This window comes from Myripristis murdjan, chromosome 6, assembly GCF_902150065.1.
Source record: "Myripristis murdjan chromosome 6, fMyrMur1.1, whole genome shotgun sequence".
Lineage (NCBI taxonomy): Eukaryota > Metazoa > Chordata > Actinopteri > Holocentriformes > Holocentridae > Myripristis > Myripristis murdjan.
Genome location: NC_043985.1, coordinates 9,841,869 through 9,986,047, shown reverse-complemented (window position 1 = coordinate 9,986,047; position 144,179 = coordinate 9,841,869). Strand labels below are relative to the sequence as shown.

General features: G+C 42.3%; 3 protein-coding genes across 12 annotated transcripts in view; 1 reads left to right on the top strand and 2 right to left on the bottom strand.

Annotated features, from left to right (window-relative positions):
• dnajc24 (DnaJ (Hsp40) homolog, subfamily C, member 24) overlaps positions 1–3,980 on the top strand; it is a 7,811-nt gene extending 3,831 nt beyond the window's left edge. For 5 of the 6 annotated variants that reach the window (XM_030052712.1, XM_030052710.1, XM_030052708.1 and 2 more), the window contains exons 4-6: positions 1,390–1,525; positions 2,659–2,727; positions 3,275–3,980. In XM_030052712.1, the coding sequence (XP_029908572.1) occupies positions 1,390–1,525; positions 2,659–2,727; positions 3,275–3,492 (423 nt within the window). In that variant the 3' untranslated portion in view covers positions 3,493–3,980. The remainder of the gene's footprint in view (positions 1–1,389; positions 1,526–2,658; positions 2,728–3,274) is intronic. The other variant, XR_003928307.1, reaches the window with a different exon arrangement.
• Positions 3,981–31,800: 27,820 nt separating this feature from the next.
• LOC115360623 (paired box protein Pax-6) lies at positions 31,801–52,112 on the bottom strand. 5 transcript variants are annotated; one of them, XM_030053625.1, is made up of 11 exons: positions 52,076–52,088; positions 49,622–49,645; positions 42,953–43,083; positions 42,114–42,329; positions 40,971–41,133; positions 37,312–37,464; positions 35,888–35,970; positions 34,150–34,300; positions 33,043–33,152; positions 32,418–32,559; positions 31,801–31,886 (listed from the first exon to the last, which is right to left on the bottom strand). In XM_030053625.1, the coding sequence occupies exons 1-11, from the start codon at positions 52,086–52,088 to the stop codon at positions 31,801–31,803; spliced, it is 1,272 nt and encodes a 423-aa protein (XP_029909485.1). The 5 variants fall into 5 exon arrangements, with proteins under 5 accessions (XP_029909485.1, XP_029909488.1, XP_029909489.1 ...); XM_030053628.1 differs by lacking the exon at positions 49,622–49,645 and adding an exon at positions 37,925–37,933 and having other exon boundaries at positions 37,312–37,467; XM_030053629.1 differs by lacking the exon at positions 49,622–49,645 and adding an exon at positions 37,925–37,933 and having other exon boundaries at positions 37,312–37,467; positions 42,315–42,329.
• Positions 52,113–73,967: 21,855 nt separating this feature from the next.
• On the bottom strand, positions 73,968–129,360 carry LOC115360470 (anoctamin-1-like). Its single transcript, XM_030053398.1, has 25 exons — positions 129,256–129,360; positions 122,315–122,710; positions 114,046–114,144; positions 112,495–112,646; positions 109,177–109,231; positions 108,244–108,295; positions 107,772–107,827; positions 107,259–107,300; positions 106,168–106,232; positions 105,594–105,728; positions 101,604–101,764; positions 98,776–98,858; positions 96,864–96,875; positions 91,544–91,618; positions 88,348–88,422; positions 87,400–87,601; positions 86,996–87,107; positions 86,695–86,752; positions 85,370–85,470; positions 84,835–84,977; positions 83,931–84,083; positions 81,454–81,506; positions 80,491–80,675; positions 78,675–78,780; positions 73,968–78,151 (listed from the first exon to the last, which is right to left on the bottom strand). The coding sequence occupies exons 1-25, from the start codon at positions 129,358–129,360 to the stop codon at positions 77,900–77,902; spliced, it is 2,928 nt and encodes a 975-aa protein (XP_029909258.1). The 3' UTR covers positions 73,968–77,899.
• Positions 129,361–144,179: the final 14,819 nt, after the last annotated feature.

The following is a 144,179-nucleotide window of genomic DNA, read 5'->3' as shown; positions in this document are numbered from 1 at the left end:
TTGAATAAATTACACATCTTGCTAATGGAATTTTTCAGTATAAATAATATTTTGGAAATTAATCACTTGGTATCAAGTGGCTGTTCCTACACTTCCACCTAAGTCTGACAGTTCTTGAATCTCACAGTTCTTGAATCCCAGTACCGGGTGTCGGGTTCTGTCGACGGTCTTGGTCTTATGGTTTCACACTAACTCTGAACCTCGGTCGGAGCGTGTTGTTCCTCAGGCTTAGGTTATTTTCCTCGGCTGTTTAAATTGTTCATATTTCTATTGTTTATATATTCCTTGTTTATAGTGTTTATATTGCTTGCTGCTATTTATCATCTGTTATTTATACTGTCTATTTATACTGTATATTTCTTCTAAATTTGCACATTGACCTACATCTATGCACATTGTATACACCTGTGCACACGGTATTTTGCACATTTTTTGCACATTGTTGTACTTAGATCTCTAGTGTCATCTCTTATTCTCTATTTTTTATTTATTTAATCTTGCAATCTGTGGATACTGCTGAAAACTGGGAATTTCCTTCGGGATGAATAAAGTATCTATCTATCTAACTATCTTTCTATCTTTCTATCTATCTATCTATCTATCTAATATTAGACCAACCTGTCTCCTTCCCCTGTCTGCCCTGATTCTTTCTCTCTCTTATTCTCTTCTTTCTCTCCATCCTCACACCTGAATGACATGAACTTTGTGTTAAGGAGATTTTAAAAAATACAGCAGTCAAACCACATATAAAAAACATGAAATTTTAATTTTAAATGATATCCTTAATGGATATCAGTTACTGATGGGATGCTGCATCCAATCAGACTTATCAGATACATCACAGCAGCACTATAGTGTTATATCCCAGTGAAGACATTTAAACTCAAGTGTATCCCTCCCAAGTTGTATCATTTGTTTTATGATTCACCATCTAGTTAAAGAAGTGACAGCTGTCTGAACAACAAAATAACCACAAACAAGTTCCTTTATTTTTCTTGTCATGATCTGTTATGTTGGGTGACAGTTTGACATCACTGAAAAGCAGCTGTATTGTATTTTTGTGAATTTACTGTTTCCGGTGTGTTGGCTGTTTTGAACCTGTCCAGAATCAGACTTCCTGTTGTGGGACTACAGGACCTTGACCTGACCTGACCTGACCTTGACCTGACCTGACCTGACCTGACCTGACCTGACCTGACCTGACCTGACCTGACCTAACCTGAGAGTCCAGTAGCTCAGTCATCATGACTTCCTAATATCTGCCCTAATATCTTTTATACCCTTTCACATCCTCTCCCACTTTCCCTCACTCTGCTCCTGTTGAATAGCTGGAATATCATGGACATGGAAGTGTCTGATGAGCCTGTGTGTGTGTGTGTGTGTGCGCAGTACCACCCAGACCGTCTGGGAGGTGTGTGTTCTTCAGAGGCAGAGTCTGGCTTGAGGAAGTTTCTGGAAGTTGATGCAGCCTGGAAGATCCTGAAGGAGCACAGCAGCAGGAAGGAGTACGACCTGAGCAGAAGAGGTGGGACTTCAACTGTTCATCCATTTTCTGATTGTTATTTATAAGATATGAAACTCTTGGAGCCACATTGATCTCCTCGGTGTCTGTTAGCCAGTTGCATATAGAGATTATTTCATACTTTACAATGGCTAATTTGATTTTGTGAGCTGGCTGCCATTGGAATTTTATGTATGCTCCAGAGAGCCAATGTCAGTGTAATGGCATGTAGGCACAGTTTTAACAAAATAATAATAATAATAATAATAATAATAATTAAAAAAAAACATATATATATATAGATATAGATAGATAGATAGATATAGATATATAGATATATATATATAGATATATCTATCTATCTATATCTATATCTATATATATATCTATCTATATATATATATATTTATAGGGCCTTAATCATTATTTCAAAGTCAAGCACTTTCTCCTCTAAAGACTATGAATTTCAAAACAACAATTTCCAGTCTTGAAACTGTTAGAAAAGAAAAGAATAATTCTTTTAACATCTTGAAAGGTTATTGATTGAGTAACTCAAAAGATATTTTATTTTCTGTTTCTGTTCTGTGATTGTGACATGAAGGAGGCTTCCTCGACCAGCCCTCACCCTCCCACTGATGTAAAAATGAAGTTCTTACCAGTTTAACAGTAATTATTCTTCACAAAGTGTAAAACTAATTAATCCTTACAAAGTTCATTAACACTAATTATTAAACAAGTTAGGTTCAGACTCATTATCATTATCCAAACTGTAAAACTTGATAATGACTGTTTCTTCACGGGTGACTGACAAAAAAATGTGTTAACCATCTCAGCACCTCCATTAGTCTGTATGTTAGTGTGCCTCCTCCTCACAGCACCAGGCTGCACTTTCTACCAGCAGTCTGTATTGAAATATTTATTTTAATATAATGAAATATTTATAATAATATAATTATGAAGAGGATGTGAGCCTCTGATGAAACTGCTGCTTGGGCTGATTCACTTTTTATGTGTACCCTCTTTCCCTCAGCCTTCTTAAACACCTGCACTTCACTAAATGATTTCCTAGCTTTCACATACACAATACATCAATACATATATCACACACACACACACACACACACACACACACATATAATGATGTTGTCCTTTTCCAGCGGAGGAGCTGAAGCAGGATTGGCCAGTGGATTCTAATGTGTGTCTGGAGGACATGAGCTGGGATGAGGGTAATTACTACACCACACACACACACACACACACACACACACCAGTCTGTACAGCAGTAGCCATAGTGAAACCGTCTGTCCATCAGTATTTAAGCTGCACTCATTCAGGCTGATTGAACGTTTCAAAGTTTGAAGAAGTTCACATTAAAATCTTGTCAGTAAACTAAATGTGCCGGTCTGGGGGAGGGGGTGAGAAGAGCCGCTTTAGGGGAGTGAAGATTTCTTGAAACTTGAATTTCACTTTAAAAGGAACCAAACCAGTGATTTTGAATGCTTGGCCCATTTACAATTTCCCTACATCACAACAAACCATTTTACAAATCATGTGGGGAGCTTCAGATTTCACAGCATATAATCCAAATCCATCCGTTTTCAGTTTGGAGTTTTGGGTTGAAACACTCGCCTGACTCACGCGGCGGGGATGGTGCTGATGGAGGCTCACAGGACAGCTGCAGTTCTGCAGGAAAACCTCAGTTAATTAGCATCTGAAGGGTTGATGGTGGAAAGTGTGAGCGTCCTCAGCCCTGCGTGCTCTGTGTGTCCTCAGATCAGTCGCTGTACACGCACTGCTGCCGCTGTGGAGGAGAGTTCAGCATCACAGAGGAGGAGGTGGAGGAGGCGCGACAGAGGACACAGCAGAGGGATGAGGAGGAGGAGGAGGACGAGGAGGAGCATGGGGTGGTGGTGTGTTGCGACACCTGCTCCCTCAGTGTGTATGTCACATGGACGCTACAGGCTAAAGCGCCGACGTTAGAAACTCAGTGAAAATGGAAATTCCAGGGAGGATAAGTGACGTTCCATCATCGTCTTAAAGTATATCATATGTTCTGCTTGCAAGTGAATATGAGTGTGTGTTTATGTGATAATAAATGGATGTGAAGTGATCTGGTAGATTTTAAGAAGATCAGTGTGTCACTGCTGATATTGACTCAAAATATTTAACTTATTTAACCTGTAATTACTGACACAGTGTGTGTGTGTGTGTGTGTGTGTGTGTGTGTGTGTGTGTGTGTGTGTGTGTGTGCGTGTGCGTGCGTGCGTGTGGGTTCTCTCTTTTTTTTCTCTTTTTTTATCAATAAAGAATTTATTTTTACAGTGGCACTACTACAGAGGGCAGGACACACACACACACACACACGGCCTGACTCGTGCCTGAAAGCCTCCTGGACGGAGTTATTATTTTATTACTCAAAGAAAATACTGTAAAATGACTTTTCTGCTGTTGGCCAAATAAAATCAAACTCCCCACTTCATCTCTTTCACCTTTTTGCCTTTTTGACAGTGCAGCAAAGATGTGCACTCACTGTTCTATACATGTGCCATTAAAACAGAAAGCCAGTGCTGCTTTTTCCCCATTTTCAACATGATCAGATGTGAGGACGGGAAGAGCCTGTCCTCTAACACAAAATGATTATTTTTATTATTTTTTCTTCTTGCTAATTTCTGTAACAGCACACAGTTCTGCAACATTCAAGAGGAAAGATAATCACACATCCAGCAGGAATCCGGTGTGTTTTGCTGGTGAGATGTGCAGTGAAGGCTGTACCGCAGGCAGAGGCTTCTCCCTGTTCCAGACCAGCAGCTTCGGCCCTGAATGCCTCATGAGACATGAAACACCAACGTGCTCTGACAAATTAGAGCTCTGACCAATAGATGTAAAGAAGTGAGACTAAAGGATAATGTTAAAATAATCACTAAATAATCACATTTTTTCTAGCTTAACAAATTCTGGTAGATTAAATGAAAGTGGAATTGAAAGTGCACTGTGCGAAATTGTCCAGGCTTGATTTAGGAGCTGTTTGTCTCATTGAACAGAGAGTCGTGTAATTTATCAGCTGAGTTGTGCCGATGATCAGAACCGTGTAGACTCATCCATAAAATTACACGCTCATGTTCTACAGAGGCTCCTCACATAATCAGCCCGCAGCAAATTAGCATTGGGCACCTTCCTGCTGTTCCTCCTTAGCCGAGGACCCCCAGGGAGCCTGTCAAGGACCCCTGGGGTTTCCCAGACCTCACATTGAAAACCACTGGCCTGTATCCCATAGTGTTTGTATAGAATTTCTACATAAACGTGTTTTTTCCACAGGATATATTCATTATGTCTTCGCTCTTGGATGCTGTGCGGTGTGTTTTATCCATATGTGGCTATTTTTAAAATGACGATACTGTTGCCATGGTGATGCCACACAAGGCGGTGAAGAGGTAGATGATGAACGAATCACAAAGAACCTTTCAGATGACGGTTCAACTGTTTCTTTAGATAGTTCTATTAAGAGTTCCTTTAAAAGTTCTTTTAGGAACCAGAAATCCAAACAACAGACAGACAGAACAGACAGACAGAACAGGCAGAACAGACAGACAGAACAGGCAGAACGGGTCTCGGTGGAGCTCCAGGTTCATTCAGTGAGGGGTTCTGTTCAGATGTTCCACGAGGAACCTGCTGAGTGCTGAGATCCTCTTAGTGAAGTGGTTCTGTAGTGGTTGATGCTTCATCATGGAACCTTTTTCAACCATTTTAGAACCATTATTTATCTGGGTGTGAGTGTTCTGACCAGCACTTCCTCTCACATGAAGAGCTGGATTCTGCAAAACATTCACTTTATTATAGATATTATATATTATATTATATTATAATACGGACACGTCCCTACCTTGCACACATCAATCTGCACCCTGAGATGCAAACGGTAAGATTCTGTAAGATGTCAGGAGGTAAAAGCAGAATGTATACATGATAAAATCGACATTAAGCAGCCTGTTAAATTGCTCGGTTATTAAAGGGCAGTGATACTATATCATAGCTAATTATCCATCTTCTCCCCCTTTCTGTCAACCACAAATTGCTGTCGTTCGTCATCACAGACAGAAACACAGATGGACGTGGGGGTTCCAACCTGATTTAAATGGCTCTGTTTGCAGGTGGTGTGTGTGTGTGAGACAGACAGACAGACAGACAGACAGGGAAGATGGGGGGAGGAAAGGTGTTAGCGATTGATAGAAAGTGATCTAAAGAGGTCTAATTGCAGAGGTGGAAAGCTGGGGGTTAGTGAGAGAGGGGGAGAGATGGGGGGAAGAGGAGGAGGAGGAGGAGAAGGAGAGGGGGAGGAGGAGGAGAGGGGGAGGAGGAGGAGAAAGTGATCTAAAGGCTCTAATTGCAGGTGGTGTGTTCATGAAAGTGATTTTGTGTCCCACCATATCCCAGCATGTCTCTCTGTCACATCAATATTCCTCCACCCCATCATTTAAACATCAGCTGTCTCTTTCTCTCTCTCTCTCTCTTGCTCTCTCTCGCTCTCTCTTTCCTTCTTGCTGACCACAAGGCTATTTTCCTCTTTTCTAATAAGTGTTTACAGGGGAAAAAAAATAATTAGAGGAAAATGTAGACGAGGTACTGCAGCACCGCTCTTCTCTCCCGTTCTTCCCTTTTTCTGTCAAACTGCAACTTTCTGTCTTTCCTTCCCTCCCCCTCCACGTCTCTTTCTCTTCATCTCCATTTATCTCTGAGAAGGTGAGCGCTGGGCAGACGGGTTAGATGGGATAATAGATGAGGGATGATCATCAGTTTGTGGTTCTGTCAGCTGTGGCCTTTGCCCGCTGAGTGACCAGAGAGATAAGTGAGTCATTATGAGTCTTTATCCTATTGTGTGTCTGTCACCGTCCCGCTGAGGGAAGAACAGCTCTGTCATTTGGAGGAAGAATGCATATTGATGATTGAGGATGAAAACCTTGTATCTCAAAAAGTTAGCCTTTCCACAATTAAGAACAGGCAGTCTGTCTATCTTTTAAATTCTACTGGGGGTTTGAATGGGTTTCACTCTATTCTGCTCCAACTTATATCTTAAATCCTCCGTCGTGCACTGAGTCTCTCTTGGCATTGTGAGGTTTTCACGATAGCAACACTCTGAATCCAATTTAATGTGCTTAATAGAGAAGGCCTACAAAGCACCAGCTGAATGGAGTGCATACAATTATTTTAAAAAAAAACTATTTAATTTAATGATTTTGTGACTTCAGCATTGGCGGTTTTATGCAGAAATTCAGTTCAGGGACGTTTTGAAAGCTGAGGTATTTCTCTTCTTAAATTCACAGCCGGTGTCTCTGGTGTGAAGCAGCCGTCGAGGAAAAGCCAGACAATAACATGATAAGCACTCCGTCTGACTAGGACTTATATTTCACTTTCTCTGGTCGCAGCCCCACAGGGACAGAATGACAAATTTATCATGGATCAAAGCTGAGAAGAGGCAGGTTTGGCTACAGTACTCTTAGGTTTACAGACTGCAAAACACGAGCGACCACAGAGCCGAAAGGCAGAGCAATGCTTTCTGCATGAACGGCTGCACAGACACGAGCTGCTGGGAGCTGCTGGGAGCTGCTGGGAGCTGCTGGGAGCCACAAGCGGCGAACGATTGCAGCTTTTACACCGTGTGTGGTTTTCTCCCCCAGGCAAAGCGCTGTCCAGCCAAACTGTAGGGGGCAGTCTCTCCTCAGCGCACTGTCCAGGAAGAACGTCTGAGTCGGGGTCCCTGTGTTTAGTGAAGGATGAGAGCCACCTGCATCACAATAACAGGGACACAGCTTTTTTTTTCTTGTTGTTGTGACACTTTGGTCTCTCAGATTCCCCATGCCTCTGAGCCTCGTGTTTCTTCTTCTCCTAAAGTTTGTGCAGCTTCCCAGCAGGAGTTATCGGCCCCCTGGTTGTCGCAATGAGCTTTCAGTGAGGAGTCGGACATGCAGTCTGAAAACTTCAGACATGCGTGGTCGGGTGAAAAGCCGCTGCACTGGATCCTCGTGAAGAGATGTGCTGTTACGTCACCTTGGCCAGATGGACACCGGCCACGCTCGCAACGCACCGAGCATAAATCAGCCATCGAGGTGCCGTTGGCGTGGCCAGCTGATCTCTGAAGTTCAGCTGGTTCATGAAACCATCTGGCCGCTCCAACTGAAGCATTTGACAGGGAACCAAAAAACAGCCTCACCAATAGACATAACACCAGGACATCAACATGCTAACAGGGCCATGCTGCCAGTCTGCTGGCTCACTTTTCATCAGCAGCTGCTACCTTGTGTTTAGCTCTGGTGTTGAGCCACATGATGCTCACCTGATTGGACGGTTAGCTAATGTCTGTCAGATGGTTGATCCAATCACTTGCCATGCATTGTTGTAAACGCCTGTTGCTGCCAGCACTTTCAGAAAAGTTTGAACCAAATTGTGTTTTGTGTAGAGAACAACAGTAACAGCATCAGAAGCAACTGAAGAATTAATTAGATTTAATTAAAAGACTGAATAAATATAAAATGACTGAAATTCCTGCTTAGCAAAGCTAGAATTAGAATAGAATAGAATAGAATAAGACTTTATTAATCCCCCAGAGGGGAAATTCAAGTTGTCACAACGGCCTTCCTTAAACCTATATAGGTTTAAGGAAACCCACTCTAATAACTATGAATTCTGCAATACAAAAGAAATATAATATTATTCACATTTGACTGTTATCGTCTGTTCTTTGGATCTATCTCCATCCGCTATGCAGGATGAGCTGTAGCTTCTAATTAAAAGGCTGGATGTCCAAGCCAAAATAGCATCATCTCTCGCAGGTAAACTCAGATTGTGAAGAAAGTGCATGTATTATTAATAGCAGAACTTAAAGGAAAATAGGTTTAGGTTTAGGTTTATAACAAAATCATACCTCCACAAAAAAAAAAAAAAAAAAAAAAAAACATCAGTTGCACTGTTACGGTGATCAAAAGGATTAAGCTGAAGCTAAAGCTTATAGGTGCCTATCATACATACGTACCCTTAGTTAGGTTACTAAAGATATAAGTCAACAAATACAGTACATTACTCAGGCCAAACAAACAGCAAAAAGAAAGAAAAAAAAAGAACAAAGAAAAATACAAAGAGCTTGACAATAAAGGATCTACCTAGATTCCTATTTAATGTTAATCTACACCTTATGCCCACTATAGGGGAGAGTGGGGTAATTTGTGCCAAGGGGCAAGTTGTGCCACCCCTGTTATCTAGAAAACCATAGAAGAAGTTGGTCATGTGACCACATATTTTTGAAGAGGCATCCATTTCACTCATCCTGTAAAGAAGGGAGACTCATGGCTTGAGAGGTAAGCACATTTCAGTTCAAAAAACATTTTTTTGCCCTCCAAAGTAAAATTTCCATGATCAAGGTTTTTTAATTGCTGTGTTTGAACAATTATAGAAAACTTTGAAAACAGTTCACACAGGTTTTAGTACTTTAGTAAGCTACACCATGAGTCTATACAGTTAGCATGATGTTTGCTCAAAACAGCTGGGGGCTGCATTTTTTCCAAAATGGTGGGCTTGGGGTAATTTGTGCCAAAGAGCCTGGGGTAAGTTGTGCCAGTTGCACAACTTGTGATTATATACTATATATTACTTTATTGTATTTTATTGTTATTGTACATTGTCTTCTTACCTTTGATCACTAAAACTATTGAGATTCAGATGAAGATGATCTGCAGGTGCTCATTTTGGAATTTTTATTTTGTTCTGGGTATGTGTTCATGTGGCGCTAAGCCTTGTTATAGAAAAGTGGCCTGTGATCTTGTTAAAATAATAAATAAATATTAAATAAATAATTTTGTATTGAATTTGTTTTGCTTTTATATAGCATTATCATTTGTGAGATTAAAATGATCTGTTTTATTTCAATTATCAATGGCACAATTTACCCCAGTGTATTCTCTCTAATGGCACAATTTACCCCACACCGGGGGCAAGTTGTGCCACAAAACCACTTTTTTTTCGAAAGCTATATTTCTCAAACAGTTTATATAAGATCCAAAGTGACTGTTCCCAGGGATGCACAACATCCTAAACTATATGTGCATATTTTAGTTGGAGGCATTACTGTAATCCCCTCGCTTTAAAGGCACTTTAAGTAAAAATTGGCACTATTTACCCCACTCTCCCCTATTGTTTATTCATTTCCATGTCATGGAAGGGTTATTTATTCATCAGAATAAATTCATTACTTGCTGAGTATGGACTCAGATTCGGCTGCTTCCCTAGTGGGAGTTAGTTTAGTGAAACTCTTGTGAAAAAATAGATAAAAGCATGAAATGTATTTTTCTCCCATGTTTTTAGAAATTCTAAAACCACCAAATATTTCCCAAAATTATTAACTTCTCATGAGTTTCCTCTCCTTCTTCACATAGGAATGTTTAAAAAAAAAAAAAAAAAAAAAAAAAAGTCTTGCTTAGCAGGTAAAACATTTACTTCAGAATTATCCTTCTGGAATCCTTCTGCAGGTCAGTAGCAGGTCAGTAGCTACAGGTCAGTAGCAGGTCAGTAGCTGCAGGTCAGTAGCTGCTCAGTAGCTGCAGGTCAGTAGCTGCAGGTCAGTAGCAGCAGGTCAGTAGCTGCAGGTCAGTAGCAGCTCAGTAGCAGGTCAGTAGCTGCAGGCCAGTAGCAGCAGGTCAGTAGCTGCAGGTCTATAGCAGCAGGTCTGTAGCTGCAGGTCTGTAGCAGCAGGTTAGTAGCTGCAGGTCAGTAGCAGCAGGTCAGTAGCAGGTCAGTAGCAGCAGGTCAGTAGCTGCAGGTCTATAGCAGCAGGTCTGTAGCTGCAGGTCAGTAGCAGCAGGTCAGTAGCTGCAGGTCTATAGCAGCAGGTCTGTAGCTGCAGGTCTGTAGCAGCAGGTCAGTAGCTGCAGGTCAGTAGCAGCAGGTCAGTAGCAGCTCAGTAGCAGGTCAGTAGCTGCAGGCCAGTAGCAGCAGGTCAGTAGCTGCAGGTCAGTAGCAGCAGGTCAGTAGCTGCAGGTCAGTAGCAGGTCAGTAGCTGCAGGCCAGTAGCAGCAGGTCAGTAGCTGCAGGCCAGTAGCAGCAGGTCAGTAGCTGCAGGCCAGTAGCAGCAGGTCAGTAGCTGCAGGCCAGTAGCAGCAGGTCAGTAGCTGCAGGTCAGTAGCAGCAGGTCAGTAGCTGCAGGTCAGTAGCAGCTCAGTAGCAGGTCAGTAGCTGCAGGCCAGTAGCAGCAGGTCAGTAGCTGCAGGTCAGTAGCAGCAGGTCAGTAGCAGGTCAGTAGCTGCAGGTCAGTAGCAGCAGGTCAGTAGCAGGTCAGTAGCAGCAGGTCAGTAGCTGCAGGTCTATAGCAGCAGGTCTGTAGCTGCAGGTCTATAGCAGCAGGTCTGTAGCTGCAGGTCTGTAGATGCAGGTCTGTAGATGCAGGTCAGTAGCAGCAGGTCAGTAGCAGGTCAGTAGCAGCAGGTCAGTAGCTGCAGGTCTATAGCAGCAGGTCAGTAGCTGCAGGTCTATAGCAGCAGGTCTGTAGCTGCAGGTCTGTAGATGCAGGTCTGTAGATGCAGGTCAGTAGCAGCAGGTCGGTAGCTGCTCTCAGAGAAATTTGAAATGAGAGACTCTTCATACGCACTTGGGGATGTGCTGCAATCCACAGTAAACACTGATGATGATGTTTCTCTGAGCAGCTGCATCTCAACATGAAGCAGCTTCTCTCTTAATGAAAATATTAAGATGCACATCTAAAGGAGTAAACACCAGTTTCACCACCAGGGGGCCTCTGGCGTCCTCATCCTGTGTGAGGTGCCATCACCAGCTGTCTCACTGAGAAACTGACCCAGGGTGAGAAACTGACCCAGGATCAGAAACAGAAACTCTTTACTGATCCCTGAGAGGTTAGCAGGCTGGTCAGGCTGGGTGGAGGGCAACGGGTCCCGTCCTGACGTGGGTCCCCACCTGCAGGGTGGAGGTTGGAGAGATGGAGAGATATGCTGCTATATGAGCATCACTCTGCACCCCCATATACTCATTGTTTTGTTTATGTTTGCAGTTTTTGCAGCACACACTGCCAGGGTGGTGGGCTGACCGTAACCCTAACCCTACCACCACGTGGTGGGCTGACCCGAACCCTAACCCCGAGGAGGATCCTCTCACCTCCACACTGAAGTGATGCCAGTGAGTCTGCATGTTCAGTGTATTATCTACAAACAGTTCATGTACACGTTGCTGCTGATCTTCTCCCAAAGCGAGCAGTCATATTTTAGAGCTGCCACATCATTTCTCCTCCCTTTCCTCCAGCCGCTGGTTTCCATTCATTCCACTACGACATGAACATGAACTTTCAGAGCCTTCAGACTTTCTTCACTCCAGTTTTCCATCAGCAGAATAAAGTCCTCCACATGAGTTTTCCTAAAAGCAGCAGCACTGTTGTGTTTTCAGGGCTTGAAGTTGGGCGGAGTGATATGCTCTCTCTGCTGGAAAATAGTGCCCAGGGAAATGTTTGCTTCACACAGCCAGTTATCAGTTCTGTGGTTTATAAAATGTTGAGGACTTTGTCAGCCACAGAATCAGAACGTCATAAAGTGGCTGTTTCAACCAAAAATTCAAATTTTAAAATCGAGGGATTATATGTTGTGTGTTGTATATCTTTGAGTATATGTTGTGAAATCTTCACATGTAGCTCTGGGAAGCTGTAATAAATGAGGCAAACATTCAAAAATTCAAAAATCACTGGCATGGTCCTTTAAATCGCCCTGGGGGGGGGGCGAGTTGGGGAGGAGGCCACCTGAGTGCCTCCCTGTGGGCTGCAGGAGCCGGGGTGTGGCCGGGGCTCCCAGGCACAGCGGAGGGTCATTTTCAAACTAAATAGAGAAATAAATGTGGTGGTTCTTTCCTTTAAGCGGCACTCTGCTGCACCGTTCCTCTCATACACCCACATCATCACTGTCCTGTGAAAACCGTGCATCGCATTTTGGTGATTTTCATGTTTTAACTTAATTTGTGTATTTCCATGCTTCTCTCAGAAGATTGGGGTTATGAAAGCTTTACAAAACTAATTATAGAAATGTTCAGTCATTTGTTGTATAAGGACAGATATTGTGGGGTTTATGTCAAAAGGAAAAGGACAGTTCAGTAAATATACATTTTTAATTTTATTTAATTTTATTTTATTTTATTTGCGTTTTTTTTTTTTTTTCTTTCCAAAATAGGAAATAATGAATAGTGTCAGATTTGCTTTTAATCAAATATAGTGTAAAATATAATGTAGGAGCTTGAGTGAGATTTAAGAGATATGCTTGTCTAAATTTATCTTTTTTTTTTTAAGATTACTTTTTGGCATTCCTGCTTTATCTGACAGTCATAGCAGAGAGAGAGAGAGACAGGACAGGCGGAGAGAGAGAGACAGGATGGGCAGAGAGAGAGAGACAGCCCTGTAAGTTTATATCTTTACATGTTCATATTTTTACAGTAGAAGGAGAACAGAGAAATGATCTTGCAGCGTCTGAAACAAAACTAACATTCATTCACAATGTATTCAACTTTCTCTCTTTCTTGTTCTCTTTTTTTTTGGCTGCAAAATCTTTTGTTGTGAAGCCATTACCTTTAATAACAATATGTTTTACACAAAATCTTTGTTTCTGTGTGTGTGTGTGTGTGTGTGTGTGTGTGTGTGTGTGTGCGCGCGTGTGTGTGTGTAGCTTGGTGACACTACTGGAGAGAGCTGTTGTGACACGCCTGTTGCTATAGGAACCTCAGGACAAAAAGGGAGGGGGAATCATCTGTCAAGTGCCACCTTACACTCCCACGAGGGTGCACACACACACACACACACACACACAGGTAAACAACTCTGTGTGTGTGTGTGTGTGTGTGTGTGTGTGTGTGTGTGTGTGTCTGTGTGCGTGTGTGTGTGTGTGTGTGTGTGTGTGTGGCTGGCAGGATGAAACATGGTGGATTCTCTCGGGGCTTCACTGTATGTCAGTTTGGCCCCTGAGGGCCCCAAGGAAAACAACTGTGCTCACCAGCTAAATGATGACAAACACTGGGTGAGTGAGTGTGTGTGTGTGTGTGTGTGTGGGCAGGTGGGTGCATGCACATGCTTGCCAACAGTTGCGAAGCCATTTTTCCAGCGGCCTCCTGCTCATCACCTCCAGCCGCTGGTCATTACTGTGTGACCCAAACCCTTTACCTAACTGAATAATAAATTAAAAATTCATGCATGAATCATGAAATCATACAGAAAATGTTTTTTTTTCTGATCTTCTGATTTACTTGTGGGGAAGTATAACATTATGTGAAAAATAAAATAAAATTAATTTAGGTGTCCTTTATCTTCAAGGAGTTAGCAATTTGTCTGTGGTTATGGAACCCTAACTCTAAAGGTTCTTACACACCAACGGCGTTATTTTCGTGCAAATACTTTGTATTTTTTCAAACTCATAACATGCAATCAGTACTTGCACATAGAACGTGAAATACGAAAAGTCCAAATGTGAGAGATTTATTTTTTCGCAACAAGCTCGATTTTTCTAGGCGAACAAACTGCAGCAGCCGATCACCAGTCTCCATTCACAACAACATTATGTCAGTGCCTGCACGAGAGGCAGCGTCTCTCCTCAGTAGTTGCCCTCTAAAATATTATGATAGCCCACCTCAAACAGACAGCAAGTTGCTGCTCTGGGTCAATGGGATCCCGATAGTTGGTTCTCTGTCTCTGCAGATGCAGTGCCAACATATCCAGGAGAGTCTCAAATTGTCCCACGGACATCCGAAAATAAGTTCGGAAATGGTCATGATACAATTTTAATTCCTGTATCAGCAGGTTGAATTCCCCTTCTCTATCCCTGCTCTGTAAAAGCGAGTGTAGCCAAAATCTCCTCTTTGGATGGGTAAGCAATTCAATAATGACAAGGTCCTCATCAGAGGACGAAGTTGACTCCATGTTTTTTTTCCTGTCAGAACGGGTGAAGCATCCTTTTAAGTCTTAGCCAAGTCCCTACTGCCCAGTTCAACACTGGCACATGTCAAACTGAAGTGTGTGAAGGGTTAAAGGATCTGCCCACGGCTCCCAGCGCCGCCCTGACATCACTGCTGCCATGTCACACAGGCCGAGAGGGATGACGCCCTATTTTTGACCTTTTTACTCTCCATTTTTTAAAGGAAATGTCGAGGAACATTTCAAGAGCTTTTGTTCAGACTTTTTTTTTGTGGCAATATAGTGGCACACACTCACACACACACACACACACACACACACACACACCCCTCCCAGAGGATCCGCTTACAACCTTGTGTCTGTTCTGATTTAAGTCGTGTTGGCCTGTACATGCAGCATGCCTCACTGCACACACACACACACACACACACACACACACACACACACACACACACACACACACACTGAGTCAGGCTAGACTCTGTTAATTAGCTGTGTGTGATCACATGAAAATGGTGTTTGCAACAACGGCCCCAGTGCTGAAAGATGAAGGGAGCTGGTGTTTATTCAGCTCAGAGAAATGAAACAGTTTTCCAAGGAGAAGAAGAATTCAAACATATTGATGTGGAGAAAAGCAGCTCTGTGGTCAGAGCAGGAAGCCTGGAACTACAAATCCTGTAAATGCAATCAACTCCCCCTTATACTCTGAACTTTATGATAATTTCACAGCTGCATATGGTGACAGTAAACTTAACAGAGGGCTGTGTACACTGCTGACAGCACGAGCGGGTAACAACATGTCAGATTAACATCATGTATCAGTTAGTGAATCCAAGCCTTTCCCAACCAGCCACATGTGTGTGTGTGTGTGTGTGTGTGCGTGTGTGTGTGTGTGTGTGTGTGTGTGTGTGTGTGTGTGTTTGGTTTCTCTCCCTCTGACTGCAAAATCTACAGCAGCTTGATTGATTTCAACCCTAACCCAAGTTGTTTTAAGTGAAATTAATTTGTTGATATCATGTGGTAGATACACTAAAAGGATTATTTCTCAGTATAATGTTGTGATTGGAGGAGTGTCAAGTTCTGATGGAAAAAAAAAATCATGAGAGTGTTGCTGTTATTTGGTGTCTTCATCAGTCTGAGTACACCTGACCCCACACTCCAGTGTGTTTGATTAGTGAATACTGTACCTGAGTCTGCTGCGAACAGGTGGTCTGCAGTAGGGGAGACTGGGGTAAGATGAGCAATTTTTCATATTTAGGATCACTACATCAAGGCAATCATAGTTTGTTCGCTAACTAATATATCTGCATATATTTCAGGATGTTGTGCATCTCTTCAAACAAACAGAATGAGTGTAAACATAACTGTTTCCATAATATAGCGTGTCCAAAAAAAGTGGTCTTGTGGCACAACTTACCCCGTGTATGGGGTAAGTTGAGCCTAGGAGCGGGGTAAGTTGAGCCGTATCCCTACTCACCCCCCACCTTCCTCCCCACCTCCATCCCACCCCTCCCTCACTTTCTCCCTCCCTAAATAACAGTCACTTCTTCACATTCATGTGTATTTTTATTTATTAAACACAATTCAACAGGTACAATAAACAGCTGTTTTAACATACCTTAAAGTGCGCTTGGGAAGAGAACATGAACAGCTGTGTTTTTGGAAAGAAAACACTAGAACACTAGTTTCTTGGTGTCCTTGCTGACAGTAAGGTCAGTTATGAATATATGAATGTAATACATTTGAACAGTGAACCAAAATACACTTACCCCATACACTTAATAAATAATTAATATTTATTTATTTATTTATTTATTTATTTATTCATTCATTCATTCAGTATTTCATATTTATTTAATATTTAAGACATTTAGGCTACAGCCAAAACACACTTATTAAGTGTATGGGGCTCCGGCTCAACTTGACTTACTTGACTTAAGCCCTTTGCTCCTCTTGGTGCATAGGCCACTGACAAATATCCTCCATTTCACTCTGTTCATGGCTTTTTGCTCAAGCTCTCCCCAGTTGAGCCCACTCTCCAACATTTCTGCCTCTACACTTCTTCTTCAGCTGTTCCTGGGGCGGCTCAACTTACCCCAGTAAGTTAAGCCATAGTTGAGACGAGTAAGTTGACTTTTTTAGGCCCCACAGCTAAAATGGTGCACTTTTATGCTAGGTTTATGACCTCATGTTGTAGCTCATAGATACCACAACTGATGTATAAAACAAATTTAAAATGATCTGTTTTGGTCTTGACACAATTCTCATGAAACTGATGATAGACTAAATTCACTTTCAAGAGTAAAAAAATGTTTTGTTTTGGAAATAACTGTCTAACCACTTTACCCATGTGGTTCTTACCGTCACAGACTCCATGAAATGATGCCTTCCTCTTAAATATTGGTCAAATGATCAATATTTTTTACCGTTTCCTAGCAACAGGGGGTGTCTCTGCACTGTGTGTGAACGCTGCCGTACCAAACACAGAGGTGGACCACTCCCTTCCTGTATTGATGTATATCTATGTATATCTATATCTATATCTATAGATGCATGTTAGGGCTGGGCGATATGGACCAAAAGTCATATCCCGATATATTTTGGTTGAATATCGATATACGATATATATCCCGATATTTTTTCCGCAATGTTAGAGCAAATGTTCAGTTAAGTCAAAGCCAAATATGACATGACGGGGCTGGAGCTTTTTCGGGTTGTGGATGGCTTGTGGCTGGGGCTTCTGCAGTGTTCCTGGTAGTATTTGGGGGGCAGGAGCTGCTACAGGAACGTCCTCTCGCTCGGCCCTCTCACCTGCCGTGTCTCCACTGAGAGGCCGAGTAGGAGGAAGGTTCCTGTAAAGTAACCGGGCGGCTGCATGACCATGACCAGGGCATCAAAATGCGTGTTGTTAAAAAAGCCTGTTGTTAGCGTTAGCTAACGTCCGCTAAAGCTAACGTTAGCACCCCTAAAAATGCCGACTAAAAGTGTGTTGTTAGCGTTAGCTAACGTCCGCTAAAACTAACGTTAGCGCCCCTAAAAATGCCGACTAAACGTGTGTTGTTAGCGTTAGCTAACGTTAGCTAGCACGTTAGCGTTAGCTTGGTAGTTTTGGCCGTGTTGCTAGGGACGCCTAGCGCCCGGCTGTTTGCTTTCTGTTGACAGCACATCGCGCCGAGAGTAAATCCAGTCAGCACCAAGTAAACCCCAAGCCCCACCCGGGAGTTTTTCGGGGCTGCTCAGAGTCCCTACCCCGAGGCAGGGCTGTTTTTAGCCCCTGTAAAAGTTAAGGAACTCTCTCCTTCGGGGTAGTTCCTGCGGTGGAGACACGCGACAACGGCCCCGGCCCCATGAAATTACTCTGATACCCCTTTTCCACCAGGGCTGGTTCGGAGCCGGTGCCTGACTTAGCACCAGTTTTTTGGTTTTCCACGGCCCGAGCTGGGGCCAAACTGGTGCCAAACTGGTTCCAAACTGGTGCTAGGCAAGCACCGACTCCGAGCAGGGGCTAAACAGGAGCCAGAGAAAGAACCGATGACGCGGCCCACCGCGTCATTGGTGGGCGGGGTTACAAAACAAAACAGGAACTGCGAACGCTATAAACATAAACAATAATCCCCGAGAAGCCGCGGGTTATACTGATTTTACAACGGCATGGAACGCGGCTCAGCAAATTACATTTAAGGATGAGAAGCACCCGTTTTATAACTAAACATAGCTGTCATTCGTTCCGATCACGAATCCGACAGGTAGCCGGCAGTAATTGTGTTTTTCGCCTCTGTATTGAAATGTAGGCTTGTAAAGACACAAGCAGTATTTGCATCGCTAATAAATCCAGATCCTGCTCCACCCGGGGCCAGAAACTGTATCGGGAAAGCAGCGTTATATGCTTGACTGAGACGCGGCTCACGAACATCATCCCCGACTCACTGATCAGTTTCACCGGCTTCAGGACAGGACGGGCGGACAGAGACAGAGACGCTGCAGCCACTGTATAGTATGAGTGTGCAGTTTTATGTGTGTTGAAGTGATGAAGCTGCTGTGACAATGTCATTTCCTGCAAAGGATTAATAAAGTATCATTCATTCATTCATTCATGATGGTTATTGTGATTCTGAGAGAGCGTCTCGCGCACCCGTCATCACGTTTTCCGAAGACGTCATGACGTGGCTCTGACTTGGCTCCACTTTGCTCTTGACCGGTGGAAAAGCAAACCGGTTCTTCGTTGGCACCAGTTAAGCACCGGCTCTAGCACCAGCTCCGAACTAGCACCAGGTTTTTTCTGGTGGAAAAGGGGCATGAGAGTGCCGGAGTGTTTGCCCCCGCCCCTCCTCTGTGCACAACAGAGGAGGGGCGGGGGCACGCGGAGCAGTGCAGAGAGCTCCAGGTCAGCAGCGCCATAGACATAATATACGTAGACGCCTCATGACATGCTGGAACGTGAGCAGCGTCGCCGCCATATTGGATGGGTCTCTTCACTCTAGGCTAGCACCAGAGTCAACCAGAGTCAATGGAGAGCTAGCAAAAATGCTGGTATTTTGTGCAGCTTATGATTGCAATAACCGGCACAGGATTGAAACCAGATCGCGTGGGATTACCTTTCAGAAGTAAGACTGAACAATAATTTTGGTTATTTTACCATTTATAATATTATATCATCGTTACTTACGTGTAACGTTATTACAGCAGGAACTGGTACTCTCTCTCTCTCTTTGACTCTTGCTGTTTATTTTTCTTTTTCTTTTTAAAGGTTTTCCAGTGATACAGGCTTGAGGAGGCAGTGGGAAGTTGCTATAAGACGGGAGGGTTTTGTTGTGACCGAGTCAAAGCTCTGTAGTGAGCGCTTCAAGCCTGATGATTTTGACAGGACGGGTCAGATTGTCAGTGATGTCCTCTGTGTGTGTGTGTGAGTGAGAGAAAGAGAGAGAAATAAATTCAAATGAACAATCAAACTTGTTTCTTTTTTAAATTATAAAATTAATTCATTTATACATTTATCTATATGCCATACCATATGTTTTTGTTATAATATAAAGTCTTTCAGTATGAAAGTACGTATTTTTAATGTGTGACAGCATCCTGTATCATAACTGAAACTCTGCTGTTTGTAACAAACCAAACTGTGGGAAAATCGAGTAAAAATTCGGGGAGTTATGGATTATTAAAGTTGGGGATACAGTAGGAATAAATGCACTGGGAGCGCATTAGAGACCCATCCAAGATGGCAGCCGGCTGCTACGTCAGCTCCAATAGGCAGCGGCAGCCTATGAGGCGTCTACGTATATTATGTCTATGAGCAGCGCAGCAGAGCAAGGATCACAGCGCAAATTTGAACTATATCGATATATGCGATATAGTCTGATTCCATATCACATTTAAAAATATATCGATATGATTTTTATATCGATATATCGCCCAGCCCTAATGCATGTGTGTCCACAAGCTCCTAAATTTTAAAGAGTTAATCAAAATGGTGTGATATTATCTACATGTTGAAGTAAAGACACATTAAAAGGTTTCAGAGCAGAACACTACACAGTCTTATGCTCCTGCAGGTTACTCATCTTTTGGATCTGCACTGAGAAAAACACACAAGGGCCCCTAAAGCATTTTTGGCCTTGGCTCCCCAAATGTCCGAGGACGCCACTGGATGAATGGATTCCTGAAAACGGATTCCTGAAAAACCTGCACAGGTATTAAGTTTGTTTGTTTGTTTGTTTGTTTGTTTCATCCTGCTAAAGGTGAAGGTGAAGGCAGGACATGACGAGACCTGTCTGTCTCTCCTGCTCTGACCCAGCCACCTCCCTGTGGCAGAATTAAAATGTGGTTCCTGCACATTTCCAAATACTTCCCAGGATTTGATGTTTTTTTTTAATCTTTATTGTCCCTCCTCCCCTGCTGTATAAATCCACCACCATTTTGTTAATGAAGTTTCCATCACAGTAATTGCTGGAGGTGTCTGTGTGTGTGTGTGTGTGTGTGTGAGAGAGAGAGAGAGGGGTATGGGGGAGGGGTAGGGTACTTACAAAAAAAAAAAAAAAAAAAAAGTGTGTATTTGGGCATTCTTAAACCTTTAATCCCAGCATGTAAACTGGGTAAGTGTAATCTCACTGTGTGATGATGTCTCATTAAAACTGAAACATATTAAACAGATTAACATTAAAGCACACTAGGATGGGCAGTATTTCTTGTAGATGTACTGTATTTGAAAATTGAAATACCTACTTGAATTACAAACTACTTTTCTCTTATTTATATTTGATGGTGTTAGAAAAAACTGTAATTTGTATCAAAATACTTTTAGTGCACATCCTCTCTCTTTCTAATCTATGTGCATGATCAATCTTATGATTTCAAAAACAAAGTTAAACTCTTAAAACATGGTAAATGCCCACTGCCATGCCACTTTCTGACCAACTGCATAGTTAGTCTGCTCTTTCATGGCCCATGATCAGCCTTTACGTATATATTATTATATATACATACATATATAGAGAGAGATATGTATTATAATATTATATTACGGTTAACCTCGTTTTTCACCGTGGGCCACTTAAAATAATGAGACCTATGCCCATCAGGGGCAATCAGGGGCAATCAGAGGCCATCAGGGGCCATCAGGGCCCATCAGGGCCCATCAGGGGCCCCACAGAGAGGCACATGGTGGGGCCCCGCCGGCCTTGGCCATGCCAGCCCTGTATGACCACACCACGAGAGTCCAGCTGAGCCATTCAGTACAGAATCACTCTGGATGTTAACGTTTTGCTCGAGACAAGAAAAAGAAGCTGTGAGTTTTATTAGTTCATTGTATATAAAGTATTCTATGAATGATGATCGGTTAATAATTTCATCGTGAAAAAATTTATCTGATGTTCTGATAATTTTTTCAGTCACAGTCCCTCAGGATTGTCCTCACGTTCAAACACTTGCATTAACTTATCTTACCCGACCCTTCAATACTAATAATCCAATACTAATAATCTATCTATCTATCTATCTATCTATCTACACATATATATCTGAGTGCTGCTTGTTCCTGTTGGAGGCTCAGCTGGTGAAGCTGGTTGGTTTGATGACTGCTGACAAACTGAGGGTCAGTCTGTAGAAAAGCAGCTGCCGCATGACGTAATGTGACAGAACTCAAAGCTGATCATAGTAATGCAGATCATAACTAACATTACACTGAACCTTAACTGTGGACGAGGTTAGCTAACATCTGAAATGTGATTTCTGGTCATTGATCTGTGTCTCTTACAATGGCAGTGAATCAACTGTTGAAAATAAATACAAAAATATTCAGTGACATATAAAAACAGGCCTGAAGACAGGACCTGTTTTTTTCCTGGTGTTTTCTGTAGATCAGCGGTCGGTACAAGGTCAGTCAACAGAGAGAGAGGAGCAGCTCATTTGAGAAACAGATACTGGTAACTGTTTAAGCCTAGTTTTTCTTTCATCCAGAGTTTGTCCGTAGATCAAAAACCATGTTCCTATACATAAAGCACCATGTCCAGTCAGTCTCTTCTCAGCCCTATAGATCTACATACATGCTGCCGTTTACTTCTTTAATGGTCACTGCAAGAACCTGATAAGCTTTAGTGAAGGTGCTCAGCCAGCAGGGCAACAGGAGGGAGCAGCATCATTTTATCAGCTCTCTACTGGGAACCTGAAATACCCTGCAGGTGTTATTGATCAAGGTAAATATTTGTATTCTTTATGAAAGGTAAATGTTGAAACGAGGCAGTGTTAGTTGTTCTCAGGACGCGTGAAGCAATCCAACATAGTAAAGCCAGTGAGTAATGAAAAGTATTCAGTTTGTTAAATCGGCGTTCATCTCCTGTTGTTGTGAGTCAAGCTGAACTCTTGACTGAGCATCACAACTGGAATGTGCTGCGTTCTGTCGGCCGCTCATCAGGCGGCCCACAACAGAAACCCAGCGGCGTGCGGAGGGCTTACCGCGGAGCTGACCGCAAGACTGACAAACCTGAGCCCATGAATGGCCTTAAAGGAGCTGCGCTGAAGCTGCATTCACTTTTAGGGAAGTGGCATTGAGATGTGCTGAACCGCGCTAAGATGCAGGGACGGAGCGCTGAAGCCGTTTCTGAGACGCATTGAGATGCACTGAGGTTGAATTGAGATGTTGTGAGCTGTATTAAAACGTACTGAAGGCGTTATAGAGGCTGCATTGAGATGTATCAGAGCACAGCTAATTGAAGCTGAGCAGCAGAGAATGTAGAGCATTGTGGTCAGAGGGGATTGTCCACGCCGCGGCAGCACGGCATTGTGGCTAAAAGGGGATCCTTCACGGTTTTGTGGCCGACAGAGGAGCGTCCGCGAACGGGCAGCAAAAGGAGAAAAGCCATGAGGAGCAGGAGCTGTTAAGCTGCCAGAGGTAATGTAAGCCTGTTGTGCTGCGCGCTGTCTCTCTGAACTCTGCAGGTCCCGCCGGGAGAGCCGAGCTCAGATTAAATGTGTCCTAATGTGGCCGGCCCATCCTCCCAGCCGGCTGTGTGGCTCAGCCAGCCCCCTGCTCCATACGTGCAGCCATTCAGCTGGCATGAATGAGGACTTCTATGTGCGATGGTTCTTTATTTTTTCGTGATGCTGTTGTAATATAGCTGACATATTCCTGCATAACAAACAAACATGATAGCAAATCTTTTCAACAAATTTTCAGACAGAAAAATGACAAAAAAGGTGACATGTTGCTCTGTGCAAACAAAAACTAAAAGGAAACAGAATTTTTTTTTTATCCACCCCCCATGAAAAATAAGGATAATGCACAAATTCCAGACACTCACCACTGTGTTTTGTGTCTTGCTGGTTTGTCCCGTCACTATGACAGCGGGTTGGGGCCAGTGTAGGGAGGGAAAAAAAATTACAGAGCTTCAGAGGGTTTGTGATTTTTAATTTTTTTTTTTTCCGAGAGAAAAACCCTTATATTTATCAGGAAAAAATGTTAAAATTAAAAACGTTAAAATTCTCAGGATATTACTCCCCCCTCCTTTGGCCCCTCCCCCTCTCCCCCCAGAGGACCTACTGTTGTACTGTCAATGAGACCTTTTGATGAGACAATGAGACCTGCCATTTGACTAAACTGACTAAAATTATTTAAAGTGCCTCTGAATAAAAACTTGACTAAGACTAATGCAAAACATTAACTCTGCAAACACACCAATGAGAGAAGAGAGGAACAGAAAATGCATCAGAACACAAGTGTAAGACGGAGGAGGTGTGTTATGTTGATGCTGTATAAAATAATAATAAAATAAAGCACAACATGAATGTCACTGTCCGCTTGACAGAGATCTCAGTATTGAAGAAGCTGCTGGTCACGCTCGGTGTCACGGTAACAAGCAGGTTTCCCATGGCTCTGTGGAGTTTCCCATCTCGTGAGAACCGCAGTATTTGGTTTAATTCATCTGACTGTCACTCAGTTTATGATCCATGTCCAAATTCTTGTTCTATCAAAGTCTTGTAAAAAACAAAGGGCCTTTTAAAGGAACAATGTGTAAGATTTTAATTGAGCCAATGAGGGAAACTGGATATAACATTCATAAACATTATTTTTCTGAGTGTATAACAACCAGAAATGAAGAATCGTAGTGTTCTCATAAAGTTAGATGAGTCATAAGACTTTTTAATCTATAAAAGCACAGGTCCTGGTTTTACATCGGCTGCCATCTTGCTTCACCATATTTCTGCAGTGGCTCAGACGAGACAAACCAACCAAAACACTTGACAGTGAACACATATTTTCATGCAAGTGGCTGGCAGAAGTCTGTTTTGCTTCTGGTCGTCCGTGATGGGTCACACCTGAAACACGATGTCGAAGAAACTAAACCACGATGAGGCCGACAGAGAACGGGACAGATGGCAGCAGAAAACAAGAATAAATGTCAGCACAGCTTTCTGGCCAGAGCTTCTCACACACACACACACACACACACACACAAGTGATGTGTGTTTTATTTGTGTGAGAGGTATCGAGCCTGAATAATTATTTTCTATGTCTGCACTGTAACGATAATACCACGGGCACCTTACTGACATCAAAAGTTGTTTAAAATTTTTCGTGTCTTTGATGTAAAATTGTTCAGCTACTCCAAAAAGCTTTTCCCATTTTGATGTTCAAAAAACTCAAATAGCTACAGAGTTCAATCTTACATGCAGGAGCTTCAGCAACAGTCTGCCTGCATTATATTGATATGGGGATAAACGACAGCAACTAACATTAATGTCCTTATTTTATGTGTAAGTTATGATGTAACATTTTGCAGTCCAAATAACTTCAGTAAAATGGCAAATACTATGATCTTGTCACTTGTGGATGTCATCACAGATTATGATGCGAGGACTTAATCGTTAACTGTAAAACCTAAGCAGTTTCAACCCAGAGGAATGATAAAGGATAAACCCAAACCATACAATAAATTCATCATCTGCATTTTGACACCTGGAGCTGGAGGAAAACAGTCTGATGGAAATAAAAGTTTTTTTTTCTAAATCAATAAATGTACAGAACTCCCTTCTTTAATAAATAACGGTGTCAAATGGAATGAAACAGCGAGGTCTCTCTGGTTTATCTCTCTGTCCGTCCTCCGTCCTCTCCGTCTCTCCGTCTGTCTCTGGAGAGACAAGAGCGCCTCTTTGTCACAATCCCATCCTGGTACGATTACCATGCAAATGCATTTCATTAGGATGTAAATGATAAACATTATGATGATTTTTAATTAGAATGTAAATGATGTTTATTTGTATGAAGACATCATCAGCTGTCAGAGAGGCCGCTGACAGCCAACTGTTGTTTTCTCCGTCTGACTGAGTGAACGGACGGCTGCTCCTTCATTCATCTATTAACACATTTTTATTCTGTTACTCGCTCCTCTCTCATCTCGATCTCTCTGTTTCTTCTGTTGTTCCTGCCTGGGGAGTTGGGGAGAACACACACACACACACGCGCACACACACACACACACACACACACACGCTCGCTCACATGCATGCACAGTGACATTTAAAAGCTTTATTTGGGCTGTCAAGCTGCAAACAGCTACCAGGATTTTTAGGAAAGCCAAAACACACTGGAAAGAAAGAAAAACAGCAGAACAGAAGCAAAAGCTCTTGACAGAGGTTTAATTGGTGTATTGTTGGCGTCAGGGGAAAGGGCTCCTCCCAAGAGATGGGTGATGCCTGTTGGACCGACCATAAATAACTGGATAGAGGAGGCAGTGTAGATTTACATCTGTCCCGGGCTTTACACATTTCTTTCTCTTTTAGCCTTATTTCATACCTAAAAACCTGCACATGTAGTGTGGGGTCTGCTCAGTTTAGTAATCTGTTGTAACTATTACAGGATATTGAAAAGAAAAAAAAAACTAATTTACATATAACTTAACTGCAAACCCTAACCCTTAGGTTCAGGGTTTAACCCTAACCCTACTGACCCTAACCCTAACCCTTTAGGTTCGGGGTTAAACCCCAACCCTAACCCTTTAGCTTCAGGGTTTAACCGGGTTTAGGGAGACATCACGTGTGGTACACTTGTTGATTTGTACACCATGCAGGCGAAGGTGTTTACACACGTTAGTCGTGCATCCTCCCTTACACCAGGTGAGTTTAGCACAGGTGTTGCTCTGTGCTGTCGACCGGAATTTTTCAGAGTAAAATAAGGCCTCACTTTGGAACGCCACTTGCTGCCGTCCACGATTCAACCCGTCCAGCTCTCACAGGTGGAAACTACGATAGCCGCAACGGAAACTGACGGAAACTGAAACTAGCACCAGTGAAATTTGATTAATTTCTTTAATAGGAACCAGTCGGAATCGAGATAAAAGTTTCTTAACGATTCCTTTAGAACTGAAATTTTAGAAACGGTTCCATTTTCGAACTGATGTTAGATGCCCAACACACAGCTCTGAAAGGCCTTTGGAAACCTTTTCTATTGTTGCATGTCCACTGATTTCACTGAACACACACACACACACACACACACACACACATTCCTACAGTTACAAGGGATAACTTAATGATCTTGTCATCCCTCTTGTTTTAGTCGTGGAAGGTCACTGATCATTCCCAGAATGCCCTTTGATCATGATGTTGTTTGATGAAGGCAGTAACTGATAGTTATGGCTGTAATATGGACTGGAATGGAATGGAGAGAAACGCTTTTGAAAGACACCACGTCGTTAGTCTGAGCTTCTCCCTCTCTGTTTGTCACTCCCTCTTTCTGTCACTCCCTCTTTCTGTCTCTCCCTCTTTCTGTCTCTCTCTCTGTCTGTCACTCCTTCTTTCTGTCTCTCCCTCTTTCTGTCTTTCTCTCTGTCTGTCTCTCCCTCTTTCTGTCTCTCTCTCTGTCTGTCTCTCCCTCTTTCTTTTCTTTTATCTCGTGACAGCCAGGGGGTCTTTTCTTCTCTCCTTTCCTTTCTTTTTTAAATATCTTTTTCTCCAGTCTTTTGTCAGGTAAACAAGGAGAGGTTGACCCCATTCTCATTTTCAAGCTGCCCGTTGGCCGATGGAAGGCAGCTAGAAATGACAGACTGAATGAATGAATGAATGAGGAGGGAGAATGAGAGGAGGAGAACAGAGATGGAGAGCAAATGAATTATTTTCAGTTCAACAATGCCTCACTCTTGAATTCATGGTGTATAAAGTGTGTGTGGCATTGCATTTGTATTGATGTGTATGTACGTGTCGATGCTGTGTTCATATGTAGCCGGACTGACTCTGATGCTCTGACACAATCAGAGGAGCAGAGCCACGGCACACCAGTGTTAATCTACTAATACACTCTTTCTCACATGCATGTGTGGACACACACACACACAAACACACACACACACACACACGCACACACTACAATTATTTTGTTGACAGCTCCAGTCCAACCTTTTGTGCTTCCAACATCTGAGATAATATTGTTGTAGAAAATATTATATTTTTTATATTTGTCTCACTGTAATTTATGGCTCACAGTTCATTTTGAACAGCCAACAGCATGAGTCTTTTTACCTCTTTAATCTTCTTTTTATCTCTATTTATTTCTTGATTTTTTGACACAATTTTAGCTTTTTTTTTTTTTTTTTTTTTTTTTTTTTTTTACTAACACAAACTCCAGATACAGAAGAGCAGCTTTTCATGCAGCTCACCACACAGTTCTTTACAGCCATGGGTTGACATATCTGGAACGGCTTTGAAGTAGTTTACCTCTTATTTGATGAAGCATAATTTTCTTGTTTCCATTAGTGTCTGTCCACTTCAGTTCCTGGTTAAATGATGGAGTGCCCCAGGGGCCTATAATGGGACCCCTAATTTATTTTAATTTAATGTATTTTTATTGTATAATCTCCTGCTTGGCCACACCATAGACACTAAATTTCATTTCACTGTGGCACTGATGATATACAGCGGTTTCTTACAGAAAAAAGCCAGTTCAGGTGATAGTTTGGCTTCTTACCCATGTGGTGGTATTTGCTGCCCCGACTGTGGATCCTCCAAGCTGACCCGTTAAATTCCTCCCTGCATTCACTGGGAGTGTTTAAGAATTAAGGAAGTCAATCTGTGAACCAGTGAACAAAACTATTTTGGGTGGTGACCCAAAGCTGAAAAAATGTGCAAAATAATAATAAATGTGCAAACTGCAAAATAAGGCATAAATGCACAAAAAAAAAAAAAAAAAAAAAAAAAAAAAAGCTAGGGTGGGTATTCCCAGAGGTTGTGCAGGTCTTCCTGTCCTCTGCCACATCCACCTCAGAGACTTCTTTCAAGGCTCCCCCTTGTGGTGAGCAGACACTCTGAGCTCATCACATGTCAGTAGGTGTTTTACAACAGGAGCTACCCATCGAGTTTATTGCAGAATTCAATAAAAAGCCGCCCCTCCATCCAAATGTCAGGTTGGCCAGGACTGGGGCTGGGCTTCGAGCTCAGAGCCTTCTCGCTGTGAGGTCACAGAGTTACCTAAAGAGGTACTGCAAAGGGAATACACCAAAACCTTGACCTTGGACACACGTCTGACCACAACATCATCATCATCGTCTTTAGTTAAATAAAGCATAGTGTAGTTCTAAACTAGTTGTAATACTAGTTAAATAATATTGTGTTTGGAGATGTTATTATTTAACTAGTGTTATACTTTAGCTAGAATTTTGAGCTACAATACAAATCCCAAAATGCTGTCTAACCAGTTGGTAATATCTTGAACTTTAGGCTGCAGACTATGATACTACTTCAGTCCAGTTAATATAGCTGTGAATGTCTTTCAGAAACTATTTCAAAATTTTGCTGTGAAATAATTATAACATCCAACTCCTTTTACATGTTGTGTTGATTGAAATGAAAATGAATTAACCACTGCTCTAAATACTTCCTTCACTTTTCATGTGCTCTTAAAAAAATCAAATATCCCAAAGTCTGTTAACTAGAAATTACGAAAGAAAACAACAGTTTCAGTTTAATCACCATATACTTTTCAATCACTTTTTGTTTCAGCCCAACAACCAGAAACTGTTCAGCCCTCCTTCCACATGACCACCAGAGCTGCCAGGTATAAAAGGAAAATACATGATATTCCAAATGCAATAAATTATTATTATTAAGAACAGAATGTAACATCTGACAAACAGCTGAAGTTCCATACAAAACAGACATGAGAAGTGACCTTGTTTTTATTATAGAAAGCCTCGTAGATCTCTGGAGAAGACAAACACTTTACGCTTTGACAGTAGAAACAAATTTATACACACAATCTAATGTTCACTTTTGTTCAGCTACCAAAGGGTGGGTTTTCTGTTTTCTTTCATTCAGTAATCATACAACTGTTCATCTCTGAATGTCTGGGCCCAGAGGTTTGGAATATACTGCACAGATACCATCTCCCCTACTGCAAGTGATTTTCACATCCATGTCAGAGTCCAGCCCATTTGCACATTATATTCAGGTCAGGATTTTCACAAAACCACACAGATATCACCATAGTCCACTTTCTGTAATTCTGTACAGAGTCCAGGCTACAGTTTTGGAATCTGCTACTAAAAAAAATATCATGATGGCAGATAGTTGACTTCAGTGTTCAGTGTGCTGTGCTTCCTTTGTTGGCCGTGGCTGCAGACTCATGGCCGGATACTGTCCCACCAGTACAGGGTTCGTCTGGACCGAGGAGGCTGAGGGAGGAAACTATGAGCACAAGGCAAAACTTAGGAACCAACTCGGAAACACACACACAACAACTTCACAGAGTGCGCTGCAAACTCATAAAACACAAGCACCAACCTGAGCAGGTGTACATGGCATGATGCTCGCTGAATATCCTCCCAGAATTTACTTGTAATTTAACTGAAGTAAAATAAAAGGTCCAGTGTTTTATTCCCTTTGGTACAAAATACTCATATTTCCACTTCAATCTGAAATCTTTTCTACGATAAATACAAGGATAAATGCTTATCCCAAAACAATAAACTGGTCAAGCAGAAACCTTTATGTACTTTACACTGCAAAAACTCAAAATCTTACCAAGATTATTTGTCTTATTTCAAGTCAAAAATGTCTTATTTCTAGTTAAAATATCTCATTACACTTAAAATAAGACATGATCACCTCAGAAGTAAATTGTTTTTAGACAATTGTCTCTTGTTTCAAGTGAAAATTTGCTTGAAACAAGTGAAAATTTGCTTGTTTCATTGGCAAAATTTGTTTCTTGTTTCTAGCTAATTTTCACTTATTTCAAGTGAATTTTCACTTTTTCCACTGGCAATTTTTGCCAATGAAACAAGCAAATTTTCACTTGTTTCAAGTGAATTTTCACTTGAAACAAGTGAAAATTGTCTAAAAACAATTTACTTCTGAGGTGATCGTGTCTTATTTTAAGTGTAATGAGATATTTTGACTAGAAATAAGACATTTTTGACTTGAAATAAGACAAATAATCTTGGTAAGATTTTGAGTTTTTGCAGTGTAATTAACAAATCTTTCCTTGTGTATTGATAGATAGATAGATAGGTATACTTTATTGATCCCAGACTGGGAAATTCACATTGGGTGGCATATGCATATTATGCATATTATGGTAACTAAAAAAAACTCTGGATAAATTAACAGAAAGGCTTGTTGTTAATGTGTTTGATCAAGTCAATCAGCTCAATAAATCTAAAGACTATTAGTAGCAGCATCAGAGTAGAGCCGTATGTTTAATGCTTCTAATCAGCATCAGCAAGGAATGAGGTATGGCATAACTAACTAATTTTTCATGTTCCACAGATAGCAGGAAACATACCCCCCCCCCCTCACCCCATTTTCCCCATTTTTATACCTCTTTCCCTCATTCCGATCTGTCTTAAAGAGCAACTAAATCCAAAACCCAAATCTTTCTGAAGCCTGACCTCAAATCAGGGAAAGCAGGGAGTCAGTTCTTTGGTGCCAGGTGAAGTCACCACCTACAGAGTACGACAGGTGGATTTAGACTTAAAGATTTTAAAGCCTTGTCAGAGACGTTCATGACTTTATCATTCTGCAAGGTCACAGAGTCAAATTATGTGTTTTTCAACGTGCTTGTGTTTCCTCATTTTGCAGCACATTTCCATAAAACTGCCCACTATCAAGTTGGTGGTTGTGTGTTTTTTACATTCTGGAAGCTGGTGCATGTTTTGCTTTGCCTTGTGCTCAGTTTACAGCACAGGGGGCTCTATTGGCCACTGCAGGTAGGAGAAGTATCCTGATATTTCTTCCCACTGAGGGTTTCAGTGGACAGAGGCCGCTGACTTTCTTAGGCTTGTTACCATTCTGTCCTTCAGCTGTCAGTAGTCTGAAAACCTGCAAGCCAACGATGGTGGTCAAATGATCCAATAATTAAAACCTCCTCAGAAGATTGAAATTCTGTTCAAATTAAACTGCAAAATAAGGAGAGTCTCAGAAAGGGAGAGCCAGGGTAGCCTTTAACATTCTGCTTTACCAGCCCACTGACCTGAGTCCAGCTCCTCACCAGTGTACCAGTACACCGGTAACCTGCCAGGCTTTTAAACTGGAGCAGAACATGATGATGTGAAGACAGGGCACCTCAGTACAGTCCAGCTTTACCTACCAGGAGTTAGTGTGTTGGCTTACTGTGTGTTAAAATTCTGCAACAGGTCGTGTGTCCAAAAGATTTCTGCCCTCCTTGTCTCAAGAATTTGGCTTCAAAATTGTCTTGCAACCACTATCAAGAGTTTTTCTGTGTTCAAGCTTCAACCATGTTCTTGGACATCCCAAGCTGTTTCTCAGGGAGGTGAGCAAGGATTTGTCACAGGCTGATGACCCATCACTGCAGGCTGGAGCCGTGGTACTGACATCACCGTAAGTGGAGTCACACTGCTGTAGGCGTGGCGGGCCGTCAGACATTAGGTTACTGTAGGCGTGGCCAGTACTGTGACATGTCTGCTTCACTTCCTGGAACTTGGACTGGAACTGAAACTCCAGGGGAAATCAGACCTGACACAGGTAACACAAAGACACCATTAGAATACATTTACAAAAAAGCCATGACACAACAGAAAAACAGGTTTACAGTACTGGAGAGAACAGGCAGGGCAGCTTTACTGATCATGCAGGGACGTTTTCATCAAACACAGCAAATGTGCTCATGGGATCTGCCCCATAGAAAATGTGTGGGCTGGAGCAGATGGCACTGAAAGTCCACTAATCACAAAGCCTCCTGAAAACACTGCAGGTTCTGATGCAGCGCCCTGCAGCTCTGAGCAAACAGAAACAGGTAAAGGTGCGTATCACTGCACTCATTCACTCGTCCAGCAGGGACTTGGACACTGAATGATTTTTTGATTTTTTGATATTTGCTGTTGTTGAAATATACCTGAAATGAAAAGGTCATGGGCTGATTGTCAAATTTTTACAAAGTTTCTTGGAAAGTGTCCTTAGGCCATGAGAGGAAACAATCTTAGAATATAAACAGCTCTGCACAGCGTTCAGGTGAAAATCAGCTGTGGAAGGTAATTAACTCCTTACCTGCTGATGTTGTTGCCGAGGAGCTCATTGACTGGCTGTTGACGTGTGGCTGCATGTGTGGGGGGGTGTATGTCTCATAACTTCTCCCGTTTACTGTTGGGCTGGTGGGCAGCATGCAAGAGTAAGAGGTCTGACCTGATGCCTGAAAATATGAATTAATATCACCCATTAATTCACTGTAATTTAATACCCTGATGACCCATGAGGTGCCTGTAAAATCCAGCTCCTGAAGGAAAGCAGGAGCAGATTATTGCTGGTGTGAATATCGCAGATGGTACAATCGATTAGATGCTGGCACAAAACATATCATTGTTGGACATGTATCTGTCACAGCGGGAGATTATCTGGAGTCTGTTGAATAATTTTTTAATATTAGTTTACATCTACAGTGAGTGCAGGTGTCCCAGCTGGGGAGCATGCAGATCATACAGGGTGACCACCCCTAGTTTACACAGCAGTAACAGTGTGTGTAGTTTAAGCCCCTGGCTGAGCTCTTTGTTTCTTCTCCTGTATAAAATAACATGAAACCACATGTAAACATCATGTGAAATAATATATAATCACCATCATAATGTAATATGTCATGTATAATGGCAACAATCCTGTATCATCCTGAGGATCTTACTCGCATGGGCAGGCTCGCTGCCATGCTGAAGCTGGGCACGGGCGGCAGGCCGTAGCTGCTGGACAGAACCGAGTCCGACCGGCCCAACATCGATCCTGAGGAGAAGGAAACTGGACAGAAAGGAAGGGATAAAACAAGAGAAGAAAGAAGAGAATGTTACCTGTATATATACAAGTGGATTAATTTCTTTGTCATGATTTTAAAGACAGTTTTTAAAACTTTTTTTCAAATCTGAAATGTTAATGGCATTTTTTCTAAAGGTTTATCAGAAAATCCTAAAAAAGAGCATTGTAGGGGCGAACATGCTGAGCATGTCCAGATACTGTTCATGTCTGTAAGAGCATGGCAGGGCTGAGCCTTAGACCTTGCAGGCTGATTACAGCGCCCCCCATAGGCCAATCGTCACCATCCCAGCAGAGACTGACCAGGACGGCCTCATGTGCCAAACTAGAAGAAAAAAATGTTGCCAATGTAAACAATTGCTAACATAGTGGTATGGTAATATTAATATGAATCAAAAGAAAATAATTTCTTATTAACATAACTACTACAGGAGTAATTATATCTCTTACAGAGGCAGGAAATTTCATGGAGCTTTCTGTCTCCATTCCCAAGCTGTGTTCCCTTGAGGCAGAATTGGATGCTAATGCGCACTTCCTTTCTGTTCAACTTTTATAGAAGCCATGAACTAGTGGTTTTTGAGAAATGCTCACTCACTTTATATTGTATTTAGTCTTTCTGCTCACACACTTGAATACTTTAATTCCCTGACCTGCCTGAACCTTTAACCTGAACCCTTAAGAAGAGAGCTCTTATTGTTGAAGGAGCATGCTGATGAAAGGAGGTTCAGAGACAGGTCTGTAGTCTTTGACATTAAGTGGATTGAGGTTTGGTGTCTTCAGACTGGATCATGGTGTCTTTACACAGAACAGTGAATTATTTCTGCTGCATAAAATGTGTGGGCTGACTGTAATCAAAAACCTGTCAGAAAGAATCTCTGAGACGCAAGATGAGGATTACACTGTGCACTGTGTTAAAATCATTGTTTACTGTTTCATTAAATTCTATAAAAAGCAGTCACATGTGTACTTGTGGTCTCTTCCCTACCTGTGGTAGCGGGCTGAGGCAGAGGCTGGTAAACACTGGTGCTGAAGCTGCTGCTGATGGGGATGTGGCTGGACGAGCTGGAAGCTTGACGTCGCTGATTTCTCAGCTTCTCTTCTCTCCTCCACTTTGCTCGTCTGTTGGAAAACCAAACCTGCACACACAAAAATTTCAGCCTAAAACATGAGCACTGCTGAAAAACAGGATTGTCATTTAGACAGATTTACAATGACCACATTCACATGGACAGCAATATTTTGATATGAACCCAAGGCAGACAATAAATAACTAAAGTCCATGTAAACATGTAAACAGCTTTTTTGTTAACCCAGATAAGGTCAGAGTCGGACAAAGCGACACTGTGTTTAAGATGTGGAGCATTCCAGCGTTAGTCGGCTTGTTGCAGAGTATTTTAGTTTGTGTGCGTCTTAATCAAACATGACATCCTGCTGGAGGTTTTGCAGCAGATTGCAACACACACACACACACACACACACACACACACACGCTCTTTTAGTGACTTTCATGGTGAATCTGGGAACTCGCGCCTCGACAACAAAAGGAATTAATCCAAACCATTTCTGGGTGAGGCGGGAAACAGTGCACGCTAAATATTTTCTGGGAATAGGAACATATCTTGCCCAGTGATGGACAGGCAACCCGTTCGGAGCCCCCCCCCCCCCCAATCCTAATAAGGATAAGTGGTTTGAAAATGAATGAATGCTCGGTAAAGCCAGGCTAAAGCCGGCGATGCTCTAAAGCATGGAAAAAGGAGTATGACTGAGATAGTTGTATAAGACAACCAAGTAAACAGGTTAATCAGACTGTTGTCTTATTTAGAATAAGGCCAATAATCAGATTATTTAGTACATGTAAACGCAGTCATTGTGACTCTGGTGCAGCTTTGTTGTTTTAGGGTGTAACTCCATTTTTCTCTTGGTGGACTCATCAAATGCGATGCATCTGGAGATCACCTGTAGCACACGACAGCACAGCGACAGAGGAGAGTAACAGGAGAGAGAAGTGATCTTTTAAATATTTTAAATAAGTTAATTCCTGTCCCTATTTTTAAACAGTTTTAATTTGTTTTAGGCTGATCATACATAAGATGCAAACCAAAAAGGCAAGATGGAATACATTATTCTATTACAAGCAAAGTGACTTGAGCAAGGACTGTTTTTGAAAGAAAGAAAAAAAGCCCGGGTGACCTGTGATGGGACACGGGACACAGGTGTGATCTGCCTTCTGTGGAATCTGATCAATGTGCCGGGCCGTCCTCTCTCATGTGCAGGTACAGATGTGTGTATGTTTGGATATCAGGCAGTTTAACATGTCCTCCCCTGTGCAGGCGTACCAAACCATTCTTCTTTACGCTTTATGTTGATTAGCTCAGAAATCACAGCCAAGAATCACAGCGAGCAGCCCTCGGGCGTGACGGTTTGGCTTTGCCACAGCCGGGCAAAGCACAGAGAAGTTGATCATACCGAGCAACAGACATCCTCCTCCTCCCCACCACACCGACTGACTGACTGACTGACTGACTGCTAGCTCCTCAGCTTCAGGCCGCACTTTAGCTCTATTTATTCATTTGAAGCAATCCAATAAAACATTGTGATTTTTAAACGTATGGCCTGTTGTCTTTTGCCCATTCCATTCAACTGAACTGGGGTGTTACATACACACACACACACACACACACAGGTAAACCTGTAAATATAGTCCATGAAAAAATAGAAATGACCTGTATTCGTGCCTCAGGAAGGTCTATTTTGGCAGCAAGGCGTTCTCGGGCAAACACATCTGGATAGTGAGTCCTTTCAAATTCTGAAACCGAAGGAAAAAAAAAAATCCATCATAATGTTTTTTTAAATATGCTCTAATTGATATATTGATATATATTACCATTTAGAGTCTTTTCATATGTAAAGCTTCTGTAGGTCACTTTTTTCTTCATAGTTTTGATAAACCACCATTATAGACAGACATTTTGCATCTGAAAAGAATGCAATCAACCACAAGTTGGTCCAACATAAATATTATGTTTAAGTTGCACTGGTCATAGCTACTTTTTGGTGAAATGGCTGAGTTGACTCCTTTCAAACATCCAAAAACAACAGAATAAATAATTGAAGACAGAATAAATATGATGAGAAATGTTGTTGAACACACTCCCACACAAGACCTACATGGCTGCAGAGTAGACATGCATGGCAGTGAATGACAGTGGACTTGTGTATGCATAGCACCGTGTCTGTATATCTGCATGCATTCATTATCTCTCTCATTACTTGTTCAGTTTTTGCATGCACAGTATTTACCAACATGTCATTTCAGCCACTGATTTACAGTATTTTTGTACACTTATACATTCACTTCTTTCTATCTACTTACACATCTTCACACACCACTGATTATGTGAAGTATTTCTGTACATTTGCATATATGTGTTTCTGTTCATTTTTTGTTCCATTTCTGTTAAAAGAGTACGTGCAATACGCTGATTATGTGCAATACTTCTGTATATCTGCATCTGTCACACTGAACCTTTACTGCGCTTTTGCTACTGATGTCTTTAGTTGTTGTAATTTTATCTCTTTTTTCTTCTTCTAAAAATAAGCATGTGTGAAGTTTTAAAGATAAATGCCTCGTTTTAATGTTGACAACTGTAGTTTAATTTTGCCAGAACAGTGACAATAAAGTTCTTGAATCAATACTCAAAATACTTTACACATGAGTTTTGGAGTCTCATACATAAATGTGCAGCAAATATTCAGACAAATCATACAGACTATGAATACAATTCATAATCTGCTGACTTTGCATACACAACATAATGAATGACATGGGTGAATAATTGACACCCTTTTGCACTGTTGAGCTATTTGTTGTTTTATATAATTGCTGCTCCTTTCCTCCCTTGCTTGAATGTTTCAGGAGTCAGTGTGCCCCTGTGTACAACATAATAGTCATTTTAAATTGATGGAAACTGATTTGAATTAGGGAATGCTTGGCATGTATTTCATCTGGAACCTCAGAGGTAGACATACCTGTTGGTTTAAAGAACAAGATAAACAACCGAACACTGACCTGCCCTTACTGTAATTTATTTTATAGTTTGCCTATTCTAATTTCATTTGTATGCAACGTTCTAATAAGCATAATTACCTTTCTCCAGTGCCTCTATCTGGTCCTGTGTGAAAGACGTTCTGTTCCTCTGGAGTTTCCTCTTCAGCTGAAGCCTCATCTGAGTTTCTTCAGAGTCTTCACCATTAGAGGTCACAGAGATGGTGTTCTCTCCTCCTGCCACTGGAGGACATTCTGCTGAAGGAAGGAAGGACGGAGGGAAGGAAGGAAGGAAGGAAGGAAGGAAGGAAGGACGGACAGAAAGGGAAAGACGTGTGAAAAACATGAACTACATTATACACGCTGAGAGTAAATCTGGAAGGGATGAATGCCAGATAGACAGACAAAATCTCTCCTTTAACTTGTTATCAGCTGCAAAATTCAATATGGAACAAGAAAATCAGAAGCACTCTGCACAAGTCGCTTGATCTGGGAGACGTGAATATTGGATGGACCCTCCTGAAGGTGCAGGGCAGGTTCAACCAGACAGCAGCGAAGTTCTTCACCTGCAGTGGTAGACTGTGGGTGGAACTGGCTCAGTCGAGGACCCGTGACAGTCCGACTGGTGCTTATAGCAGGCAGAGGAATGGGGCAGCAGGACACAGGCCCTACAAGTCCAGTAGCAGTTCTGGACAAAGGCCTTGGCCAAAAATACTTTGAGCTCCTCTTCCTGGGCAGAAAGGAGGAGTTGTGTGTGTACTTCAACCAAAGCTAAGTGTGCCTCCAAGAGGTTGGCTGTTGTGCAGACATACTGACTGATAGTGATGAATCCAAGAAACTGTCCTTGTGGCTGGTAGCTCTGTGGCCACTCCTGTACAGTCCATCCGAATGCTGCCAGACAGAGGATGGGACTGGACAACCCTGCCTTTGAACACCTCATTTAGTAATGCTTGAATTCACGAGGAATAACCAAGTACTCATAGTTGGTCCATTGGATCAGATCCTGACCTGATGCTCACAAGCTTTGGTTAGTGACTGAATGATACTGATGATGATACAAGAAGCTCAAAGGAGCTTCCCTCACATGATGGCTGGGGAGAAGCTCAGAGTGGTAATTAATAAATTTATTATTGACATGTTTCAAAATTGTTGTGGTACAAATAGCCTTTAAACCTCATAACAAATTCGTAGGCCTGGCAGTAAAATCACAGTTGTCTGCAAATATTTTGACACAAAACCACAGGCACAGAGAGGAGAGGTGTTCAGAAAAGCAGAGTACAACCAATGAGCACAAGTTTTATTCTTAAAACCATGACAGGAGAGTTTAATAGACACGCTTCAGATATGGTTAAGGCAAACAGTGGAGATGTGGGACCTTTAACCCAACCGTATTCTCTTCTTTTCATACTAAAATCCAAAGTCAGAAAAGAACATTGCATGTAAGGTAATAGCTTCAATAGTCCCTACACCTTGTTGTTGTCAGCCATGTGCTTTGTGTTTGTCTGGCTGCCTTCACTAAGCAAGGTGAAGGGGTATGACCCGGCTGATTTCGGCATTTAAATGGCGTTTTACTATGCCAACCGGGCGCACTGCCAGTACGTTTGGTGTGCAAATACAGAGCAGCCACACACATGCACACTCACGCATGCATGCACATAGACAGAGGATCAAGACAAATACAGGACACACACACACACACACACACACACACACACACACACACACACACACACACACAGAGAGAGAGAAAGAGAAACTAGAAGACCAGAGGACAACTTGGGCTAAAGCAGTTTGGCTTCTCTCCTGGACACTCACACACTGTTGGTCACAGATTTTCATTCTCAAAGTGAAGCAGTAAGGCAGACTGGATCCTTGAGACTGTAAAATATTTGATATTTCTCTATTTCTCTGCGTTGTTTATTCTTGGTCAGCGGTAACACAGTACAACTGATCACAAAAGGCGCACAAAAGTCAAAGTGTACATATCTATGTAGGTGAACCGTTTACAAATTTTCATAGTCAAAAGAATATTTAGATTGTGGCTTAAATTGAAGTTAGACCTCAAGAAAACATTTATTTATTTTAAGTCCAATTTGATCAATTCTGGGAACAGAAATAAGTAGATTATTTCAGTCCAACTCATTCTCACAGTCGGAACAACTCTAGTTCTAAATATTCAGTTTTGAAGATATCTGGAATGGGAAAAAATGCACATCAAGGGGTTTGAGACAGGTGAGAGATGGGCAGGTGAGACATTATACTGGGGAAGAAACTAATGCAGGACTGATCTCTCAGGTTAGTCCTGTGGTGTCGATGCAGATGCACATGGCCTCTGGTGATTCCCTCATGCATGTGCCAGAAGTCACTCACCGCTGTCAGCACACGGCAGCTTAGTGCTGATCTATGTAATATGTGAGCAGACAGGAGGTCGACTCCAGCTCCCTGCAGACTGCAGGCTATTTGTGGTGCTAGCCTAATTATTCATTATCCCCAGCAGACAGACACTGGAAAACAGAATGAAGCTTTTGCTCAGTGTCACAGTCAGTCAGGCAGAAGCAGACACAGATGAGACAACACCCAGCCTCCCACCCACCGACACACACACACACACACACACACACATAAACACACAAACACAATATAGGGAAGCAGCAGCAGTAGCAGTAATAATAGCGAGGGCTGACAATATTTCATTGGTTCAAGCACCAATTATTTTATTGGATTTTGTTACAAACATCCAAATATGTCTCTCCTGTCTATCCTTTTGTATGAAATTTTAATAAGTGAATGACGTTATTTAAATGTTTAACTGTGACATACTTGTACTTGGCTGAATGTTTTTTTTCTGTGCTTTTTCAGTCAAAATGATTTCCAAGATAAACATATGCAACTGATCAAATTAAATTTTGGAAACTGTGAAACTGAAATTGACAGAGTTGAAGTTTGAATGACTCATATTTTCACCCGTAACAAAACACTGATGTAGACAGGAACTCATCCTGCATTTGGACACTGGTCCCCAGTGTAGTACCATGGTACAGCAGCAGGCTAGTAGTTTTAGTAGTAGCAGTACTAGTTAGCCTCGTACCGGCCTGATTAGTGTAGTCCGGGGTATTGCTGCAGTAGTTGTAGTATTTACTTTCTTATTCCTAGCAGAGCTGCTGTAAAGTAACAGTAATAGCAGTGGTAGTTAAGTCTCTAAAGGAGCCTTTTCACTGCACATGACTACACATACGACAGCAGAAATGCATTCACCAACCGCATCTCTACTAAATAATAATAATGATATATTTTTAGTAAAATGAGTACATCATCAGGTTTCATATCACGAGAATAACTACATACTTTAGTAAAATAATTTTCCACACTTTGCTTACTTATTGCATTCATTCACCTCTGACCTCTTGCTAAAAAAATACATCCTCGTCAGGTGTCGGGGTAAATTTGGTCATTTGGGTTCGGATTGTGGTCAGACAGGAAAATCTATGCCTCAGAAACCCCTGGAGCTGCGAGGAGCCGGCCACCGACCGGCTGTAGAAAAAAAAAACGGCCTCCGGTTTGGCTCAGTAGCGGGTCTGATTAGTCGTTTCCTACTGGGAGTTAGGGTTAGTGCAGTGACAGGTCTGTGTCATCTCACAGCAGCAGTCGTAGTAGTTGAAAGTCTCCTGCCTTGTTAGACCTAGTTAGTATAAAAGTGGTAGTAGCAGTTGGTTTTAAAAGAGTTGATACAGCCGTACAGATAGTAGTGGTTAGTTTCTTACCAGAGCTTGTTAGTGTAGTACCAGGGTACCACCCCGAGCGTCCGCCCCAATTGCTTTGTCCATTGAGAATCCTGAGTTTGTCAAACATGCCTTCAGCCCCCACCGCCCCCATCTGCTGCTTGTCACTGGCCAGGTTCCTTAAGACTCGGTTTATCGACGATACCTGGTGATGCAATTATCAAACACAGCAACATATTCAGCATTTTGCTGCTTCAGCGTGAAGAGAGTGAAACCATTACATCAGACATCGAAGAGGAGAAGAAAAACTTTCTCTTGTAATATTTTTATTTTCAGTATTTTTTAAACCTTTGCTAACAATATTTGACAGCCTAAAGAGAAACAAATGAATAAAATGTGATTGTTTCTTTGAACAAGGAATAAGTAACATGATGTGAGCAAACAGCATTATGCTGCTGAACTGGAGCTGAACTTAACCAAAAACCAAACCAATCCATTAATGCCACTGTCAGCATGAATACATCCAACTTATAATGCCCATGAAGAAAAACATTGAAGACTTACAAAGATAAATACAATAAACCAGTAATTTGATATCTAACACATTAGTTTTATGTCACTGTCATGTCAGAGTCTCAGCATTTTAGTTTTACATTTACATGATGTAGCATCATTAAATTATCAGCCCGGTGTCACGGCAGCTCATGATACATCATGAAAGTGAAATCTTTACATTTGGACATGAAATTTCCATTTTTTCATGACAGTCAGCACAACTTTAAAGGAAACACATTTCAGTTGGTGGTGTATTTTGTGCCTGCACCACACATCGGGAGGTAGAATAAAACAGTCCACATTAGGAGGCTCCTGGTGGTGGCAGGGTGTGGGGTGGTGGTGGTTTTCATGGTGTCCAGATTTTGGATTTTTATGCCCAAACCTGACCTCTTCCTAACCTTAACCAGGTGTTTTTATGCCTAAATGTAACCTTTCCTCACCTGGATATATGCTTTGTTGGCTAGCCAGTGCCGGCTTTAGCTGTGTTGGCGCTCTAGACAAAATTACTCCCTTGCGCCCTTCCATACCGTGTGGACAGACACAAATTTGTAGATTAAATTTCATGACTTTCGTGACAAACTCCTGTGAGGTAGGATTAGACGGTACCATCCCAGTGTAGTACCAACTTACACTGGGAATGTTGTCGTTAGTGCAGACGCCCTCTGCCAGCAGCCGGTCTCTGATCTCCCAGGCGAAGATGGATGGACACTCTCTCTTGTATTGAGCGATCTTTCCCACCACCTCCGGTGTCGCCACCCTGGGTTTGCTCCCTCCGATGGCCCGGGGTCGGATGGAACCCGTTTCGTAATACCGGCCCAAGATCTTACTCACACATCCGTTAGAGACCTGGACAAAGACATCAAACACAAATCACACACGTTTATCATAGCTCTGTGGTTTACTGTGACTAACGTTCGGTGTTCGGTGTTTGCACTGTCAGCTGGTCTCCAATAAACAAAAGATAAAGATGTCGATAGAATGAGTAAGTTTATTCTCCATTAGGTTAGTTCTGTCCCATCTCTGGAAACGTCTAGTGGCCATCACCACTATGAGTCTCCAGTGGGTTACTTCTGAAAAAAATCAGACATTCAACTTTCTAGACCTTGCCCCCTGTTAGCTGGTGTCTGCAAATAAATATTCCAGTAAATCTAATAAATTTTTAAGACATTTAGACTTGGCGAGCCGTGTGGGATGTAAATGCCCAGCTGTAAACTCATGTTAACACGATCAGGAATCCACAATCTACCTTGTTTGAAACTGCATTTACTTTGGGCCGTACAGCAGAGAGCCCAGTGCCAGTGGCCTGAGGCTAGTGGTTTATAGTAACATTAAAACAATATCTTTTGGTGACTTTGTGACGGATTTATCTTTACAGTCATCACCACAGCAGCACAGCCGTAACACAGGACTCTGGACATCAATCATCAATACCTACAACAATAAATACAGGAAAGTTGGTCAACATGTACCTGTAGTATCCTGGAGATGTCACATGGTCGAGCTCCGCTATGAGCCAGTTCCACTATCTTCTGCCTGGTAGAGTCAGGTAGAGGTCTGCCATTCACAAACACACCTCCCAGCTGGTTTACTCCACTGTGACCTATACACACACACACACACACACACACACACGTACACACACACACACACACACACACACACACACACACACACACATGTACACACACACACACACACACACACACATGCACCAGCAAAGAAAAACGGTTTCATTAGATTATTATTTTGCTTTGCTTCAGTGTAAACATTATAGAGATGGAACAACTCAACAAAACTAAAACAAAAATGTCACACAATAATCAGAAAACAGAAGATGAAATGAGCAGCAAGAGACACGGCAGTTTGAGGAAGGTGAGGACACAGAGTGGAGCTGAGAGGAGCAGTGGTTGGAAGGAGGTGAAACAAAACCCCATTAGTGCCTAACATTTTTGAGCTGTGAGCACTAAAATTCTTCTCTTCTGTCATTACCTTACAACCTTAGTATCTGTCTTACAAATCCATTATATTTATGTCATTTTCTTGTCATGTTCAGACAATTTCAATCTACTGCAAAGCATCTGTCACCTGGTGCACAGATACACAATCTGAGTCTGACAGCCCCTTCACTGTCAACCGATGTCACCGTCTGACAAAACCATGTCCTCTTCCTGCTCGAAAACATGACATGATCTTTATCCAGCTTAACACTGTGTTTGCTATTTGATGGACATTTTTATCAAAGGCACCTTATAGCTCCATGACTGCTTACATTTTAGTGAGGTTAGATGCACAAACAATGGAAACCCCAACGGAGGTAGTTTTAGTCCCTTCATCTGACTATATAGCCTGAGGTAAGACAGCATGGTTCAGCACAGAGTGAACACTACTGTGGGGTGAACATGAATTTAACAATCCAAAGCTTCAGCAGAGAGCATGGCTATGTCTCTGTGCTCCAGAAAATGCAGTCCAATGGGCCAGTATTTTATGGAGAAAGGCCTGTAGGTTCAATGCTACGGTTTCAATGCAGCTGTTAACACATAAAAAAATAAAAACTTACAAAAAATGAAAAACATCCTGATAAAAAAAGTCAAATATGATAAAGATGGTTGAAGTCTGTCTCCTGCAGAAAGTCACAAGAATCATCATGAAGAGTGAAGGAACAAGTGACAAGTGTGTTTGTTTATGTGTGTGTGTGTGTGTGTGTGTGTGTGTGAGAGAGAGAGAGAGGGAGAGAGAGAGAGAGAGAGAGAGTGAGAGACAGAGAGATATAGATTTTTGTTTTATAATCTGAGCCCAAACTAGTGCTGTCACAGCCTGAAGCCCAGCCTGAATCTGTCAGTGGCCCCGGGCCCCATCATATTTGGGTCAAACAGCTTGCCACCCTGACGGGGAGGTGTCATGGGGCCCAAGCCCAGACCGTTCATACAAATCTGGAACCGGTGCAATAGAGGAACCACTAGAGATGCTGCTGTAAGAATGCCCAGTAGTCCCAGAGACGCTCAGGACAAACTCCGTCCTTCCTGAATGGGCTGATAAACAACAGAGTGTTGCTGATGCAGCATGCAGAGGGATTGGCTGTCATCAGCTAAGAGTTGAGCACAACTCCACTGAACTTCTTCCTTTGAGGCACTGAGGAATTCTCCCTGAAGTTGACTGTAAGTTTTGTCCTTAGGGATATCAGAACCTCTGTCTCCTTCAATTCCTGCTCCCATGACTGGCAACATCCTGGCCAGTCATTGACAGAACCACTGCTGCCACCCTCCTTGTAAAGATACGGTGGGAAAAGTGGAAGTCAGAATGGGAGCAGCTTGAACTGGCAAACCTTCTCCTCGAAAGCAAAGCTCGGGTTTTATGGGTACAGGAAAATAGGCTTCCTTTAGAGTTGATCCTTGTGAACCAACCATTCTTTGACACAGCCTGAAGGACAGCTACTGTATGAAGTATGTGAAAAGGGAAGAGCTTCAAATACCTTTTCAGAGGTTTCAGATCCAGGATTGGGCGAGGGTTACCCCTTTTATTTAGGTTCAGGAAGTGCGAGTAGAATCCACCAAGCTATGAAGCTTGATCCAGCTGTTTTATGGGATATTTCTGCAGGAGAACTTGTGATTTAATGCTACAGTCTTCTCAGGGTTCAAGTCTGTTGTCATGCCTTGGTGGCAGAATTGAAGCCTGTACCGCTGGGACAGAATCATCCAAGAGTCCAGTGTAGATGTTTTCCAACAACTGAGGTGCAGCTTGGATAAGTGTCCTACTGCCGACTTTGAGTCTTTGTCTGCCCCCAAAACCTTAGGGGGTCTTGGAGGGATGATGCCCTGAGGCCCAGTTCCTTGTCTCCAGGAATGATTGCTGAACTGAGCTGGGATGAGCTGATGAATGACCTCATCAGGGGCAGGCCAAGGTCTTGGTTGGGGACCAGGGCAAGCTTGAAGTTGAGTACTATTCCCTACCAGTAAATATCTTTTGGTTGTGCGGGAGAATCTTAGTGTGGGTCAGCAAACTGCCTGTTAGCATGATTCACTTGGACACTGCACTCCAGGGTCTGGCCTGGCCAAACACCTGTCCTGGCACCACTGGCAGAGTCCTGAGAGCTCCCCTACATGAGTCTGCCAAGCTACCTGGGCATGAAAGCAAATTCTTGTAACAAAGCATTATTGAGACTAAGCTAAAGGATCAACACCTGGCACACACAACATCTGGGACAGAGCCAATATTATGGTTTATGTATTAAGTGAATTTCCGAAGCAACCCGTCCAAGCTGCTGTTTTATAAGGCCTTCTGATGTAATCACTTGTAATACAACACTGTGGCTGGGGACAGCTTGCATCCGCTTTGAAAGCCTCATATGAAAAAACTATCAGAAAGCCCACAGCAGCCTCCACATTTGACTGCAGATTGCTGCCAAGGCCCAGCAGTCAAGTAACTTCGGGTCTGACCAGCACCTTTGCAGTTTCCCAGTGCAAGGGGACAAGGGAGGAACCTTAAAGCAGACTTTGGAGTGGCTCACTTCAGAAATGTACTTTGCTAGAGGTAATTCCACAGGTGCTTCATCCTCTTCATCTCAAGCTTCCTCCAACTGCATTGATGAGAAACATTCAAGAGACTGAGCTTCACCAGGATACTCAAGGACAATGGTAGCTGGAGCAGCAGAAGGCTCAGCACTAGATGGCTGCAGGTTGAGGAGGAGACCCTTAATATCTGCAAATTCTAAAGACGTTATTAACCTGACTGGCAAAAGGGTCTTCCTTCTTTTGCTTCTTCTGAGGAGGGTCATAGCTAGCTCTTCCCCCATGTTGTGGGTGCATTCTGGGTGACGAAATTGCAGCTTGGTGGCAGGTGAGAATCAGGTACATGTTTCTCGAGATCTGCCAGTGTCCAGCCAGTGTTTGCCCAAACACCCAGGACCCAGACATGCCAGGCATTGTTCATGGCCATCCACAGGTTGAGGGGGATCGGGGCATGTAGCACATCTAGAAAACTTGATGTAAGGCTGTGCTTGGATGTTTTGCTAAAATGAAGCTCAACTAAGCAGCTGATAATCACTCTATTACTACTGTAAATGGGCAAACACCTGCAGCAATACACTTTGTCTTCATGCTGCTAAACTAACACATTTCTCTCTCCTTTTAGCAAACCGGGCTTTGTGTCCAAATGAAGGGACAGCAAACTGAAAGGTTGGAAGTCTTTAGACGGCAAAAAGCATAGCTCCAACTGTGACAGGTCACAAGTCTACCAGCGAAACCCACAGCTAACACCAGCTAGCATTACACCCAGATTATTGCTGACCCAGAAAATACGACCTGCAATTGACCTGAACACAAGAAAATGGAAAGAAGATGTTTCCTGGGTGCACCTGCCTTTTACACTGGGCCTACAGCCTACATCACCTGATCACAGATGACTTCACCGGCATAAACACTTGACCTTCTCAGGCACTCGATGGATCCAGTCCAGCTATGGAATAATAACAATAATAATCATAATCATAATCATAATACATTAGTAGTAGTAGTAATAGTAGTAGGACCTTAGTGTTTGCCATCATAAAGACTGACTGTTATCACTGTGTAGGTTCAGGCTCCATTATCTTCCTGCTGGTATCACAAATTTCAGAAGTGCGTCAATACAAGCAGTAAAAATAGCAGTACATTTATCAATATATGGCACACTAAATCTTAAACTAAAATTAAATATAAATGAAATTTATATTTAATTTTCAATTTTTCATATACTAATAAAGCTCAAATGATCACAATTCACTCTAATACAAACAAATGATGCTTTCAAAAAAGGGTAAAACAGGTAAAGAGTGGTTTCAAGCTGAAGCAATAAAAGTTTTGACTTCTTTTAATATGATTTGAGCGAGGCAGACCACCAGCTCTCACATGGATATATTAAATTATTATATATTATTATTATTATCATTATATATTAGATTATTAAATTATTACATTATTATGCTTTCTGATTTCATGAGGAACGTACACTCATGCAGTTTCTGTCCAGCAGTGACGGGCTGAAATGTAACTTCTGCTGTCCAAAATGCTGCAGGTCTGAGGTGTTTTATTTAGCAGCGGGATAAAGCCGTGTGCAGATTAAGCAGGGATTTAGATTGAATCAATTGTGTATTGTCTGTTAATGGCCCTGTGGGGAAAAGCATATTGCAGATTTATAAAAGTCTCAAGGGGGCAACCAACCGAAGCCACCAGCCAGCGCGTGCAGGCGGGTCATGATGATGTGATCACTGCAGGGCAAACAAACACCAGGATGGGAAAAGAAAAAAATACGTATTTTTTCAAAACAATGTATAAAAAAAATTTCTAATCTAACATCTAGATCTAATCACCCTAAAGGTTGATACACTCTTTTCTGGATATAAATGGATGATAAACTGAATTTATTTAAATTGACCCAACATGACAGCAGATTCTGCAAGGGAATAATGCCTTTTTTACAATAACCATAAATAATACAATAATAATTAATGGGAATTAAGTGGCCTGTTTCAAAGCCGGTGAAAAACCTTTCAAATGGGGTTAAATTTGCGTCCCTCTGTGTTGGATCATGGCTGGTGATTTTGCCGTATAAATGTTAATCACATTGCCTTTTCCCAGCGGTACGAGCCGCGGCTTCCCTCTGTTGACAAAGAATTAATAGACAGACATATGGAGTCAATTTGGCTCACTCCCTCTGTGACACACACACACACACACACACATGCATGCATGTGCGCATCCCCCACACCCCCACCCCTACCCCCCATTGCCACCACTGCCACCACCCCCACACACTCACACACACACACACACACACACACACACACACTCACTCACACACACACACACACACACACAAACACACACACTCACACACACACAGAGCAGAAAGGCCCGTGGGAGCAGCTCGCCAACCTTCAGTTGAAATCAGACAATTTGCACCAAGAACGACATGAATTCATTTTCAATTCACAAAGTTCAAGAAGTTTTTTTTTTTTCGACATCACTCAAACGTTTGTTCTTCATATTTTAGATCACAGCCTCGGGACCCCCAGGAGATACAGTCAGCATTAAAAACCCCTCAAGCTGCTTAACAACAGGCCCATCAAGAGCAAAATATAATATATGATGATTAATATTGTCAAATAGGACAGTCACATATTTAGACACAAAAATGACAATATTAAAATTTATATGTATGTATGTATGTGTGTGTGTGTGTGTGTGTGTGTGTGTCTATCTTAAGTATCTACACTGTGTAAAAACCTGAGTTCTCAGCAATCAACAAATTACAGAATATTAAAATAAAATCACCTAAAATCTGAAGAGATTTTGATTTGATTCAGATATACAGAGGGAACCACTTCATCAGGAGACAAACAAAATCTACTTTTTTAAAGACATTCAGATATTCTTTGAGCAAATGAGACCCTTTCAGTGACTAAATCACAGCCAAGTTCTTCACTTCCAAATTATGTCAATTAAAAATTTGACTTGGTAACTGTACAGATAAAACTACTGACTGACACTGATGTACATATGTACATATATATTTGTAGTTATCAATATTTGTGTGTATATGAATTTGTGTGTGAGTGTGTGTGTGTGTGTGTGTGTGTGTGTGTGTGTGTGTGTAGCCTAGAATTTAGGAGAATATTTAAAAAAGAATATTAAAAAAAATAGCACCTATATTTTTCTGGGTGTATAAAACTGTGTGTTTGCAGTGATGCTGTGTCGAACTCAGACTGCAGAGTTTTTAACGTCTCTGGCTGGTCTGCTGATGTGCTGGTGTGTGTGTGTGTGTGTGTGTTAGTGAAGGTATTAATGTAAAACTGTCCTGTATGAAACAAATGCATCTTCTTGTCATAATAACTGAGCTTCGTGTGTGTGTGTAACGTTTTGACTGTTTGACTGCTCCGTCCACGAGCCCCACTGTGGGCAGCAGGGACATTTTGGGCGACATCACTCGAAACAATGAGGGACGGGGTCACATGTCAAAGCCATCGGTCAGATGAGAGCGACACAAAGCGGGTGAGATGCTTTCATATGGCAGCACACAGCAGAAGCAGCGCAGCGTGGGACAGGGCAGAGGTGCAGCGAGAGGAAACAAGCAAGAGACAGAGAAAAAAGAGGTAGAGCACACACCTTCGTTACAGACGGCATAAACCTCTTGGCCCGCAGCAAGAAAGAAGAAATCATTTGTATTTCATTTTCATGCTCAAACAAAACCCAGGTGGTGACTGCCAGGACCAGAGAGGCTCCACCATGTCCACTCACATCCTGTTCATCTTAATTACTGGCAATATTTTTCGGTGCATGATGTGATAATGCATAATGGAAATGAAAGAAAAAGCTGCAGAATGAGTCAGATCAGAGACTGACAGTCATCCTCTCACCGGCCGGCAGAGAGGCTTTTTCACACAGCTCCCGTCTCTGTGCACTTCACATGTTTACTTCCTCATTTCTCATGTGTATAATAATCTCTGCACATATGTAGAAACCCATATTTAAGCGAGCAATCATTGCCTCTAGTTTGATCTGCAGCTGTGACTCAGAGGTCTTTATCTTTCTTATATTTTCACTGTGATCTCAGAAAAATCAGCAGATTGAAAAGATGCAGTGGAAGGATGAACATCAGATCTGTTCATTCCCCATCTGTTTTTTTTTTTTCTGGACTGTAAACAAACAAACAAACAAACAAACAATCAAACAGAAAAAGGTTCTCCCCTTTAAGTGGAGCCCCTCCAGCCCTGACTGGCTCCTCCCCGGCCGGCTCGGCGGGACAGAGCAGAGGCACAAAGCTCTGGCCGGCCTCCCAGACAGCCTCTGACAGACAAACGGCAAAACTAACTGTGGCTCTTTGTGGCTGAGAGACGCAGGCGCTTTGTGTCGCCTGACGTGAGCGGCCTGCTGCTCCACACCACATACAGCACCAACCACACCTCCGAGCCGCATCCTCACCTTGACTGTCCACGGCTGCCTTCAGCTGACTTCACTGACGGATTATGAATGGATGACTAACATTTAGTGAAATTTTATGATTTTTTTTTTTTTTTTATGAGGCACATTCAGTGCTCTGCTCTCAGTTTATTAAGTGTCTTACAAGTTGGTTTGGAGTAAATGTGAGCACCATCGAGCCTCTCTAGTCTACTGACACGAAAACTCCACCACCATCATATGAAGGGGACTAGGGCCTCATTAAAAGCAGCTCTGAGTTGAACTGCACAGTTATGAGGAGAAAACATCAAAATTGTGGGAATAGATCAAAGTTCTGATTTTAATCTCATAAAGTCAAAATTCTGAGGAAAAAGGCAGAATTCTGAGATTGAAGTCAGACTCCTGTATGTTGGCCAAAAGGAAATCCAAACTGCTCACATAAAGTGGAAGCATCTTATTAATATTTCATGGACCATTGGATTGTCCTTATTTTATAATAAGCAAATGAACTATTTAGCACAGTGCATCAAATATTTTAACTGCACGGGAGCCCTGTTAAATACATGAATTAAAAAGAAATTAAAGAAAAAAAGAAATTAAAAAGAAATTAAAAACAGTACATATATATTTATTCTCCAAATATATGTACAGAGTAGAGTTAGCTAAAAGTGGAGAGAGAGATAACATGATTAGTTATCATTAACAAATTTCTCCAAAGTGGCTAATTCTGTCTGTCCTGACTGTCAGGGTGTGTGTGTGTGGCTGAGTGTGTGTGTACAGGCAGCTCCCACCCTGACAGCCACACACACACACCCAGCCACACACACACACACACACACACACACTTGCAAAAATCCACTGTGGTTTCCTGTGTTTTTTGTTTTGTTTTGTTTTGTTTTGTTTTGTTTTTATGTCCTAACCACAGTTCTACCGTGGCACTTAATGGCAACTCTGATTACTGACCCTTATGGTACTATCATGGTTTTACTATGGCAATGGTTGATTACCAAAACCAATTGAAATTAGTGATATTACTAAAATATATCTTGAAAAGGTTTTTAGAATCTGTTACCACCAGTCATCTCTGTAATACTGAGTGACAAAATAAAGGGAAAAAAGGCAAAAACGTAGTTTGAATTGCATTAAATATTTTTACAAATCTCCATTTAGACATTTACTTTATTAAGCAAGAAGAAAAATTCTTAACATATCATAAGTAATTTTTTTTTTTTAATTAAATGACAAGAATGACTACCCAAACCATTTCTCTAATACTGATGGCCAAGTTAAAGCAAAAATTACATTAAAAATTGAAGAAAAGCATTAAGAGACAAAATGTTGTGGTTCATTAATAACCTGCAGCTGCAGTACGGCTGCTGCTGCTGCTGAGGATGAGGATGAGGATGAGGATGAAGATGAAGATGAAGGTGTGTTCATGTTCTTTTTCATGCACAAGCCGTTTTGAATGAACTGGAAGTTATGGGCTGTTTGAAACCAGAACCAGAAAAAGCATCCGACCCTCCAGTCGACCCAAATCTGCATCGCTCCCAGCTTTCCTGACACACCTCCAGCACATAAAGGGAGAAAACAGACTAAATTAAGAGTAAAAAAAAAAAAAAAAAAAAAAAAAAAGATGGTAATAATATTAGAGATGTAACTCACTGTTCTGCATCATGGAGGCCACCCCCGTCTCCCAGCTGGTCTGACAGCTGTAATCTGGTTCAGCAGAGAAATAACAGTTTATTGCGTCATTATAATGTACAAACACATTCAGCACAGTTACAGTATCAGCAGGTCAGCAACATTCTGTGTGTCAGAGCAAATTCCATATGCAGCTTTACAAACAAACAAACAAACAAACAAACAAACAAACAAAGAGAAAACAAATCCAGAGCCTCCGTCCTGTTTGACTCGTGAGCCACGTGCTAAAGAAATGTTGATTTTTTTTTTTTTTTTTTTTTTAAATCCTGTGCTATCAAACAGGCGATGAGAGGAGGCGCTGGGCTCCCAGAGAGCCGCTGGACTGTGGGCTCATAACTTTATGGACATTAGCATATATTAGCATATGAAGCAACCATTGGACGGCTGCCTGGCACTCGGCCACGCCGGCCAGACACTGTCTCGTCTTTTCAACTCAACTTTCTGCAGCTCATATTTTCAGCTCTGCTCTCTCCACTTCATGAATGCACAGGGAGAGGAACAGTTGGTTTTAAAGTTAAAGATAAGCTTGTACAGAGTCAAGGCAAAGGTTTTCTTTTTACTCCAGTTCAGTTTGTGCTTCATAAACAAAACTGAAACCTGGAGGCTTTGCTGATGTGGGTGTATGATTAGATCGAAGGCTTGCGGTTGTGAGTTTTTGGTGTAATAATTTGCCCCCCACACCGGCCTGTTGGAAATATCAGTTAGGCTAATTTTCCTGATGTGCTCTCTATTTTCAAAAGACAACAAAGAAAAAGAAATGTGGATCAGAAGTTACAGAGGGAGCTAATATCAACCATTCATTAAATATCAGAGCCCATCCAGTCACAGCTTCACAAAACATGTCTGAAGAACCTCACATGAAATCGTATCTCTTTGCATGTTTATTTAATTATTTAATGTTTGGAATGTTATTTCATTCAAATTGGAAAACACATCAAATAATGTCAGTGAATTCTTCATTTAACACCAACAATACATATTCCACCATCGAATGGGTGGAAACTCAGGAATAAAAGTGAACAAATTTTAATGCTGGCACACAAACTGACTGCTGCTGCTGGTTTGTTAAAAAAAATGTTCATAAAATGTTTATTTAAAAACTTGAGATGCTGCCCGCTGGCCCGGCCCTGACTTCCAGCGACTGTCTCCTACAGGACAGCACCATCACAGCTGCTAAATCCACTTCCAGTTCCTCTAATGGTGGAAATGTTTTCAGTTTCAAATGGACTTTATTTGTATGAATGACAGATACTTTTGCCAAAGCAACACACACACACACACACACTCACTGTCCCTGGTCTTGAACACTGACAAAGTGTCTAGCAGGTAATATGGCACTATGTTTGCCAGACCTGTAATACCTTATGTACAGCATGTGCTTTAGTGCTGTGGTTTTAAAAGTGATGCCTGGGGACCCTGAGCGGTCCTTGAAGGGGAGTCCTCAGCAAAAAGAGGAAACCCTGTGAGAGCCGCCCGAGAGCAGTCTCCAACACAGGAGACCAGATCCAGCATCACGGATCTGACTCTTCAGAAGATCAATTTAATCATGACGGCAACACGAGACAACACAGGAAAATGTCTGAGGGATTATTTTAACAATTAGACATATTTTCACATTAGGGTCCACAGGGGAAATGACTTTAACTGGGACCCCGTGGCTTGGCAGTGGTCAGCCAGCAGCTCAGAGACAGAAGCTGCCAGCTGTGTGATCTGGGACGGCCTGGCGCTCGGCTGTCCTGGGGCAAGACGGTGACTCTGTCCTGTGCAGGGTTTCAAACACGTCTGCCAGTGTGCTCTCTGTTTAGTGCTGACTCATTCTAAGACATCTCATATTTTTAATTGTGTCTGATATTAGTTTGTTTGGGCCAGATGAGCTGTGTGTGTGTGTGTGTATGTGTGTGTGTGTGTGTGTGTGTGTGTGTGTGTGTGTGTGTGTGTGGCGTGAGGGATTCAGCAGCCCCTCGGTACACACAGAAATGTAATGGTTCTAAAATGGTTCTTTAAAAATGACATGAAGAACCATCAGCTTTTAAAGAAGCACTTTATTTAGTGGATAGTTTCTCATTTGGGGGAAAATATACACTACCAGTCAAAGGTTTGGACACACCTTCTCATTCAATGTTTTTTCTTTATTTTTACTACTTTCTACATTGTAGATACATACTGAAGACATCAAATATATGAAGCAAGATGTATGGAATTATGTAGCAAAGAAAAAAATGTTAATTAACTCTAAATATATTTTATATTTTAGATTCCTCAAAGTAGCCACTCTTTGCTTTGTTGACAGCGCTGCAAACCTTTGGCCTTCTCTCAATGAGCTTCATGATGTAGGCACCTGAAATGGTTTTCACTTCACAGGTGTGCCTTGTCAGGGTTCATTTGTGGAGTTTCTTGCCTTCTTAATGGGGTTGGGACCATCAGTTGTGTTGTGCAGAAGTCAGGTTACTACACAGCTGACAGACCTATTTGGCAACTGTTATCATTCATATTATGGCAAAAACCAATCAGCTAAGTAAAGAGAAACGACAGTCCATCATTACTTTAAGAAATGAAGGTCAGTCAGTCCGGAAAATTGAAAAAACTTTGAATGTGTCCCCAAGTGCAGTCGCAAAAATCATCAAGCGCTTCGACAAAACTGTCTCACATGAGCACCGACCCAGGAAAAGAAGACTAAGAGTCACCTCTGCTGCTGAGGACAAGTTCATCCGAGTCACCAGCTTCAGAAATTGCAAGTTATCAGCAGCTCAGATTAGAGACCAGATAAATGCCACACACAGTTCTAGCGGCAGACACATCTCTACATCAGCTGTGCAGAGGAGACTGTGCCAATCAGGTCTTTATGGTCAAATAGCTGCTAAGAAGCCACCACTAAAGAAAAGCAACAAGCAGAAGAGATTTGTTTGGGCCAAGAAACACAAAGAATGGACATTAGACCAGTGGAAATCTGTGCTTTGGTCTGATGAGTCCAAATTTGAGATCTTTGGTTCCAACCGCCGTGTCTTTGTGAGACGCAGAAAAGGTGAACGGATGGATTCCACATGCCTGGTTCCCACTGTGAAGCATGGAGGAGGAGGTGTGATGGTGTGGGGGTGTTTTGCTGGTGACACTGTTGGAGATTTATTCAAAATTGAAGGCACACTGAACCAGCATGGCTACCACAGCATCCTGCAGCGACATGCCATCCCATTCGGTTTGCGTTTGGTTGGACCGTCATTTATTTTTCAACAGGACAATGACCCCAAACACACCTCCAGGCTGTGTAAGGGCTATTTGACCAAGAAGGAGAGTGATGGAGTGCTGCGGCAGATGACTTGGCCTTCACAGTCACCGGACCTGAACCCAATCGAGATGGTTTGGGGTGAGCTGGACCACAGAGTGAAGGCAAAAGGGCCAACAAGTGCTAAACACCTCTGGGAACTCCTTCAAGACTGTTGGAAAACCATTTCAGGTGACTACCTCATGAAGCTCATCGAGAGAATGCCAAGAGTGTGCAAAGCAGTAATCAGAGCAAAGAGTGGCTATTTTGAAGAATCTAAAATATAAAACATGTTTTGAGTTATTTCACACTTTTTTGTACTACACAATTCCATATGTGTTCATTCATAGTTCTGATGCCGTCAGAGAGAACATACAATGTAAATAGTCATGAAAATAAAGAAAAAACATTAAATGAGAAGGTGTGTCCAAACTTTTGACTGGTAGTGTATGTATATGTAGATATCTGTAGATAACTATATTTAAATATATATGAAAAGTCTCTCAGCTTCTCTCAGCTTCTCAGCTGAACCAATCGGTTCCACCAAGATACTAGTTTGAAAAAGGTTCTTTAAGGAACTTTTCTGGGTCAAAGTTCTCTGAAGAACCATTTCGCCACAACATCAAAGAATTTTTTTGATGGGTTTTCGAGGCACCTTTGGGGGTTCATTGAGGGACCATTTAAAGAACCACAGTCCTTACAGAACCACGGTCTGAAAGGTTCAGAAACTGTTGTGGCTCTGGCTAATTTATCTTTCCTTTCAGAAATGAGAATTTACTGCTATTTTCTGTATTTCATGTACATTCATGTACACTTCTCTTTTTTGAAGGAACAGTTCTGAACTGGTTCCACTGGGAACTGGTTTTGTTCTTTTAGGTACCTTCAGATCATCTAAAGAAATGTCTCTGTAACGCACCGTGCTCTGGAAGGTTCTCCGACTCAAACACTGAAGAAACTGTTTTGTCTCTATTTGACACCTTTATTTTTCCTTTATGAAAAGAGAATTTAGATGCTACTTCCATGAACCAGTTCTCTGTTTTTGAAGAAGCAGTTCTTTGCTGGTTCCTCTTGGAACTGTTCTTCTATCTTTCAGTTAGACAGAACTCTGTACAGGATCCCATCTGACGTGCCATGTCGAGAAAGATTTTTCCGGTGACGTTACAGAAAACCATTCTTCTTCTCTCTCGGCGTCTCTCACAGTTTGGCTGAGATTGGCCCTTGAACTTAATAAAGAGACCAATGAATTATAAATGATTGTATTTTTAATGACATCTCCTCAAAATATGAGGTTACTGTATTTTCCTGTGCACTGGATCTTGCTGTGAAAAGTCGTTACTCATTTTTTAATTCAAGTCAGCTCTTAGTGCTCTGATCAGTTCTGCAGCTGCTCCTGCAAACCCGGTTTACTGGTTTACAGGTGGACCAAATTATCTAAAAGAACTTTGTCTTCTGTGTGAGCAGTGTTTATTTATTTTATTTCATTTTATTTTATTTCATTTTATTTTTTGTAAGGTTTTTTTATGAATTTAATTATTTATTTAATTTAAGGTTGGGGTAACCACTGGGGTACTGAAGCTGCACCAGTGACACCACAAACTAAAAACTTGCTAGCTCCTCCACATTTTGGCCCAGAGGTCTAAAATTTTCAGGGATGTAATGGACAAAATGTAAAATGTATTTGTTGATTCTCATAGTTCTACCACTGATGATGTCCTAGTTATTGCTAATCAAATATGACTTTTGGAAGACAAAAAAACTGTCATGTTTGAGCTGATGTTTTTTTTTTTTTTTTTTTTTTTGGAAAAATGAGCCCGTTTTCAGAAACTAGAGGTTCCTGCCTTTCAAATGAAGCTCCGTCCTCACAGCTCTTCTGTTAGGAGTGTTTTCATTTGTGTGGGCCAAAACAGGACTCCTTGCGGTACCTATAAACCTGCTGGGACGCTTAATAAATCAGGTTGTGGTTCACTTGGAAGAGAAGTGAGGACTTTTTTTTTTTTTTTTTTTTTGGCAGCGGCAGCTCTGTGTGGTTGTTTGGTGCTGCCGGGGTTCAGACGGCCTTGTTCTCACCTGGCCAAACACAGAGAGGGAGCGTTCACAGCACCTCCTCCTGCCTCCTCCCTCTCATTTAGGTACCCCCAACATAATGAACATCAGGCAAATGGATGTATAGCATGCTGCCAGCACCCCACCCCCCACCAACACACACACACGCACACACACACACACACACACACACACACACACACACACACGCACACACACACACACACACACACACACACACACACACACACACACACACACACCCTGGCTGGCCATGACCCTATCCCTGTTATAACTCAGTGCTTTTCTCCGAGTGAAAAGAGTGAAAGAGAGAGACAAAGAAAAAAAGGAGAGTGGGCCCAAAAGGGAGAGAGAGAGAGAGAGAGAGAGAGAGAGAGAGAGAGAGAGAGAGAGAGAGAGAGAGAGAGAGTAATTGTGTGGCGGTGGGACTGTGGTGTCGATGCCTTGTTAGTTTCGGCTCGTTAAAAAACAACAACACAAAACCGCGGCGGGGAGCCCAATTTGACCAGTACAACTGACATAAAAGTGTTCTGTTGAAAACCCTGATGACAATATAAAAGTTTCACTCAGCCGCATTCACGGCACTGATATAAGGATAAAAGGCTTGTGGAAGACCAGGCGGCTGCCCGGAGCCTGAATGACACTGAATGAAAATACACTTTATGCTGATTTACTTTTCTTCGCGCTGCTTTTCCTTCCCTCTGCTTGAATCTGCTATTAGCTTCATGCGCTTTAGTGCCGGGCTGCCATTCAGAGCTCAGCTCTAACCCACTGATAATGGTAATAATGATGAGAAGAAGAAGAAAAAGAAGAAACTCCTATTTTACTTAATATAATTAAAGAAGTAAATGAGTAGGCCTACGTAAAGCCTATACGTGAGGAAATAAATAAATACATGAATGTCAGTAATAAATCAATAAATCAAATCGGAATATTGCTGCCAGTCACCACAAGCAAGCAAACAAACAAACAACAACAACAAAAACAGTTTTAATACAATATTTCTATAGGCTATCAATATTGAAGATACCCATACTGCATCTTAGTATCAAAATATCTTGTTCTGCAAACAACCATCACTTCTATAGTTTTACTGCCGCTCCTGCTAGCATCTCATCATGAGTTTGTGCAGTAAAGGTGTGTGTGTCTGAGCCCTGCAGCGCAGAAAACATTATTTCCACCGGACTGTGGGACACATAAACACAAAAGGCCATGGTCAATATAACCTCTTCAACAGAATGATTAGGCTTCATCTGTGTAGCCTATTTTTAAAGGGTAGCCTAAATCCTGCTGGTAATGACCAAAAATGTGTATAAAGAGTGATGCAACATGCTTTTCCATGTAGGAACAGCTGTATGTCCACTCAGCGTCCCTCCCTCAGCTCCAGATGTCCAGTCTGACAGCAGCTCGGCCATAAAATCCACCTTTTAACAAAGTTTATCATGTTCAGTTTGTGTTGACATTGTGCAGAATGTGTCACTTTAATTCTGTGTTTATTACTGAGATTGTAGTTTGCAGAGGTCTGCTACTGGACTGCATTATACTGAGAGGTGTTTCTCATTTTTTGTCCTCCCAATAAATATACTTTAGGGAGGACAGAATAGTGGAAACAGCCGTCAGTAAAGTGCAGTCCAGTCCAACAGCAGCACTAACTATGAGCTCAATGCCAAACATAGAAGTGGATGAACACCTCTATTACTGTGACAACAAGACAAGCTGAGCATTATAGGCAGCAGGAGAGGAAACTGTCTTGGGTTGTGTTGGACTGTACAGGCGGGCCTGACAGAGGGGCCACTGAGTGTAAAGGACAACTCCGTAAATATTCTGTAATATACACACAGTTTTCACCATATTCAATAGCCGAGTTTTTTTGTTTTTTTGTTTTTTTTTTAGCACACGCAGCAGATTTTGTTTTGGTGACCAAACCGTGTCCAGATTTCACCGGGTACAAATTTCCAGCTCAGATCCAAGCTGGTACAGGAAGAAAAGAATTAATGAAAATGACACGTGTAGCCTACCTTAAATAAACCAATTAATAAAACTGAAAAAAAAAAAAAAAAAAAAGATAAGATAAGATAAGATGCTGATAAATATGATGGTGAATAAAAGCCCTCGACCGGTGTGTTCTGCACTGTGCAGCGGAGCGGCTCAGGTGCTGGCTCAGATCGTTCACGTAAGATGCGTTTCCGCTCATGTAGTAAATCTCATTTATAAGCAAATCAGAACATCTGGGAGCAGAGTGCGCAGGGAAGGTGGCAGGCCGAGCGGGACCGACGATTCCGCTGATAAAGTGAATGTTTTGAAATGCTCAGAGGTGAAAATGTTGGAATAATTGACTCTGACCAGATTAATCATGCGGTTAACCGGCTTAGATTTAATTAAGAGGTTAATTAACATCCGACTTAATTAGGCCATCAATTAAGATGAATTTTCCCTTAGCTCTGATGATAATGGACCATTTTAACATTTTACATATTTCTACACAGGACAATCATGGTGAGTGGTTTTTAAAGAGGTTTCATATTAACACTCTCCATATCATAAACATTACGTGATTTCTTATAATCGGTTTTAAAATATGAAACTAACAACATGGCATGTTAAAATGCCTGTGGCCCGCATCGTCTAGCGTCCTATGTGATTTTAGGCTACATGACATTTACAGAAGGCCTGTACACGGCTACAGGCCCCCAAATTTAAGAATGCCTCATTAATATAAAACTTGTAAATTAATAACTGAGAGCAGCTGGATGAGCAGGTCAGTGCAGTGCAGGCATTAATATCTGCACAACGGCAAGAAACATTTATCATAGGCCTGGTTTTCTGATTTTATTTAAGGAAAAAAAAGAGTAATCTAAACTAAAATGAAGCCATTCACACATTAATCTTGGAGTTGTAGCGTTACGGTGATCATTGCTGTTATTTATATTTCAATAATAAGGAGAATTCAACAGGTTTAATAGTCCGGTGCCGTAAACCACCAGCAACGGCAGACACAGCGGCTGAACGGCTGCGATACAGGCGTTTCTAAACAGGCTACAAGTGGGAAACAAACAAGCAAACAAAGAAAAACAACAACCAGAACAATAACAATAATAATAACTATTTTAAAAAATAATTTCAATTTAAATTGAATAGGCTATAAATCTAACAGGATCCTGCTTGATCCCCCATCTGCTCGGTGTAATTCTTCTAAACTTGGAGAAAATTAATTTTACACTAACAGGCTCCCCTGATCGTTTTCATTCTACTTAGGATCCGATTATTCAATATTTTAATAAAGTTAAAATTCTGCCAGAGTCTCCTCTGATCACACAGCGGAAGGTGGCCCTCTCACGCTTCTCCTCAGTGATTATTGAATTCATCTCTGGTGTAGCCTACTGTGCCATGTTTATTTAAAAATCGATGCGTGTGTATTAGTCATTATTAGTTATTAGTTATTAATATACCTTGGGCCTATCTGTTTGCATAACCTCGAAATTAATTTATTTCAGGATTTGGACTCAGATCACTGCGGTGTTTGCATCTTTAAATGTTTTGGGCTCCTTTTTATTTTATTTTGCTGCGGGTCGGGTTTAGGGAGGGGGTACGGGTTTAATGTAAAATTAGTTTCTGTAAAATATTCCGTGTAATTCTGTAAAGAAGAAGGACAGTGTGGGAAAAAAAGCTGCAAATATTTTCTTTCCTCCGCGGCCGGATCTGTTTTCACGCTCCGGGCAGCTCCAGTCCAACAGCCTAAAGCAGCGGCTCTTTATTTGAGCCGTGAAGCCGCTAATTAGTTTGAATGAAATTTCATAACTGCGTTACGCAAGTTTGAGTATAAAAGGAAACGAATTAAAAACAAATATGGGCCTGCAAACTTTTTGGGCGAGCCGGGCCCGGTGCGACTTTCAGCCCCGCTCTCTCCGTTTCAGACCGTTGTTTTTTTAAAATGTCGCTCTTGTTGTTCTCTCTCTCTCTCTCTCTCTCTCTCTCTCTCTCTCTCTCTCTCTCTCTCTCTCTCTCTCTCTCTCTCTCTTCTCCGCCGAGTGGTCCGTCGCGGCTGCAGCTCCACATGTGAAGCTGGACCCCGCAGCCGGAGCGGAGGGGAGCGGACGGGACGCCTCGCTGCGGCGGAGCTGCGTTTCCCTAAAAACTTCTCCTCTGGTCCAACTGTCCTCCCCTGTTTTCTCTCCTCCTCAGTGAAGAAACCCTCTGCTCCGCTGCTCTGTCTCTGAAACTAACAAACTGAAAGACTCCAGCCGCTTCTGTCTCTCCAACCGGTTAAACTACAAGAAGTCATCTGGTGTTTTTCTCCGAGTGAAGCCTGAGGCAGCCGTGGTGCTCCGGGCTGCTCAGAGGTAAAGCCCGAGGCAGCCGTAGTGCTCCGGGCTGCTCAGAGGTAAAGCCCGAGGCAGCCGTAGTGCTCCGGGCTCGAGAGCTTACCTTTCTGCGGCATGCTGCTGCTGCTGCTGGAGCGACAAGTTTCACACAGTTTAGTTTCCCAACAGCTCCTTTGTTCTTTTCTTTCTCCCAATTAGTTTCTCCTTGACTGAAGAAACAAGTGCAGAGCCGGAGCTGCTCATCTGAAGAGGCAGGAGAGAGTGATGGGAGGGCAGAGAGAGTGAGTGAGTGAGTGAGTGAGAGAGAGAGAGAGAGAGAGAGAGAGAGAGAGCTGTGTGTGTGTGTGTGTGTGTGTGACCCCCGTCCTCCCTCTCCCTCAGTCACACGTCCCTCTCTCTGTCTCTCTGTCACAGTCCATTCAGTTTCTACCCAGTGATCTGTGCTGGTTCGTCATCTTGTGATTTGTTGTCAGAGCACAAACTCTTTTCAAACCCAAAAAGGAGCATTACAACCATTTTTAAAAATAAATAATCCCAACAATTAAATCTGCTCACAGAATCTTAAAAGCTTAACATTTAATTCACACAAGTGAGTGCAAATTCATTCTACATCACACACACACACACACACACACACACACACACACACGTATGTGTATTCATATATACATACACACACACACACACACACACACACATATATATATATATATATATATATATATATATATATATATATATATATATATAATGATTAGGTGCAGTGATAGATGCAGTGATATATGTGTGTGTGTGTGTGTGTGTGTGTGTGTGTAGATGTAGGCTATATGTAGATAGCTTTTCTCAGTTGAGAGCAGTCAGATCTATGACACACACACACACACACACACACACACACACACACACACACACTCATAGATAGATAGATAGATAGATAGATAGATAGATAGATAGATAGATAGGTGTAGTTATAAATATTGTGTTCCATATATTTTTGGCAGCTGTGATGCTTTGGGCAAAAATTCTAGTTATGTCTCATATTGAATGTTAAATGCTGTCTGGGTGTTTAAAGTTGAGCTTCTGCTGCTCAAACTGTTATTACTCAACATGATCTTCAAACATCTATCTATCTATCTATTGCTAGATCTGACTGCTCTTAGTTATGAGCAGCATTAATTTGTTTTAATGATTTTAATGTATTGCAGCCCTCGCCCTGAGACGCCGCATGCTGACTGACACATGATGGAGGCTGACACAGTGAACAAAATCGCTGCTGAGCAAAGACAAATTTGGTTGGACTGAAATGCAAAAGCTTTGTAAATAAATCTTACCATGATACTTTTTTTTGTAGATAACCCTGCATACATTGGCATTTATTGAACCTTAAAATTTTCTGTTTATGTTAAATCTTCGGTGTGGTGCACACATCCCCAGTACTCCCTCTGCAGTTGGCACAAGGTCACATGACTGTCCTTGTGTTTTAGTCAGTTATGTAACAGTCAGCTGGAACAAACTTCAGGCTGATTATTATTATTAGATACTGTCTATCGCTTCATGTCTCTAACACACTCAGGTATCTCCTTGCAACTGAAGCCACTTTGCAGCCTCACGGTCTCATGCAGTTCTGACTGTAATCAAATGTCCACAGATGGGGAGCAACTGGGCAAATTCTCAGCAAAAAGTCATCTGATTTCACTGCTGCCACATTATACAAAAACAGGACACTTCAGGGTGGTTTCCCAGACAGGGATTAACCCTAGTCCAAGATTAAAAAGCTCTTTTAAAGCAGAATAACTAGTGTATTTTCTGGATCATGGACTGAAACGTTCCAAGATTGAAATGTAGATTTAAATGATGATTTCCAGATCAAAGATTATTCTGCTGTAAATGAAGGTCAAAGCAGACGTGCAACATCCTTCCTCTGTTTCTCCTCCAACTCCCTCCAATTCTGGACTTTCCAAGACTTTGTCATCTCAGAATTTTTGAGTTTTTCTCATCAGTGTGAGTTTTTTTCTCATAAATTTATGACTTTAATCTTGGAAATTCTGAGTTTTTTTTTTTTCTTGGAATATCACCCCTCTCCCTTGGCTCCGTAATTTTCTTCTGCCTACAATGGCCCTAATCCACCACTGTAGAAAGGTGACGAGCAAAACAAATGACCTAAAAATGAGCAGGACATTATTAAGTAATGACAGGAAAATAACTAGAAATGGCCAGAAAATTACCAAACAAAATGGTAAAAATTACCAAAATACCCCAAAGTGCATAGTGCCCAATCACAAGCTCTTTTGGTTTCATACATCAATATTTGGAGTTCACTCCAAGTTCAAATTGAAGCCAACTCTGCTCTTACACTGAAAGACTTCATGACGTGGACTCTTACTTTCTTGATTTGATGTCTTTCCTGTTGAAACAGGAAGTTTGGGCAGGACGTGGTGCAGGGAAAGATCATGCAAACCAACAGGATCTCAGTTTGCGAGAGAAAGACACTTTTATTTTGAGGGGACAGGTGCATGAGAGAAGATGCTGAAACATTTGTGAAAGTTTGATTGGTTCAATTTTAGTTTACAGCCACTAGAGCAGTCACTGTTGAAGATGCTCTGTTGTACAGGGGGTGGAGGTCATGTGAGGTCATGTGAGGTCATGTGAGGTCACGTCATGGAGGCTTTAAAGTGTCTGTGCAGGTTCTCAGGCGTTCCAGATCCTGGTTCCCCATAGACAGGTGAACTCAGGTCAGCTGGACTGTCTGTAGATTCTGGTCCAAGAAGCTTCATCAGTTCCTCAGAGCTCATGATGTTCTTCTGCTGTAGATATTTTACTCACTTTTACCCCGTGCTCTGCAGCTCAGCAGCTCAGCAGCTCTTCTGTTGGTTTAACTGAGTTAACAAACCAGTGACTAACACTGCAAATTAGTTTAAGTCATAAATGCAGTGGTACAAGGCATCATATTTGTGAAATGCTCAGTGTGTTACATGTGTACATTAAAGCGAGACCACCCACTTTAATGTGAGACCACCCGAACCCTAAAGGCCTTTAACACCAAGTTCGTATCTTTCGTCCAAAATTGTTGCAAATTAAATCAACCTCACATTGTATCAATCACTCCAACACTTTTGTCCGTCATCAAAGTTTTCAAAAAAGCCCTATTTTCTGTTTTTTCACAACAAGCTTAATAAACTGACGGAACAGTTTAATAAACTGTCAACAAGCTGTAAACACACACAAACTGGGCAAAGTGGCAGCTGAGCCAGGACACCTGACTGGACCGGCTGGGATCTCTGGTGCAGCAGGGAAACACTGCATGAGGACTGATCCCAGGTCAGCTACTGGCCAGGATCTGCTGTGTGTGTGGCAGTGTGTTGAGGCTGTGTGTGTGTGTGTGTGTGTGTGTGTGTGTGTATGTGTGTGTGTGGCTGTGTGTTGAGGCTGTGTGTGTTGAGACTGTATGTGTGTGTGTGTGTGTGTGTGTGTGTGTGTGTGTGTGTGTGGCAGTGTGTTGAGGCTGTGTGTGTGGCAGTGTGTTGAGGCTGTGTGTGTGTTGAGGCTGTGTGTGTTGAGACTGTGTGTGTGTGTGGCAGTGTGTTGAGGCTGTGTGTTGAGGCTGTGTGTGTGGCAGTGTGTTGAGGCTGTGTGTGTGTTGAGGCTTTGTGTGTGTGGCAGTGTGCTGAGGCCATGTGTGTGTTGAGGCTGTGTGTGGCAGTGTGTTGAGTCTGTGTGTGTGGCAGTGTGTTGAGTCTGTGTGTGTGGCAGTGTGTTGAGTCTGTGTGTGGCAGTGTGTTGAGGCTGTGTGTGTGTTAAGGCTGTGTGTGTGGCAGTGTGTTGAGGCTGTGTGTGTGTGTGGCAGTGTGTTGAGGCTGTGTGTGTTTGTGGCAGTGTGTTGAGGCTGTGTGTGTGTAGTAGTGTGTGGCACGGTGTGTTTCAGGTTTCTGTCACGCATGAAAAACAAAGTCCCTAACCCTTTACTTAAACCTTTTCCCTGGTGAACCACTAGATGGCAGTGTGATACAAGTTGATCCATGACTGACCAACGATAATAACCTTAAAGAGTAACTGACCCTACACCCAAACCTCTGTGAAGAGTGTCCTCTAGTGGTGAACAGTAGAGTGGCTGGTCAGTGGTGGCAGCTGATGTCACCACCAAACACCAAACACCATCACAGTTCAGATTTGGGTTTCTTCATTAAATGTGAATCTAAGAGTTGATCATTTCAACAGAAATATTTTATTTATTTTATTTATTCATCTGTTTCTTCTTTTTTTTAATGATACTGAGTTGTTCTGCATCACAGATGGCATAAACAGTTTCCCCAGTTACCCCTCTTTCTCTGCTTTGAGTTACCTGCCTTTGTGAAACGGAAAACTCAGAGTTTCCCTCATTTCAGGGTTAACAGACTCAGAGTTTTCACTAAACCTGCTTTGTGAAACGGACCCCTGAACCCATGAGGCATTTTGTGAATGTGTGTTGAAAAGTGTAATAACTGTCAGGTGCATCGGTCTCAACTGACCCTTCTTGGTTCCTTAGCATAATGAGGAGTGAACCCTCTCGTCAGTCTTTCTTTGTCTGTCTGTGGGGAGGCGGGGCCGTTGGCGTACCACAGAGCGCAGCATGGGAGACCCGGGAGGGTCTCCCATGAATGGGTTAGGGCTAACCCATTCTGTAGAGCACACTGGAGAAAAAGTGACCAGAGATTCGGAGATGGAATTCAGATTTAAACCGAATGAGCAAGGTGAACCCGGTACCCTGGACGAGCCGGTATGTCAGATTTGTTTAAAAACAGTAGCAACTTAAAGTGCTAATACCCCAAACTTGCAATTACACCTAAAACATAACCACCCCATGCAGTTTTCCCAGCTGGAAAAAAAAAGCTACAGCTACAGAGGGGCCCTCTTCCTAACAGTCGACGATCACTGAGGTGTTTGGTCGACAGAGTAAATGCAAACGGGACTGCACTCACACAGAGTGTAGTTCACTACGTTGCTAAAGAGATGCAGCCCTTTAATACCGCTGCAAAGCCGGCATTTCGACAAATGCTGCAAACGTTTGACAGCCAGTACGTGTTGCCTGGGAGAACATACACGTCCATATGAGTCCATACATTTTATTTATTGTTTTTGGTTGTGTGTGTTTTTTATTCAAGTACAATTTTTGCTAACAGAGACTGAGTCCATTTAATTTAATTTTGTTTGGTGGTTTTGTTTTATTTAATTAGGATATTTTCTTCTTCACATTTCAATTCCAAAGTTAAATATTCTTTAGAAATAAAGGTTTATTGCTCTTTGAAAGGGTGTACTTGCATTATTATGCTATTATCATTATATTAGTTGAAAAATGGTCTCAAAATGACAATAATATAGTGTATTGCAATAATTTCTGGGACAATTAATCGTCCAGCAAAATTTGTTATTGTGACAGGCCTACTCACTACGATGGAAAGGCCACTATGGAAGCTAACATCATCACACATGAATAAAACTGGGCTGGGTGCATCTCCACAATGTCAGCTTACCCTCAGGGGGATGGAATATGCCTCCTAAAATCAAACTGAATTGAAGTCCATCAGAATGTCTTGCTTAGTGCATTGCATTCATATCTTGCTTTCTTTTGGGCTTATAGGCCTTACAGCCTTACAGGCAGACAGGCCAAATTTAAAAAAAAATGGCTTAGCCCCTGAAAAGGTCTGGTGTGTGGGACCTCCCCAAATCTGCTTTACTTGTATCAACATCTAGAGGTTAAGGATGGCTGGAGGCCAGAGGGTGGGTGTCTTGCCTGGAGACAGTGTTAGGATGTAGGCTGAATGAGTGGGCTGAGTGTCTGGCCTGGAGGTCATAGAGTCCCAGCAGTCTGGTCCCTGTGTACCACAACACCCAGCCAGAGTACCAGGGGCACATGGTTTTTCTGCCCAGTACTCTGAATTTCAAAGCCTGAGATTTTTCACTGGATGGGCTCCAGAAAGCTTTCCCTCTGACTGTTTCTCTAGTCAAAGTGTGATGAAGGTGCTTTGAAACCTTGAAATGCATGAAACACACTGATCTAATTAAAAACATGTTTGTAAGATGCTAAATTAAAAAATTATATCAAGCCACAAATAATTTACTAAACTTTAAGAGAGGTCTTAGCAATACTTGCATCATGGTGGAACATTTTCCACCATTTATGTGCAATGGTCTGAATCCTGTCAGGCCCGCCTGATTGATGGTTACGTGGCACTGGAGAGCAGTGCTGCAGGTGACACAAATGCATTTTCCACAAACAGGATGTGCATCTGCAGTGAAAAGCAGCAGTATTTTGTTGGAAATTATACAGCTCAGAGAGCAAAATGTGTCTTTCACGTGCGTGTGTGGGGCATTGTCCGGCAGCAGGATGAGAGAGAAAGTTGATGGGGAGTATTTTAACCCTTTCACGCATAGCACTGCATCACTACAGTGGACAGCTTAAAAGACAGTTTAAAAGTCATTTTCTCCTAAATGCAATGGTTTCTATGGCAGAATTGCATATCATGCTCCCTGCTGCTCCCGTACTTTGAGGTTTATGCAGAGACTGTCAGTTCTTGTTGCTGATAACATGTTAATACTAGCAGAATGACTTTGTAATACCAGTCCTGCATCCTGAATGAAGTATGGAGACTCACAGAAATATTCATGCCCTAAGAAGAGTTAAAACACATAAGAAAAAAAATCTGGACTCAGGCTTTCATAATTGAGCCATGAAAGGGTTAAATGCTGCTGCCAGGAGAAGAAAACGCCCTGAAGGAGCACTTGAGGGCAGCAGAGAGCAGGAAAGCATCAGTGTTGAACAGACCAGTGTGCAGAGCAGAGCGCTGTGTTCAGGTCCAAGGCAACAGAACTAGAATGGATCGCCCAAAGCCCATGAACTGGCAGCCTCCAGTTTTAAAGGCATCCAAACATTTTTCTCTTAAGTAGCCAACCTTTTTGTCTTGTAATGTTCCCTGCATCCTCAGCATCCTGATTCAACATAGACACATATTAGCTACTTTGATGGTGACAGTGATATTTCTGAATGACAGTGAGTTTGCACATGTATTGATCATCTTGCTTTTAGACACAAACTTGAGATGTGTCGCTAATCATATCATATCTAGCACAACTCCGATATGTCATGTCATTCTTTAGATTTTGCAGGACTGTATGCAAAGAAGATCCTGCAGCTGGAGACAAGAAGGGAAAATTACATCTGCTGAAGAAATGACACCGGGAACAATCTTTTTTTTTTTTTTTTTTTTTTTTGTACAACACACTTTACAGAAATCCGTATTAGCATAAAAAAAAAAACTAATAATAAAACTAAAACTGCCTACAGATTCAAAGGGAGAAAAGTCTTCCAATACAACACTGAGTTGTCCAGAGCGGCGCTCACTGACCATAAGTCTATAACAGTGTAATTTTCCATATTTAAAGTGAATGTTATTCAGTATCAATACTGTGACACCCCAGCTTGGTAACCTAACACTATTATCATGCTTCCTCTCTGCTTTTCAACATAACCTTTAATTTCTTTTCTTTGTATTTCTTTCTTTCTTGCTTGCTTCCTGGTTTAGGATGGAACAAACATGGTAAGGTGGCGAGGCTGTAACCCTGCATGCTGACATGCATACTCAGATTGAATTCTCGACCAGTTAAAGAGGTGGGATTTTTCCAGCATTCTAGTAAATATGAGCTGGGACCTAACAGTGAAGTTCAGAAAATGTCCTGTGGATGTCCTAGTATTACTATTATCATTATCATCATTGTTATTATTGTTATGCGACAATTATGATTATGATTAATATTCTTTAAACAAGCGTTATCTTTATATTACTGTATTTGGAGGCTTCATAGTTCACATCATTTTCATACAACAGTAATAAAACATGCATTTAGTGAAGTAAAACTGTGTTATTAGAGCTTTAAGGTGATAATTGAAAATTAAAAACATCATATAAAACATGATCTTTTCTGTTTCTTTGTTAGGGAAAGTTGTCTAACATCAGTTAACGGTGCCTTGCTGTTCTGACGTTGGGGCTGATTAGGGAGCTCTTCTTTCTCTTTTTCTCCTGATTCTTTCTTCCTTCGTGGAGTCAAGGCCTTGACGCATCTTCTGAAGAACAAGGGTCTCTTTGTCTTTTTCTGGAGCTGTTTGTGGCATTTTTCTCCATCTTTCTCCTTAAGGAGTATTTTCAGGTCCTTTATTGCACATCACACACAGCATGCACATCACAGCCTGCCTTTTCTGGTTCCTGTCCTTCTCTTTTTGGAGAATGTCAGTGAGCTCTTCTATCTTTTTCTGCGGGGCTGCTTTCTCTTCCTTCTCCAATGTGAGGTTGTCACTGGGCTCCTTGTTGGTCTGGGTTGTCTCTGCCAGAATCTTTTTTACCTTCTCCAGTTCTTGGTGGAGCGTGTGTTTCTCCTCCATCACTGCCTTGAGCTTGTTTTCCAGTTCCTGGTTTCTCAAGATTAGGTCTTTTTGGCTTTGCCACACCTCCAGGTTTTGCTGGGGTGCCTCCTCACCCTTCTGGGCTATGAGCCTCAGGGCCTTGGTTTTCTGGAGCATGAGCTCCTCTGTTTCTTGATAAATTCTCTTTCTTTCTTTCGACAGGCCTTTTCCTTCTGGGCAGGAGGACTTGTCGTCAAGCCTCAGAAGGTCATCCACAATGTTGGTGGTGGGCTTTGATCTGAGCCTTGTAAACCTTGTTCTCCTGCTCAGAGGCCTTGTATTTTAAGGTCAACTCATGGAGTTGCTTTTCCAGCGTCTCCATGTTTTGACCGCAGGTATCGTTTCTGGAAGTCATTTGTAGGGTTAGTGTTTGGGTTAGGGTTGGGGGGCAGTTTCGGGCTGTCCAAAAGGCCCTTTTATAGAATTCTGACCCATTATAACGCTCTGACCCATGACGTCACGTGCTGCGTGACATCACGCCCTCGTAGCCCCGCCCCCATCACCGTGCTCCAGTCTCCTGCAGGCAGCTACAGCACATGCCAACACAAAGGTGTCAACTCATGACGTCACCAGAGGGGAGCGCTTCAGTCAGTAGCAAAGCTCTGCAAGGCGCATGCGTCGCACTGCAGGGCGGAGAGACAGGTTGGACAGCAGCGTGTAATGTGTGTGTGTTGTGCAGGTAAGTGTGTTTGTAAAGTTTCATGAGGCTGTGGTTATCTGAAAGTAGGTCACAGTAGGTCATTTGATAAAGTGATGCATCAAATGGCCAAACAGTGGTCTCACTACCAGGCCTGTCACAATAGCCAATAAATCAATTAATCGTACAATATATGACAATTAACACGATTATTTTGCCGGACCTCGATTAATCTCCATTTGCATGCATGTTTGTTTTCCTCTTGTCTCTCTCTCTACCAAAGAGACTGGATGACAAGAGGGTTCACCCAGTGCAGTGTAATAATTATTCTATATCAGGGAGTGTTTTCATAAATTTAGCCTAAAATACAATAGATGTTCCAGTCTCTTGTCAATAGTCTTTACTGTTGTTATATTTGTTACAAAGGTCTTCTATTACAGTATAAATGTAAGGAATTTGAAGAAGGAATCACATTATATTTTCATTATACTTACATTATATTTTACATTGTATTTTCTTTCTGTTAGTAGTTGCACGTGGTACGGCAGTAGCTCTTTGTGCCGTGTTTTTCTGCCAAGAGGATCTGTGAGGAGTCCGTCTCTTTCACTGATGGCATTTATCGTGAGGAGCTGTAGCTAATTATTATCATTATTATTATTACTGACCTCCAATCAAAACTAATTCACATTATGGCCGGCTGATCTACCCTTCACACCTGTAAGCCTAACCCTGCCGGAGCTCACGGCCTGGAGTTTGGCAGCTCTTTGCCAAACCGGGGAAACGTCTCCAGATCAGAGCCACAACACATTTACCTTCACCTCCCGCATCCAGACTGAGCGCGGCACGTCTGAGTTCAGTTTAAAGAAGCATCACTTGCTCCCTCACCACCTTTTCCAGTGTGCAGTTTGTTGCTGGTCTGTGTCCCAGCATCAGCCTCCTGATTTTATTCTAGTTAATGAAGACGTCAGATTTTCGGACCAATATGAATTTCCTCTCTCTATATTCATCATCTTCACTTTTGTGCTTTTCTGAAAGACTATTTCATTAATTTAGTCCATTTAATTCAAAATTGAAAATCTAATCGGGAAAATCTGTGTGTGTGTGTGTGTGTGTGTGAGAGAGAGAGGGAGGCAGAGAGAGAGCGTGTGTGTGTGCATGTGTGTCCAGTGAATAAGAGCTGTTTTTTAATTGCATTGTTCTTTGATCAAGGCGTGTTTATTAGCGGGTGAAAGTCACATTAACCTTTCCATCGGCCATGACATTTCCTCTCCTCCTAAATGGAGAATTAAAGACCATTGGAAAGTCATTAGTGAAATTTCCTGCTTCTGTTGGCTGGCCAGCCATTAGAGAGGCTGCAGGACCAGCGAGCAGTGCTCAGCACGTTCTGCCAAGTCACTCTTTATTGTTTAAAGGAAGCATGAAGAGAAGAGAAAGCAGCAAGGAAATACAAACTTTACTGACTGTAAAAAATGTTTCTCTTGTTAGTCCGTCACCGAGGCTGGACCAAAGCAGTTATCTGCACATTTCAAACAGTTTGTGCTTGTATGAATGTATGCATGAAACAGAAGATAAAATAAGATAAAAAAAAAAGATGAATAAAGATCCGTTTAATTGCTTGTGCAGTAAAAAATATTAACCTAAAAGCACTTGAAGATAATAGGGTTTTAGGTCTGGATTTAAAAAGTGCAAGGCTCAGGTCGCTGGTAAGAGCAGCAGGAAGACAAAAACTAAGATAATTTACAGCTTTATGTTCTCTCTCTTCAGCAGCAGTGAGACATCTGAATATTGTCTGTGTTGCTACTCTCAGTTAGAATCCCTTCTTTAAATTAAAGCTGAAAGTCTGAAATTCAGTCACGCCCTGATTACTCCATTTCAAACCCACTTTGGTAATGTACAAGGGCAAAATTATAAATATTGTGTCAGTGTCCAAATACTTATGGACCTCACTGTATGCTTGGATAGAAAGAAATGATAATGAATACACATTTGAACTTGGTGCACCATGGAGATAAAACAGAGGGATTTCACCTTTCAGCAAAACCTGATACTTTACTTGTCAAGCTGACATTATTATGTCGCTTTGCTACATTAAAATAATTTTCTGCCGGAGGATGTCTGGAGGGTGATAACTGTTTTATGTATGTATGTCTGCATGTATGTATTTATGTTAAACTGTACCCCTCCTCTCACCGCCTTCATTCATGTTTTCTTGTGGGACGTGACACACACACACACACACACACACACACACACACACACACACACACACACACACACAGGCCTGCTCTTGCTGTCACCTGCTCAGGTCCAGGTTGAGTGTGTGTCTCTCCCTCTGACTGTGTTATACGAGTCGGACAGTGATATGAGTGCCTGTGTGGTGTGTGGCTCCCTCTGGTGGCCTCTTGTGGTCACTGACCCAGGCTACCTCCAGCTGCTGGGATCCATTTTTTATAGGAAGCCGGTTGTATGTTGTGGTGAAGTTGGAGCATTGACTAAACACAGCTTAGGAGGCCCTCGCTGTAGCTGAAGAACATGAACAACACTTATTTGCTTCTCTTTTACTTTTTTTTCTCTCTGATTTCTTCTGTCTAATTTCTAATGTCTTTTCTTGTAACTTAAGGTCATATTGCTGTGCTTGTGCATAGTTTTCCTGCAATTTTCTGGGTTATTTCCTGCTAATTTGTTCATCCGCTTTTGTCCTCCATATTTTTGACGGAAACCAAGTGAATTTGCGCAGGTTTCAGAGGGTTACCTGCCTGTGAAAGCTGCGTTCAGACACCTTGAACAAGCATTTAGACACAAGAAACATCTGTCCAGCATCACTGATCTGACCTTTTTTTTTTTTTTTTTTTTTTTTTTTGCTTTTTTTTGCTTGTTTTGTTTTGGCATTTTTCCAAGGAAGCAAATTTGTTCAGGTTTCCAAAGGATTGAAAGGATTGAAAAATCTGATTGTTTGTAGAGGCCCTCCTGTATGTTGAGGAAGGTGTGGGCATTGGTGGGACGTCCTGTGGTGAACCCAGTACTGCTGGCTCGTTGAGGGCAACACATACACTCAGAAAAGAGCAATCCATATCCATCATTAGTTTCTAAGTTTTTATCTTACATTTTTCTTAAACTAAAAGTAACAACATGTTCCCTTACATTAATTTTTATTTCATTATTTACTCAGCAACACATCAAAACAGAATCGGCTTTTATCTCCTACACATTTTACTACAGAATCTCAGTACAGTAGACTATAATGCTAATCTGAAATGTTAACATCCACTGATGAATACATGAGCTGGACACAGAGGAGGCAGAGAGAGCAGTGGTGGTTGGAACAGAGAAACCAGCACTGGGACGTTTGTGTGTCCAGCAGATGGAAGGATGACGGCAGGATGGAAATGGTCTTTTTCAGACGACTAACAGCCCAAATAAAGAATAGTTACAAAATGCTGTTATTAAACTTTGCAGATGCAGCGGCGTTTTGAGAGGCAGCATTTACAAAGCATCCAGTAAAATATGATTCCTAACAGAATGGGTCATGAAAAAAAAAAAAAAGTGAACTCTAAGTTGAAAATCAGAGCCAGTTTCCTCTTCAGATACATGGGAAGGCTGTGATTAAGACATTAGCTGACAGGAAACTTGTATTTAAAAAAGTAAAGATAAACAAGTAAAGCTTGAGCCCCTGTGGTGTCTGTCCATCATGTGGAGCCTCAACATGTTCACTATGTTCATTCATTCATTCACTTTCCACACCGACTCCTTCTAACCCTCAGGGAGCCGGTCTGCAGCTCGGCTCCAGGACCCGGCTCAGACCGAACCACCAAACCAGGCAGCCGGTCACATCCTCTCTGCTGTTCCTCTGATCAACGTGAGCGCTTACCCTGAACCCTGAACATAAACTCAACAGACACTGAAAACAAAATGCCACCCAGTCACCTCTTACACATCATCTATTAAAAAAAAAAAAGAACAAAACATTTGCTAAAAACGGATCTCATTATATCCCCAAGTCTATTATAGGCATAATCGTTAAGTGACAGTATTTTAAATTCCAAAACTTAAATAAAGAAAATGTAATCAAAGCATTAACATATGAAAAATATCCTGTATTTATTATTTAGATAGAAATGTCTAAGCTGATGCTTCAGATCTAGACAGAGAGGAGCAGCTAAACCCATGTGGTTTCCATCCTGTCTGGGAAAAGGCAGTGGACTGTTGGTTTTAAGCTGAGCTCCTGGTGTGACTGTGGCTCCTGGAGAGGAGGAGCACGCTCCGTCTGACGAGGAGGGCAGGGAGGAGCAGGAGTCAGCTGATGGAGGCACGCCGCGGCTAATTTTAGGGCGCTCAGGTGACAATGTTGTGACAAAAAGGAGGTGCTAGTAAGTCTCATTAAAGTGGCACGAGGTGAAAATTTACTGTAAGAACCCAGCCGTGTTATCGGTGTAAACCCCATCCCCACCAGCGGGGGCGCTGGAGATCCTCCACATTCACCCTGTTTGTCCAAATTAAACTCCGCTCTAAACACCAGACAATACATGGACAGTGAAGTTACAGACGCTGCTGCTGACATCATTTGAAATGGAGAAGTAAAAACAGTGACAGCAGGGCAACGGCAGGGGAAGATGGGAGGATGTTTGTGTCTGAAGGGCTTTGTCTCCTTAAGTTGAATTGGATTAAAGTTTTGGTTCAACCTTTCTGCTGGAGAGGACCCACAGTTAGAATGAGCCCAACTTCACTGAGTTGTCCATGTTTTTCATTCGGCTTTTTGGCAACACAGAACTGTAATTTGTTATAACCGCTTTCACCAGCAGGCTAACTTGGCATAAATGGCAGTGAGCGTCAGCATTGCTAAGACAGGCTGCAACAGCACCGTGAGCTGGGGAACGCAGCATCACAGTGGGCGGGTCCACCTGTCACTGTGACTGTTCAGCAGGTTTCACGTCCCTGCAGCTGCAGAGGTCAGGCAGTTTCAGACTGAATAATGGAGTGGAACTGGAATGGTCATTCAGTCTGAACATCAGGCTTGTCCAGAGCAGCGTACGTCCACATCTCTTTGCTAGATCGCTATGAATTTTCCATCATTCACATTACCTAGAGGATGAAATTTTTAATCCTGAGCTCTAATCTCAAAAAATAATGTAACAGTGGCAGTGGTGGCTGTTTTCATGTTGACTGGAGGATGAAACCTGGCCATCTAGCTGACCTCATGGCTTTCTCTCTAGCGCCATCAGCAGGCCCAGCGGGGCAGTTGGGTCTGTTTTGTACCTCCAAACACCTCCAGTGATATTTCTCACTGTGAAAGTAAATCATAAGCTGAGCAGCGACTGTTGGGTGACCTGGTTACTGCAGGGCAACCAGAGCATTGTGAGCAGGAAAATACTGGATATAAGAAGGTAAATATTGGGGAAAAAGTGAAAAAGTGTTTCACACACAGGAAACAGGTCATTCTGAGGAACAAAATGTTTACAGGTGGTATAAACATGTATACATTTACTATCTGTGGTTGTTTTTGATTATTGTTTTGTACAGTATCATGAAATGACAGTAATTACAGAGGCAAAATATAATATCGTAGGATAAAATAACTCCAATTTTCACCTGTTAAATATGAGAAGAAAAAAAGTGTTGGGCCACCATGAGCTGCCAGAGCAGCTTCAGGGCTCCTCAGCAGAAACTCACCGAGCCTCTGGAGCTCTGCTGGAGGGATGGAGCTCCATTCTTACAAAAGATATCGCCTCATTCGGTGTGGTGATGATGGCAGAGTCTAATATGTCACTCCCATGCTCAGCTGGGGTGGGATGTGAAGGCCACAGCATCATGATTTACCAACAGGACAAAGGGGGACAGGTGGAAAATGTTGCCCAGAGGATAACAGAGCCAGACCTCGTCTCCTGGTGGACACCACACATGCTTCCACCCACTAGTGGAGAACATGGTAAAGGATGACTCATCTGACCACAGACCTGCCTCCAACCTTTCTCTAGACCAGTGCCAATGGTTCTGCACCAGTGAACTCTCATATGCGCATTTGTCCTCATTACGAGGGCTTCACACACTGCAGGCCTACCAGAATATCTCCATGTATTGCATCACGTGGAAGGATGGTGCTCCATGTCTCCAGCAGAGTTTCACAGATCTGTAGACTCCATGTCGAGGCGTGCTGAAGCTCCCGGTGGCCGAACACCTGACCAAGACACTGTGTTGGCATTTCCTTTGTCACCTGTCTGCACATGGCCAGCAGGAGGCTGGAGCTACTTAGGAGAATACGTGATGGAACATTTTACAGACCTGATTTTTACTTTCTTGAGTTTCAGATGTAATCTGCCGTTCAGGAACATGAGAGGAGCATGAGACCAGGCCACCAGCCCATGATTTGCTGGATTTGAACAAAAGCCCTCTCTCTTCAGTAACTGTGCAGTGGCAGATTTTAGCCAATGCTGAATGAGAAACATGGCCTCATTTACTAATATTTGCAATGTTAAAAAACTGTATAAAAGGTATTTGTTAAAGAAGTGGCTTGCCAAGTATTTTAACTGAAATTGAAATTCTTTAGATTAAATATGGATCAAACTTTTGTGGACCCTGAAAAGCCTCGTGGTCAAGCTCGGTGTGATTTCTTACTGGACGCGTGCCCCCACATCTGACTCCCAGTCTCTGCCTGGTGGTAGATTTAGTGAAGAACAACAGACAGGAGGAGTTTGGCCGGGTTGTGCTATTGGACTTTATCATAGAAAAATAGGTATTGGCTAAGAATACATAATAATATCATCCGTAGCATCATCATAGTGCTAAACATGTTGGCAGTCGGGGTGTGAACGCACTGAACCGTGACGTGTGGATTGGTGGAGAAAACATGTAAGCTAAGACAGACACTACGAGTTAAAACCCCTTAAAAGCTCCTCTCTGATTGGCTAATCTAACAGCTATTGTGCTCTCCCATTGGTTGGAATGTTCTGGAATAAGGACACAGATTTTGCTCAGTCTGGTTGCCTGTGTTACTGGGAGGCCTGGGCTAGGGTGGCCTGCCAGTATACAGGCATTAGCTTGCCAATTAGGAATCGTTTGTGATTTCCTGCTGCTGCTGTCAGAAGCTGTTGGTGTTGTTGGTGTGCAGTCCAGCGCGAGGCCGCGGCGCCGGGCTGTGGTTGTTGCTGCTGCTGCTGTTCTCCTTGCTTCCCACAGACGTCATGCTGTCCAGCATGTGGATCTTGCCCTGCTCCTCCTTCATGAAGAGCTCCACCATCAGGATCTTCTCCTTGTGGATCTGCAGGCTGATGTCTTTGGGGATGTCAGGGATCAGCCAGTCCACAATGTCATTCATTAGCATCACCACATTCTGGTGGAAAGGAAAGTTTTCTTAGTTTTCTCTGGGTTTCTCCTGGTGTGGTTGTTAATGCTGGTTTTTAGCAATATGCAACTTATGAAGTTCTCGTCCTGCAAAATACATTTTTCTGTTTTGGACGGTACAGGCTAGCAGGAGCTAATGGTCCAAGCAAGTGGCTGGTGAGTCTTGTGACCCACCAAACAGTTTATATTTGTGTCTGTTTTATTGCATTGTACGTTACGTAGTGACCGCTCAGTGTGTGCTGCATTTTTATAGTAGGTAGATGGTCTGTGTTTTGTGATGGCAGAAGGCTTCTTTGTTTAGTTTAGTATGTTAATGGTTCTGATACGTCCATTTTTATCTTTCATACACATGTAATGAGGAAATGTGCAATTTTTCATTGCGTTCCCCGCAGTTCTACAGAATCTAACATCGTATTTTCTTGATCACAATAAAAGTAAAGAGCCTAATTTAGAATATGAATGGTGTTGACACCTTGTCTGTCATGACTGTTTTAAAAGCATTGGGCAAATACCTGGAAGACGATGACGAAGGCCAGTCGCACAGCCAACACGGCCCAGAACTCCTTAGAGATCTCATAGGGAGTGGCCGACCAAGGAGGCTCCCTGTAGTCCTTATACCTGCACACAGACAAACACATTTCTCTGGCCAGAGTTTCTCACCCAGACATCTGGAAAGAATTCGGTGATTAACTTTGTTTTTGTTTTTGTTTTGTTTTTTAGTTTGGTTCAGTTCTTGATGGAGTGCTTGATTGGTTGAATGACTGACTCATTGAATAACAGAGACATTTAATTAAGTATGGAAAACACTATTTATTGTCTCAATACGGTTTTTATTTGCAAGTTAGCCCTGAGCCTGACCACAGCTCTGGAATATCAGCAGTCTGACTGTGCTGTGTGTTGATAAACCCGTGGTGCTGAAGTCACAGACAAGATTAGTTAACTAAATATTGTAGTGGAGACAGAAGACGACAGATGTGGTTGTTATTTTAGATGTTTGGTGTAGTTATAATTGCAATTAAATACGGGACAGCAGCTTGTACCGATCTGCCTGCTCCTTAAAATGAATCCAGACGCGTTACATCACTGAGTTTGTGTGGAGACGGGAATCAGATCAGTTTCCATATCCCTCTGTGAAATTAATGTACATCAATCTATAGCCATGCATTCTGCCATTGCTTTGCAAATGATTAACATTAAATGACTTGATTCCCGTGAGCCTATTGATTCTCACTGTTATAAAATGAGAGGCAGAGGCTCTCAATGTTTCTCCGTAAAGCATCTCCAAGTCAAAACACACCTTAAACAATCTATCAGACCTGCACACACTGCTGCTGTTAGTCTGTCCCTGAAACTGTGAGCATGTTTCTTTAGACGAGGGTCATATCTGACCAAAATGCTGGCACAATTTTATGAAATTCAGAGTTTAGGATTAGGATTTCCTGACCTTGATTCATTATTTTGTGTACAAGATTTAGGATTTTGTGTGCACAAAGAAGTTGCCTTGGCCTCTCTGGAGCTCTGCTTTTGGTTTGTAAATGTGTGTGTGTGTGTGTGTGTGTGTGTGTGTGTAGAAAGAAAAGCTTGCAAGGTTTTTTTTTTTTTTGACTTCTACTAAAGACGATTCCTTGATTCAGTTTAGTTCATAGCTTGGCTCACCAACCCGTCTTCCTCGTCAGGGCACCATGTGATTCCCTTTTCAAGTCTTGCCTGCCTGCCAAAACAGGAGACTCTGATACCAAAACCAAACTGGCACAATTTTTATCTCTAACTGCCGGTGAATCCAGCTTGACAGTTAAGATCGTTCTTTCCAAGCTGTTGAGGACAGATACCCGTTTGAGACAACAGTATAATTACAGCAAACAAATGAGACTATACTGAGCAGACTGAAAGCTCTCTGCAATGTGCCGCCAGGACAGATTTTGTGGGAAATGAGCTGAACTGCTTTATGGCACAAAATGGAGCACTCTCAGAGTTGTTAGCAGTAGCCAGAGGAGGAAGTGTGAGTCATATGAGACAAAAAAAATCACCTGAAAGATGTTTACCTCCTTCAGTAAACCCAGGGCACAAGGAGAGGGAGGGAGGAAAGGAACCAACAAGGTTTATGGGAAATACAGTCTTAATATTGAGAAACACTATCACTAATAACACCACTGGTATGAGACAGACACTACCAGTAACTTCAAACATGGTCTCATTTGTCAAAATCCAAATTAATCTGCCAATCATATACTGATGTTTAAAAATGCTGCCTGGAGCATCTTACTGGTTATTTGTGCAGTTTAGTCCTGGAGCTCTATACAGCAAATTATCAGGAGGCGGTTTTCCCACCTGCAGATCTCCACTGGATAACCAAGGTGCAGCGGGTCCCTGGGCACCTTGCCATCCTGGAAGTGGCTGACATTAAAATAGGACAGAGTGTGGTTGACAAAGCCGTACATGGAGCCATCGGGGCTGTACATGTACTGGTAGACCAGCCGGGGGATGAAGTCTGAGGTGAAGGAGATGACGAAGGCCTGGGTGGGGACAGGGTGGAGAGGGGTGGGGTACAAAGTCACCGTGAGAAAACTGAGCTCGGGATTTGGAGTCCAGGTTCCCGCTCTTTAAAAAAAAAAACATTTTCCAGGATTTTTCAGTGACTCACATACATGTTAGCTGTTGCTGACAGAAAGTCACAGAATGATTCAAAGTGAGCAACTAGCTCAAACCTGCATGAACCTGATGTCTCAGATTACACGTTGTCGACACATTTATGCAGAATGTCATTCACATGTAATAAAAATCTAAACAAAAACACATGGACAACATGCTAACAATGTGCAAATATGTTGTCGTATTGATCATCATGTTTATTTTGTCTGTTTTTGACCTGTTTGGCTGTGCAGACACGTGATGCTGCACACTGTGAAAGCATGACAGCTGCTTATGAATGTTGGAAGTCCCTCAGTTTGCAGTTAATATCAAATGACATAGCAATGCAATAAAAAAATCCCTACAAATTACAGAGTTTCAACAATCATCTCTGGGCCAATCACGTATGTATGTACATGTATGCAGCACTGGTATGTGCGCACTGGGGGACGTAAAACTTGAAACAAGACCAAGTACAGCCAGACTGGAGACAGTTTTTCAGCATTTCTCAACACTTTTCAGCAGCAGGGTTAAGTGGATTTACCAAGGCAAGGACCAAAAAAATGTTTTTGGATTTGTTTGAGGAAATAGCTCTGCTCTGGATGTCTACAAAATGTTGTATGCACACACATGTGTAAGCAATATTTTGTATTATTTACTTACATTGATGATGACAGCCACTTTTGCCACCCCCCTCAGCAGGTTGTACCATATTCCTGGAGACACATAAACATGGACACACAGTGCACATCAGATGACACTGAATTCAGTCTTTTAATCTTGACTCTGATAATGATTTACTGTACATTAAACACTAGTACCAGTTTAGTTTAGTTTGGTTAGTTTGAGGGCACAATTTAGTTACTTTTCTTTTAAACCCGTGTTCTGATACAAATCCAAACGCAGTGACAACCTAAAATGACTTTTCTCAACTTGAACATGCACTATCTGGACAAAAGTATTATCCTTGCAAAAAGTAAGTATATTTATTCAGTCTCATCACCACAGGTGTATAACCTCCAGCAGCTAGCCATGCAGTCTGCCTTTACCAACATGAGTGAAAGAACGTCTGGTTCTAAAGAGCTCACTGAGTTCCAGCGTGCTGCTGTAATAGTCATGTAATGCAACAAGTCAGCTGCTGAAGTTTCTTCCCTCCTTGATATTCTACCATCAGCTGGAAGTGGGATTATTATAAAGTGGAAGCATTTAGGGGGGCGGCACGGTGGTGCAGTGGTTAGCACTGTCGCCTCACAATAAGAAGGTCCTGGGTTCGATTCCCACCCAAGGTCCTTTCTGTGTGGAGTTTGCATGTTCTCCCCGTGTCTGCGTGGGTTTCCTCCCACCGTCCAAAGACATGCAGGTTAGGTGAATTGGAGAAGCTAAATTGCCCCTAGGTGTGATTGTGTGTGTGAATGTCAGTGTTTGTCTGTCTGCCCTGCGATGGACTGGCGACCTGTCCAGGGTGTTTCACTGCCTTCGCCCTATGTGCGCTGGGATTGGCTCCAGCACCCCCCCGCGACCCTAGTGAGGATAAGCGGTTAAGAAGATGAATGAATAAATGAATGAATGAATGAAGCATTTAGGAACCACAGCGACTCGGCCACCAGGGGCAGCACCATGTAAAGTTACAGAGCGGGGTCACCGAGGCTCATAGTGCGTAAAAGTGGCCGACACTCTGCCGCCTCAGTAACTGCAGAGCTCCAAACCTCCTCTGGCATCAACATCAGCACAGAAACTGAACGCCGGGAGCTTCATGGTCGAGCGGCTGCACGCCAGCCTCACATCACCGAGCACGACGCTGAGCGGCGGACAGAGCGGTGTAAAGCACGCCGCCGGACTTTGGAGTGGTGGAAACGTGTTCTGTGGAGCGACCAACCGTCCAAAGACATGCAGGTTAGGTGAATTGGAGAAGCTAAATTGACCCTAGGTGTGATTGTGTGTGTGAATGTCAGTGTTTGTCTGTCTGCCCTGCGATGGACTGGCGACCTGTCCAGGGTGTTTCACTGCCTTCGCCCTATGTGCGCTGGGATTGGCTCCAGCACCCCCCCGCGACCCTAGTGAGGATAAGCGAAGGAAGATGAATGAATGAATGAATGAAGAAGATGAATGAATGAATGAAGTGGCGGACTTTGGAGTGGTGGAAACGTGTTCTGTGGAGCGACCAATCAGGCTTCTCTATGTGGAGGTCTGATGGACGAGTCTGGGTTTGGGGAACGCCAGGAGAACATTCCCTGCCTGACTGCAATGTACCGACTGTGCAGTTTGCTGGAGGAGGGATAACGCTGTGGGCTGGTGTTTCTGGGCTCGGCCTCGGCCCCTCAGTTCCAGTGAAGGGAAATCTTAAGGCTTCAGCTCACCGAGACATTTTGGACAATTCTCTGCTTCCAGCTTTGTGGGACCAGTTTGGGGAAGGCCCCTTTCTGTCCCACCATGACTGAGCCCCTGTGCACAAAGCAGCTCCATAAAGGCGTGGCTGACTGAGTTTGGGATGGAAGAACTTGAGCGGCCCGCACAGAGCCCCAACCTCAACCCCATCCAACACCTTTGGGATCAACTAGAAGGGAGACTGCGAGCCGGGCCTTCTGGTCCAACATCAGTGTCTGAGCTCACAAATGCTCTTCTGGATGAATGGGCAGAAACTCCCACAGACACACTCCAACATCTGGCAGAAAGCCTCCCAGAAGAGTGGAAGCTGTTCTGCTGCAAAGGGACCAACTCCATATTAAAGCCTCTGGGTTTAGGATGGGAGCTCAGAGAAGCTCCTGCAGGTGTGATGTGGAGGTGGACCAGGACTTCTGTCCAGACGGTGTGTATTCACACACAACAGTAAGCATTCTAATAAAGCCGAGGTGGCAGCAGGACATTCCAGACAGATAAACGATTAATTAAAACATTTCATAATGATATAAAGCATCAAGTTTTCCACATTTCCCTCTAAAGCCTCAGCATGCCTGATATTCAAAGTAAGCAGTTACCTGTCCAGTCTTTCTGCTCTCTTTCTGCTTACAGAGACGTGGATGATTCTGGTATCTAACATCTCATCTCATTTTTCATTAAATTGACATGGATGATCTCACAAAAAGTAATTCCTTTACTATAATGGTAATTTCATGTTTTGTGATGGTGTATTTTTAATGTACCGATGTCTTTGGCTCTGGCTGCCACAGGCCTCCGCAGCTCCGCCACAAACTTCTTAGCGTCCAGTCGGATTTCGATGATGTTGTTGAGCAGGGCGAAGAGCGGCGCCAGGGGAAAGGACGCCACAAACAGCGTCACAAAGCCAAACTGGATGACTGCACGCAAATGGACGAATGGAGAAGATATTAATTATCACAACAGTCATGTACAAGGGATCAGCCGCATTCTATGGTTCTCTGTAGATCTGCTAATGTCAATATAACACGCACTTTGCACATATAACATATTAATTCTTATTTCTTTTCTTCATATTTTAATGTGCATATTATATATAGCGTAACTAATTTTTGTCATGCTGTTCATCCATGCACAGTGGATGCATGCACCTGTTTGTTTTTGTTTTTTAACTCTTTACTCCCTGATGAAGGCCATGTTGGCCCATTTTAAACATGTTTAGCCATAGAGAATAAAGGTTTTACTTTATTATGTTTTTTGGAGAGCCTTGGAATCCCCCTGTCTAAGGATTCTGTGTGTGACTTTACACAACACAAACAACAAAATACATTTGTGGGTAGTTACCTATTAGAAATGTGTGTGTGCAGATTAATATACTGAGAAAATAGAATTTGTAAATTTTATGGAATGTATATTTACAGGCATGTTAGGATGTAGAAAACTATGATGAGCCATGACAGACAGTCTGCTGTATATCTGTATATCTATATATCTATATATCTATATATTGTATGTGGTGTTCTTCATCTGTCATTCAGAAGCTGCTGGAGCCACAAGCTCTTCTTATATCCCAGCTGCTAGACTTGTGTGGTGTCATTTTGCACTGGTGTGTGTGTGTGTGTGTGTGTGTGTGTGTGTGTGTGTGTGTGTGTGTGTGTGTGTGCGACTGACTCATTTCCATATATTCGGGAGTCAACCCAGCAAATGGTTCGAGGAAGTGGTCTATCTCATATCTCTGCAGCTTCTTCTCCCGCTCCTCCTCCTGGAAAGTCCCGTGCTTCGACCGGATATAACGGATCAGCTTCTTCAGCTTGCTGACGGACACAGAGACACAGAGACCGAGGAAAACGACTCGTCTTCAGCAAAGAGCAGGAACCGCAGCTGTGAGAAAAGGCTCCACATACGAATTTATCATCTTCAATTCCATCATAAGAACAACAACAATAATTTAGTTCCTTTCAGTTATTGGAGGATAATAAGATTTTCAGAAACAATCACATCATTTTCAAAAAGGTAGTTTTTTGTGAAAGGTAGACATAATGCTGAAAATATTCATGCTGTTAATATGATGGCATTGAGAGGGCAGGGTGGCCTGGTTTTTAGGTAGACCATCATGCACCCAGGAAGTCCTATCTCCAGAGATCAGCTGAGCTCCAAGCTGCTCACTGACGCCCCTAACCCACCACATCACACTGTCTGTACTCACGGTACTCCGATCTCAAACAGATTGTTCTGGATGAGCTGCTTTCCCAGCATGGTGATGCTCAGCTGGATGCACAGCTCCATCAGACAGCCCCCGTGGGCACACTGTAAAACAGTCCGTTACCTCCAAGTTACCAAAGGCTCAAACAGAAAAGTGCACAACAATGAGTAGAAATGGTACTGAGTCAGACTCAGTTAAGGCATACTTGACGTAAGTAATCACTCAAAACATTAAACTGCAGTACAATAGAGGAAGAAAAGAAAAATAAAGCTCCACGACACCAGTGGTTTTGAATGTTTCGCCAGTTCACTCCACATTTTACATCGCAACAAACCACTTTGCTAATCATGTGCAGGTACTAAAGATTTCACAACATACAGTCAAAATCCATGGATTTTACTGCCACCAGGTGGAATGCAGAGGGCAGAGATATGTGTGTGTGTGTGTGTGTGTATGTGTGTGTGTGTGTGTCTGTGGGTCCGCAGCTGATCTCAGACTCTCTTCAGCCTCAGATTTTTTGTGCACATTTATTCCTGTAGCATGAAGAGCCGCTTGGGTCGAACCCATCCAGTGTGTACCTGTTCGACCACCTGTGTCCCAAACCTCAGCTCCCTGTCTACTTCACTCCACACCTGCTGCCCCTCATCACATCACTTTCTCACCTGATTCACCGTCTAGTTCACTTATTTTTTTTTTTATCCTGTTGTGAGTGCGTCTGCTCTGCTCGCAGGTGAAAAAATTAAGGATGAGCTTTGTGTTTTTTGGGTGTGCTTACAACTGCTGACAAGTGTTTGCCTAACTTTCACAGGTCTTTAGTGTGCGTGTGTGTGTGTGTGTGTGTGTGTGTGTGTGTGAGAGAGAGAGAGAGAGAGAGAGAGAGAGAGAGAGAGAGAGAGAGAGAGAGAGAGAGAGAGAGAGAGAGAGGCCTTGCTTTGCTTTCTTTGCTCAACAAATGCTGTGAATCTCTGCCCAAAATTGAAAAGACCTCACAAAGCAGCTCTCAAACTCATTGATAAGATTTTGTACATGAAAAACAGATTATTCATCAGGATCTTGTGTGTCAACATTCACCCAACACATCATCTGTGAACTGGAGTGAGACTGCTGTTCAACTGCAAGTCCACACGCTCCACATGTTTACCAAGAGTGCTACTACTACAATGACAGCAATAATAATGATGATGACATCAGTGATTATGAAAAATCATAATAATCATAACAAGCATCAATAATCATCATCATTATCATGTCAGTAAGTGTTTGGGAGCAGATGCAGAGCGATGGTTAAATGCTGGAGTCGTGGTTGGGAGCAGAGCTGCAGGTCTTACCTCCTCCATCCTGTACGACTCAAACACATACAGGTAGCTACCTGGTCTGCCCACCAGCCTTTGGGGGAAAATGAACAAAATGTTGGTAAAATATCACAAAAATAACACATGAATCATATTTCAGCACATTCACAGAGACATTAAGGGATAACACAACTCAACACCTCTCTGTAGAGGGCCGTTCAGATCGGGATGGAAATGATGACCTTCACCGCTGAAGGTGGACAGGGACTATGGCTTCGCCTCCGTTTCTGTCTGTCTGTCTGTTTGAAGGTACAGAGTGTGTGTTCAGGCTACTAACCTTCCCCTGAAGAAGGCTATGTAGATGATGGGTGTGAATGCGTTGACAAATTTGAGAATGAAGGTCTTGAAGATGAGACGCTCCTCGAAGCTCTTGTCTGTCTTTGGAACCTCTGAAAGATGCAGAGGAAAGAAAGAAATCCATCACTTTGATTGTGCAGCTCCTCCTACTGGTCACTCCTGGCCTCAGCCACTCCTCATCCACACAGTCCTGCTTTTCTAATAACAGCATGAGACCATAAATAAACACAACAAATGTTTTCACCTACTGCCCAAACTCACACTAGCTAAAATCCGAACACAGTTTCCTGGTTTCTCACTCTTTTCTCAGTAAAGGTACGACCACATGCATCATCAAACACCATCCACGCCCTCTTCAGTGTCCTGAATATGACCCCGACTCACCTAACACCGTCAGCCACCGAGCCACCGCCCCATACACCTCGTCCAGGATGAGGATGACCACCAGGTTGATGATGGCTGCTGTGGTTTTGACTGTCACCCGGACATGGTTCCGCGTGATGGGATTGGAGCTCATATGGAGAGCTGCTTTGGTGGAGATCCGGTAGAGGATCACACCAAACACAATGGCAAAGGTAACACCGACCTGAGAAAGACAGACAGAGAGAGAGAGAATGAGAGAGAGAGAGAGAGAGAAAGAGAGAGAGAGAGAGAGAGAGAGAGAGAGAGAGACACTCAGTTTCATCACATGGAGGCTGAATACATTAATTTTTTTTTTTTTTTTTTTTTTTTTTTTAATTTTTACTCGCTACCACACCCTTTTGGTGTCACTAGGAGCTCTTGAAAGCATTAATATCTGTCTGTCAATCATACACCAGCCAGGTATTCAAGTGAAGAGTTTAAATACTACCTGGTAGCTGCCTTTATGGCTATAGTATTGCCATCTTGGTTATAATTTCTTTGTATTTCTCATACTAGTAACTGCTGTTGTGTCTGCATGACAGCACAGCTGCTCCTTCTGGCCTTTTGCTCTTACTTTAGAAATCTACGGCGCTTTGAGCTGTATGATTGTGCAGGCCTGACTTCAGTGAGTCTTACTGACTGAGCAGCAACTGCCTTTTTTAAAACCAGAATTTCTCTGTTGGGTAGCACAAGTCAGGCTTTCTCACAGAAGACTGTTTTTTTTTTTTTTTTAACATGCTTCATAAAACACCCTCCTGGTATAACCAGCGGAAAACAGTCACACAGTCACACTGTGAAGGCACAGTTTGCTCAAATGCCAGCCAGTAGTTTGTCTACAACATAAGTTTTGTGGCAGACCAGCCAGAGGGATTCTAGCATTAAATAAATAACAGATACAGACAGTGACTGTGAGGGGAAACAAAAACTCACCATTAACAGCATCATGACAATGTTGGTCATGTAGGCAGGGAGGCGGTCCTGGCATGTCAGCTTCTCCTTTTCTGTCTAAAAACAGGCAGAATCCAGAAATAAGACCTCAAATCTGGATCCATGTTGACTGGAGGTCCATGCGAGACAGCACAACAGACAGAGTTCACTGGGTGGAGCGTGTCACTGGCAGCTGTCTGATTCCCACTGGGGGCATCGACTTTAAAAATGTTTTTCAGCATTTTGGAAACTAACATCTATCAAATGGCAGGTATATGCAGTGTTGTGGTTTCTCTCTCCTGGTCAGCCTGATGGTCTGGGCTGCAGAGTGTGGATGTGGTGCAGCTCAAATCTGTAATCAGGAGCACCAGAGCTACTTGGTGTTGTATATCACCTTCAGTGTGTACATCGCACTGAGGGAATGAATGGTTGTGTGTGTCTGAGAGTGCAGGACAGTGAGAGGGAGACAGAGAGGAGGAGTTAGCATGAGCTGTTTACATTACATGGGAGTTCTGTCTCCGTGTAGTAAACACCTTGGCAGCGAGGTGTAGCATGACAAGACAAGTACAGTCCCTTAAGGCTGGCCAGCTCATGTACATTCATTTTGTTTTACAGGTGGCTGACGATCTTCAGAGCTCCGTCACACATGTTCAGTTGCACAGCATGCTGAGATAATGATGTGTTTGATTTTTGTGGTGGTGCAATTTTGTAAACTGTTCAACCTGGTTTTGTTTAGCCATGTTGTTTTGTAATGTTACAGGTCATTATTGATTAAGAGACCGGCCACAAGAGGTCACTGTGGCTCACACTGCCCACATCATGAGGCTTTCATTAGCAGCTCGAGTGAGAGCCTGCTGGTGAACCAGAGCTGCAGCAGAGAGACACCTGTCCAGCTCAGCAGAACGTCATGGGACAACCAGCACATGCACCCGCAGGTAATTATCAGCAGCATCACTGTTCACAAAAACAGGTAGGGGGCGTGTCATTTGGTTTTCGATTTAGCCCCTGGGTTCAACAGCGATTAACGGCTCTAAATAAACGTGAACTTCAGAGTCTGCTCTCATACAGTGGACACTTCAAAACACACAACATGCCAGAATGCAGTCACTTCTCCTGTGCAACATGCATCAAGCAGCAAACAGCAGCATGACAGAAACAGTTCCAGACATACGTAGCTTGAAACAATGTGAGGGAACAAGCAGCAACAAGGCAACCGTAACACTGATTTCATCTGGACTTATGATTTGGAACTCAAACAAGATGGATAGGGGAGGAGGAAAAACTGTGATGAAAAAAAAAACAAACAATGCTAGTCAGTTGCTTTAAATTAAACAGTATCTCCAAGTAAAACCCAGTTTTGCACCATTAATGTGATCTGCAAAGAAATTAAAGGGAAGGGGAAGAAAGAAGTGGGTCATGAGAAGCAGCTGAGAGACACGGACTCAGTCAGAGATTCTCACTGTGGCACTGATGGAAAACTCCATCACTCTTCCAAGACTTTCCATAACTACAGTGTCAGGACGATATCAATATTATATCAATATAAACACTGTTGGGAATTTTGGATATGATAATATCGTGATATGGCATAAGTGTTGTCTTCTCCTGGTTTTAAAGGTTGCACAGCAAAGGGAGTGTCACTTTCTGAACTTAGTCGGTTGTTTGAGCTCTTCTGTTATTTGGCTCTGCCTCTTATCATATCCACCTTACAAACAACTGTTTATTAAGAATCTCTTCAGCTGAAAAAAAGTGAAAACTGTGAACAGTCTGGGCTTCCTGTATATAAAAAAACATCTGAAAACCACCATATACATAGTTGGAATGACTAAAACAGGTTTTGGTATATTCATTTACAATTTCCCTGCAAATTAATGAAATTTTTGGGGGAGAGTGGGAACCCTGGGAAGCAAGTAAGGTGACATAAGATTAAAAAACAAGGACTCTTAGTGGAAAAAGCAGGATGGTGGAAAAAGGATGAGCACGTCTTAAAGGATGCAGGGGAGCGAGGATATAAAGGTGATTATGATGATGATGATGATGATGATGATGATGAAGATAGGGAGAAACAGGCAGTTAGTAGAGGAGTCTACCAGTCGTAACCCGGCCATGGCACTCTGCACTGTGTGCCTCCATTTGTTAGGACAATCCTCACCCTGACCTCTGGACTGCTAGCACAGACAGACACCACACACACACACACACACACACACACACACACACACACACACACAGAAATCCACCCACAGCAAACCAACACAAACACATATTCACACACTCAAAATATCGAGACAGACAGCCAAGCCAGAGGACCAGAACACCATAAAAACCATATAAACCATATAAATCATATAAACCATATAAACCACATAAACCACATAAACCACAGATACAGAACAGACAAATCAAACCGCTGTAATTGAACATGAGCTGCCGGTCGGTGGACTAAAGCTGCCAGTCGCTGGGAAAACATGTTGGCATGTTGGCATTTTACGTTTCTGCATACCAAACATACAGTACAGTTCAAGTGTCAGAGGTTTCATGACATAGAACACAGTGAGGGGAAAACGCTGCCCTTTGACCCCACCTTCATTTTTATCAAACGTTAGCTAACATTTTGTAACGTAAACCTGACCTTTTCATAAGCTTGACCAAGTAGTTTTGGTGGCTAATGAAGCAGACAAAGCAAACAAAAGTGGCTAAAATAGTCAACAAGCTCACATTTACAACCTAATATAAACAAACTTAAGCTAATGTTTCTTAATGTCAGCCATGACCTTTTCTTCGCCTTAACAAAGTAACTAGCAGTCATGTGACACTTATGCAGGCTTGACCATGTTGACTCTTCCAAATCGTGATATGCAACATATTTTAGATTCAGAAACGTCGACATAGTTTATTGTATTTGTTGGTCTGCAGAAATGTAAAACAGCAGTATTTTATTGTGGCTGCAGGGTTGGAGCAGACACACGGGCTGTGATTCTCTGTTAGTTTGTTCAGTTTTTGATCAAACACTGAGTCCAAACGAAACACACGTGATAAAAAGCTTGAAGCATGTTTATGGGAAAATACTTAATCATGTAAAGGACCAGATTCAAATGTGGGAATGTCTCTAAAAGGCACTTTTAAGAACTTTTTAATCCTGAAACAGCCACTTAAAGGTGAGGAGATCCAGACAGTGAAGAGCTAAGCATGTACTTACCTTCTGCTGCGACTTGTGCTCCTTCTTCAGGGATTTCTGCATGACCTTAAACTCGTACTCGGCCCGCGGGTGGTCCTGCGGCGGGACGGGCACCAGCCAACAGGAGAGAGAGAGGCAAGGAGACTGCTGGTGAGCTGAAGGAGTTAGCAGATGGATGGATGAACTGTTCGAGGTGCACTACACTCACCCACACCCACTATCACACTACATCCAACTATGTATCAGCATCATCCATATTTATGTTTTCAAAATAAAAAATATTAGGTGGTGGAAATAGGTCCTTACCATTTCATGTGGTAAAGCATGCTGGAATCCACACCTTTCTGCTCATTTTCAGCACATGGTCAAATTCCTTCTGTGCATACTTGGCCAATAAAGTTTGATTTCTATTAATACATTTCTCCATAATAGGTCCAAATGCCGCAGTAGTCATGTGGACATTTAATGGAGCAAAAAAAAAAAAAAAAAGAAAAAAAAAAAACTGAGGTTCCTGAGGGACAACAGACTTGTTTCCTTTTGGTTTTCATGTCAGAGAAAGCAAAAAAAAAAAAAAAGAAAAAAAAAAAAAGAAAGAGAAATAGGGAATCTGGCAGGAACAAATTAAACCCAGTAGAGAGGAACACAGCACAGGTGCTGCTGGCCTGGTTCATGCTGCAGGTGGGAATTAAATCTTTTTTAGTGTCTGAGGTGAAGCCTGTATCACAAGCAGGCAAAGTGCAGCTGTTTTACACACTGGAGCTGGGAGGAAGTGGCTCCCAGTCCTCCCACTGACATGAATCACAACCCTTGGCGAGTTAATGTGGCCAGCAGCAGCATCTTTGTCTCACTATTCACTTTTTTTTTTTTTTTTTTTTTTGCCCGCTCCAATTTTGATGGAAACCAAAATGATCTTGTTCTGTTTCCACTCAATCAAGAAAAAAATTTTTTTGAGTAATTTAGTAATGATATTCTTTTTTTTTTTTTTTTTTTTTTTTATTCTACATCTATTCTTTGGTGTATCTTTTGACTATTTCCTGTTGCAACGGCCCAGTTTCCTCAGTGGGACCATTAAAAGATCATACATCTCAAACGAAAACAATCTAATTTAGCAACCCCAATGCCTCAACTCCCACGGCCTAAAAATATAGGCTTTCAGTTCTTATTCTAATAACAATAATAGCAATTTTAAAAACTGGACCTTTTCTGTCAGAGTGTCTGAACAATATGCATATCCTTTGAACAGAGATATTCTGTTCTCATTGGCCATCTGAATAGAAAGGGAAACAAGGGAAGAGAAAAATAGATTTACCGGCCCAAGAATAAATGTTTTCTCATGAATTTACACATTTTGTAATTTTTTCATGGTGTGTCTTCCCTTGTTTTCCCCGATCACCTACACCCTGTTATACTGAGGCAGGCGTGTTGTCTGTCATACAAACCCCACAGTCCGCTGAGGGAGTGGTTCATCACTGAAAGGTTTTTGGGCAGTCAGGAGCAGATAGTCTGGGAAAGCTAAAGCTGGCTTTCCATGGAAACCCAGCTTTAATCAGCTTTTACTGGACTTCCATGGAAATGTAGCTTCACTTTGTTTGTCTTTATCTATTTAACATTTTCTCTGCTGCCTTTGATACTGTCTTATCTAGTTTCCCCTCGGGGATCAATGAAGTATTTGTAATTCTAATTTCGACCTTAAATGAATGAGTGTGTACATGATATGAGGATTAGAGTGAGAACCGGTGTGAGAGAGGAGAGGAAGCGAAGCTGATGGGGAATTTCACGCAGCTAAGAGCTTCTGCAACATTAGGAACTAACCACACTCTCAGACAGAGGATATGAGGAAATACTCTGCTGGACTGAAAGAGAGGACAGATGTGTGTTGTTGTGTTAGTGTCTCTGCGAGGAGAGGAAACGGTCAGCAGTGATGCTCCAGGCCTTGACAGACAGGTCTGGTGAAGGTGAGCGGCAGCCTGTGGGCGGATCATTCTGCAGAACCTGGGAGTGTCATTCGTCCTGTAACATGCATTCTGTGGTAGCCAAGTATTAAAGCTGTGTAGTAACTTGTCTCTTCATCATGTCGACAAACCACTGTCATACACAGAGGCTATGAGCCAAACTAAATGCACTGAGGAAAAACTCTGCTCCGAGGGGTATAACCTAATTTGTTAAAATCGAGCTCAGCATGAATCAAATAGCCGATCACGTCAAGGAAGCATCTCCAACTCAGTCCAACCCTGTCTTCTGCAAATTTACTGAAACTGTGAACGCTCACCCCCACCCCCCACCACCCACCACCCAAAAAAGAGAAAAACTCCACCTAGCCTATTACAGTGAGAGTAATGTAGCTTATTCATAATGTACAGGTACAGACACAGGTAAATATTAATCATTTGTGGGCAGGTTGCAGATGAAATAAAGAATGAGACATTTTATAGTAGTAGTTTTGTAGTAGAATATTAGTTTTTATAACTTTTTACACATTGTCCCATGTTAATCGTCCAGACGTGTGATATTCTGTAAAATGGATATGGCAATAATGCAACTTCAACATTAATGCCGATAAAACTTGCTTGAATTTGAATATCTGGATTCGATTTTTGAAAAAGAAAGAAAAATAAAGAACATCCGGCCAGGTCAAATTAAAAGAGGGGAAGTCTAACAGCGATCAAGGCTCACATTGATCAACACGGATGACCTGAATTCAAAAATAGCTACTGGTGAATATCAGATTGTTGGCAGCCTATCCTCGCCAAGTCTGAAATATGGCAGAAATTCGGTGTAATTATAGACGGTGAGTATAACATCATCAGTGGCTTCACTGCTTGGCCAAACTGACGCTAAAAATAAATCCCCTTCAAGCGGAGTGGAGCTATGCGTTTGATGGCTCAGGTTGCGGGTGTGGCATTAACAGCGTCTGGAATCGATTTAGAGAAAATTGTGGGTAACAAGTCGGGTGAGGTAGTGAGCGCTGCGGGTTTTGGATATGGGTTTGTAAAACTGGACCCAAACATTTTGTGCTCCTCCTTGCTGTCCAGTCCATTCTCTGCTCTGCACTACTGTTTATTTGTGAGTGTGACTCTTTGGGCGCTGGGATGAGGGGCACAACATTTCGGTCAGACTGTGAAATGAGCAGTCTGCACTGAGCCTTGAGGAAACATTAACATCATCTCACATTAACATCTGCAGAGTGTGTTCCCCATCCTGAAGAGCGGGCTTAGCATTCCTGAGTTTGCACTGATTTTAATCTCCCAGCACTACAGCAGGGGCATCAGGGAACTGCTCTCAGGGTTTATGTCCGGGGTCCACGATTAACAGCAGCGGCCCGGAACGCCTTGCCACTTGGTGGAACATACACAGATCAGAAAGTGATACCGCCAAATTTCTGGGAGATGAGAGAAGGTCTCAGGCGAAGGCACATCTCCACATCACCGAGACAGTATCTTTGATGGTGATCTGATGGCACCACTCATCGCTGCTCTGTTATGGTCTGCTACGCTGTGTCTAAAGAAAATCCTGGGGAAGATTTGAAGTGAAGTGCAAACATTACTGAGGGAAGTGGAAGCAGTTATCAACTCCAGACCCCTCACCTATGTGGAACTGGATGGAGAGCTAGTTCCTCCCACACCAGCGCATTTTCTTATGGGAGGGAGATTGACAGTGTTACCTCCGTGGATAACACAAAGTGTGTATATCCTCATGGAAATGCAAAAGAAATAAACAGACAACGGTGATATAGAGAGAGACTCCTTCATCAATCATGGCAAGGGAGAGATGAGTATTTGATGCTGCTAAGATCTGCTCATGTTTCTGTTTCCACAACTTCCTCCACTCTGTTCAAGACCAGTGATGTAGTCCGGGTCCGTGATCAAGTCCCACCAAGAGAGTCCCGGACAGGACGGGAAGGATCATGTTCCACTCTGTTGCCAAGCAAGACCTTGATAAGAAGAACCATAGTTGTTCTATGATCTCTGAACTGAACTGAATATGAGTGAGCTTGATGAATATGTAAATGACATGTTCACTGGGCAGGACTTTGTTGTTATTTATCTCTGCTGAGAGTCATCAGCTGATTCCAGAGTCATGGACAGCGCCAGTGTGTTTAATCTCTCTATCATCGTTGTGTTTTGGCTGTAACATGCAATTAACCAGTCAAAGCGCCATCGTCCATTCCCTTTAATAAACCAGCAGTGCTTGCACCTGGGTGGACTGCTGTGATGTTGGTGGATTTGCCAGCAGGTAAGAAGGAACTCTGCTCTGCAGAGGAAACGGATCTGCTCGTGTGCAAACTGCAGGCGACCTGCGGCAACAGCAGATTTCCACTAAATCCGGTGTGGGAGAACGTAGTGGTGACCGCGGCATCAGAAGAACGGAACAGAAGAACTGAAATTAGACACAGCGTTAATTAATTTGAGTATAAACCTATACATTTTTTAAAAATTTGCTGAAAAAAGGCATCATTTTAAAGATCAGCTCTGGCGACCAGCCGTACCATGTGATGGGATTTCATAGCCGACCTATTATTGTTGGATCTACAGATCTACATGAGCCAGACAATAAGCTCCTCCTCCGTCAGGTACCACAGCTATTCGCCACTGTCAGCTCCTTCCAACACCTCACTGAATCTGCACATTCAGCAGATCAGATTATCCTGATTTCAGATCAGTCACACAGTCACCTGTGTTACTGGCTCAGCCACAGACATCAACTCACCTTGCAGCTAAAAGTCTGCAGTTTCACCACATTTTCAACTTGAAGGTCAGAGACAATCAATTACAATGAATATTCAAAACAGAAACAACATTTGATTTGTTGGCTGGGCTTGTTTGTTGGTTAGATTGGTTAAGGGAAGGGTTAGGGTTAGGGTTAGCCAATCAGAGGCTCTTCCCAGGAGTGGCTTTGCGTGTTTGCGCTCTCGACACCCTCTAGTGGTCAGAAATTGCTCAGTGCAGCTTTAATAGTGTTCATGGAGAAATTATGTAAACTGAACGTACTTTTGCATTTTTCTGATGATAATTTTGTCATGACAGGACATTTTGTAATAAAAGTTAAGCTAAAAGTGTAAATAATCTCAGTGCATTTCAGTTAAAGTATAACCAAATTACGTTAACTTTTCTGTGGCTCACAGCTCACCCAACACCACGTGAACTGTCCTCATACAGTGAACATCAGGCATGTCACACCTCAAAAGGGTGAAAAGAAACATGAATTTGCGAATACTGTGTGATCCTGCTTTGCTGTGTGTTAAGAGCAGAAGCTGGCGGCGGTGGCAGAGGACGTGTAGGGACAGAAACAGAGATTAAAAAGAGACGGAGAGAGGCTCCAGTAAAAAGGAAACGGTCCAAACCTTGAGAGCTTCCTGTAAAAAAATAAACCCAGAAAGAGTGAGAGGGAGAGACAGAGAGACAGAGGGGGATGGGGGGGTTTGAGTTACTAATAATAACCAGAGTTATCTTGACTCAGATCGTGACGTTCATTTCCCTTCAGCTGCAGATGAAACACACAGTGTGACAGGGACCAGGCGACGCTGACTGGCTTCATGTTTTACTGTTTTAATGGAGGATGTGGACGATGACGGACAGTAGGTTCCTGAGTGTCGCGGAGGTGATCTGAACAAAATATCTGATTAGGCTATGTTGCACAGGTTCACTAAACCATGTGTGAACAGGAAAGGTCAGACATGTTCTTCTTTCTCTAGTCGTTTGGATCCTCAGTGAAACATGATCGTCTTTACACTGGCTGCCTGTTTGTTTACTGGTTTTAAGATTGCACCGATCATTTTTTAAGAACAAAGTGATATTATGGACCTTTCAAGCCTGTACATGTGGGATTATAGCCTAAGGTCCCGATAATATCTGCTCCATAATCCAGCCACAGGTTGACTAAGTGAGCACCAATTAGACTCAGCGGGAAAAAAAAAAAAAAAAAAAAAAACACGGAGTAAGCATTTAATTGATCAGCGAGTCAGGCCGGTGGTACGAACTATGTGGATTATGAGTTAAGTCTAAACATCTTTAAATGTACTATGGGCACTTTTGCACAGTCCTCTACAAACAAGAGGCTCCTATTGGGTGTTCAGAGATCTAGCTTACAAACACTTGATTTCTATTGGTGGTTCTCAAGTCCAGGATAGCAGCCAGCTAAACATACACATCATCTTTTAAATCTTTTCTTAACATGCAGTTTCATATATTATGACCTTTCCTCGTCCCTATCATGCTGATCCAACATCAAGGAGGGACCACGCATATTCATGTGTTTGTCCGTCTGTCTGTTTGCCACACACGGTTTCTCAGCCTCTCTCGGATTATTTTGGACAAAACTGGGAGGAATGATGGATTTTGACGCTGGGTTCTGCCACTTTGAGTATTAGTTTAGTTTAGTTTATTAGTTTATTTAATAGGGACTATGGAGCCAGGGTTAGCTAATTAGTGAATCTACATCTGCGGTCCCTGTGCGTTGTACTGTGGCTGTCTTCCCGAAATGCAAGAAATACAAAAAATGTCATGAAGGCAATTAATGTTTTTCTGTGCTGGTACAACAAAACACTGGTGGCAATTATATTTACATGACAAAATTAATATTGAGATGTTTTGACAAAATGTGACATGTAAATGATGAACATGATGCCTGTGACCCTCTGCCACAAAGCTACGGCAGGACATTCTATGTTTTACAGCTTTGCTGGAACAAATGTGCAGTGATCTGAGTCCCAGTGGTGTGGTGGAGAAAATTTTTTTAGAAGCAGCAGCCACATGTTGAAATCTCCACTCTGCTGAAGTGTCGCTGAGCAAGACACTGAGTGAGGTACGACTCTGTAGTTGAGCTGACCTCCAGCCTGCCTCTAGGGGGCAGCAACAGATGAGACTTGGAATCACCTAAGTTTTATCTGCTAAGCTGCTGTTTGGAAATGACCAGAAGAATCATTAGGATCTTTGTGATTCGTCAACTTGTAGAACAAAAATGTATGATTGTGTGTGTGTGTGTCTGATTTGCCTGAAATGTCTGAATGTATGAACATGAATATTACAGTGGGATGATGTGTTGCTCACATCTCTGCATGTTCAGACTCAGAATACAGTCAACATGTTCATCCATTCATTCAGTCACTCTTTCATACATGCATCTGTCCGTTCATGTGGCTCCACTTATTGATCATCAGCGCTGGCTGCAATTTAAAGACGTTTATTTTCAGCGTTCATCCGCTCATTAACTGGTTCAAAAGTCAAGCATCCATCCGAGTCCGGCTCGCCACTCACCTCCTCATCTTCAAAGCCGGTCAGGTCCCACTCGTAGTTGAGTCTCATCTGTCTCCTCTTCCAGTGCTCCATGAACATGGCCGCTTCACAGCAGAGAAAACGTCATGAGATACACAAAGAGGCAGACGCACAGGATGAAATCTGAACCATCTCTGCACGGAAATTAAATTACAGTAGCAGCTGGAGGTGTAAGGATATAGAGGAAGAACGGAATGCACCAAGAACAGAGCAAATTAGGATTATATAAACATTCAAATGACAATTCCAAGAGTTTAACATGTTAAATAGAAACATGTGAGTGAAATGCTAAACTTACTAACGAGCCAAATATATGAATAAATAACTCTGGATTCCAGCATTAGCAGGACATAAATTAGCTGTATTGTCATGACCTGAAGCACATAGAGATGGTGCATAATGATAATGGAGAATTATGAAAATAAATTCTAAAAAATTAAAGTGGAAATAAGTCAATAGCGCAAAGACAAAGTGTGTAACATTTCAAAGTAATCAGTCTCACAAGCAGCCAAGACCATTTAAAATGATGATGTTGCTCTGGCGGAAATGGTATTTGAGTCATGAATTGAGCCGGCAGTGATGGTGCGAGATGAGTCATCAGTACTTGTCTCTCTCTCTGTGTCTGTCTCACGGCCTCAGCCTGTTGTCTACCCGTCGCCTGTTCCCTTCATCAGTATTTAACAGAGTTTACTGGCTCAGTGATTCACAACGTGACAGAGGCAGGAAGTGGTCGCCCTATCTGCAGTTTGATGTTTTCAGGTGGTTCACGAGCCTGTGTGGACTAGGCAGGAGCCATGGACACATTTTGGCATAAAAAGTATAAACTGACTTCATTAATAATAATAATCTGAACAATAAATTGGCCTATAGGGCTTCAGACCATCCCTTAAATGTCATGACATTTTTGTTTAGTTTTGCCTCTGCTATTTTAATCAGTAATCACCACTTTTAATCGAAATCCATCTTTGGAAAAATGGTAGCTAAACCATCAAACATTAATCTGCGATTGGACAGAGCAGACCAAATGAACCACCAGCAGATCTGACCCTGCAGGTTATGGCTTATATAGCAGAATGTACTAAAATGAGCGTGATCAATTATTAAGTGGTTAATTAGAGATGATCAGTCGACCAGACAGAAAGATGAGCAAAATCAGTCTGTAATGAGTCTGGGATATTAGAGAAATGACAACAGCTAGGTGTGTGGAAAAGAAAGATGATTTGGCAAATTAAGTTCTGGGATATTAAAATGCTGTGGATGGATGAGGTTTGGTGAAAAAGCTCAAATGGGTCCCAGCCTACAGGTTGGGTCTTTAAAAAGAACAGCTTCTGGCCCTGTCTGCAAGTCATTCCTTTAATGAAAAACTCCTTCTTCTACTTGGACCTTTTCTACAGGGAACTGTCCGGATTTTTCTCAGAGCGCTCAGATCACCACATCACAGCCAGTGGCTCTGTTTACATTTAAAGGAAATTACATTCATGATTCAGTTATTTAGACCAGGTTTTGGTTCTGTGTCAGTGTAAACATTACAACTTTCACTTTTGGTTTTCACGCTCTCAGCATTATCTTTAATTCGCACACAGAACATGTCAACAGGTGGTGCTTAACATTATTACAGGGGTCATGATTTCTTCCCGTGTGTTGGCAGTAATGTGGATCTGCTGGCCCGTAAACACACGTCGTAGGCACATCTTTAATCAGAAAACTGGAGTCAAACTGGAACGACGTGGAGATGCTGGTCCAGTTACTTAATGAACAGCGCTCATCCAGACAAATTTCTTCTGTCAAATCCTCACCTCGGATAAATGAATCAATCTACAGTTTTAAGCAAGAATGCAGAAAAACAGAGCACGTATGGAAACAAACTAGAGGTCCATCGGCTGCATTTTAAAGAGCTGCTGATCAGTGTGAATGAAATGATGAGGGATGCTGGGACTGATTACTTTGCCGACCTCGTTTCATCTAGAAAAAGTCTCCAACATGGACCGGAATAACCTTCTTAAATGTTTTGCGCCCTCCTCCCTCCTAATGAATTCTATCCAAGCCTCTCGTGTCCAAACTGCTGGAGAGAGTTATAGCCAGTATGAACGGCACTCCGCAGAAACACCTCTTCTCAAAGTCACAAATGTCATTATGATGGCGGCTGGTGAACGGATGTTGGTGGTATCTGACCTTAGCTCCGCTTTTGCTCCTGCTCGGCCTTGGATTGGTTTTCATGCTATTTTGCTGATAGGGAGTTTTTTAGTGTCTGTCGGCATCAGACACAGCGCCTCTGTCATGCAGTGCAGGAGATCGCATGTCATCTCTGCAGTGGCGTCCAAATACATTTAAAATACTGGTGTTAACTTGTAGAGCCCTGCATGGTCAGACCCCCCGGTGTGTCGCTGACCTCACGCGCCCTGCCAAACCCGCCGCCTGCCAAACCCGCCAGCTATAGGATGCTCTACTCCTGTCACGATGCAGCTGAAAGGGCTTTTATTCAGACAAGCTCCAGGTTAGCCTGTCTCAATCGCTGCACCATTTTATTTACTGTTCTCTCAGCTTACTTTCACGTCTGTGTTTTGGAATATCTGTACTTATTCACGCGTCTCTGTCCTCGCCTGCTTGTCACTGCTGTTATTTCATACATTCTTAACTTTGCCTTTTATACTATATTGTTCATTAATGTGAGGGGATACTCTGTTTAGTGGTTCACTCATAGGAAAACAAGAAGATTTCAAAAGGTTTTAACAAGACTGGAAAAATGAATATCATTTTACATTTTTGCATGGCTAACCTAGACGTATAAAATGAATATCCAAAGCTCTCACCCCATAAAGCCATGAAAATGGAGAAGAAGACCGTGGCGGGGTTGTCGAATAGATGGCTGGCCCTGGCTGTCCCACAGGCGGTGCTCAGCTTCCAGTAGCTGCAGGCTTGGTCACACAGAGGACACATGGTGATGTTGTTCTTTGGGTGGCAGATCTCCATGCTGACAGGCAAATCAGACACACACACACATGCACATTAAAGCAGGCTCATGGTGGTGCATGTCACTAAGTTATACTGTGATTTATTTAGCAGGGCTGTGATTACGGTAAGAAAGAGTACCGCTGCTTTATTCTCAGTCAATGAAATGACACATTTCTTCAATACTGTATAGTACAGACACTCTGAGTCCACTGACTGTGTGCAAGTTCAGCAGAAGATACTACGTCACCAAGAACAGCTGGAAAAGAAAAAAAATAAACTGCAGTTTGAATGTTAAATAATGATTGGGAATTCGGAGCACATATCAGATTTACGAGACAAGGACGACACTTTGTGTGTTTATGAATGTGTGTTTACATGCAAAAAATGCAGCGAGGATGTGAGTCGAGCTAGGAGAGGTTTCTCTGTCACAGCCGCTGAAGCTTCACCAAACCAAAACAAAAGTGGAGATGTGCTACCTGGACCAGAAACAGACCTACCAGACTACCAGATCTATTTCTTGAAAACTGAGAAACGTCACACCTGAACCCCGCCGGGAGAAACAGACCCGATCAACACAGACTGCACATCTAATCAAAACTTTGTGTCTCCATAAGGAAACGGTAGTAGCCCTCTCTTGGCCGTGACACGTATCACCCTCCTGTTTGTCAGGAAGGTTGGTCAGAAACATCCAGCAGGTTTCTTTATTCTTCTCTTGCTGTCTGAAACAGCATGGCTAATCCACGAGTTATTTCATCTTAAAAGTCCTCTTGCTGTCATGGTGACGGATGACAAGCGTGACCCGTTTGGAATCAGCCTTACAGTTTGGTTGCGTCGAGCCGAATAAAGATAACTTTGTCTTTTTACCCTACGGTAATAACATTCCTGTGTTGTTGTTTTTCATCTTGGGGCCTGCACTTTCTCCTTGCTTTCTTATCCTAGTGTTACGGTTCTGCAAGTTACAATACACACACACAAACACTTACACACAGCCCAGCACTGTCTGATCAAGGCCAGGTCTTGTCTGATCTAATGTTAGACAGACCTGGGACCAGCGGCAGTAAAGCGGGACAGGATCTGGACCCATCTGACTGTATAAAAACTTGAATACAAACCAGCGCACATCCTGGGTCTCAGGCTCCAGGTCTCTTGTTGGGTCTGGGGTCGGCTCAGGTGGACCCATGAAGACCAGGTTCACCAAAGCTGACAGGTTTGATCTTCTAGGCAGCATGAATGTTGTCAGCTGATTTCATGGCAATGCAGAAACTTTTTTTTTTTTTTCTTTTTTTTGTGATATAAGTGTGCAGTATTAACAGTGTGACCTGTTGGTGGCACTAGAGAGCACAGCAGAGAGTGAGCAGAATGGACCGATTCCACCCTCAGGTCCAGTGATGATCCACCTGCTGTCAGCCTGGTAGGATTGATAATAACACCTGATTCACCGCATGATCTCCTGTGGGATGACTGACAGCCAGTCAGCCAGTCAGCCAGTTAGAACAGGCATTCAAACAGACTGTCTCTGTACTGGCAACACCTTGCAATGTTCTGCATGCCTAGGATTGTGGAGGCAACCTCTTCTCTGTTTTAGACTCTAAGTATTTAATCTGCAGACAGGTAACGGCTGCTGCAGGAAGTGCTAGATGCTGTCTAAGATCCATTACCTGCAGTAGTCAGACTGTGTTTTACCTCAAAAAGTAGACAGACCTTTCTTTATAGGGCAGAGGACACTATTGGTTGCGAAGCGTTTTCCAAATATTAACATATCTGTGTCTTACTGCCTGGAGACATGTTCTCAGGAGCGACGGGTCAGCAATGAGCTGGAAAAACGTCTGTTTTGCGCTCCACACACCTAGAATCGATCACAGCATCTTCACATGTCGGTGGCAGTGGCTCGATTAGCCCCAGTGAGACGATATATGGCAGTGGAAGTGGGCTGTGTGAGCAGGTGTGTATTTGCTGTTGCTCTGCACCACTTAAATCATGTCTTGACTGTGTGGTGTGAACGTGTGAGTGTCCATGTGTGTGCAGGAAGTGTGTGTCATAATATCCTGAGGATGATGAGAAGCAGATAGAGGAAGGAGAAGAGGCCCCAAATGCCACATCTCATTTATCAACTGCTACTCTTCATTCCTTACTCTCTCTCTTTCTGATGTTTCCTCTCTTCCCTCCTCGTCTTTTCATCCCACTCCTGCACCTCTGCCTCCGGTCGGTTCTTTTGCTCCTTCGCCTCCACCCGCTCTCTCTTATCCCCTCTCATTTTTTCTTTTGCACCACAGATTTTAAAAATGTTATTAAAATTAGTCATTTACAACAACAGGAGAATTTTGTGAGGGAAATTTAGTTTAAATTATCGAGAAAGATATCGATAAAGGGAAATATGTTAAAAAGAGAAACATATAAAGGTGTGAAGTTAACATGTCTGGTTTATTTAGTTTATTTTCCTTTCATAGTCTTGCCACCACTGGACAACTATTTTGAGTTCCAGTGTTGATATTATTATTAAATATATTAGCCAGTGTCAATGCAAAACACTGAAAAACTATATTTGATTAAATTAGATCAGTCTATATATTATTATTATTATTATTATTATTATATTACATATTATATGATATCATGTCATGTCATGTCATGTCATGTCGGTGCCTGATAGATGTCTTTGCTGTTTGGTCTCTCTGATTTTACCTGCTGTTTTATTATTTTAATAGTTTTAGCAGCTCTTAAATGATCTTTTTACTGTTTTTCTCCTCTAATTGATGGCTCATGTGGAGATCTCTGCACAAGAGAGCTCTCATCATTGTATTGCACATTGAGGAGTGGAAGGTTCCTGTTGTTGAACCATTTTGGATGTTATCTGATCTGACTCAGAAGATGCTCTGGTGCTGTCCTCCAACCCTCCTCTGCTCCCTGCTCACCACAGGAGAGAACCTTAAAGCCTAAAGCACATCTCTGATTCCCCTGGCCGCACTCCACACCTATCTGTCCTATCCAAGCATCCTCAGATGTCAGCCTCCTCTGCTAAGCAGGACTGCCACTCTTCAGTCAATCTCCTCAAGGTCAACACCAAGGAGCCACTCTACTGAACGTAGAGTATGCTAGCACAGAAACTCCCTGTCTGTGGTCAGAGAGCTGCCTGGCCTGGCAACAAAGCTGCAGTCCTGGCAGACCTGGCCTCGGGTTCCACAGCTGTGGCCTGAGGAGGGAGTAGAAGCACTCTTGGGCGAGCGACCGCTGAAACATTTATCTCCGTCCCAGCTCAGTAGCAGTGGCGGTGCACTCCTGAAAATACAGTGCAGCCTCGTGTACAAGCTGTCGCCAGGCATCTTGGTCCTGTGCTGTAAGCTCCCAACAGGAGCTGCTTTGGCAGCCCATGACCAACGCATGGACAGTGTCCTACACATCAGAGCTGATGGTGAGTGATCCGGGCCTTCATGCTCGTGATGTTTGTCTCAGGATGCTGATGTTCGTCTCCAGCTTCACCACCTCATGTTGAGAATGCTGCAGAGGAAATACTGCTGCTGCTGTCCCTGTGTCCTCAGACAGTTTCTGTGGGTCATCCATGTGTGGCAGCCACACAGCAGGGAAGGTATAATAATGGTTGAACAGAAAAGTTGGAGGCAGTCTGAAGGTCACAACAGACAGCCAGCTGTTACAGTTCTCCAGCTGTTCACTTTCCAAAATAAAAGCTTTTGTAGTTCTTGGAGAAACTAGTGAGAACATGCTGGAGTTTGTCTTTTGAGTTTGCACGAGTTTATCTACAATATGCTGATGACTGTCTCATTATCCAAGTAGGGGTCTCTGAATGTTGTGTGTGTGTGTGTGTGTGTGTGTGTGTGTGTGTGTGTGTGTACCTGGGGATGTTGTCGTCAACAGTAGCGCATCCATACAGAAAAACAATGACTCCCACTACAGAGGCAGGAATCAGCATTTGGGTGTAGAGACCGAGCCAGGCAAAGTACAGGCCAATCTTCTCACCAAAATACTTCCTACATCACACAAAACAAAAAGAGAATTTAATAAGAAGCAAAACAAAATAAACAAATAAATACTTCAAATAAAATAAAATAAAATAAAACACATCCTGGAGCGGTGGATCTTGCTTTACTCAAGATAACGATCCACATAATAACACAGCAATTTTAATTTCAACGGGGGCTAGTGAAAAAGTTAAAAAAAAAAAAAAAAAGGGAGGAGAAGAAACAACAAAACGCTGCGAATTGTAAACAAAAACCCAAAAAAAGACAATGAGGAAAAAGAAATATGATTAACATTTATAGCAGAGCTACAAAACTCTCAAAGCATAGATAAAACTTTAACAGGAGATTCTTCACTTACTGATAAACTAATATGACCTTTCAGAAGAAGAACACTTTTATTCCCTCCTGATTGGCTGGGATTATAAACCTAAAAAGAGACGGTGTTTACCGGACAAGGCCGATGGGCTGGTATTTGTAGAAGACACTGTAGCTGGCCCACTCCTCATACAGCAGCTGGGGAGGACAAACAGGAGAGGTTAAGCCAATCAGCTGCAGCCTTTGTCCTGTGAATACACACTCTTGCACAATATCAAACACATCTGACAATATTTCCGTAGGCCTATGTGTAAAATGCTGAAAACTAATTAAGCAGCCCTGTGAGCCACAACTAACTAAAAACACACGTTAGAGTTAGCCAAGAGTTAAGAGTTAACTTAAATATATGAACCTTTCAAGTGTAACATCATAAAGCAGCAACGCTGACACTGACTGATTGATTTGGTGGTTTACTTTTTGATCAGTGATGACACCATGTGAACAGTCAGTTTGTGTATTATGAGTCAACATAAAAATGAGTTTGTTAAGCAGCGAGCTTAATATTCAGTTTTCCTGCGAGGTGGCGAGGTAGCTCTGTCTGCAGTTTGTGTGCTGCTCTGGAACAGAAAGGGCTGCATGATGCTCCTGTGCATCTGCAGGCGAAACATCTCAAACTCAAACAGACAAACTGCTCGGCTTTAAAACGAGGCCGAGCTGGTTCAGAGCCATGTCTGCTCTCTGGACCTGTAAGACCAGCTCAGTGCTGTGAAGCTCCCAGGCTGACCATCACAGCTGATTTCATATATAAAATCTGATGGAGACCACGAGCTCCAAACCCTCTCAAAACCACAGAAAACCACTTACAGGTAAGACAAGAGACCGGCATGCTCTGTGTCTTTGACCAAAGGAGCCCCACACAGTGAATGAGCGGAGGTGAATGTGTGTCATGCTGGCAGCTAGCAATAACTTCAATAAACTTCAAATTTACACTTTAAAATTGCGTGACTAGCGAGGCTGAGTGAACGTAACGTTACCTCGTCAGCTGATCGTTACTTGACTGGTTTGTTAAAGTGAATGAGTAACACAGACAGACGCATTGTAGACCTGTTGACTGTTATGATAAATAATGAATTATGTTTATAGGTCCAGTCTGCAGTATACTGATCATAAACCCTCTTTAAAGACATTTTACATTCTTCCTCTCCATGAGTTTATACGTCTTACCTTCCTGTCATTGGGCTCCACGTTCTCCCCGTCAATATCTCCCTAAAACAGAGAAGAAAATCATTTCAGACACTCATCACAGCCTCAGAGCTGCAGACATTCACTGGGGTCAGCTTCTGCCCTCCTTCATCGTCACAGCTCACTGGATTTGAAACCTGCGGAAGGTTCAGCATCGCCACTGTGATACTCTGACAGGACAGCATTCAAACAAATTTTACTCTAAAATCAAAGCTGTTATTTCATTTGTATTCATATTAACATTACCAAGGGCAACGCTACCAAACGCAGTTCATGTCCAGTCAGAGCTTGATTTAGTTTGGCATGTTTCTCGTGTCATGTTGGCCCATGTGTTTTGCTACATGCTTGTGCGTTCACAAGTTGCAGCTCTTTTCCATAATAACAATGTGTGAGCTGTGAAGTCGTATTATTGTTCAGAAAAACAGGGATCTTATGTGGTCAGTTGTTTGTCCTGCCCTTTCGGTGCCTGTGTTGTTCCTGTGTGTGTGTTCTCACATCGTGAAGCGGGTAGGCTGCAGTGTACACGCCGCTGCCCAGGAGGCTGGTGATGCCTGCCGAGACAACAACACACACACACACGCACACACACACACACACACACACACACACACACACACACACACTCTGTTAGGTCATGCTGCTCATACACGACGAGATATTTTGCAACTTTATCTACTCTACATAGAGTGTTATGTTAGCGTAGTGTTAGTGTATATGTTTATATTTTCCACTGTGAGCAAAATCAGTATCTGTGGTTTTTCATGATTGTAGAAAAATGTTATTTCTGAACATTAGATAAATGTGCATTGATAAATCTCTGTGTAAAGGTGTATAAAAGATTTGTTCAAACAAATTTCAAACATCTGGGTGTGTTCATAATTATCACTAGTAATAAATGATATTGTTAAACATGTTGGTAAAACAGATTATAATTCTGTTCAGAGAGAGAGAGACAGAGGAGGCTCACCCATGCTGTACTTGGCCTTTGTGCATTTTGTTCGTTTTAATACTTCAAACACCTGACAGAAGAAGAGAGACGGGGTTACTGAGAAACAGGCTGCCAGTAAACACATCACATAACGAACCTGAACCCTAAACACATCACGTACCATTCATTTGTGTGAAAAGTTTGATTATCTGTGCAAATACTGAACCAAATTACAGTTTGACTGGCAGCACCTTCTAGAATTAGACCAGTGTGTTATTCATTAATTTAGTAAACTGTAGGTACAACCTAAAGTGTAAATGCATTTCTTAAAACATTTGCTGACATTAACTGAAATGAGGAATCGATGGTCTCAAAAAGATTTATTATAAGAATTGTTTGGATGATGCCTTTAAGACACACCATGTGATGAGAGAGAAACAGAAAACATGTAAAACGCTACCAACTGTCATTTTCAATATGCCTTTAAGAGAATTTAAAAGGGGATAAGAACATTATTATAGTGATTAACGCATCATCAGAAAAGTCCAGTAGCTGTAACCAGAAACAAAAGCACAGTGTTTCCATGGGTTCTGGGTTCTGGGGCATAAAAAAGGGCTTTGACAGGCCTTTTGCATCATATATGTAAAACTACTGCACATGCACTGTCACTGAGTTACAGGGCAGACTAGAAAAACACGGGTTTGGAGAGTGTAATAAACATAATTTGTGTACCACTGGTCGACCGAATAAACAGCTGGCAGGCTTTCTGCTGCTCGGCTTATTGTAATAAACACTGAGCATGCTTCATGTTCTTTGTGTACAGTGACGTTTGAATGTGGGAACACATCTGGAGGTTCTTCTGTCTGGACTTTAGTGTTCGATGAGGACCGCCCAAGGTGCTAGGGGGTAGAATCACTGAGGCACAGAGAGGACAGCACACTCCCTCTATTTAAGTGGATTTAATGGACTTACTATGGAACTTCTGGTTTTACTGTCGAAGAAGGAGTCTTTGTCTGACAGATCAAACCTGTGAATGCAAACACACACACACACACACACACACACACACACACACACACACATCACATGATGTTAACTGTCCAGTAAAGTTTCTATCTTGTACTGTTCTAGATGTTGGAGTAAAAAAAAAGACTAGCAGTAACACAGAATTACACATATGTTTTGCAAAGGATCTGACTCCAGGTCTAGGTGGGAAGTTCCTATAATCAACCAATCACTTCTCAGCATCCTGACAGTGACGGCGTGTTAGGGCCACTATAGGGGAAAAAATCAAGGACTGGCGGAGTGGTAAAGTGGTAAATTTGCAAGAAAAAACTCACAATTTTATTGAGAAAAAACTCAGAAAACTAGTTGTTCTCCTCCTGTGGGATCCAGTCAGAAGGAAATCCTGCTGGTTTGAGTCCAGAATCACGATCTTCTCCTCAGCATCTGGCTGAGGAGAAGATTCTCTGAAGAGACGTTGCTGTGACTTGGGCCGATTCAGAAGAAAACAATCTGGTGATTCTGAGCTCAAATCAGCAGGATGTCCTTGTTCCTGAATCCCATGTCAGAGTAGAATCTGCTGAGGTGATCAGCTGCAGGCCTGAGACACGGCCAGCAGGGGGCAGCACATGTGGCTCCATCACCAAAAAGAAAAACAGTTTCTCCAAAATTTTCTCATAAATTTGTGACTTTGTCATCTCAGAATTTTCATGTTTTTTTTTCTCATAAATTTGTGAGTTTTTGTCTCGTAAATTTATGACTTTAATCTCAGAAATTGAGTCAAATTCAATTTCAGTTTTTCCCCCGGAATATCCCTCCTCCTCCCCACACTGACCCTGATACACCGGACAGATCTGTGTTGGAGGGTGAAACATATTAATTATAAATAGTAAATATAAATATTAAATATTAATTATGTTTTACAATATGGATAATACCCTGTTAGTCTCACAGGCTGGCTCACACACACAGTCACACTGTGTGTTTAAACTGTTTCGCCGTCAGTGAACGTGGGCTGAAATTCCTGCTAGAATTCCTTCATAAAAACTCTCATCCTGACAGTGTCTGATGTCAGAAACCACAGAAGACACGGCAGCGACACTGAAGTGCTGCTGAAACCCGTCCAGTGAGTGACAGGAGCGCTGGCGGCATGCCCTCCACCACGTGCACCACATGTAACACAGCACTGGTTAAATGATAATCTCAACAATACTGAGATTATCATTTTTGACCAAATACCTCAATATCAACATTGTGAAGACAGCGCAGCGATAACTATCGGTGCTTTAATCAGATATTTACACAATTAGATTTTCATTTTTGACAACAAGCCATTAGTCATGTGGACATGATGACGCAACAGCTACAGCAGCACAGCAAGCTCAGCCAACTGCCTCTCTCGACGAAGAAACCAGGAAAACACACAGCTTATGCCACATCACAGTATCATCCAAAATACCACGTGATATCAAGTCATAGATCATGATTATAGCTGCAACTATCAATTAGTTTCATCATCAGTTTACTTGTCCGTTCCATAGAGTGTCAGCAAACGGTGAAACTTTCCCACAACCTGAGGCAACGTCCTCACATGTCCACAACCCAAAGAGCTTTAGTTTACTGTCACAGAGGACCAAAGAAACCAGAAAACATTTGAGAAACTGGAATCAGAGAATTTGAACAAAAAATCTTCATAAAAATGACTCAAAACAATTAATCGATTATCAAACTAGTTGGCAATTACTTGTTGGCAGCTATTCTATTATTTGAATAATCGTTGAATCTCTAATCACAATATCAATCTATTATTGATATACTGGCCAACCCTACAGAGAATAAAGAAATCTTATCAGCATGAATCTATCCTTACTAACCCTAAGTTATATATGTTCATCATAATGTATTAATCTGAATCTCAGCAGGATTATCTGGGTGGTATTCCAGGGAAGATTTCTTCCCATCCAAGAAGATTTTTAAAAATGTTTTTTAGCTTTAATCTCAAGTTTCACAAATTCACAGAGTTTACTGTGCAGCTGTCATTTCACAGAGCAGCAAAGCAGTAAAGCAGCAAAGCAGTAAAGCAGCAGTGCCACAGCTCAACAGACTCAACAGAGCAGGCCTTTGTGGAAACTAACAGGAAGCTTTAGCAGCTCCAGCTTTTGCCCCAAACATGAATGTAAAGAATGAGAGCAATGCACAGCTGTATTGCTCCTGTTCACAATTAGATTTGACTGTATAAATTGCCGTCACGGCAGCAAGGACAAGTAATAATCTGTAACCTGTGACAGGCCATCCGCCGACAGGCACCAGCACAGCCGGGAAAACACCACCACTTAGAGGAAATGTGAAATTAAAAATGCCAAAGATCAACAGTCCTGGTAAAAATTAAAATAATTATAATAATAATAATACAAATAAACTGGAAATTGAATCCCTCAGTTATCTGCAGCAGCGTCAGACCAAACCATCTCTAACCTGCAGTGCGCAGACGCATAAACATCACACAGACTGTATAGACTGTTGTGCTGTATGACACACTGGCAGCCATAACCCTGATAAGGACGAGCAGGAGGGTGGAGGGACGGACCCTAAACGGTTCACTTTGGTCCAAACTCCAGAACAAAACCTCCTAACTACTCAGAACAAGGATCCACCCGGGTTTTCTCTCTAGGGATTCAGAACAAGCTGGTCTGGTCTTGCGTCTCTATGATCTTCCGTTGCAGAGATAAAAATTTTGACACTTGGACAAAGTATTCACATTTCTCAAGTTGACCTTTGGCCCATGTCTCTGGATGACCGAATCTCCAGCGGGGGGATTCAGAGACCCTGAACATGCTGGTCTTGGTCTTGTGTCTCTGCGACCTTCAGTTATGTACAATATATATCATAAATGCGATTGTCGTCACAGGCCTAGTTTCATCAGTATAGGCTTCGTTCTGTCAGCTGCTAGGTGTTGTTGGATGGACAGACCGAATCTGTAACTTTGAAAAATGAAAAACGTCTCATTACGACTCAACAAAACTCGATGAATGATGAATGATGAATAGTGTACAGTTGCAAATCTACATAGAGCATCACATTAATTTTGCCAGACTGCCATCGAGCCTCGGCTGCCTTTGAGGCTTTTGAGTTTTTTTCTTGATGCGACGTACAACTAAGTGAGACAGGACAGGTGCTGCATTACCACCTGGCCACTGCTGACTCACAGCAGCTGTTCCTGTACTTCTGCTATAGTACAGCTTATAGCGCTGAGAGCAGTGCTGGTTACACAGGAAGAAATGTACTTACAGGTGTTGCTTTTCCCTGGAGAAAGTGTACGACAGGTGTTTGATGTTCTTGGTTTGGCTTTCTTCCACATGTGGGTGGAGAGGCTCCGAAACTTTACTGATCAACGAGTTGATCTTTTCTACAACACTGCTGGACTGCTTCACCTCATACACCTGGAAATAAAGCCACAGACACAGGGTTATGGGTTAACGCTTGTGTAGGGAACTTTTTTCTTCATAATTTTGACAAATCACCATTATACACAAAGGGTTGGAGCAAAACTAAATGCACTGGAATAAAAATCCGGCCTTCTGGGCTGCTACTGCGGCTGTCATCTCATCATTTGTTGAAATCTCGGTGCGATTCAAACAACCAATCATCTCAAGGCGATGTCGCTACCTCAGCCCAATCATACCTTATGTAAATGCATATGCACTGCTGCTGCGTATACTTGCTTCCTTCACAAAATGAATGGTAATATACAATATATATTCCCAAATCCAATGAAAATACAGTCTCAGGTAAGTTCACTGACTGGCTGCTCGTCTCTGGTTGGCTAATCAGTGAAACCACCTGGTGTACACTTTACTTGAGATAAAAACCTGTAGGCTCTTGGCCCAACTTTGTGAGAGGGTCTATAGCAAATGTTCCAGACAGTTCCAGGCATGTGACGTGAACTCAAAAAGTTGAGGGCCACGGGGAGAGGCATGTGAACAACAGAGAGTGTGTGATAAAAAGTCCGGCGTAGCGGCGCTCTGAGCTGATGATTCCAATATGATGCACTAAGAAAAAAACTCTGTATATTTGGACACTTGATTCTGTTTAAAGAGCTTCCTCTGAGTCCTGGGCCAATGCCTCTTAGTGCTTGTTGAGGCAAACTGAGATTCATCATCATGTTTGGTTAATTTCCTATGTAGCTGTGGTGCTAATGTGGTGGTGCACCATGGCTAAGTGAATGCAGAGTGCACTGTAGAGGAAACAGCTTCAGTAGAGCAGCCAACCCGGTGTCGTCATCAGCCTCTTCAATCAGCTGCACACCTGAATGTCAGGAACTCTGTGCAGTTTTGAAGCAGAGTCTTACCAGTACAGTGGTATTTGCTTCTTCATGCGACTAAAAACAACAAAACAACAGGATTCTGAGTGGCACCAAGCTGGAAAACTGTTCTGAAGGATGAACATCTACACACTTTTGTTTTAGTTTCACTTTAATCGCTCTTCAGTCCCTTGGCTTACAAGACGATGGACCTATTTTCTGCTGTAGCACTGCCACTGTAGCACTGCCACTGTATCACTGAGTAGGTTGAGTAGGGGACTGGAGCGCCGCTGTGTGGTAAAAAAAAAAAATGAAATCAAAACAAAAGTGTGTTGTTGTGCATCCCTCTAAATGTTTTTTCAGCCACGTGTCACCACTCAAAACCCTGTTGTTCACACTCAGAGGGTGAGTTTACTGAATCAGTCTAATCCTAAGTTTTACAAAATGGGTCACCTGAGTAGCTAGGTTAACAGGAGCATTCTCCCTTATTAATGTGTGCAGAGGACTTAGAGAGGAGAGATTAAAAGGGAGAATCTTACTTTCTTGGTTGGCATCTTCAGCTTCATAAACTCGGCCTCTCGACAGAGAACACTCCAGGGAGCATGAATCTTAACAAAGCCAATGCCTGGAGTCTTGGTCTAGAAATATACAACACAGATAGAGCATCATTCATTCATTAATCCATTCATTCAGTCATTCATTATTAGTGAGAAATTATGGCTGAGGTCTTGCTGTGGAACTCAACATGCAACTACATCAGTTAGACGCCACTTAGAATTACAGCCTTACAGCACAGGCCACCTGACGTCAACAGTCATTTAAATAACAAACAAACAAACAAACAAATAAATAAAGCATTGCTAAATATCAGCTGTTTGGACTCTAATCTTCAGACTGGGGTCAGTGTTTTATGGGATAACCCACTTATTATATACATATATTTACCTTTATTTAAACTCGAAGTTCATTGAGGACTGGCCCTCAATTACCATGACATCGAGCAAAACAAAAAATACAAAAATAATAAAAGATGTAATGTAAAGAAGAACAAACAGTTAATAAAGTATATAAATACAGTTGTTAATACTACTACTACTACTACTACTAAGAAGAAGAAGAAGAAGAAGAAGAAGAAGAAGAAGAAGAAGAAGAAGAAGAAGGCATTTCAACTTAAAACAGGTGCAAACAGAGGCTGAATGATGTGTAATCATGGATTTAAAGTGACCCAGCGTCACTAAAGAGTTCATCTTCAGGGAGTTTGATGTGAGTTTGACGCTCCAGATCAGCGCAGATGATGTGAGATGGCAGCTTTCCAATAAGGGACTTAGAAATAAACAAACACGTGTCTATCCCGTCACAGACAGAGGAACACCCAACTTTTCCGTAAAGGATGCAATAATGAGTGCTGCACACATCATCGGTAATAAACCTGAGAGCAGAGCAATAAGCAGCATCCGGGGGTTACTGAGTAGCAACAGAGTCTGTAAATCACATAGTCATAGTCCATAACAGAGAGAGAAACAGCTGCAACACTCTTTTTCCTACTAACCACAGGAAAATTAGTTCTAACTGTTTACGTGAAATTTGAAGGTGAGCTTGTCATCAAACCAAATACCAAGATATTTATATTCTGCAACTCTCTCCATGCTGGACCACTGGCTAGTGGAAACAAAAGGTGTTGCTAACATTATCTCAAGCTCTGCAGAACAACATAAACCTGATAATGGCTTATGAAATCATCAGTGGCTCTAGTAGAAATAATTTCTGATTCATCAAACAGTATGCCATGAAGCAAGAGATGCTTCTCAGCAGCGTCTGTCAGTAGAGCAGGACTGTCTGCAGCAGCCGGTGTCACTAAGAACTCATCAGGACTGGATTCTTGGGTGTGAAGGGACATCATTTTTTGTAAAATAGTCTGACAAATCAGAAATAAGTATTTAACAAGAAGAAGTAAACATTAAATAAAGAGATGAGCTTAAAACACAGAGGGAAATTAGCCAAGAAAGAAAACCAGGACAAATTTATCTTTTGTTTATCTTTTAGTTTAAAGAGCAAGTCATCCATCTATACTGACAGCAAGGCCAAACAAATTAAGTTGCCTTTGGTCCACCATCCTAATGGAAGGAAAGAAGGAAGGAAGGACGGAAGGAAGGAAGGAAGGAAGGAAGGAAGGAAGGAAGGAAGGAAGGAAGGAAAAGAAACAAAGAAAGAAAAGTTAGAAAGCTGTTACAATCATTACAATATTGAGGGACTATTATACAATTCATAGGCACAGGGCTTCAGTGGTTAAACAGCAGGAAGGTCCTGGGTTTGAGTCTGCTGTCCTGTTGTGCGGAGCTCCTATGTTCTCTCCATGTTTGTGTGGGTTTCCTGTGACAGTTTACTCCCACTCTAAATAACGCTGTCAGTGTGAACACGTGGCTGTCTCAGTATGTACTCTGTGATGGGTTCGAGACCCGTCTAGGATGTTTCCATGCCTTCCACCCACAGCGTGCTGGGATAACCCCACACCACCATCCTTCCCCACCAACCACAGGACCATGAAAAAGAATAATAGTCACTGTTGGCATCGATCAAACTAACGACGGCAGCTGGAAATTTGCATGTAAAAGTTATCTAAAATATAGCCGCAGGCTCCAGTGTCCGAAGAGTACTGTTATGTTTTATGTTCAGCATTTTTTAAAGTAATTGTGCAGCTACATCTGCAGTAGGCAAGATTGGTGAATGGATGGAATTTCTGGAAAAATGAAACTGCCCCTCACCTCCTGTTCAGTTTCAGGAGTGTTTTTTTTTTTTTTTGGCATTTCTGCATTATTTGACAGTATCACTAGAGAGAGATGGGGCAGGGGAGAGAGGGGACGACATGCAGCAAAGGGCCTGAGGTTGGATTTTTGCCTACAACAGCTTTAATCCTAAATATCACAAGGAGATGGATGGATGCTTGAGTCTGCATGTTTAAATCTGTTATCCTTAGCAGTAAAGCGGTTGGGATGCAGCGATGGTACGGGCAGCTATTTTTCCTCGACCACATAACATAAGATCGCCTCGCTGGCAAAAAGAATTCATCTGACCTACAAGCCCACTCATCAGTAAATTACCTGGCTCATCTAAGTGGAGGTCAGTATGATCATTGATAATTATTTTTACAATACTCAGTTGTTAAGTGATGGATTCATAAGTAGAAGTAAACTGTTGGGATGCCCTATCCTGCTCTCTAATCATATCCTGTTCTAGATCCTGTTCTATTCTCCTGGTGTTTCCTGTTCTCCATCCTCCTCCTCTCTGCTGACTGATCGGCAGACGGCAGAGCAAAACCTTCCTTTTGATGTTCAAACATAAACTACAGAAACTTAAGTAGAAGAATCAAGTATAAAGATCTATTTTTATGTTACAACATCTTCACCCTTACCATCGGGTTATCGTCCTTCAGTTTAAGTGCAGCTGTCGCTGAGTGTAACATTGTTTAGTTTAGTTTATTTAAGCGAAACAGAGGCCTGACTGTGTTGTCTGTCTCCTTCCTTTTCCCACTCGGACTCAGAAATGTCTGAGTTGTCTGAATTTCCACAAAGTCTCCAGATCCATCCCTCCAGTCATCTTTCCTCTCCTCCCATCTCAGTGCATTAGACCTTGAAAGACACGGTAAACGCTTAGCAATTAAGAGGTTCTGCTGAGCTGAGGTTCCTGTGGTCTGTGTCTTTAGCACAGAGACACTGAGCTAAATGGGTCTTTTAAAGTTTAAAGTGCTCATTCTGTTCATATGGTGGTCCTTTGTGATTTGGATCATATTTCTAGGAAATGATCGGGAATTGTCATCATAGCTCCTGATTCTAACAGGTCTTCCCAACCAACAAAAAACTGGTTCCTTTCCAATCTGCAAACCTAATTTTAAACCAAAAATAAACTGATTCAGAACCTGACTGCAGCTGTACTGCAGCTGGACTGCAGCTGGAACCCAAAACTAGTAGTTCCTAAAGTGGGAACGATGACGACAACAACAGTGGGCATACGTTATTCTACAGGGAAAGATGGAGATGAAGAAGATGAAGAGCATGCAGCAATCAAACAAAACTGTTGTTTTCAACTTGGACAAGTCCTGAATTTCTGGAAGTACTGGAAAGGTTAAAGTTTAAAAACTGAAGGAGAACAGAAGAAAAGCTTGCAAGTAAACAATGCGATCTACCATCTGTTTACTAGCTTCTTCTTCTGTTTCTTCTTCTTTCTTGTTACACTGACAACTTCCTGATCAACTCCTGATTTACTTCTCTTGTGCAACACCCACCATCAATGATGCAATGGTTGCACTGGTCCTGTTAACACCGGCTCCAAACTGGTGATAACATGGGCTGGTTTACTAGTTAGTGTATGTATGTACAATAACAGGCTAATGGGTGTCAAGACCAGGAAAAGTCTTGTCTATTGTAGGGCTAGCCAATAAAAAATAACATTAATTACTGCAATATATGTTTCCTAAATATAAATATAAAAAATGTTTAATAAAGTGTCAAGAAATTTAAAGCGTAATTATATTCCATGATTAATACACAAATTGATGTGGCTAGAAAAGAGAATGTGATTTCTGGTTCCTCAGATTTTAAAAGTAGCCATTAAATGTGACATAATAATTATATCAGGCACAGCAAGATAATTGTTTATACTGACTGATACATTTTATTGTGCTCAATTTTTTTGCCCTGTTGCCCAGCCCTAGTCTGTTATCTGCCCAACTGCTTTGACAGTGAAGGCGGTCGGCCAGAGCTAGCATTTCCCCTAAGGGACTGTGCTTTGTTTAGAATGAGGGGTCACGGAAATAAAAAGCTCTCTTTCGCTGGTGAGACAATGTTCAGTTTAAAATTGATAGTGTTTTTGTTCTTTTTGCTCATCCATCAGCTAGGTGGAGAAAATGCTCTCCATTGCTGCTGTCCCATTGTTGAGTATAACGAATTGTTTGATTTATCCCAGTAGATTAAAACAGGCATGCCGAGTGCCAAGTTTAACGGGCAATCATGAAACTGTTCAATCTGAATAAAAAAAAAAAGAACAAAACAGCTCAAACACAAAGTTAAAATCAAGCCATCCACATGTCAAGCAGCAGCAACTCCTCCAGAACTCGTTTGATTTCTCTGTTTGTTGTTGTCTTTTTCTCCAAGTAGTTTCAGTTTTGATAAGGCTGTCATCAGCATAGAAAGAGAGAGAGAGAGAGAGAGAGAGAGAGAGAGAGAGAGAGAGAGAGAGAGAGAGAGAGAGAGAGACTGCATGCAGCCCCGTAAATATTTGTGTCGGTAGCTGTTTTTATGGACATTCGTCCTCTCTTCCTCTCATCTGGACTCAAATTAAAAACAGCACAAAAGTTCATTTCTAAAGGTCCCTAATGATAATTAATTGGGTTAAACAGCTTTAACACCCAGATTTTTCTTCTGTTTGCTCAGTTACAAGGAGGTCTCAGTATGACTGCTGAATAACCACTAAATTTTTTAAATGTAGGCCTTCCTAGTTGTTTAAATTCATGAGCTGAAAACTGCAGGGACCCAATCAGGGTGGCCCCTTGAAATGTCAGTCATTAGATCAACTGTCAAACTTCATTTCAGCAGGATGGCAAAATGTCAAAAAGGATCCATCCATCAGGTGCAGAGAGACATCAGAAGAAAAAGTAGATAAAAGAGGCGTTGGCACAGATCAAAAGTAAATAGAATTTATTTTAACCGCGGCACATGATTTTCTAAGTAGTTTATTGGATTTGTTAAGTTTCCATTCATTCAACTCCACAGAACAGCTAGCAGGTGCACAGTGGCTTGTTGCTGTGGGTGGTGTTCTATTTAAATGCTTGTGAAAGGCATGACTGGCGTAGACTGTACTCCAGAGACGTGGATTACACCTCTACATCACTGGACCATATCAATTTAAACCCACTTCTCCTCATGTTTTTTCCTTTTAGAACCAGTTCTTTAGAACCCCTCCCCAGTAGAACCCAGGTTTTGCAGAGTTCATTTCAGTTCCAGTGTCTCTCCTGCTTGATTTTGCGGTTAACCTCCTTCCTTCATTTGTAATTCTCAGCCACATCGCCTTCATTAAAAGCTTTTTTTTTTCTTAGACAAATGACACTTAAAAGATCTGGAGACCTTGCATTTGCTAAGACTTTGAGGATAAACATGTCCTAACGAAAAGAGACATAAACATCGGGAACAATGTCAGAACATGGATCTGTTAGCATGCTCCAGTCTGTACAGTCAAAGCAGCCCCGGAGGCATTCAACAGAGTCACTAGTTCACAGTTTCTCACTTCTCAGTATAGTCATCGTAAAGGTTTACCTATGGACTTCTATGCATCTGTGATGAACCTGTCATAGATCAAGGATCTTGTCGATTTAGGTAGGACAAGTGATGTACTGATGGAAATTCCTCAATGATTTATTGAAGGAGCTGTGGTTAAAATGTTTTAGAAATAAATCGGGAGCACTGGGAGAACCTGACTGTAGTTTATACACTACACGTTTAATTTCATGAGGCATGTTAGCCCTGCCTCAGGCAAATACCGAGGCCTCAGCAACACCGAGTTCAGCAAAACAAGGAAATTCAGGCAAAGGGCAGGTGCTCTGCAGGTAGACACACCAACACACAGTTCCAGTGGGCCATAGGTGGAGATCGAGAGGGATTATTTTTGAATGAATCAATTCATTGTTTTTTAGGACAGTCCTATTCACTCTGCCTTTAAGAATGTACAGACAACGTCTCTAAGCAGGTTACACTACAATCTTAAGGCTCTGGCCTGATATCACCTCTAGGGAAAAAATGCCCAAAGGAATGGACTCCCAACCCATGGGCCAACTAAGCTACCCTCCCAAAAAAGCCCCCTCAAACCAATACTCATAGTTATAGCTTCCTAAAATAGCTGCCTTCATCTCTGGTAGCCCTAGTAGCTGCATGTAGCTGCAAATGACACCGTCCACCCAGTGAGTGCCAAGCCACAGTATGAGCAGTGCAGCTTCCCACAGGGTCAAAACAGCACTCAGCTGTATTTGTTTGTGTGTGTGTGTGTGTTTGTGTTTGTGTATATGTGGAAAGATAAACAGACTGCCTCTTGAGCCCCATACAATGCATTTATGTCCTTTGCAGTGGACAGTATGGAGGTCGAGCTGCAGTCTACACACTAAATGCTGTCATGAAAAATCCTGATGTGGTTCAATCGGTTAATTTAAAGAATGTGAGTGGTGGTGGTGGTGGGAGAGGGCGTCCACCTCAGTGGCAAGAAGCTAATGGTTAGCATGTGGAGTATCCAGCACTCAGTAATGCAGAGAGGAAGACAGCACCACTACTATCCTACAGAACAGGTAAGGGGGGAGTAATGTAATATCAAATAGCTTGAAATGGGTAAACTATCCCTTTAAATATATCTTCACATTACATTAGAGCAAAGGCAAATAAAATTATCCTTCAGTATGCAACATCCATCAGCAATAACATTGACTAAATGAATTACTACTACACTCCCTAATGAACCACACACACGTCTGTCCTGTAGTTCACAACATGTCTATTGTCCGAGCTTCATGTGGTCAGACTCCACGGCAAACCAGCTGATGTCAGCTGCCAGAGAACACCCACTGATCCCCCTCTGTGTGTGTGTGTGTGTGTTTTGTGCATTTGTTTGTACAAAATGAGTATGCACAGGAAGGCTAAACAATATATGTACATTAGCATTTCTCCTTCTAGGTTTGTAGTGAGAAAAATAAAGAAACATAAGGTTGGCAAAACCATTCCATATTCAGTTGAACATAGTTAATGAAAGTTGTGAAGCTATAAAATAGCTAATAGTTGTGTTTAGAGGTATTAGGTCCAACACGTGAGGCAGGTACACACTGTGTGATGGGGCTGTCCCAGACGGAAAAGATGACCAACATGGAAGAAACATGGTGATATCGTTGGTCCTACATGGTTCTGTGTGTCATAGTCTTATCACCAACTGTCAGTGTCATAAATTTAGTATAACCATCTCACAATGTACCTGCTGCTACAACCTGCATCCACTAAGCAACCAGCAGGAACACGGCACTGGTGCTAAACTAAATGATGGAGGTGAGGACCAAAACAAAAAGTTTGGGAGACCAACAAAGCTTTTAATCCAAACACATTAACACCACTGTTGCAGGGCTGCATTCCTGCTTAACTTCATTGTTTACCTCTACAGCAGCACAGATGGATGACGTACGCTGATGACATTTTCTTGTATATTGACCTTATAAGACCTCTCAATTACAGAAGCCATCGTCACCTACCGCCATTAGGTGGTAAAACTACTGGAAGGGGAGGTCCCGAAGTGCAACATGAGCTACTGGTGTAACTATACAATTCATGTTTTCTTTTGCCTTACTTTCCCATTCTGCCTTGACTAAATATGGCTTAAAGAATTTGTTAATCCCATTATGTAATTTTGTAGTTCGGTCAAAATGAGTCAGTAGAAACCAGGAAAAATGTAAGACACTCATTTTATAATACTTCTGCTGAAAGTGATGTGAACAGATACACCCAGAAACAGGAGGGGCTCTTAGGTTAGGGTTGTGTCTCTGACTATGTGGTACCCAGTATGGTTTTTAAAAAGTTTCTGTCTTGGAACATTTCATACATTCTTAAATGTAACATAGAAGAACTATTTCTGTGCGCAGTGATATCGAAACCTTTCCAAAAGGGTTCTTCGCAGCACCATTAAGAGCTATGTAATGGCTCGACCCTACAGAACCGTTTTGTGAAGCAGATTTGTTAAGACAGCAGCTGCAGAATCAGAAGGATCAGTGAATAGATTAGGGTGTAAACTCACATCCTCGTCCTTCTCCAGCTCTAGCCCCATGTCTCTGAGGTTCCCCTCGAACTCCTCTCTCCTGAACCTCTTGTCATCCTCCTGGTAGTCCAGGCTCTCTCCCTGGCATCCCAGCTCCACGTCGGCCACCGGCAACGACGGCGTGGATGGCGATGAGTCTCCCCCCTCCTCTGTTTCGTAATGCTGCCGGTGTTTGTCATGGGCTCGGGGGCCTCGGCGGAGGCTCCGGGCAAAGGCGTTGTCAGTGAGCAGACGGGCCGACTGTCGACTGTGACGCCCCCCGCTGGGCTTCTTGACATGGTAGGTGAGGACGTAGTCGACACGGCGCTGGCCGTCCTGGAAGTAGAGGCCTTGCTGGGACTGGGTGTTCACCTCTGGAGTCAGAGCTTTCAGCAGCTGGCAGCGGGCACACAAGGACAGACATGGAGAGACGGGCATTTAGGATGCACAGGCAAACAACACGTGGAAACAGGGGCGTGTTTCATGTGTCAGTGTGTATGCGTGCGCCCGTGCGTGTGAATCTGTGGCTTTGTTTTGTTGTGTTTTTCTTTTTTTTGTGTGTAGGGTCAGGATTTAGGACAGGCCACGGTCACATGCACAGGTGCACGGGGGGGTTGGGGCTCTGTATATGTGTGTGTGTGTGTGTGCTTGCGGTCAGCTAGTGCTATTGTGGCAGCAGAGGTGAGTTCAAATCAGTTCACTGCAATTCCGTTCAATTCATAAACTCCACTGGTATGACAGCAGTGTCATTAGAGGTGAGCTGAGGAAAATGCAGTAGATGAAACGTCATGTGACACTGCGAGATTTCCACCTGATTTTCAATTTCTGCAAAAACCTGCCAGATAAAGTGCAATGTTGAAAAAAAAAAAAGAACATGAAATCCTCCACTGCACACTTCAACAACTTGGCACCTTAATTGTTCACTCCTAGTATGTTACAGTACAGTTGTGTGTGCTGGTTTATTTCTGTCTTCATTGAGATGTTCCTGCGAACGACCAGTGCCTGACTGCCCTGTTCACTGTAAAACATGAAATCCTGTTTGAAAAATACAAGCTGACTAAACATTTTAATACTTTTTGATAAAAGTAATAAAATGGGTCACAGACAAAAACAACAACACACATGTTCTTGGAATTCATTATCTTTGCTGTTTCCACCGCCTTATTTGTGGACTTGGTGGAATGATGGTCACTGTTCAGACCAAATACGGGTGGCACAAATAACCAAAATATATGTGACACAAATTACGTGAATATGCAAAAAAATGTTGTTTGTGTATTTGCATGAGTTGAATTTTTTCAATTTGCAGCTGTATTGGCTGAGTCTGCGAGGTGAAAATTCACTTTGTGTTTGCTCTGAACATTTTTTCAGAGTCTTCCTTGCCTCGCTGGCACTCACTCCTCCCTCATCACCAGCCGTCCCGTGGGACCAGGGCAGATTTTACAGTGAGGGGGCAAAACTGCTGTCATATAGGCATTTCCTGACTTTTTGTCATTAGCATATGTTTTATTTGGATGTATTCCTTGCTACATTTTTTTTTTTTTTTTTTTACTTATTTATTGTCATGGGACACAAATGCCCCAGTTGCTTTGGCTTGACTACTTTCTGCTTACAAATATGATTAGGCCTACATTTTGCTCCCCAGGCAGTGGCGTTGTGACTCACCGCTCACTATCTAAATCTCAGCAATATCAGCTTTTCATGGAGGAAATCATGTTTTTATTTAATCATGCTTACCATATAGGGATAACTGAGTGAGCCATATAAATAGCTTATTTGGACGGTAGTTTGTGTTGGCCAGTAGGTAAGCCCCACATTGATCACACGACCAATCAGCAAGACGGACTGTTATTCTAAGTGAGATTTCTTTGAAACTCAAGCAGGCATGTATAAGTCAATAAAATGTGTTGGCCAGACAACAAAGAGCCTTTAATCCTTCAGACCCCCTGCATCCTAGTTTGGGATCAATAAAGTAAATCTATCTATCTATCCCAGCACCATGGACAGGCCCAGTGATGGAGTCCTTCTTTTTACAGCCGGCGACAGACTCAGAATCACAACATCACAACCGATGACGTGATGACAATTTTGGCAGCACATGTTTGGATATGCACGCGTTCAGCTTGGTTCTTAACAATAAACGAGTTTCTTTTGAAAACAATAGCATTCTGCAGAGGTGCTGCCCCGTCCCCTCCCGGTGGGTTTTCTTTTTGAGAACATTATTCCATCCCACGCTGCTGTAATGACATTACGAGTGGTGAGCAGGGTGACCAGAATCCCAGTGCAGATATGCTGAGGGAACCAGTGGGCAAAGTCACGTCCAGAGTGAGCGAGGAAAACACATCATCACTACAACACTGACACACGGCATTTACTGAATGTCCAGGTGGCTGCTCAGGTGTTACAGAGTGGTTGAAGTAGTAGTATAGCAGTAATGTAGAGTGTTTAACAAATATAAGTAGCTGTAGTGGTATTTGTTCCAGTCATTTAAATACTTAAGGGAGTTGAGGTAGTCGCACCAATGGCATCAGAGTCTGTAGGCCTGACGCACGACTGACAGAAAACATTTCCTCTTGTCAAAGGACTTAATTAACAATTATCCTTGTTAACAATAACACAGCTGATTGGGCCGATGTGCTGTGTCTCTGCTGCAGTAACAGGATCTCACACTTTAATTTAAACTCTTATGACGTGGGCAGTCTGAGCCGCAGTGACACGTAGTGACCCCAATCAAATGGTTTGTAACTTCATGTAGTTATCTTACATTATCAGTAGCATACCATTGCCATTAGCAACTGTAGAAACACCCACACAATGCCGACTGTACTCATTACATGTATATGAAGTAATGATCACTGCAGGCTGCAAAACAACCAATCTGCACCAGTCTGCATCAGTCTGCACCACCACACTCTGTTCAGTTGGAAAACAGAAACTTAGATTTCCTCACAAGCCCAGCCACAGGTTTGCAACATGCTGACCAATGTGCTGGTTGACTCGTTGCATCCCAGTTACTGCTGGTTGAGCTGTCAGGTCATGTGACTGGGTTAGCTCCTGACAGACAGGTGGCTCATCCAGTCACCTACCACATATTCTTGTGAACAGGTGGTTGTAAACTGGTTTGAAATCAGACTCTGTTTTGTGAAGTGAGCAACACAAAACCAGAGCATGGCCGAGCCAGACTATTCCCTCGCCACTATTTAGGAGACACTTTTGGATTTCACTCTTGGGTGTTGATTTGTTTTCGACTTCCTGTGTGTATAACATTTCCCACCAGTGACTAAACCAGCACCAGAACTGAATTTGGGCGAGTAACTAACTCTACCGTGTCTCAGTGGCACTCCTCTCTTTTGCAGCCTCAGTCTGGCTTCATACAAATATATTTGACTTAAAAAAAAAAAAAAAAAAAAAATCTTTGTGATCTTAGAGCAGCTTTCACTCACGCAGATTAGCTGTTTGACTCAAGGACCTGCCCAGGAGAGCTGCACATTTGAATGCAGAAAGAATAAAAAGCATTTCATAATAAGTGATGATTTCAGAAACAGAGAGAGGGAGAGAATTAGAGATGAAACAGTGTAAAAGAGTAAAGGAGAAGAAACAGACAATCTTAGGGAGGAAGGAAAGTGGCACAGAATGCTGTAGCTGACGCCGTTATAGCTCAGAATAATATAATAATATAATAATATTATGTTATGGCTGTATTGTGGTGCATTCCCCAGCCACCGACCTGCTGGACCAGAGCATTTCTATCCTCTGTCAGCTTGGCCTTCGTTACAACAGCGAACAGAACTGAAGGCGCTCTGGCCTGAACACCGGCTGTCATGAAGCCGCATCACACCCGACTCATCTGAATGCTAAATTAATCCAACTGAGATTAATAGCGCTGAATTTCAACAACTGAGAGTTCATCCATATTAACAAATCACTGATCTTTAATATAGTTTGGTTGTAAAGTGTAAAAAATGTTTTGCTCCTATGATAAATAATACAGTCATTCATATATCCAGGAGAATGGTGTGTTTTACCCGTTAAACCATTTCCTGCAATATAATTTGACGGCTTCCCCTCGTTTTTCTCATCTACTGTGAAAAAAAGGTTATTATTATTTTAAAAAAATAATGAAAGTTCATTTTCAGTTTCATTTTGAGTATTTGATTGATCAGTTCTGATTATTTTAGATGTGTTCCAGCCGTCCCAACAGGTCGACAGCTCCAGAGAAAACAAGAAAACAGCTTTTTTCAGAGTCCTGATCCTCCAGCCGACTGGTAAACAGAGCTGCTTTCCTCTGTAGAGCTGATGTTCTGCTGCTTTTCTGTTTTTCAGAATCACGTTCAGGAAGTCAGAGGCTCTAAACCAGGGACCAATCACAACACATCTTCCTGTCTGACGCGACGTTCAGCCTCCGAGCCGCCGCTCTGACAGACTCGTTTCAACTCTGCAGCTTTACAAACATCAAAGGTTAAGACTTTTCTCACATCTCTGAGGGTGATCAGTCGATTCAGCAGAGTCACTGCGTCTGTGACAATCCTGAATGTACACAAATCCATATTACATATATTTAGCAAAGTTACCTCAGAATTACACAAATAGGCTGCAAATAATCTACTGCGTCCTAGATAACTAACTTTTTTTTTTTTGTACTCAGAGCCTCCATCTGTAACCAGGCCAGTCGTTTCTCAGAGGAAATCCTCCTACTCTCCTCTGCTGAGACAGAGCTCCTGATTGTTCTCTGGAACCATCTCAAACTAATAAGTTCAAACCTAATAAACCCAATAAAATCAAACAACAGAACCCCCCTCCTCCCCCTTTTTTCACTTTTTTCCCTTTTTACTTTTTTTTTTTTTTTTTTTTTTACTGACTCCTCATGCCAAATAAACAAGTGACTTCAATTAAGTGCTGTCCCAGCGGATAATAAAGTTAACTGCTGAATTTAAAGCTTACAGCATAAAACAACACCAGGGGAAGACGTGCGACAAAGAATGCAGCGACATTTCTGTTTTCATGTTCGGTGAGGAGAGATAAAGAACCGCACCCCACCTGGCTCCAACAGGAGAGATGCTGGGATACGACATAGTGAGCAGTGTAGCGTTAATTACCTTACAGTGTGCTGAATGTGATATCTGGATGTTTGTCTGATGATTACATCGTAAGAAAAATAAATCTCAGCTCAAAATGGACAGAATGGATTCTGCTTGTTATGCATGGACATCATGTTCCTGGTGGAGGCTGAACCCGCCTAAACTTAGTTTACCTGTAACTCTTTATCAGCAGAATGGTGTTTAGCACATTCTCAGGCTAATAAATTTATGTGACAATAATTAAAGGTGTGGGCATGTTGATTCAAACGGAGCTTTGTAGCAGAGCTGTGATAAATGAAGGACTCTTGTGTTAAATAAGCACGGTTTGATTATAATGATGTATTAAAGGACCGTCCCAGTGTGTTTGAATGTTTGGCCCGTTTACTACAGTTTCCCCACATTTTACATGGCAACGAAGCATTTTGCAAGATTTCATAACCTATAGTCAAAATCTGTCCAATATCAAATGTGAATTTTTGTTTGAAGCAGCCGCCTTATAATGTTCTGCTGCCGCGGCGAACAAGGTCCTCAACATTCAGAAACACAGCTGATAACTGGCTGTGGAAAGCAAAATGTTTCCCCTGGGGACTATATTCTGGCAGAGACCAATTTCAAGTCCTGAAAACACAACAGTGCTGCTGCTTTCAGGAAAACTCATGTGGAGGACTTTATTCCGCTGATGGAAAACTGGAATGAAGAAAGTCTGAAGGCTCTGAAAGTTCATGTTCATATCGTAGTGGAATGAATGGAAACCAGCGGCTGGAGGAAAGGGAGATCAGAAACATGAAGTCATGGTCCCTTTGGACACACTGGGCATGTATGCTACACTCATTAATTATTACATCTTCCTTAACATGTTTTACGTAAACATTTCTTCTCGGCAGCAGTTGGCAGCACGGCAGGGTAACACACGGTGGCTCCGGCCTCGGGACGCCTGCAGACGGAGCGAGCTCCTCGCCGCCTCTGTTATTTTCAACATGTTTGAGGCTTGGGAGCCTGAGAGGGAGGAACATGAGGACCTGCTAAATTTGAATCAACGCTCGTGCCAGCAGCTTTCTGAATGGTTAGCCAGACAGACTTTTATACGTGATCAGTTACAGTAAAGTAGTGCAGCGAGCCTCACCTCCATCTGTCAGCTCGTATTATTCCACATTTAGGTGCTGTGGTGACGAGTGTCAAATGATGCCGACAGAAACAGAAAATCGCTGTTGTGGTTTATGCCGGGTCACATAGTTTTTTTACGTTAAAGGGGCGGAATCAGTTTACCTAATTAGATATTAGCAGTAGAAATGATTTTACTGGTTCTGGGACTCAGCTGTTTGGATCGGTCCCCATCAGGAGCCCTGAAGTTTAGCCAGAGGGCAAAGCCAGCCCATGTCTGCCAGGACTCACTGCCTTTTCTACTGAGGCACATTTTCAAACGGCTTTAGGGCCAACTGTGAATGCAAATACGTGTCACATTAAAGATTTTACAATATTACCTTCAATGTTATACCTCATAGCAATTTTATATGAGGACATGATATTCTAAAGAGAACAAACTTTAAAAATGCACAGTAAATTTCCTTCCTTGTGAACTGGTGGCAGGTTGCCGTGCAATAAGAACATGAGGTATGTTGTTAGAGCTGCACAGTATCACTGATCACAGTTCACGCCTCGTGCTGCTGCTCTTTTCCAGGTTTTTTCTGGCTCTCGCAGCAGAAAGATCCACTCTCTGCTCCACTCCATGGATCTCATCCTGCTGCTCTCTATGTCGCTATTTCTGTCTCTCTCTCTCTCTCTTTTCTCTCTGCTTTATCTCCCTCTCCTTCAGCCTGTTTTTACAATACATTTGTCTCTCCTCTCTCTCATGGTTTCACTCACTTTAAACTTGCCGTGGAAGATGACATCTTGTAGAAAATGTGGAGGCTGTCGATTGGAGCTGGAGGCTGGAGGGAAGCCAGGGCTCTCTTCTCCCTCCTCTGCCATTTTCCCATCACAGCTTATGGAGGGATGAAGGGACAGACAGATGAACAGACAGACAGGAGAGCAGATGGACGCCGTGGGAGAGAGCTACTATCAAAAACAATACTCCAGTTTGTGGTTCTTCCTCTCGCTTCCTCTCTCTCTCTCTCTCTCTCTCTCTCTCTCTCTCCTGTTTAAAATCTATCGTTTTATGACCGTGCCCGCTTGTAAAGTATCTCTGACTTGCCTTTTTTGTCTGCCTCCTGTCTTTGCGTCCACAGACTCTCTCTGTGCCTTCGCTCTCTCTTTAAAACTCTGTCTCTTTCTGCCTCGGACTGACTGAGCTGAGCCCACAGTCTTGTTATTTGAGAAGCAGTCAGGAAGCCAAAATCTAAACTTAGACGACGATAAAGCTGTGAACATAAGGTGCCCGCTCTCACATTATTTTTTTTCTGTCTGTCCCTTCAGCCCTAATCACCAAAAACAACCAGCAGAACACATGTCCGGCCTGTCTCTCTCTCTGCTGTGGTATGTCTCTCTCTCCGTCTGTGCCAGCGGCTGCTAATCACTGAGAGGTCAAGGTTAAGATGCATTACATGTTGAGGAAACATCAACATGGCTCAGCGAGCACAAACATGCCCCAAGAGCCCTCTTTCAACCCAGAGAGACAGACAGACAGGGAGAGAGAGAGACAAGGAGAGAGAGAGAGAGAGACAGAGAGAGAGAGAGACAGACAGACAGACAGACAGTACAGTGCTAGGTGATACTCTGTTGGTTGGTCCAGCTCTCAGACAGCGGACACACTGCTGGGCTGCTGAAAGGTGAGGGGGGCGGGGCTTTAAGGGCGGATCACATGACCATTCAGCTGGAACAAAAAAAAAAAAAAAAAGTTTGCCACAGCAAACACTGTGCCAGTGTTGTCAGTAAAATATAGTAACATGCCGAGTGGGACGGTGGGAAACTGCTAAAAATAGCTTCCTCCAGGTTTGAGTCGCAGCCCAGGTGTCAGGTGTTACTCAGAGATGCTGCAGAGCACAGAGAGGCTCTGAGCTCCTACAGGGGTGAGTCTGGGTTGGATCTCAACAAATACGCCAATATTTCATTATTATTACTAAAGAGGGCCGTGGAGCGTCTTCTGCTGATGACAGTAGAAACTGTCCCGCCCACTGAGGCCAGTCAGGACTGTTCACGGGCCGTAACTCTGACAAACCGTGAGAACATGTTTATTTTTTACCAGTGTCAGTGAAGCTGGAGGGAGGCCAGGTTTTCCCACCTGTCTGCCTGCCTGTCTGTCTGCCTGCCTGTCTGTCTTCATTACAAATAAATCTCAAATACATGTGAAGGGATTTGGCTGGAATTTCCCCAAGGAGCATTAGATCAGATTTTGATGGTGACTCCGAGGTAAATAAAAAACTGGTTTTGTTTATGTCTTTATGTAAGCTGGCAAAAGCATGTAGCTATTACATCATATCCAGCACTCGGTCCATTATGATCTTCAAATACTTTTCTTTTGTTTTAGCCTATTTGTATTTCGTGAAGTGTTATTTCCCGTATTTAAATATGTACTGTACTATAAATATGTGATTATCAACTTTGCATATTTTGCTGTGATTTCCAGCTGCTTCCCTGTTTCATCCAGTTACAGTTAAATATCAGCTGGTTCTCCATTTACAAACCCTAAATGACACACCAGATCAGTCCTCATAATGATTACTGTAATGATGTCTGATGTATAATAGATGATGGTTAGTTTGAAGTGTTATTACAATTAAACTGTGCTCAGTTTGGAAACAGAATGGAGATCAATCTGAAAGCCATAAAAATGCACATCATTGCGTGGAAAAGGTGCAACCAATAACTAAACATGCACTCTGTGATTTGTCAGACACTTGAAGGCATCATCATGTCAGAGCAGCCCAGGACAAATTTTACAAACTCTGGTGCTCGCAGGCTAATAGGTAAGCTAAACCATAATGATCCATGTTTTGTGAAGTTATTTAATACGTCCTCTGGTGCCCTTTGGGGTTTAGTGCTACGTGCCACTTTCATGTACTTTTTTCATGGATTCTGAATTCTCAGAAAAGGGAAGGGGAGAGCGCTTCTTTTAAAGCGCTGGGGCGGGAGAAGCAGGAGCTCCAGTCCGGCACAGAATCTGGCAGCAAACCTTGGACAGGAGGAGAAAATGTCTGAAAGCAGCGACGTGGCCGAAATGCTGCTGGTTTACAGCATCACACCTCAAAACGTCTCCACAAAGCACAAAGGACTGCTGATAGACTCTGAAACTGCAGTGTGAGTTTAAGGTTGGGAAACTAAAACAGCTTTTGCCAACAGAAAGTGTTCAATTCAATTCAATTTTATTTGTATCACGTCAAAACAAAAGGCGCTTCACAGAATTCTGCTAATACTAATACTAACTAATACTGATAGCGTTGCTATCAGTATTACAATAGTAGTAATGCTAATAACACTAATAGCAATAATAATGATAATAAAACAAATTAAGTTAGTGCTAAGCAGGCAAATAAAACTTTGGTAATGCAACTAATACAGCTTGGTTAATGTTATGATAAAGATTTAATGGTCTAATAAAAAGGTGAAGAATTCAGGAGACTACGAGGCTGAAAGCAAAGTCTTGTGAGTTCCACTGTATGAATATCCCTGAACCTAAAAGCCAGTGTTTCAGTAAACCTGTGGTCCTGCTTCCTACAGCCAGAGACAAAGGCAGTGCTGGTGTTTCTCTTCTGCCCCACAGCAGCACAGCACAGCTGACAGAACCATTACCCATGAACACTTCCTGGGGATCGTGGTACACTTTCTACTTTGGGACTTATATTGCTTTGATATCACTTTCACTGGATATAGACAAATACCATCTGAGTGATCACTTGAGGTTAATTTTTGGATCGAGTTTCCCCTTCAAAGCGAGTCCAGGAAACCTGAACCAGTTTCCACCACTATATAAAAAATGACCAAAATAATGAGTTTGAAGTTAATTTTGGGTTTATTTTCCCTTTTGAAGCAGCTCCAGGAAACTGTCGTTCTCCCCTGGTTGTTTACTTTGTGAGAGCTGAGATGCAGAAACTTTCTGTGCAGCCTCTCATTCCTGACACTTCAATCCCAGTACCTTATGTAACACGTGGCTCCAACATCCGGGGTCGGCTGCTATTTTTAAACTTTAAGAGTTAAAAAATACACAGTGAACCCACCAAATAAATGCAGGGATCTTGCAGAGCACAGGCCGTCATGCTCCCAAGGGAAAACATGTGTCAGACTCGCTGCTGGGAGCAGGAAGTGGGGGTCGGAGGTCAGTTCTCACAGGAAACACCAGGAAGTTGCGGCTATTCTGTGGTTTTAGTCACATAACACAGCTGAACTCCAAACAATGGCTCTGAGACATCATCCACACCATTCAAATTATGTTTCAACCGATATGGGTTTTATAGGCCCATAAAGATATTTTTAGGCTGAGGTTGTTTAAAATTGGTGCCAATATGCAGTTTGTTTTGGTCAGTTCAGCTCAGCCCTCACCCCGACTCTCACCCGCTCACCCAGAGACTCTAATCCTGTCACTGTGAACAGCCCCTGGAACTGCATGTAGACCGTCATGGAGAGTCCAATCCTCCACTCAAACCCAAACAGCAGCCTCTTGAGGCAGGTGAGGCAGGTGAGGCACAACTACATCATGTCAAGTCCAGTCAGCCTTGTTATGAAGCCCATTTACAGCCAAGAGCCCTGTTTCCTAAAGCTCCTGTTCTCCAACATATAAACTGCTTTCTCCATGATGTTTCGAGGGGAATGTGTTTTGTTCCAGATTACATTTGTTTGTGATGGATCACAGAAACATTTGTATTCACTCAGTCTGAAATTCACACCAGGGGGAGTGTGTGGGTGTGATCCAGCACAAAGCAACAGTGGTGTTCATACGTTCTGTTAGGTTACCATAACCACATGGTTTTTATGTCTAAACTTGACCTTTCTCCAACCTTAACCAACTGGTGTTTATGTCAAACTTGACCTTTCTCTAACCTTAACCAAGTTGCTTTGGTGGCTAAAGGTAATAAAACTGGCTAAAATCCTGACCAGTGTGATTTACAAGATATGTTGATTAGAAGCATGTCTGTGATACATCAGAAACAAAAGTAATCCACAACCAAATCAGTTTTCCTGTAAACTATGAATGCAGTTTACAGGGCTTGAAACAAAAGTGCTAGAAAATGCAGTCCAAAACAAAAAAAAAAAAAACAAAAAAAAAAACACGAAGACATAATAAAACAAAGGACATCATAATAGAAAAGACAACAGTAATGACATCAGCAGGAGGAAAGATATGTTTAAAGCAGTCAGTGGAAGAGGTGTTTCTAATGTGGAGGGGGGGCTGTTCCACTGGTTTGGGGCAGCGACGGCAAAAGTACATGATCCTTTAATTTCAATGGGACGACTACAGGCTCCTGGTCAGATGATCTCAGAGACGCTGAGTTGGAAAAGGGGCAAAGCTTATCGTAAACGAAGGAGAGCATCAGCTCCTCCAGTGAGTCAACAGCAGCAGGAAACTGGCTCTTTAGGGGTTGAAACGAGGTAAGCTTTAGCTGCTCTGCCATTAACAATTAAACTAAAATACCTGCAGCCACATCACTGATCGGGTATGAGCAGAAGTAAAACATGCTCTGAAAGACATTTTCTGCCTTACATGATTCTGAGTTGAGTTACTCTTCAAACACAAATAAAAGCTTTTTAAAATGAGTTCTGAGTTCGACCTGCACCCAGTACTGGAAGGCTGGAACTCCCATCCTCAGGTGTGACGAGCCCACAGGCGGCATTTTATACAAGCAGCTCATGTGGCAACGATGTGTGATTAACCTCTGCATATACTGAATTACATTAGTCAAGAACTGACAATAGATGCACCAGTCACCTTTTCCAGATTAGACAGAAAGGCTAAACCCTTGCAGTTGATCTCAGCTGGAAGCCTTTGCCAAAGCAATAATCTGTTTGTCAAACTTTGACACCAAATCAAAAATCACACCGAGATTTTTTAAACGCGACTTATTAAATCTTGACAACGGCCCACGCTTGTCACAGACTGTGGCAAAGGAATCAGAGAAGGCAGATTTAACAGTCTTGGTTTTCTTCTCATTTGGTTTGAGAAAGTTTTTGGATAATCAGCATTTTATGTCCAGAGTACAGTCCAGCAGGGGCTTCAGATCACTTGAGGAGGAAGAGCGACGCATCATCAGCATACCAGCTGACAGAGAGACGGAGCTTATTGATGATGAACCCCAGAGGGGATGGACAGAAACTATCATGTCCTGAATGAAAATAGAACTATTAAAAGAGATCACATTAAGCGTGTGACAAAATCATGAGACCAACAACGAGAAAATTCAACCTAACTGGGACTTTTATGAAATTATCTAGATAATATTAACCGGAGCCTTAGCCTTTTCTTTTCTTAGCATGTTCCATCAGCCCTTCACTCAGGTTATCTCTTCCACACTCCACATTTGCTCTACCTCCAGCTCATGTTTTTATTTATTTATTTATTTATTATCCAAGTGACATCAGAAAACCTAACACTAATAACTGACTCCGCCAGGTGCAAAATGTGCAGGTATGTACAATATGTTGTTTGTACTGTCTGTCTTTTACTCAAAGACTTGTTTTAGTACAGACTTGTTGTTTTTTTAATGCTTCTACTTATTTATTATAGTCTTTCATGTGTGTGTGTTTTTATGTGACCCACTGGAGAAACTTTCAATTAAAATCAAAATATCAATTGAAATGTGATTATCCACCAATGAATCCATTCATTGCCGCCTTATTATTGGGAACATTAATGGATTAAGATTAAGGTAAAAAAAATAAATAAATAAATAAATAACAATAAAATTTTATATATGTATATATATATATATATATATATATATATATATATATATATATATATATATATGTATATGTGTGTGTGTGTGTGTGTGTGTGTGATATCTGATTTGAAAACTGAACATGAGTTTTTGTCCCTAAAAGACACCCTTGTAAACAGGGGTTAAAAATACCTTCATATATGAATGAATCCATTAACTGGGCATTTAAAAACCCATGAAACAACATTTTAATGACCTCATTATTGATGGGAAAATTCCTGGATTTTGTGAGCAGTTTTGCTGATGGTGGCAGTGACCAGTAGGGGGCACCATGACACCACCCTGCCTGAACATGCATTAAAATCAAACTTATGTTGGACTATTTTTTTTTTTTTTTAAACAATTTAGCTGCACGATAAGGCTGACTTAGCTACAATTTTTTTTTCCAGCTTTCCAAAAGGGCAGCAGGTCCGTGTGCTGGTGGCTGTCAGGAGCAGACAGAGTTTGGTTTTGTTGGTGAAAATATGACGGCATATTTGGATCATGCAGGTGTTTTTTCAGGGTGTGAGGTCACAGTGAGGATGTGGAGTGTGTATCAGCATCAGAGTGTGTTTTGCTGAATCTTGCCATGGAGGACTTTGGTCATGAAAGACACTGAGTGAGCACAAATAACCCAGCAATTATTTTGTATTCTGGCCAAGTTCCTGAGCAGAAACAGGTTAAGATCCTCTGACAGACGTGCATAAAGCGATCCATTTGTCTGATCTTTTGTCGTTTTTTTTTTTTTTTTCCAGCTGTTGGTTTCCATACATTCCACTATGATATGAAAATGAACTTTCAGAGCCTTCAGACTTTCTTCACTCCAGTATTCCATCAGCCGAATAAAGTCCTCCACATGAGTTTTCCTAAAAGCAGCAGCACTGTTGTGTTTTCAGGACTTGAAACCAGACAGAGTGATATGGTCTCCATGCCAGAAAATAGTCCCCGGGGAAACATTTGCTTTCCACAGCCAGTTATCAGGTCCATGGTTTATGAACACTGACAACATTGTTAGCTGCATAAGCAGAACACTGTAACGTGGGCGCTTCAACATTTTTCAACTTCAATCACTCCAAGTTGAAAATGGAGGGATTTTGATTGTACGTTGTAAAATCTTTAATAACCCGGCATGATTTGCAAAATGTTTTGTTGTCATGGAAAATGAAGGGAAAATGTAGTAACCAGGCCAAACATTCAAAATCACTGCTCAGGTCCTTTATTTTCATGGTCAGTCAATTACTGAAACATAGATGTCAAAATTATAACAATCAAGCTTTCTTTGTACAAATGCTTGGGAATTATGGGTCCAAACTGGTCCCAGTCCTTCCCCACCCATGTTAACATATCGATCTTTCCATATTAAGTCAACAAATTCAGAAAAATCCCACCTGACCCCCTCAGAATCAGCTGATTTTTTTCTACAATATCTTCAAAACTGCAACCAAGTCATTTTCAAATCCATCCCACTGAGCATCAGCATCTTGGGAAAAACGAAACAGTAAAACTGGAGCAGTTTCATGTCTGTGACACAGAGGAACAGAAACCAGTGCGGGTGTCCTGGAGGTGTCGTATGTTTTCTGATAATTCATCAGAGAAAATAGCATTTTGCATTTTAAGAAAACTTTCAAGGGTCGTATCACCATGTGGGACAGGTGGCTGTTAGAATAAATTATGGCAGACGGAAAGTCTCATTCTAGCTGCATTTTGAGACCAGGCTCATGTTATGGTCATGATTCCTTCTGTGTCCAACTTATTGTCTAAAACAGGTCTATTTTGACTCTTGTGAAATGTGAAATTGGAGATTCTATTGACTTTTGAAAGGAATTACAGTCGTGATCATGCTCAGTGTGTGAACACTCTACACATTCAAGCTCAAGTGTGTTTTTCAGCCCTGAAATGGAGTGGCTCACATGTATGTTAAGTGTGGAGCTGAGCTTGACTTACTATGGACTCCTGATGGACAAAACCAACGTCCTCGATGGCTTTAATGTTGACGGAGTCGTCCTCCATGGCGGCGAGCTGCGTGGCTCCGTCTGCTTCCTGCTGCGCTGAGGAGGAGTGAGAGGAGAGGGAAGGTGAGACCAACCTCATTCATATCACACGTAGTTACGTGATGCAGCACCAGCTCATTGTTTATGTCTTCGTAAGGCTATTTTTTAAAATTAAATATCTATTTTCTGATTACAATATAATGGAATTTTGGGAGTGATCATTTTGAAAAGGTTGCACTACTTCTACAAGTTACAGAGGAAGGTCAGTGTTAATATTGAAAACATTAAAACATGTGGTGTCTCAATCCTTAAATACTATCCTTAAAAAAAACAAAAAAAAAAAACACTCCTGACAGTTTTAAACGGGATGGATGTCGGTGAAATTGAAGCTGCTTCCTGCTTAAGTGGGATCATTTTGCTTTCTGGAGATTCATTTTGCAGGCTGAACCCGACAGCTTAAAAAAAAATAGGAAAAAAGTCGTCACACACACACAGATATGATCACATTTGTTCACACCAAGGTGAGCATATTCATGGGGTTCAACTGCCCTCTGCCCAGTGCATGCTGGGACAGTCGGCCGCCAAGTGCTTATGGGAAATGGATGAAGGAATGGCTGCAGGGTTAATGCTGACAGACAGACTGACTGATGAAAACTAAAGTTTAATCTAATTCTACCAAATTATTTTTCCTCACTGTCTTATCTATTAGTGACCTTTACACTGAGATAAATCCACGTTCCACATGAGAGTGTCTCCTATTGTGTGTCTGTCTTTTGTTTTTATAGTGTATTTAGTTTCAAAAGTCAAGCAGGAGGTGTTTCTTCACTCGCCTGCATCTGGCATTTTTGTTGTTTATTTGTTGACAAAAATGTCATCACATTTTATCAGTCTTTTTTATTCATTTTGGCCCAGTTTTTTTTTTTTTTCATCTCATTTTCATCCTGAAAAAGTGTTGTTGATGATGATTATTTTTAGTCCTGGTTTTAATTAGCAAAATTACCACTGGGTGGTGGTTATGTGTTGGTGATGGAGGATCATTGAGAAAGCTGAGCAGCAAAAACAACTGAGTGAACACCGTTCCCTGACTCGTTCAGTTCTGCACCAAATTAAACTGGGAGTGGGTCTGTGGGCAGGGGCGGATCTAGACAAATATTCATGGGGTGGCAAGAGGGTGGCATGGAGACTTTAAGGGGTGGCAGAAACATATATGCTGATTTAATACCAAATGATCACATGCATCAATATTTGCTTGAAAAACCCCCAAATGAGGATATTTTAACTCAAAAACATTCCATTATTGTGGTACATGAGTAAAGAATTGAATAGAAAACCAAAAGGTGGCATTAGAAATATATATATTTTTTATTTATTTCCAAATCTTCAGACATTTTTCCAAATAAAACATAATGGCTGTCTGCTGCAGGGACGGTTAACAGCAGCTGGGGTAAAATCGGTCTGTTACCAACCCTGTGTCCACTCGCAGCTCCTGACACTACACTGTGGCAAGGCTGTTTGCTAATTTCTTATTTTATGTTGATGAAATCAGTTTCTGACCTTCTATCTTACTGCTAACCCACATCTCACTCCAATCGTCACAACTTCTTGCCTAGACTATTAATTAGCTTGCTTGCTAACATTATCTCCCCTAAGTGAACACAAATTTACCTTAGCCTAGCTTCACAGTATTTGCATGGGTTTGTTGAGCTTTTATGAGGTCATGTACAGCATGCTCACTGACTGCATATAAGATGAGCATGCAGGACAAACTTTTATTCAACCCTAGCCAGCCTTCAGCTAAATGTGTACTGGTATTTCTGATAATTCTAATTTCTTCAAAATGAACAGTAAATATTATCTCATTCCTTTACCGTATGGTCTGCCGACCGCCGTTATCTTCTTTTTAAGCATTATTCCACTCGAGGCTGTGCTTGGCTGTTATTATTCTCACTGAAGCGATTATACAACTATTACCAACAAAGTAAAATGTATAATAATGTATTCATACTGTGGGCATTTCGCTCTCAAAATATCAAAGTTTTTTCTTTTTTTGCTAGTATTCTCTCCGTTTCAGCGGAAATACATGAGAGCTTACGTTAACTAGTCCTTGTCAGCCAGCCAACTTGGGCTTATCATGTTTTCTAGACATCGTGATTCCCCAAAACTGAATAAATACCATACATAGCAACACAAAACTACTTTGCTAGCTCAGTGATGTTGTAAATAGAATATCCGCCGGAAAAAATAATTTTTTCATGGACTGGTAGTTACACTGCTGCCGACTTCTCAGTCATTTTTAATCTAACAGGTGCCGTGACAACAGCCGATCTTTATCTACAACCAACTTATATTAACTAGTGGTGTCAAGAGATTAAAAAAATTGAGAGATTAATTAATTATGATCTGTAATTAATTGATCTAATTAATCTCTTTTTTAATCTCACCTAAAATTGCTGAGAAAAGCCCTGAACTTGAGGTATTTCCCTTTAAATTGATTACATTATTGTAGCAGATCAGTCCGATGCGGGTCGGGGGGACAACCCCTCTTTTTCAAGACCCTTTTTTGGAAAAAAAATAAATAAATAAAAAAAATAAATATATATATATATATATATATATATATATATATATATATATATATATATGGACAAAATCTTGTTTGAATAAAAAAGCCACCGGTCAGCATCAGGCGGGCCGGCCGCGGCACCGGGTCTGGTCTGCCGGATCTGACAGGTGAGCGGCGCACACATAGCCTACTGCCATATCAAATTTTGTTCATACGCGGCTGCAATGACTGAGCAATGCGGCCATTCGCCGGTAATCGCGGCATCAGGCGAGCCTACCTACTGGTTTACATATGCACAATACATGTGTATTTGCTTAGACCCCCAATATTAGACGAGGGCGTTTTTTCAGGGCATTTTCAATGGAAAAAATATCGTCTTATATTCGGATGAATACGGTAATGTATTAACTTCGATCACGCAACCTTTTCTTCCACCTCCTCTCCTCTCCTCCACAGTCAGACACACACACGAGTCGCGACACCCCCTCCTCAACATGCGGTGCCTGTTTACAACGGACTCGGACTGTTGGGGCGGGTGTTAATCAAAACAAACCAATCATGTCTTGACCTCTTCACAGGTTGCTGGCCTCTGATTGGCCTGGCCTGTCTCTCTGACTTAAAAAAAAAAAAAAAAAAAAAGATCAGACTGGTGAGGCCAGCCGGACCGGACCGACAGCTGATTGGCCTGGCCGGCGACCTGTTTAAAAAAAAAAAAAAAAAAAAAAAGACGGTCAGGCCAACGGGCCAGTGACAGGCCGGCACAAACACAATGACAGCCAATCAATGTCCACTTCAGGGTGTGACTGACCATTGTTTTCCACCCCCAACAACTTAAGCACAGGAAGCCCAACGCCTACAAACCGATTTTATAAAAAGTAAAATTAGAGATTAGAAATTAGATTAACTCGATTAAAAAACATAACGCGCTAAATATGACTGTAATTAATTAATCTCAATTAACGCGATAATTTGACACCACTAATATTAACAGTTATATTTAAATACAGGCTACTGCTTTCCAGTGTCGGCGCCAGAACAAACATATATCTTTTCATAAACTCAATGGCAGATGTTTTATTTCAGCTGGGGGTGTGTCACTCCAATTTAATGTCAGCTCCGATTAATGTGGCATGCAGCAAAAGTCACAACAGTAAGCAGTAACATTAAGGCTGAACAGAGTTATATAATTTCAACCCCACCTTTCGGGGGCTTTTATTAATCACCTTTTAGGCTGTTATCAATTTACTTCTGAAATAAAGACAACAGTTTTCACAGATGTGTTGATTTATTAAATGCTCATTTCAATGTACAGATGCAAATAAATTGACAAATCAATACAGATTGCTCGGTCGGATCTACGTGTTGTATAATATCTCTTTGACTGCCGTTAATTTTGTGCCACAGGTGAGGTGTAGTCCCTCTGAGTGCAGGCCAAGTCGCAAACAGCAACGGCCGCTGTTGGGGGAGGGCTAGATCTTCTCCTAGTGGAGTTTCAGACAATGAACTGTCTGAAACTGGGGTGGCAGCTGGGGTGGCAAGGCATTTTTTAGGGGTGGCAGCTGCCACCTCATGCCACCCTGGTAGATCTGCCAATGTCTGTGGGGCTGCAAACCCAGTATGGCAGAGTTTGACTGTCATACTGTAAGCACTGGTTTCACCATGCACAGTGTTCATGCTGTTTCTTAACACAGACTGAGGTGTGTATCAGTCAAAATGCAAAATAAAAAGAGAGTTTATGCAAGGTGTTCTCTCTCTCCCTCTCTCTCTCTCTCTCTCTCTCTCTCTCTCTCTTTGGAGTATCTGAGCTTGTTTCGCTCGCTGCTAACTTCTTGTTATGTCTCAACACTAAACTGTCTGTGCAGTTTAGTGTTTTCTGAAAAACTGTAAGTCAACCTCAGAATGAACAGTGTCACCTGGAGGCTGCCCAGTCCGGCAGGTAGCCACTGAGCAGACCCAGTGGAGCTGGAGTGGGGGGTTAACTGGTTTCGTCCAGGGCACCTTGACAGCACTGTTTGACGAAGGAGAGAGCAATATTCGTTCACTTCCCCTGCCGGTCTGCAGGTTCAAACCGGAGACCTTCTGCCACATAGTTTTAGTTTCTGTAGCTTTCAGGTTACTGCCTTACAGCTTCAGCTGACTCTGGGCTCATATCCAGCCCTTCTGTTTAAATCCAGTGACACTCTGATTACAGTGCAGTTTAATAAATGTGTAAGACCATGCCATTATATAAAACTGTGCTCACTGGACTGGATTTAGGCACAAACACAAAGAGGCAAAAAGGATCTGAGTTTTAACTCTATGTGGCACAAACCTGATGTTTCTTACAGCTGATGAGCACTGGAAATGCCAACGGCTCCGGGCTCCAAAGCAAAACAACAAGCTGTTACAGCCCCGACATGAAGAGTATTAAAATGAACATATCATCCTCAGAATTCTTATAGTGCAGCACGATGACTGCAGGAAAATACCACTGCTGTGAAAACAACTTTTAATGTTTGACTCTACATCCTGAGGGAAGATTCTGGAGTGAAGCACAGAGACGGGATATTAAGGAAAACAGGAAGAGGACTGTCTTGTTGTCTCACTAGCATGGACACAGTATATAATACAGTATATAATACAAGAAAATACATTTCCCGCACAAAGTTGTGTGGGGTATTTGTAAGCGCTAAGGCATTTGCTAAGGCATTCTAGGCAGTTCCTTACCCTAACCCTAACCACCTTATTATAGTAGCCCTGTGGTTCAATTAGTGCTTTTTTTCTATCCCAACAGTGGCTGACACGAACTATGAATATGCCAAGATTGACAAAAACATAACAAACCTTACAAAAACGTTTTCTGAATCCAAACCAGGTAACTGTAGAAAATGCCTAAAGCTAATGTTTGAGTGGTTAAGGGCAACTGACAACAGGAACAGATGATAACGGCCTCTGAATTTTCCTCAACATGGTGCATCAAGGAAGAGAGCATCCATTCTCCTCAGTTAACACCATAAATGTCATGTTGGCAAAATGTTACAGATGATATCTGGTTCCCAAGTGAACACAGCATTAATGTTCTGCTTCCTATCGCTGCCAACCAGAACTTTACTTTTTCTTTTCTTCAGCAAAATACATCTCTGTATTTTTATAATCATTAACCAAGTCAGCAAGCATCCTCTGAAGTAAAGGTCACTTACATTTTTGAATGTATTTTGCTGAAAATTTGAATTATTGTGTGTATCCTCTGACTAGCCTCGGTGCCAAAGTCAGAGTTTGTGGAGTGAGAGTGGCGGAGCTGCAGCCGGGCGGAGGAACGTCTCGGACGAGTGATTTACGCCTGAAGAAGAATCACTACACAAAGACGCCTGTTATTTCTGGACGGGTACATTGCTTAAACAATCTGACATTTTTTCTGTCCATGGATATAAATGTGTGTAATATATCTATGAAGGTATGTAACATGACAGCTTTATATGTATACACTTCTTTTTTTGTATATTGACTTAGTTTATTTCTTTTGTCATTTGCTTGTTTTGTCAGTGGTTTTCATGTTTTCCTCTTCCATGTTGGCGGACGGCTATTTAAAATACAACAATGAAAAGGCATTTTGATGCAAATTGCATTTTTTTCCTCTACTATAAAATACAAATTGCAAAGTAATATTGTGTATTTTATATTGTGCAGGTCCAATGCTGGTTCATTGGAAAGACTCTGCTGCTTAAATGGAACAGAACCGGCCGAGCTCACCTGGAAGGCTACTTCCAGTGATTTCATGATCTGAGTCCAACCAAAATGAGTTTCACCTGTGCAGAAGATACAGCCACACCCCCTCCAGTGATTTCAAACACACCTTGCAGCTACATCACAGGTTTTTAGCCTCCCTGGTCAAACTGCAGTAACAGCTAATTACAGACAGCTGACATGATCAGCCCTGACACTCACAGGTGAGGTAATCCTACATCAACTTTTTTCAGGAGGAGTTTTGGAGATGTCTGAGGTGAGTGCAGGGGCCCTGAGCTCCTTATCCTCCAGCTGCTCCAGTGGCTGGGACTGGAAGATCACTGTGTTACTGGGCAGCTTCCAGTGTGAGTGAACATATGGATCTGTATGAATGGGAGGCACAGAGCTGCTGGGACATATCGTGTGCTCAGAAAACTCTGGTTATAGGTACAGGCTGAAAACAGAATTTTATGACTGCATTGGCTGGATTGATATTCAAGTTGAACCATGAACACACCACAATAATAACAACCACAACAACCATGAACCACAAACTCCTCATCTGCCTCAGAGAAACCAGCTCTTAAATCAAATCAAATTATTATTATTATTATTGTTGTTGTTGTTGTTGTTGTTGTTGTTGTTATGGAATTCAGCCACTTGGCTAAATCTGGCACATTTATACAT

Coding starts and splice junctions, on each gene's coding strand:
- LOC115360623 (XM_030053625.1), bottom strand. Junction 43,084..49,621: donor TTATGCCGTCTGTAACGAAG/GTGTGTGCTCTA, acceptor GTGTGTGTATAG/GTCACAGTGGAGTAAACCAG. Junction 41,134..42,113: donor CTAACGACAACATTCCCAGT/GTAAGTTGGTAC, acceptor TTGCATCACCAG/GTATCGTCGATAAACCGAGT.
- LOC115360470 (XM_030053398.1), bottom strand. CDS start 129,360: ATGGCAGAGGAGGGAGAAGAGAGCCCTGGCTTCCCTCCAGCCTCCAGC. Junction 112,647..114,045: donor TGAAGATGCCAACCAAGAAA/GTAAGATTCTCC, acceptor CTTTATTTCCAG/GTGTATGAGGTGAAGCAGTC. Junction 84,978..85,369: donor CTGTTTGAGATCGGAGTACC/GTGAGTACAGAC, acceptor TGTGTCCGTCAG/CAAGCTGAAGAAGCTGATCC.